This window comes from Lygodium microphyllum, chromosome 6 (assembly GCF_053477565.2).
Source record: "Lygodium microphyllum isolate KBCC chromosome 6, Lygodium_microphyllum_v1.1.10, whole genome shotgun sequence".
Classification (NCBI taxonomy): Eukaryota; Viridiplantae; Streptophyta; class Polypodiopsida; order Schizaeales; family Lygodiaceae; genus Lygodium; species Lygodium microphyllum.
In genome coordinates this window covers 134914100-135058278 of record NC_141140.1, presented here as the reverse complement: position 1 = coordinate 135058278, position 144179 = coordinate 134914100, and the positions used below count along the sequence as shown (strand labels likewise).

At 41.0% G+C, this 144179-nt stretch overlaps 1 protein-coding gene across 3 annotated transcripts; it reads right to left on the bottom strand.

The window, feature by feature from the left end:
- Positions 1-72347: 72347 nt before the first annotated feature.
- LOC148035167 (Alg9-like mannosyltransferase family) lies at positions 72348-118123 on the bottom strand. Of its 3 annotated transcripts, XM_087680134.1 has the most exons (10): positions 117791-118121; positions 117338-117455; positions 75849-75953; positions 75450-75739; positions 75076-75357; positions 74324-74585; positions 73976-74127; positions 73702-73867; positions 73433-73577; positions 72348-73337 (listed from the first exon to the last, which is right to left on the bottom strand). In XM_087680134.1, exons 1-9 carry the CDS (start codon positions 118021-118023, stop codon positions 73485-73487), a joined length of 1701 nt encoding a protein of 566 aa, XP_087536260.1. In that variant the 5' UTR covers positions 118024-118121; the 3' UTR covers positions 72348-73337; positions 73433-73484. The 3 variants fall into 3 exon arrangements, with proteins under 3 accessions (XP_087536260.1, XP_087536261.1, XP_087536262.1); XM_087680135.1 differs by lacking the exon at positions 72348-73337 and having other exon boundaries at positions 73531-73577; positions 73702-73790; positions 73912-74127; positions 117791-118123; XM_087680136.1 differs by lacking the exons at positions 72348-73337; positions 73433-73577 and having other exon boundaries at positions 73712-73790; positions 73917-74127; positions 117791-118123.
- Between the last annotated feature and the right edge of the window lie 26056 nt (positions 118124-144179).

Here is a 144179-nt window from a genome sequence, read left to right as displayed (position 1 = left end):
TTTCATTATAGGGGAAAATATAGAGACCAAGGCTATCAAGGGGATTATCATGGTCATTGTGGTTATGCATACTAGGTATAAGGTTCTAGACCTTAGAGGATAGTTTATTTATTGAGATTCATGAAATTAATGATTCATTGTCATATCTCACATTATAGACAATGGTCATTGTGGTTATGCATACTAGGTATAAGGTTCTAGACCTTAGAGGATAGTTTATTTATTGAGATTCATGAAATTAAAGATTCAATGTCATATCTCACATTATTTTATGTCATCCATTATAGACAATGGTGCTAGCTAAGTGTAGGTACCTTCCATCCACTGTAAGATTATATGTGGTGATTTTCTAGCATATTTATTTACTAAGAGAGATATTATTCTAGTTAAGTATCTGGATGATTCCACTAGGCTCATATTGATTGTTGGCATATTGATTTACTATGGTTTCATTATACTCATTAAGGATGTGTTTTACAATTGTAAAGTGGCTATGGTTTCTTCAGCTCATAATGTTCTAGAATGGGCAAGGCATCATATTTTGAATAGTTTTCAAAGGTTACTAATATTCCCATTGGGGAACTTTTAGCTAGAGTTTTCTATTGTGTAGTTAACATAATGGTTGTATTATTGGGATTGACTAGTATTTAGCATAATGGTGGTGCCCCTAGTATGGACTAGTATTTAGTATCAAAGGCATGGCTACTCATCTTTATCTAGTTTGTATAGACTTGATACATTGCATATGGTATAGATTGCCTAGACATAATGAGATTGTACTACTTGTCTTAAGAGCAATTAGCAAAGAGCATCCCTCCCCATGGAGGCTATAAATAAAGGTGCATGTAATAACTTTTGTTCATATGGATTTCTACATGTGCATGGAATTGGTTTTGTTCAAATGGATTTGTATGGGCTAGAGATTTGTCTTCAATTCTTTATGTCACTATTCCTTATACTTGGAAACTTTGAGCTTACTTCTTTAAGCAAAACTCATAAGCATTCAAAAATCTATTGTATGCCATGCTCTTATTGAGATAGAGATAGGTAAATTACTCTAGATGATCAAGCATGGTAGCAATGGTAAGTCCTTTTTTAAAAATGGAAGCACGAAAGTTGTATTTATAAAAAAAAAGATAAGTACATTAAGTTTTGATACGAAAAGTTTTTATGGCTTTAGTGTATAGGGGAAGTGTCCTTAGACCAAATTACATAAGAGAGCAACAACTATTTTCATAGCAAAATGGGACATTGCGGATACCTCTACTAGGACTATTTTATTTTCTTCTTGATTTCCAACATAGTGGAGGAACATATGTATCCATCCCTTATTTATGGGTTGCTTCAATGTCCATTTGTTCATGTAGCTTTTGTAGTTTGTTAGCATCAATTTCAACCTTGCACACACAAGTCAATTTTAAAACCAAATATAGGATCAACACATTTATTCTCAAAAATAGTTTTATTTCTATAATTCTAGAGATTCCACAACTAGTAGCTTCTCATTCAATTCCAAATTGGGGGAGGGGAGGGGGAGTTAAGCCATAAGTTTTTCCCATAACAATCCTTTCTAGCTCAGTTTAGTGGGATAGTATGGCATAATGAGAGCTTGTAGTAAACAAAAGATATAAGTATTATGTGGAAAATTCAAGAAAAGGTGGGAGAAAGATTCTACCTAGTTTTTGCATCTTGGACAAATTCCATTGCCTATACCAACTTTCCTTGCTCTCTCATTTGTCTAAAGACCTTTGAGGTTGATCAATCACAATAGATAATACATTTTTTGTTGGATGACTTTATTCCACAAATTGCAGAATCTATAGTTCCATTAATTGGGTTTCCAATTGATGTGCCACCTTTCATTGAATTTATAGCATAGGGTTTTGTTTCCTCCTTGAAAATTTGGAAGAGGGAGTATGGGTTTGTCCACCAATTAACATATAGATATCCTTGTATAATGGCAAGCCTTGTAATTGCACATTTGAAGATCTTTGCAAAGAGAGAGGGATAATGAGATAGTTATTTGTTCCTTGGACCCCTCAATAGAATAATGTCATAGGTAGAACCATATGGTTGTGGATATGGCATGTGCTATGCTGCATGCTTGTAATTTGGACTATCAATTGGAATACTCCATGTAATTTTTGCTTGGTATACATGATCAATCATAGTCCTACATCTCGATTCCTACATCAACACTTGATCGTATCACACTTGAGGTAGCTTATTTAGATATTCCTCCATTTGTTGCACATTTGTGGATTGTTGAATGATGCATATCGTCCATACCCTAGCATAGAAGAGCAAGAAGCTAGACACAAAGTCTTAAAAGTGTGTATTTGCGTATACATGATTACTTCCAAAGTTTGTCAATTGTAGGATCTAGAGACATGTTTTATTGTTGTAAAGAGGGATATGACATCAAGATTTCTTCCTACTCCTTACTTTTCTATGATGTTCATCACCTTTTTGCATTTCAATGAAGAAGGACTTGAAATGGTCTAAGGCCACTTTGAGAGTTTCCAGCATCAGACATTTCCCTCCACCATTAAAAAATCTCATGCTCTTAGACTTTTGGCTAATTGGCATCAATTATCTTACCTATTGTACTTCATGATTTTAGTAATTCTCTTATTACTTCCAGGATTCAGGAGGCATTATCTTCAATTATCTTCTTTCTTAGGCTTTATGCTTTTACCATTTCTCTTGCTTCTTCTACTATTCAAAAGGCCCTAGTTATGCTAAGTGGAGACAAGATGTGGTGGTGGAGCTTCATTTGTTGCTATGAACTAGAAATGGGATTTGATGGAGAACCCCTTCCATATATGGGTGTGATAATATATCGATGGAGCACCATGCCTTCTATGATGCTTTTTTGGAGATTCTATGTTTGTGTAGCTACTAAATGATAAAATCAGTAATTTCCAACAATAGCCTATTATCATCTATAGCTATCATCAAAGTGTTGTGGCATTGGCATAAAGCTCAGCTCTTCATTCTAAGAGCAAGCACATAGGGGGTAATTATGATTTTATTGAAGTAGATTGAATAGAGAGTGATTTCCATGGTGTATGTCCATACACAAGATAATGTGGCTGATATATCACCAAGGGTTTAGCTCAAAGAAACCTTAATTAACTATTTGCATAAGTTGGGTTTGAAAATAAATATTCAAATGCACTTTTTACCTAGCCAATCAACTTAATCTTTGCATTTAAGGAAAAAGTTGACAAAACTAACCTCAATAAGTAGTAAAGGGTTCAGTCATAAGGAAACTTAATTATCTCGAATACATCTTAGCAACCATTTCCTCTTTTGTACTATAAATAAAGAAGCATTCCATTAAATGAGGGATTAACAAAAATGAAGGTTGCACTTCTCTTAGAATTAAGTTGTCATATGAGCAAAATGGTATTGCATTGCTTATCATAACTAGCTATCTTTTCTATTTATTGTTGAGAATCATGGACCTAGAACTAGATGAGTTATGGTGGACGCAAATCGAACACATGATACATGATAAAGAGAAGAGATTGTAACTCAAGTGAACTAGGTTCCAAGATAGATTAGCTTGGACTCATAAACACAATCTTGAGTGACTCAAACTGAAAGTACCATTACCTTGTAATGAGTGTCAACCAAGTACGTGCCTTTATAGCTTTTTGGACAGTACAACTCTCCTCACTGTGCATATGGGATTTTGAACATCTCTTCCTAGAGCATACATTATTTGTCTATCTTCTAGCCTTTTCAGGGCCAAGCATCATTTGCTATTCTCAACACCCCCCTCAAATGATGAGTCTCTACCCTTGCTGGCTTTTTGCCCCCCCCTTGCAGGTGAACATGGACTAGGAGACTAGCTCTTTGGCAGCCTAGTCGAGTTAAGGCTTGAAACTTTACATCTTGGTAGGGTTTGTTACATCCACTATGGGAAGCAGATTCACTACAAGAAATAGAAAAAAAACATGATCCACTAAGGGAATATTCTTTGTTGTTAGTTAGCGACAGAGATTTCTTTACCTTCTTCATGCTTCTTTGGCATCCTTTGCTTTTATCGATCTTCTTGGTCTTGATCTTATGCTCTTCATCTTTGACTTGACAAGTTCTCTTTGACATACATGACATCAATTTTGGGATACATGACTTGCAGGATTTATTTGGCTTGATGGATAGACCATCACTGAAAAGGTTTGACATGGCAATGGATTTTGGAGAAGTGTAGGTGTGAATAAGTGTGGGAGAGATGTCTGCATTGGAAAAAACCCTCTATCAGCTAAGAGACTAGATGAATGTGCAGCTTTTAGAACATGATGTCTGTTTGCATTGATAAGCCTCATTTTATCTTGTGCTGAATTTCCCCACATCAAAAATACAATGCTAGATTTTTGATGTGCCACTACCGCAATGGTAGCATCTATGAACATCTCCCATCCCTTATTGGCATGAGAATTGGCTTGGCCACCACGGATTGTAAGAACAGTATTCAGTAGCAGCACTCCCTGGTATGAGCTTGAGATTGCGTGTGGCACGTGCAGAGGCCTTGTTCAGCTCCATTCTGATTTTTTGCTCTTGACTTAGCTCCATCGTTGTGTCGGATTGCCCCTGCATGTCCTCTTCCATTCTTGAAGGGCCATTCTTGGAAGTAAGGAGACTCTTGTTCAGTTCAAACACTTGATTCTAAACGCGGGGTTTCTTCTCCTTGTGTACCTTTTCTTCCGCTTCTTCTTCTTGCTCATTTCCTTTCAAGGTTATTGCAAGCCTCTTGTGATTTTCGAAGAGACCAGCAATAGTTTTCATCTTTACGGATTTACTCTCTCTCTCTTCTGTCTATGGTAGCCTCTAACGGAAGCTATTTTGCTGTTGCAACTGAACCATGAGAGAGCGAAAGTAAAATATAGGGCAAAGGCATAAGCACAGACATAGGGTGTCTTCTTCCTATTATTCACCACAGTAGCTCTTCAGGAGAACCTCACCTTGCCACTTGGGCCTCCATCGTAGGATCCCCTTCCATCTCCATAGGCTCCATCCCTTCTTCCGCCTCCATACACTTGATATTGGATGGCTTTAGAGATTGGAATGAAAGTAGACTTGTACAAGGAGAAGAATGAAGGGGGGACAAATTGTAGAGCTTGCAAAGAAGAAATCACACCACTAGCTACCTAGCTCAGCCATGGCTCTAATACCATGTTGAGAATCATGGACCTAGAACTAGATGAGCTATGGTGGACACAAATCGAACACACGCTACATGATAAAGAGAAGAGATTGTAACTCAAGTGAATTAGGTTCTAAGATAGATTAGCTTGGACTCATAAATACAAATTTTGAGTGACTCAAATTGAAAGCACCATTACCTTGTAATGAGTGTCAACCAAGTACATGCCTTTATAACTTTTTGGATAGTACCACTCTCCTCATTGTGCATATGGGATTTTGAACATCTCTTCTTAGAGCATACATTATTTGTCTATCTTCTAGCCTCTTCAGGGCCAAGCATCATTTGCTATTCTCAACATTTATTAAGGGAAGGTTTTTCATGGGGGACACACAACGATTCCATGCTCCTCCCCACAAGAAGCCTTTCGACATCCATGTGTCTCGAAGATGCACCTTGACCTACTCGTGTAAAGCTCTCTTTCCTGTGTGCATTGTGCCCTGACCCACCCACCTAAAGGTTGCCCAATTACCCTATGAGAGCTTCCCTTCGTCTATCTCATAGATATATGTAGCAGAGAAGCCTCAGAGCTATAAAATGAAGGGTAGGGCACCATCATCCCATGCTTTTTAGCTTTTCAGCTAAGTCTGAGAGTATGACCCAATCGAGTCATACACAAGCATGAATATTACAAGCTTGCATATCAACAAAACATATATATGAATAGTGGAAGCATGAAAATTGCAAGCACATATCAAAATACATACACATATATTTTATAATACATTAAATAATGTCTGCATTTTGAAACATACATACATATGTATTAACATGTACATATATTAATACACACACACACACATACATGTTTATATATTCCTATATACATACATATATATTGTATGTGTGTGTGTGTGTGTGTGTGTGTAGAGAGAGAGAGAGAGAGAGAGAGAGAGAGAGAGAGAGAGAGAGAGAGAGAGAGAGAGAGAGAGAGAGAGAGAGAGAGAGAGAGAGAGAGGCATGATGTTGTTGTTTTGTGTACAAAGAAGTGGCATGGGTATAATATACCTATATTTTATTTAGATTTGATCCAAAAAAATGGTAGAAGAATGTGTAATGTTGGTGGAAACAATCTTTTTAATGTGCCTTTAGAGGGGCACAAATCAACATATAACTAGCAAAATAAACTAGCTGGAATGTTAGTTTGATGTAGCAAATAAACTTTTTAACATGTGTTGGCCCCTCATATGTTGCATGACTTGCTATTTTTTTGGGTGAATGGTCTCTCTCTATGCATGCTAATGTTCCTTATCCTAGGATTGGTCATTTGCACTATCTCTTCTAGTGAGGAAAAAGTGGTGATATGATCATGTTGTCATCAAAGGTTGAGGGAACTAAAGGTCTTTTAAAAATCATCGATTACGAGACCATGTGACAAAGACTAGACCCCTCGCCAAAAGTTTAGAGGATGCTCTTGAGGGCTCTATGTAGAATGGGTGTGGGTTATCAATCTGTAGTCAAGTGATGCTAAGCTAACACTAATGCAAAGCATTGGGAGAATGTAGGCATGGATGTGAAGCACCAGAGAATATTGATGCTTTGAACTACCAACATGAATCACTGGAAGAGCACTTGTTGTCGAACCTTGCGTGCATCATCGAACCCTATTTTCCCAACCATCAAAATGCGTGCATCTTTGAGCTACATCTTTGAGCTATGTGTTCACCACCTCAAGGTCACTGCTTATTAAGAAGGATCCACCTAGACTGAGAGAGAAGGTATATACGTAGCACAAAGGTTTTTCAAATTGGCACCGAGAGAACACCAGCATGAAGTATCATGAGAACATTGGTGAGAAGTGCCTAGTTTGCATTATGAACAAGGATTTGCATGTCTAAACTAGGTGGAATTAAGAGAATTGGAGATTTTGTAACCTACTATTAATCCTCCCCTTTGCATGTCATCTGAAGAAATGGGCCAAAAGTATGGAATGAAATGACTGGGGTTAAGTTATTGTTGATTTAAAAAAACAAAGAAATGCTGGAAAACTCCAAGTCTTGAAGCTACTAAGTCCTCGTCTACTTTTGGATTACTTTGCCGAAAGAAATATATCTTGAAAAGTACTTCCGAAAGAGATATATTATGTGAAAGTATTGGTGACGGAGGATGTGACATGCTTTGGATGACTCTTTTTCTTCCTCACTTGTCACACTCAGAGTTATGTGGTGCTTTTCGTGTAGCTTCGCATTCGCGATCGAGCGTAAACTTAAGCGGTGTTCTGCGGGCTGAAGGGTCCAAGGAAGGCCCGCCACGTGGCATCTCGGTAACTGATGCTTGTTCTATGGACAGAAGGGACCACCAACGAAAGCCCGCCACGTGGCAGGTCGGCGGTCTTTTTGGCGTTGGCGGGAAACGTACGCAAGACGCACCGTCTCTCTCTCTCATCCAAACGATTCCTCACCTTTCTCTTAGTTTTTGCCTCGCCAAGGATAGGCTCCATGGCATTCGAAACGCTACCTTACTCGCTAGGCCTCTACCACAACTTATATATATCATTGCCAATATCCTACCCAAACAAACCTCCCAACCCATCAGCTACACTCGAGATTGTGACCTCTCCCCACCTTCCCCATTTTGTAAGCCTCTCCTTGGGGCCACAGCTTGTCCACTTCCTAGGATGCACAACTCCACAAACCTAGAAATTCGAGTGCACTCATTTTTCTTCTCATGCACTCATCCATTACCTTATCACACCACCATCCCACCTATTTCACAAAGAAATCCTCCCACCTCTGGGGTCCCCCACCCTCCCATCCCTCAAAACCACCTAACTGACTCCACCATAAGTTTTTTAGAATTTTCATATTCAAGTCACCCACCCTTCAAGGTTATATTTTCACCTTTGCACTCATTGTGTTGTATGATGTATTGTATATGCAAGGGTATCCTTAAAGGGTATCTTAGACAATCAACGATAGTTCTACATTCACAAAATGATGAGGCACCATCGTTTTCAAGACTCTACTCAAGCATGACGTACTTAAAATAATGCTTGAACATAAAAGTTGTCCATGTGGGATATTGTACATACTAGTTACACTTCAACATCATTGCCTTTTTGAGATAACAGTTAGCACTTCAAAACCATTGGCTTTTTTGGAAAAGGAAATAGCACTTCAATACCATTAGCTTTTTGACATTACTTTTTGTCCATATCTAGTTTTATTCAATGGATCTTGCTCCTGAAGTTAACAAGTGACCTTTTCATAGAACAATAATATCTTACAATACTACTCTATTTCCATAGGTACATATTATGAAAATTTGCATGTACTTTCTACCCTTTTCTTGTTCCTTTGGAACATATGATTATCTAGGTCACATCTATATGTAGTAATAAGTTTAAATCCAACCATAATTAAAAAAAGGTCTCATGGCAATGTATGGAGGGTTCTAATAAGTGATCGTAAGCCTAACATATCTCCAAGTACACATATTAATCAAAAGTTTTTTCCCTCAAGACACTTGCTCAAATTATGGAATTAAGATCCCTATTAGCTTGCTTTCTAGTGCCACAATGCTCTCTCTCTCTCTCTCTCTCTCTCTCTCTCTCTCTCTCTCTCTCTCTCTCTCTCTCGCTCTCTCTCTCTCTCTCTCTCTCTCTCAGCACCATATTGTGGGTCTCCCTATGCCACAGTGCCATTGAGGTGATGTGTGTGTGTGTGTTGTGTCTAGAGTCTCAAGTATGGCAAACAAAATGATGAGGTGGTGAATGAAAGGTGGAGCAGGAGTGGAACCAAGAGCTATGGAGGTTCAAGCAAGAGAGAGAAAGACTGTATGTGGAAACTCCAATAGTCACAAAGTGTGACCTATGTTTCCTTATTCTATTGTCATGTAGGGAATAAAGAATAGAGTGACAATGATGAGCAGCTGCCACTTACACTATATAAGTGTGCGGGTAGTAAGTATAAGTAAGTGTAAGTGGCTAGGCAAAGTGGCATTTAACCCCCGACAAACTCCCACTTAAAGACGAATGTGCCTAAGCATTGAGAAAACAAGAAAACAATAACAAAGTACAATGTGTACATACAAGTAAAACATGATAAGGAATCCTACACCCATTGTGTTCCTAGGAAAGGCATAATGTTCTACTAGGAGGTTTTTAGTGAGTAGGTCTATAGGATTCTTGTCAGTCGAGAGATCTTGCCAAGCTCTATATGCTCATCCTCAACCATCTTTTTGATGAAGTGATAGCGGACCTCAATGTGCTTGGTCTTCGCATGAAAGACCGAAATACGTGCCAATTGAATGGCACTTATAGAGTCTGAATGTAATATAGGAATTATAGTTTTACCAAGGTCTACTACCAGATGGCCTAACCATAGGGCCTCCTTGCAAGCCTCAATGGCTGTAATGTTCTCAGCTTGGTAGTAGAGAAGGCCGTGCATTTTTGCACCTTGGACATCCAAGAGACAATACCTTTAGCAAAAGTGAAGGCATAGCTCGAGATAGACTTCATGCTATCAGCATGTCTTGGATAATTAGAGTTTATGTAGCCCATGACTCTAGTATCCTAGACATTAACAAATGCATATATCTATAGTGTCCTTAAGGTATCTCATGATACTCTTCACGACATCCCAATGATGTTTGCCACTTATCGCCATATAACGAGGCACAATTCCTATTGCAAATGCTATGTTAGGTCTAGTGGCTATTGTTGCATACATTAAGCTACCCATCATGGATGCATAAGAGAACTTAACCATCTTGACTCTCTCATCATCTGACTAGGGACAATTTGCATAACTAAACTTCACATGAGAAGGCTATGGGCAACGAATAGGCTTACCACCTTGCATGTGGAATCACTCAAGGACTTTATAGATATAGTCCCTCTATGATAAGTAGAGGAGTCCCTTAGAGCGATTGCGCATAATGCATGTACCGAGTATGTGAGCAATATGCCTCATGCCCATGGCAATAGGCTTACCACCCTACATGTGGAATCACTCGAGGACTTTATAAATATACTCCCTCTATGATAAGTAGAGGAGTTCCTTAGAGTGATTATGCGTAATGCACATACTAAGTATGTGAGCAATATGCCCCATGTTTGCCCCATGCCCATCTCAAAGCTATTCTTGAGCTTAGTCTTCAAAGCATCCAACTTATCATAAACACTTCTAGTAATCATCATGTCATCAATATATAGCACCAAAATGATAAGGCTACCATCATGAGTCTTTTTCATATAAAGACAAGGATCCATATCACTATGGGAGTAACTGTGTGAATGCATAAAGGCATCAAACTTATGATACTATACCCTATGTACTTGCTTAAGTCCATAAAGACTCTTCCTCAACTTGCATGCTAGGTGTTCCTTGCCCTTTTCCTTTAAGCCCTTAGGCTGACACATATTAATATCCTCATGCAAGTTCCCATGAAGCAAAGTTGTTTTTATTTTCATTTGGTACAAATTTAGATCCATCTATGCAACCAAGGCCAATACCAAGTGCAGGCTAGTCATTTTAACCATAGAAGAGAATATCTTATCAAAATCAACTCTCTTCTCCACGATAAAACTTTGGCCATCAATTGGCCTTATATATGCTAGCTAAGGGTGACTAAGGGTACTCTGTAACTTATACAACCATGTGCATGGCAATGCATGTTAACTAGGGTGGGATGCATGGGGCAATCAACTAGCATTTAATACCTCTCTCATCACAAAATTTCTCAAATACCTTAGAGACATATTCAATCTCATTGTTAGATCATAGGTACCTTAGTCTATGTCTTGACCATAGTAAGAAAGCAATGAAATGTAGGTAACATCTCTAATTTTTTCTTAATAAAATAGGCCCAAACTTTATGCAAATAATCATCAATAAATTTGAAAAAATACTTAGTACTACCTAATGACTAATAGGGCACATGACCACAAATATTGTATGATTGCCCATGAGACTTAGACTTGCCCCTATGGCTATGAGTCTCTAAGCACAATTATGATTTCCATTATCATCATATCTGCCTCTTCCTATAAGTGCATGAAAAGTATGGGCTACAACAGCATTCTTCATGTTTACTTATTTTGTAGGCAAATCACTCTCCATATCCTTGAGCGTAAGATCATTATCAAGAGGGTATGTCCTCATAGTAGTGTGGAATGTATCCCAAGATTCAGGCAGTGTGACAAACAAGAAAAGAGATTTAACATTTTCCTCAAACTTAAGGCCCTGCAAAGTAAGTTGACTGAAAATGGAACGAAACTCATTTAGGTGAGAAGATATAGACATCCCTTTCTTCATACAAAGATTCATGAGTTTCTTAAGCCAATACAACTATGTGCATGATTGTGCTCATCATAGAAATCACAAAAATAAAATAAAATCATAATGCATAAGCACCACCCTCAATCTTAATAACATTGAAGTGTACCTGCTTTGATAATGATAAAATAATGGTAGACTTATATAGCTCATTAAGCTCTTTTGAATCATTTACATCATTAAGTTTTGGCTTTATGCCCTCTACTTTTAATGGCTTGACTTGCTTCTTTTGCACCAATACTTGCTAAACTTGAGTCTTCCAATACTGAAGGTATTGCCATCCAGCTTTTCTATGTTGAAAATTGCACTATCATTGGAAGCATTTGGAGCACTTGCAATTATTTTTGCCAAACAAAAAAGAATATGGGCTACTATAATAATTGCATATTAACCCCAAAACTAAGCCAAAAAGTGTGCAGTAGTAGGAGGAAGATGGAGCTAATGCACTACTATCCACAAGCAAGAAGCACTAGAGTGCTGAATAAAAGCGTCTACGCTTAAGGAAATGGCTCAAAACCAATTTTTAGCATGGCTATCCATAAAACTACAATAAATCAACATGTGACTATAGGCAACCCACAGAAGAGTAGGCTCCCACTGTGAGGGAAATATGTGTAGCAACTGGAATGTACAATGCAACTGGCAATATAAAGACAAAGCATAAACCACCAAGTATTAAAGACCGTCAAAATATCCAAGGTGTCAAGTACATAGATGCATACCAAAATGCATGCCAAGCATGTATCCACCACTGACAATCCACTAATAAAAAGAGGTATAAGGTGTCCAAATCAAAGGTACATTATCCCACAGTCATAAACCTTTGGAGTGACAGTACATGCATAAGAAAGCATAAGAGAGTCTCCCATTTACTCAAATGAGCCAAGCTCTGCAAAGAAAATACCAAGCACTCCCATTGGAAGTGAATTTGGAGTGTCCCCGAGCAAGAAAAAGCTCAATGCATAAAGATCATAATGTCTAGTGTCCAAAATGCATTTTTTAATACATATGGGACTATATACCTACAATAGGTCTTCAAGCCCACAAGTGGAAATCATTGAAGCAAATAGCCATTATCCAAATTCAACCAATTGAGCTCAAATTCACAACTCAAGGCTCAAATTAACATTAGGATGTTACAAACTTGCCTATAAGCATCACATAAGCCATAGGTATTCAAATACATGTTGCCAACAAGGTATAATAGGTCTATCCTGAATCGTAACCAATGGCTAAGGGTATTCAATCCCAATGTGTGCCAAAATGAAAGCCCTTAGTTTTGGAGAGTATGCCCAGGTGTTTGCTCAAGTATTAGAGTCCAAGGTATGAGTTGGAGGTGATCTATGTGAGGCAAGATAGGGGCTGGAATTAGTGAAAGGTGAGAAGGATCGAAGCTTGCTTGGAAGAGTTACGACGGGAGAGCAAGAGCAAGAAAGAGAGTGAGACCAAATGGGAACTCCAACACTCGCAATGTGTGATCGGGCCTTCCTTTATTCAAATTGTCACTAAAAGAATAAAGAATAAAGTGATAGTGACGAGTGCCTGCCACCTGCAGTGTGCAGTGGCGGGTACTGTCAGTGTAGTAATACACAAGTGGCTACACAGAGGCGCCTTTACCCCCAAAAACCTCCCACTTAAAGGAAAATCTACCCCATTGAGGAGTGAAAAGAAAAAGAAATGACAATACAATGTACACATATAGAACAGGATGAGGAAAAACATCACCTCATCCAATGCCCATCAATCTCCTGAGGAAGGCAAAGCGCTCAGTAGTGAGGCTTTTCGTGAGCAGATTTGTAGGATTTGCGTCAGTGGAGATCTTGACAAGGTTAACAGACTTGTCCTCCGAAACCCCACGTATGAAGTGATACCTCACCTCAATGTGTTTCGTCTTCGCATGGAAGGTTGGATTCTTGGCTAGCTAAATAGCAATCATAGAATTCGAATGCAATGTATGTATAGAATCAATCCCAAGATCATGAACCAAACGGCCCAACCATATGGCCTCCTAGCAAGCCTCACTGGTTACAACATATTCAGCCTTAGTTGTAGAGAGAACTGTACACTTTTGAACCTTTGGACATCCAAGAGACAGCACCTCCAGCATAGGTGAATACATGGCAAGAAGTGGACTTCCTACTATCTACATGTCGTGCATAATCAAAGTCTGTGTACCCCACAACTCCTATATCCTGGCTGCCATAGCAAATACACATATCTACTGTGCCTTTCAGGTATCTCATGATACCCTTCACAGCCTCCCAATATTTCTTGCTAGTTGTAGCCATATAGCGTGCCACAACACCAACTGCAAAGGAAATATCTGGTCAAGTGGCTATCATGGCATACATCAAATTGCCCACAATAGCTGATGCATAAGGGATCTTGGCCATCTCGGCCCTCTGCTCATCTGTTTATAGATAACAATCAGGTTGTGAAACCTTCACATAAGAAGGTAATGGATAGCCAATAGGCTTCACGTCCTACATGCGGAAATGCTCAAGGACTTTATGAATGTACTCCCTCTGTGAGAGGTAGAGTAGTTCCTGATGCCTATCATGCATAATACACATACAAGAATATGAGAGGCTTGTCCCAAATCCTTCATCTCAAAGCTCTTCTTCAGCTAAAATTTAAGAGCATCCAGCTCATCATGAGCTTTGTCTGCTATCACCATATCATCCACATAAAGTACCAAAATAAGCAATGAGCCATCATGGGCTTCCTTCGAGTAAAGACATGGATCCATAGCACTCCTGCTATAGCCCTGTGATTGCATAAAGGCATCAAGCTTATGATACCACTCTTTGAGTGCCTATCATAAAGACTTTTCTTCAACTTGCACACTAGGTGCTCCCTGCATGGTTGTGCAAAGCTCTCAGGTTGCTCCATGTAAATCTCATCATGCAAATCCCCATGCAAGAATGCAGTCTTGAAATCCATCTGATACATGTCCAAGTCAAGCTGTGCGACTAAGGCCAAAACCAAGCATAGGTTGGCCATCTTGACCACAGGAAAAAAGACTTCATCAAAGTCAACTCCATGCTTCTGCTTAAAACCCTTAGCAATAAGTCTTGACTTATAAGCCGGCTTGGGATGCCCAAGGGTACTTTTCAACTTAAACACCCATTTGCATGGCAAAACCTTCTTTCCATTAGGCAATACAACCAAATCCCAAGTCATATTCTTATGCAAGGAGTCCATCTCAGACTGCATAGCCCTCTCCCAATAGTGACTGTCACCCCTGCACATAGACTCATCATAGATGAGAGGCTCTCTTGCATATGTAACCAAGACATAATGCATCGAGGGCTCAAATTGATCAGGTGGACGCCTGGCTGTAGTAGACCGTCTCACTTCATTCTCTTTTGCATGTCTAGCATCCTGTCCAACACCTTGGCCATGTGTACCAACTGCTGCTGCAGGTTATCTGACTGGTTGTGCAGGAGCACATGGCTCCTCCTAGAATATAGCCCTGTGTATCTCTACCACCTTCTCAGGCTGCCTATGCATCTTGTCTTCATGGAAGACTACATCATGGCGGTGGATGATTTTCTGCACATGCGGATTTCAGAGGCGGTAACCCATCTCACTTACATCTTCATAGCCAAGGAAAATGCATTCGAAATTCTTAGGATCCAAGTTAGTCCACTTGTCCTTGGGCACATGGCAGAATGCCTCACATCCAAATATACATAGATGCACATAAGATGGAGGTTTTCCAAGTCCATACCTCCTCTGCAAACTGGAAATTGAAACCAATGGAAGGTGATCTACTAACGACATGCACAGCTGTACTAAGTGCCTTAGTCCAAAAGCTCTGTGGTAAGCTTGCATGGCTAAGCATACTGTGTACACGCTCCTGGATGGTTCTATTCATCCACTCAACCAAGCCATCCTAGGGTGCAGGGGGTGGTCAATTGATGTTTAATATCCCTCTCCTCACATAGCTACTCAAAGGCACGTGACACATATTCTCCCCCATTGTCAATCCTAAGGCATTTCAGCCTATGCCCAGTCTGGTTCTCAGCCAATGCAAGCCATCTCTGAAACACAACCAAGACATCTGACTTAAGCTTAATGGGGTAAGCCTAGACTTTACGCAAAAAATCATCAATGAATGTCACAAAGTACTTTGCACCACCCATAGACTGACAGGGCATGGGCCCACAGACATTCAAATGTACCAATGCTAGGGGCTCACTCATGCGTATCCTACCAAACTTCTTATGCGTATTCCTAATCTGTCTGCCCATAAAGACAATGCTCACATGAATCAAAACATGCATAGTCAAGGGGTAGTAAGTACTGTAAACCAGAAAGCATTTTCAGTCCCTTCAAGGACATATGGCCCAAACGGGCATGCCAAAGAGATACATGTGAGATGGAACTGACTAACAAAACATGGTCAACATAGGACCCATCAACTACAAGAGGATAGAGGCTGCCAGTCTTGGCACCTCTAGCAAGCGAAGTCTACCACGTACAAAATCCCCAAATGAAACATGAAATCCAGTATCATCAAGCTGCCCTACAGACATAAGACTGCATGTAAGTATAGGTGCATGACTTACATCCTATAGCAGAAAAGTCCTACTAGTAGAGAACTGCAACCGTACATCCCCAATGCCAATAATAACAAGTGACCTATCATCACCCAAGTGAACTAAACCAAAGACAGTGTAGTAGGAGTGAAACCATTCACGGCATGGTGTAACATGAAATGAAGCACCAGAATCCAAAAGCCAGCACTACACATACATAGAGTGAACCTCGATCAATATCATAACATCACAAGAACTAGCTACAAGTATGTACTCCCCATCAGAGTCATCAGTCTTTGCATGACAATTTCATGTACTTTGTCTTTACCCCTCTCTTTGCGCTTCTCTCATTGCGCAAGTCATGACGTTGTGGGTGTATATGACCCTTCTTGCCGCAATGATGACATGTCACATTAGCATTTCTCCCACAAGACTTGCTGCCCGACTTACCACGCAACTTAGACCTAGACCTTTGTGAGTCTCTGCCATGTCCATACCCACGATCATTCTTTCCATTACTATCTCTACCTCTAACAGTCAAAGCATGTGACACACGAGAGGCATCCAAGTTCTTACGGTTGATCTCTTCTTGTAAAAGAGCACTCTCTACATCGTGCAAGTTCAAAATAGTAGCAAGAGCACATAAGGCAGTGTGGAATACATCCCATGACTCAGTTAGAGTCCTAAGCAAAAACAATGGAGCAACTTCATCATTAAAGGTAATGCCCTATGAAGTCAAGTTATTGAGAATAGCATGGAACTGGCTCGAATGAGCAGACATTGTCATGTTCTCCTTCATGCGCACGTCCATAAGCTGCTTCAGTCAATACATTTGACTTGTAGGACTTTTCTTGTCCTAGAGGTTCTTAATTTTATCCCAAAGCTACCAAGCACTCTGTGCTTGCTCAACCACATTGTAATGGACCTATGTAGTGAGAGACAAGATGAGGGTGGACTTGCATAACTCATCAAGCTCATCCCATTCGTAATCAGTCATAGTTTCAAGCTGCTCGCCATGCATCCTTAGTGGCTTGATCTGAGATTTTTACACCAATAGGCATAATTCGTACCATCAAGCTTAGTGATGTTGAAGATAGCACTATTAGTGGAAGAAGATGCCATACTGCAATCCAAAATGGTGTAGACAATTCAAAACTGCTTACTGTTTTCTACTATACCAAAATACCACCAAAACCAAGGCAAAATGATCACTAACTGATAGCTAATGATGCTGCCTACCAAGTACCATCAAAAGTACATAGAATCAGAATGATTCAGTATGAAAATTCCACATCAGTCCATGCATAACTGCTTGTTGAAATAAATTACAACCAGGTACAATGAGAGCAAGCTATAGGCAAAATGAATGCACCGAGTCAACCACTAAACTGTCAAAGTATAACTGGCATCAAGCGGGCATAAATGGGCATCTGATAGTCATACAGACATCAAGCAAACACCCAAGCATGCCAAATAAATTCGTTAGTAAGTCGTCACACCCCCTGTGTCATAGGGCAAAGTGTACACAATACTGGCAAGACTTGACACAAAGAGGTGTATGCTTAGGAAGTGCAATGTCCAAATCAGCCCCAAGACATCTGTGAGAACCGCGGCATATCAATCATGCAACATCCAAGTGAAGATCCCAGTCTCAAGTATCTGAATGCTCATGTAGCATAAACCGCAAGCTCAATGTCTGTCAAGCGTATCAAGATGCTCCCACTGGCACAAAAGCCGTAAGTATCAAGCAAAGAATCTCAACAAGGGCATATATAGCACCAATGCTAGAAGATCCAAGATCAAGCATCAATAAGACCTCATGAGCATATAGGCAGTGTAGCATCCGTACATAGCACCCATAGACATCAAGTACATCCAAAATGTAACTCTGGCAAGTTGAGAAATAGCCAAAGTAAGCTACGGGCAATCAAATGTCAAGCCAAAGAAAGGCTTAGTAGCATCCAACTCCAAACAATGTAATGGGCATGTAGTAGTAGCATAGGCCAAGCATGTCAAGACCAAGTTAGACATAAGCAAAGTACATGCCATGAGTACATCAGAGATGAAGATCCAAATGCTATGTGAAGAGAGCTCAAGCTCAACCAATGATTCAAGAGAAAATCCAAGCTCTTGAAGGGGATGCAATGGCAATGGAGAAGGAGAAGAGAAAGACGCAGGAGAGAAGACCACACACAATGTAGGTGTTGTCCAACCGAATTGATAGCCTTATTGCACTATCATATTATATATGAATAAAGAATGGGCGATCACAATATACACGGGTAGGCCCAGAGGCCTTTTACCCCAACAACCTCCCACTAAAAGGCCAATGTGGCTAGGGAGTGAAAACAAAGAAAAGAAAAAAAAAAGACAAGGTGAGGAATCATAACATCTCACCCAATGCCCAATCGAAAAGCGAGCTGTGCAAGAAGTGTTGGGAACCTCTGCAGAAGAAGAGTCAAGCATCCATGAGTCCATGACATCCAGGAGATAAGCATCCCGTAGCTCCATACAACGGAGCAATCCAAGAATGCTTCTCATGAAGCAAGCACAACTCATCAGGGCATTGCTGTAAAGCATCAGAGTGGCACATAGCATCAGCGTGGCGCATATAAGACAGCGGAGAGCAGTCAAACTCTCTAGAGTCAATCACTGAAAGAGGGCCAACATCCCGGACACTCGTCCAATGCGGTCTCAAGACTACATGTGGCCTCAGCGAAACAGAAGACTGACATATGGCTGGCTCTCTAGCCTACAAAACTACAAGAAAACGGCTCTCATGAGCCTGCAAGGGGTCTAGCAACTGACCACCAACATCCTGACCCTGACTGCTATGCATAGCTACATCATCTAGGCCAATAAGTGCCTCATTTTTAGCATAAAAAGCTTGCTGTAATGGCACTGTAGCTACTGTAAAATGTCAAGAATCGCGTGGTGGGGGGACTTGCTCAAGATGCTGCGCCGAACACACACAGAATGCACAAGGAGAAGCTCACTCAAGAGACAAGAAGAGAGATGGAGGCCAAAACGTTTTCTTGCTGGTTTTTTCTTCTTCTTCCACACACTTTACAATGTACACAAAGTATAGATAAGACACAATATAAAGGAAAGTGGCCTACTAAGTCAAACAATGCATAACCGACTACACTAGTCGACTGGCGCTATAACTATGCCAGCTGTAAATACGTGTAACAACCTGAATATAATAAGTAATGAGTCAGTGGCCATGTGAGAGTCATAATGACCACTAACGTGCTAAGTGTAGACGTGCGGACCCATCTAACCAGGCGGTCCATCATTAATGTCCACATGTATTGAGCTTGTCATCTCAACACTCCCCCTCAAGCTCAACTACATCTCTGTAACTCCAAGTAAGCTTTGAAACTTTTGAAGCTTCTCTATACCCAATGCCTTCGTGAAGATGTTAGCTATCTGATCCTGTGTGCTGACATATACCAAGTCAATCTCACCTGCTAGTACCTTCTTGTGGGATGGTGGTAGAGGATGGTGGACGACCATGGAAAGGTTACATCTTCAAGCGTTTTGCGTGACCGAGTAGTGGCTGTTTCGCCTTGCATTCGCGCAAATTCGATGCTCCGGTGTCATCACTTACCTTGATGCTCGATAGAGTACCCTCCTCTCTCTTGCACTCCGGTAGCTCCACGATTCTTGATGCTAGCTCAAGCATCCTCAAGCCTCCTCCATCTCCAATCTCCATCCTCCATAGCCGCGGGCGCAAGAGAAGAAAAGAGAAGAGAAGAGGAGAAGAGGAGAGGAGATAGTAAAGAGCTTCACCCTCTTGATCCCTCACTCTCACACACACTCACTCCCTCACACTCTCACACTCCCTCTCTCAAGAGCACACACAAGCAAGAAGGAGAGAAGAAGAGAGGAAGAAGAAGACTCTTTTTGCCACACACCAAAGAATGAGCTTCTCATTTTCTTTTCAACTTTATATACAAAGCCCTAAGTCCTTTTTGGGCGGTCATTCCTCTTTTACATGGCCGGCCGTAGCCTAGGCCCTTTTTCTCATTTCCCACCATTCTAATTTATCCTATTCCCAATTAATGCCTACACTTTGCACAGGAACGAGCCTAGCACTCTTTTACACAGATTCGGGGGCGCTTCCACATTTTAATGGTGCGTCTTTCTCCTCTTTCGTTGCCTTGGCCCGACACCAAAGCTTCTTGCAGGTCGTGTCCGAACATTTGAATTTTTCAAGGATTGGTTGCTGGTCAAGGCGCCTTTTTCTGCTTTTATCTTTTTCTGCTTTTATCCTGCGCCCTTTTTGCTATTTTCCCTTCTTTCCATTTTCCGCTCCTTTGTGCTGCGGAAACACAGTCGGAAACACAGTAACATTACCCCCTTCCTAGCCAAGTGCCAGTCCCATGGCACTGTGGTGGGACATAGTGGCAAGTTAGATCGGCTGTTAGGCGGAACAGGTAGGTGGGTGGTTAGGGATGATGACCAGAAGAGATTCCGGTGTGCTTTAGGCTCGATGAAGATACTCGGCATCTGCCACATGGTTGTGGCGCTGGTTATGTAGCCGGTTGTCTTTTGAGTATGAGAAACGCTTGAAGAAATAAGCAATCCCTTAGGATGATGGTATTGGAGGGATTTATTCTGGAGAAACCCCTCGAATGCTGTTTGGCTTGAAAACCCGTGGCTTCGATTGAAGATCCTTGTCTTTGATTTGAAGGTCTTCAGGCTGGTGGAATCAATAAGCGATCCGTAGATCTTGGGGCATTGGGCATGGATCATTGGACGATGAGGTTCCAAGATCTATGCCAATGGCAGCTCTTCCTTGACTTGATTCAATCAGGGTGGCCAACAGCAGGTAGATGGCCGGATGCCGGTACAGGAAGAGAAGTGTTGATCATTAAGGGAAGCCGTGGGCAATTCTCTTCCGTGGGTAGCCATGTCTTGGAGTGCGAACATAACCTGCAAGAAAAGTTGTGCATTCCTAAGGGGTGTGTCTGTCTCGCTGTGTAGTGTGTGTGGTGCCCGTGGCAGTGGAACTGGGAGATGGGTCTGACCTTGGGCAAGCCCTTGGTAACGTCCAACACTTGAGGACCTAGTTCGTGCTTCGTTGGAGGTGCAGTGCAAGTCTTAGGGTGACAGGTCTGAAAGTCATGCCCTTGATATACCCTAAGTGTGAAGTGGGGGGGGGGGGGGGAGGGGGGCGCTAGGGAGAATCCTAGGTGCGGTGATTGTGGTGCGTCTTTCTGCTTCTTCTTCTTCTCTTCTTCTTCTTGTTCTCTTCTTTTCTTTTATTTATTTTTCTTTTTTTTTTCTTCTTCATCTTTTTAAAAAAACTATATATATATATAATAGCATAAGGAGGCGTATACATGGAGACAAGCAATACAAGGGCATGACAGGAGTTTACTCCTCGTCATCTGAATGGCGGGTGGGGGATGGCGGAGGGCGGGGGGCCTTGTTAAGGAATCTTCGACTCAACAAGTAGCTTTTGAGGTTGACGCGGGTTTTGAGGGTGGTGGTAGAAAGGAAGGGGTGGTTGCACTGGGTGAATTTGTTGTTGCTCATATCTTCGAGTAGTGCAACACAGAAGGATGGCAAAAGAGAAGCACGCATCATGAGGCGAGTCATGGTGCTGCTATATATGGCGTTGGGGTCAAAATAGAGGGGTGGGAGGTGGCGTTCTTGGGGTGCAGGATCTTGGTGGACTAGGATCCTAATTAGCCTGAGATAATTACAAGTGGTGATGAATGCGGGGTCGGGACAGGAGGTGAACTTGCTAAGAAATCTATCTATAGAGCTATACAAATCGGGGAGGGTGAAGAGAAGGGCGTCCCTATGGGAGGTGCTATTGGTATTATAGATAATGGGGAAGTCAAACCTGCCGTGGATGGATGGATTGAAGTCTACCCCTACCCTTCGAGGATACGGCATAAAAGTAGGGTCGTTTCTCTCCGAAGGGAGGGTGTTGCAAAATGCCATCCACACGTCAAGGTTCACGTCAAAAATGCGTCTCCTCCAGGTGGGTTGGCAATTATAGCCTTCTACTGATCTAGGCACCTGGAGGACTTTATCTTGCCAAAATTCGCGGTCCTCGGCTCCCCAAGCAGTTGGGTGAGCCTCACGCTCCGCTAACCACTTGGCTTTGAGCCTTGCACCCATAGCAATGACGTCCTCTACAAGTTGAATGGGCAGTACCCTATTCAAGGTAGTGGGGAACTCAAAGCGCAAGTCGAAGGGGTCGCGGTTATACTCCTGCTGTTCCCAGATAATCAATTTGGCACGGAATTCAGCAGGGGGATCTTGAGTGCGCGGTAGGAGAGGGGCAGGTTGTCTTGGAACGGGTCTAGTATTCAGCTTTCTCCTTGCCTTCTCCACCATCTCTTTCCTGCGGTTGGTTTGGGCCACTCTTCTCTCGGCAGATGTATCAGGGGGTTGCACTTCCGCTTGTTGTGGCTGAGGGGGTGGTGGGTCGTATTCCTCCTCCTGAGGTCCCAGATCGAACTCCGGTTCACCCCCTTCTGCTTGCTTGTCTTCTTGTGCCTTTGCCTCTGTGAAACCGAGATCATCTATTTCCTGCGCCGTCAGGCCTACCTGTGCAAGATATCTTCTCTGCTCCTCTAGGCTCTGCGGCGGGCCTCCTAGCTGCAGCGGCACGTGCAAGCCTACTGTGAGTGCTCTGCGTGAAATGGTTAGTTTCCTTTGTAGCTGATCATTGGCTTCATCTCCTTCCGATCTGGTGGAGTGGAGCAGTGTATTGAGGAAGGTGTGCTGCTGGGCTATCATGGAGAGTTGGGCCACCTCTGCCTGATTCTCAGCTAGCACCCTATCTCCTTCGGCCTTGGCTAGCCGGCGTGCTAAGTCATGTATTCTCTGCTCATTGTGATTGGCCCATTCTTTTTCTCTTTTTTTCGTATCTTCCAGGCTCTCCCCCTGATGGAGGGTCATTGCCATGAACTGTTGCTGCTGGGCCTCGAGCTCGCGGTGCAGGCGAGTCTGCTCCTCGCGTTTATCTACGATCTGTGCATTGAGCTAGTCTAGCTTCACCTGCATCCTTTGCACCTATTCTGCCCTTAACTGGTCTAGCTCTGCAGCCTCCTGTCTGATCTTGTCAAGCTGGCTTTGTGCTTTCAGGTTGACTGCAGATAGCTGATCATTCTTGCGCTGAAGGTGGGCATTTGTTTTCCTCTCCCCGTTGAGACGCTCCATCAAGATTTTTCTCCTTCCTTCCCAGGCAGTGTCACGTTCCTTCAGGGCTTTTAATTCCTCTGCCTCCTTGGTGCTGGCTTCCTCCCTGAGCACAGTGATTTTCCTTTGATATTATGTTATCTACTTTGTTCTCTCCAACTGGAGGGCGGCTTGTGATTCTCGTTCTGCTGCCAGCTCCTCCACGGCTATCCTCCTTTCTTCCCTGGCCCTTTCCAATTGTGAGAGCAGCTCCTTAACATATTCATCGTATTGGCCTGCTAGAGGTGGGGGGTGGGGCATGGTCGTAGTGGTGACAACATCTTCTATTTTCTGCCTTTTCAGTTTCGGCCTTGGCTCCAATTCAGCCCATGGCTGCCCTTTTGGCTCCTGATGCTGGGGTGGTCACGGCCACTTCCCTTGCCAGCTCCCATTCCACCAAAAATTATAGCCAAGTGACCACGTTGCTCTCGTTGACTTTTGGGGTGGAACCTTGGGTGGCAGTGGCAAGGGGTGTCGTCATGATAGGGGTGGCTGGCATGGACGGTATGAAGAGGGGGAGATTTGGCATCATCGGATCCTTTCCTCTTCCTTCTGCAGGGGGCAGGGGTGCGATTTTTGGTACGCTGGTACTGGGACCTGGTGCCTCCGTTTGGTGTGGACCCTCTGCGCCTTCCTCATCTCTTCTGTGCTGCTCCTCAATGGAGCGACGGGTTGCCAGCTCTAATTCTTCCTCTTCCTTCCTTCTCAGCTCCTTCTCGGCCTTCTTTTTTCTTTCCTCCTCATCCTTGACAGACTCCCTTCGAGCCCTTTCCAGATCTTCCTTCTCTTTCTTCTTTCGCTCGTCTTCTCTTTTTCCATGCAGGGCTTTGGTTCGTTGTTCCGCATGCCTTTGTGGTGTAGCCTGGGATTCTCCCTCTTCGTCTGCGTCCGTCTCCGTTTCATCAGACGACCTCTGCTGCTCTTTTATGTGAGGCGGGGACTGTGACGGTGACTCGCCACTTTCTTCGTCGCCTCCCTCTTTGTCTTCTCCTGCTTGTCCCTGCCCTAACGCTTCTTGGATGATTGCCGTAAGGACACCTGCAAACCCTATGGTGGAGGCCTTGGAGGATGATGCCTTGCGGATTGATCGGGACGACGGGGACTCCCCTCCCACGGCTCTTCCTCCTATTGCCAGGGCCTTCGCCGAGGCCTCAATTGTCTCTGAGGCCTCAATTGTCTTTCTCACGAACCCATTAAGGTTCACCTCATCCAGCGATTGCGCCGCAATGCTGTCAAGCAGAGGTACATTGATTCGGGTCATTATGCTATTGTACCTCTGGCTTGAGAACAAGGCGTGCACCATCTTTGCCTGCAGCAGAATTTCTTGGTTGGGGATGTCTGCCAAGCTAATTCCGTCATTGGTGTGAACCTTCACTTTATCCATCCCCAACATGGCATAGATGTCTCTTTTCGGCTTCCTTTCCACCTTATTCAGCAGCCCTAGTGCCCTTTCCACCAACTCGGGGGTCAGCTCGATGTGCACCTATCTGGTAGCTTCATTGTCACGCATCGTGACGGTGCCCCTGTTCCTATTGAAGGTGCGCAAGAAATCAGCACACTGGGTGTAATCTACCCTCTGGCCCACTGCGTCCAGGTACTTCTGCAGGTGGCACTGCTCTATGATTTGGCATACCGTCGGCTTTTCGATGGCTATGTCTTCAAGGTTGAAGACATGGCAGAACTTTAACTAGTTGAAAGCTCTTGTTTCCACCGTGAGGCCGTACTTTACTTGTTCCTCCTCCGAGAAGGGAAGCTTGCCCGCTTTGTCCTGGCTTGCCATGGTCGCCACCTGCACGTTTAGCCATTTCCATTTTTAGTACTTTTGGCAACTAATTTTCTGGAAGAATAAAAGCATAGCAGATTTTATTGAACATAGCCTTAACTTTGCCTTTCAGACTTTTACCACCACCTTTTATCTTGCCATTTCAAATTTAAGCGTTTCACGCTTGGTTTACTTTTTAGATTCTATTTCATTTATTTTTTACATTCCTCCACATTCCACCTTACTACCCCTTCCCCCTTTGGAAAAGAAGAATCCGTCCTAGGATTGGAGGTTGCAAGGCCAAGGCTTTCATCTCTATTTGTGTAGGAGCCAAGCATAGAAGTTGGGGTTATATTCCAATTGAGCAGTGCGGTCTAAATCAAAGGGTCGAATCCCTACATGTGTGATATACGTGAGGACATCTGTGAGGAAGTCACCCGAGTCGACCCGACTTGCGATGTGAAGCTCTTCCTCTGTTAAGAGGCGGTCAAGATAGGGATGCCCTGTGATATGCTCATCCATGGGTCGACCCCGTGGTTAACACTCTATACGAGGTAGGCGCGACGTAGGTGGGATCATACTCTGCCATTTTGGTGGCTCGGCGTTGTTCGGCGTTGGTCATTATGCGACATCCGTCAACCTCCCATTGCAACCTAAGAGTGTACCACTGCCTTAAGAAGGGTGATGCAGTATCAGCAAGGTGGGATAACCTTGCGATCTCTTGGTCGGTGATAGCAGAGGTTGTCCGTGGGTCATATGATGTGATGAGGCATTGCTTAATGGCTTGCTCTTTGGAGACCTCGCTAACGAGTTACTCAGCGGCGGCAGAGCGAGAAGCCTGCGCAAAGGCGAATTCAAAAGTTTCCCAAGAGCAAGGCATATTGCGCACTTTTGTTGCAAAGGGTTCTACTAATAGACCCAAGTCCAAGTGGTTATAGCTGAGGGCCAGTGATACAAAGGTGGCATCGAGCTGTTTGATGCAGTCTACCACATCATCTCTGGTGTCCTCTACAAGGTCAGCGGCGGCCAGCGTTAGAAATGACTTCCGTTCATAGGAGGGCGTAAGGCCGATGGGTGGTTGAGGTTTGCTAGAACTAGAGGTTTTGACTGTACAGAGTTGCGGTTGGGAGTCCCTTTGAGTCGGCAACCTGGCTGTTGGCAAGAGGGGTGGATTAGGGTCGGTCACAGCAGCTGGGCTGTTGCAGTCAGCTAGGCTGCGGAGAGTCGGGTTGACTTGGTCGGATGATGCCACCTGTGGTGGTGGCTGTTGCTTGGGCCGATAGGTTTGTGTGACTCTCTTGGGCCGAAGCGTAGAGGAGTCAAATGGCTGGGGCTCTGGAGAGCACTGCGGCCTATGGTCTTGAGGTGTTGGGGGACATGGACTGATCAGACTTGAGATCAGCGTAGAAATAGTGCCTTTGGCCGTAGGGGCCTTAGGGTTCCACAGCGAGGCATTCCCCTCATAGTAGCCTTGTGCATGCAGGAGGGTTTTAGGGACCCATATTTGCTTAATCACGTGGCGCTTCCGGTGATTGCATCTTGGTTTCCTAGATTTAGAGTTGTAGGTCTTATGCCGACAGGCACGTCTAGTCCTAGGCGGTTCTCGAGGCTGTTTAGGCACCCATTGGAAGCGAGGCTATTGGGCCTTTGCTTTGTTTGTTGTGGTCTACGATTTATGGGAATCTGGGAGCAGCATACGCGCATTAACCCCCTCCTTAGTCTTGCCTACGGATGTTTCTATTGGTGGCCCTGCAGATGGTGACGGTGTTACGCGGCCCTTGCTGAAAGCTGTGACAATGCGCACATTGCCGATTGCTAGGTGGATGTGTTGCGACTCATAATCAACATTGTGAGTCTGCTTTTTGAAGCTTCGCCCGAGTAGTGACTCCATGCCTGCTTCCGTGGCACTCGACAATACGTAAAATAGCATTGGGACAGTTTCAGACTCGATAGAAACGGCGACTCTGCACTTGCCGAGAAGTGTGTAAGATTGAGCCCCGTATGGGCTTAATTTGGCAGTTGTGGGTTGAAGTAGTGGTTTGCCAAGTTGGATCCAATGCTTGTGCGTTAAGACATTGAAATCTGCTCCCTCATCAATCAAGGCGTTGAAGGAGCACGTTTGCTTGGCAGTGACCGTGACACGAAGGTAGGCGGGTTCTACAGCTTCCTCCTCATTCTCGTAGATTTCAGTAATTGTGGCTACTCGTATTTTGACCAGCGGTTCTAACATTGGTGGCTCATGCAAAGGATGAGTGGGAGGGTAGTACTTCTTGACACGGCTGCCATTGAAGAAGCCTATTCCTTCACCGTCCAGGGTCTCAAGATCGACATTACCAGTTTGGCTGATCGCCCGAACCTTGAAGGGTTCGAGACCTCTGAATTTCATCTTTTGCTTATGTCCTTTAACTGAGTAGAGGAGCACTAAGTCACCCTTCTCAAACTTGCGCTGCTTGACATGTTTGTCAAACTAGCTCTTGCGTCGGGCCTTCTCGCAGATAAGTGCGTGGGTGGCTAGGAGACGAGTTTCTGATAGGCGTTCCAGCTCGACCAAGCGTTGCGTCCATGCTTTCTTCCCTTCCCATCGTTCTTGGAGTGCTATTCTCAAGTTAGGGACGAAGAATTCTAATGGGAGAATTACTTCAGTCCCATAGGTCAGCCTAAAGGGGGTTTGATCGACGGCCGTTTTATAAGCTGTGCGGTAGGCCCACAAGGCTGCCATCAACTTGTTATCCCAGTCGCTTCGTGAGGCTGAGACTACTTTAGTCAGGACGTTGATGAGAATTTTGTTAGTTGATTCCGCCTGGCCATTAGCCTGAGGGTAGTATGGTGAGGATTTGCGATGGATGATAAGAAAGGCGGATAGGAGATGTGCTATCACTTCGTTGATGAAGTGTGTGCCTTGGTCGCTAACCAGTTTGATGGGGCAACTGAAGCGCGAGATCACTTGCTCCCATAAGAACTTGGCAGTCGTCCTAGCATCATTTTTCTGTGTGGCTCTCGCCTCTGCCCATTTAGTGAGGTAATCCGTGGCCACCACGATGTACTTGGCTTGTGAGTATTGCACCGCGGGGCTGATGGGTCCTATGAAGGCAATTCCCCATTTTTCGAAGGGTTGGCGAGCAATAACAGGGGTTAACTCCATTTGATCCTTACGAATCGGGACTTTTGTCCGTTGGCACTCGTCACAATGCTTGACGAATTGCTTAGCGTCGCGGAAAAGTGTGGGCCACCATAGCTGGGACTGCAGCACCTTTCGTGCTGTCGTGTCTCCGCTAAAGTGTCCTCCTGCAATGCTGTTGTGCGCCTTTGAGATCACATCATGCATCTCATGCTCACATATGCACCTACGCAGCAATCTGTCTTGCCCCAGCCTATAGACTTGGCGTGCAATCAGCTGGTAGGGCTGGATCTTCAGGATCAAGCGCCTAAGTCATGCCTTTCTATTGGTCGCTCCGGTAGTCTGTGCTCAAGCACTTGAACTATGTCATCTGCCCAGTATGGTGTCAGATCAGCCCTAAATAGATCTCTTTCATTGGACAGGTGGAATAAGTGGGCGTCAGGTAACTCGTCAATGATGCCCTATCCAGCGGCTTCTCCTGTGGATATACGGGACATATGATCAGCCATGTAGTGCTGTTTTCCCTTTCATACCACCACGGAGAAATCGAACTCTAGGAGCAGGAGGAGCCATTGAGCTATACGTCCTGTAGCACAAGGTTTGTTTACTAAATAGAGCAGGGCTTGATGGTCTATGAAAAAGATGAAAGGGGTGGCGAATAGGTAATGCCAGAACTTCTTTACGGCGAACACCATGGCTAATCCCTCTCTTTCCATTGTCGAATAATCCATCTCCTTCTCAGTGAGTTGCCTGCTAGCAAAACTCACTGGGTAATCTAGGTTATGCTCACCAGGTTGGCACAAACTGCCCCCACGGCAAACTTAGAAGCATCGATGTGTACGTGGAAGGCAAACTTAGAAGCATCAACGTGGAAGGTAATGGGCCGTTGTTAGAGCCTTTTTCAACTCTTCGTATTCCCGTTGGCATGCCTCGGTCCACTCGAAGACAATTAGCAGCTTGTACAATGGCTTGGCAATCAGTGCGTAGTTCAGTACAAACCACCGATAGTATCCTGTGTGACCTAAGAAGCATTGAACTCCCTTGTAATTAATTGGGGGTGGAAGGTCAATGATAACCTTGACCTTCGAGAAGTCAGTGGCAATGCCATTCTTCGACACCACCTGTCCTAAGATGCATCCGTGCTTCACCCAAAACTGACATTTCAAGGGGTTCAGGGAGAGCTGATATAAGCGGCACCGTTCAAAGACTGCGCAGAGTTTGTCTAGGTGTTCGATCCAAGTCGAATGGACACACAGATCGTCGACAAAGACCTCTAACTCCTTGTGAAGCATGTCTTTGAAGATGGTGCACATGAGGTGTTGGAAGGTGGCAGGGACATTGGTCAACTCGAAGGGCATGACTATGTATGCAAAGACGCCCCACTTAGTGGCAAAGGCGGTCTTGTGCCTGTTTACAGGATGCACTTGCACCTGGTTGTACCCTAAGAAGCCATCCAGAAAACTGTAGGCTTCCTCAGTGGGTGGGTCACATAAGGACCAGGCAGTCTAGGAATGCTGGTAGGATTTATGTCCATTCTAGGGAGAGCTGGTTTCATATCGTTAGGCGCGAGTAGAGCCAATGGGGCTCCCCTTCCGAAGAATGGCTGTGGCCTGTTAGCTAGATAAGGCTGGCCGTAGGGTTGCGAGTATGGAAGTCTTTGTGGCAGTCTACAATGTGCGACATCGTGGCCGAACCTACCGCAGTTAGCACAAGGTCTTGACCTAGGGTCTTGACACTTACCCAACAAGTAGTTTCCACCACAGTATACGCACTGGATGTGCGGGCGCGTTGGTCATCTCAACATGTCTTGTATCTTGGCTAATTCCATCCTGACCTCAGCCAAGCCTCGGTCTGTCAGCCTACCGCTCACTAGAGGCTGACATTCTCTCTAAGCTTCGCGGGTTAGTCTCTTCCAGAGTTGAGCTCCTAGGGCTTCGCTCTTTCAGCTGGTCACCGACTCTGATGGCTTCCTCAAAAACTCTAGCCACCACGTCCCGCTGCAAGCTTGAATTGCCTGCCAATGCCTTATATAACTCTTCATCTCTAATTCCGCTGATGAATATAGTTGAAACTGCTCTGTCAGTCAGTCGCTCGCCTAGAGGGATTCTCTTAAAGAGGCTTCTCACATGGGTCACGTAGTCGCGGATGTCCTCCTTCTCTTTCTGCTTGACATTCATCAAGCGTACTAGCAGGTTATCGGAGTATCCGGGATCGGCGAACCTCTTGACGAAGAGATCCTTGAGATTATTGAAGTTGGCTCGTTCCACGGCATCCAGGCTTATATACCACATCCTACCCTTATCGCCTAAGCAAAGCTCGAATGCTTGCGAATGTTGAGTCTGGTCATTGAGGCCGTTAGCTTTGCAGACTTGCTCAAACTGCTCAACGAAGCTGTACGGATCATCATGCGGTTGGTACTTGTCGAGTTGCTTGGCAACAATCGGTATTTTGGCCTAGCTCTTTGAGCCCTGGTTTGCCCCTAATCCTGCAAACAGAGACGTCGCTAGTGCAGTGGCACTCTGCGCTACTGCAGTGTTATCGAGCAGTCGTTTCATGAGGAGCTTGCTCAACGTCAGGTCTTCCTCTAGTGCTCTCTCATGGTCTGTTCGGTTCCGGCCAGTCAAGTTCAGCACTCGCTACACCTCATGCAGCTCCATGCTTTGCCTTTGGCTCCTAGCCTGTTGATCCCTATTATAATTAGCTATGCCTTGCAATGCCTTGCAGGCTAGCCTTCTCTCCTCCTCTAGGTTTGCAATGATTGCATCTGTCGTCCTGCCACGGTGCTCGTACCGGGCGTGTGCATCATAACTGCTCACCATCTACTGTATAGTGTCTGGGAATACACTCACATCGAGCTCCTCGATAGACCGATGGTCTGAGCTTTCTTCCGTCATAGTCGAATTATTGCGCCTCGCTGCGCTGTCGATCAGGTTGACTAGTCGTGATTGACAGATCCTTGTCGTTGGCACTCCTTGCTTGGTCCTACCCTGCGCTTCGCGTGTTTGTCTATGTCCTGGGTCCTCTCCTATTAGTGGGTTCCTTGAGCGATTTATCTGAGTGAGTTCCTTTTATTATTGAATATAATTCTCAATTTATGGTCACTCGGTGAGTGTGTTGTTCCTCGTGCACTTGTGCCCAATCAGGCTTTCAGCTTTCCTAAGTGTACTTCAAGTGCGGAAATTCAATGTGAGTGATGCAAGCAATCTCCCGGCGTCTCACCCACTCTCGCTCGCTTCGGGCCTGATAGGCTTTGTTACTCAAGTCCTGGCCGTTCTAATGGGTTCTAGGGTTTGCGTTGCTTCTCACCGTTCACTAGGGGGTAGGTTGCCGAGGAGTGCTCCAGTATTGTCCCTTGGTCTTGACTCCTATGTCGGGAACTGCCTACAAGGCGTTCGCCATGTCGTCCTAGAGCGGGTTGCGCTTCCAATCGCTCGTGGGAGTCAAGTTTTGATGTTTTCCCCCTGTGTGTGTCCGACTCTGGGAATCGAACGTCTGATTTACCAGTGGTCCGATTCTAAGAATCGAACCAGGTGGGTTAGAGTTGGGTAGTCCGAGCCTCAGAGTCCGAGTGTCCGATTTTCAAAATCCGACGGGCGAGTGTCTAATGAATCGGACAAGGGTGGTCTGATTCTGGGTGGTCCGATTGGTCTGAGTGGTCCGATCGGACAGGATGGTCCGATTTCTAAAATCGGACGGGCTGGTCCGAGTGTCCGATTCTGGGTGGTCCGATTATGGGTGGGTTCGATTCTGGGACTCGGACCGGACCGGTGGTCTAATTGCTGACATGTCCTAATTCGTCCGATCGGACAGGGTTGGTCCGAGTCCGAGCGTTCGAATCGGGGCATCCGAGTGTCCGATTGTCCGAGTGTCTGAATCGGACGGGGTGGTCCGATCGGATAGTTGTCCGAGTGTCCGATTCTGGGAATCGAACACTGAGTCGGGTGTCTGATTCCGCCGGCCCGACGAACTTTCGAGCACGGATTTGTCCAAAATCTCCAGATACCTATTACTATAGACCACAAAATTCACCAGTAATGATGTTGGAGTGGTGAGGGAGAGATTTATGTACCTGGGAATCGCCGAATGCAATGTCACTCCGTGCCCTGATCGATCGAACGGTCACCCAAGCTCTCTCTCTCTCAGCTGGTTGCAAATGAGGATTCCCTTGCCCTTCCAGAACTTATACCCTGCTGGTCATTCCCTTGATGCTACAGATCACTTTCCTAGTGATTCCTACACATTCAAATGCGCATTTCCTCCACTTTCCCCGTGTTTTCCACAATTTTCTCCCTGTTTTACAGCAACAAACCCTCTACCTCTCGGTTGTGATTTCCTACTGTTAACCTACTCTAAACACAACATAAATCGAAAGCAAAACACTGAACTAATTTCTCCCTGTTTTCCAATCATCAAACAACCAGAATATCCCAAAATACTTACCTGTTTTGAAGATCAAAAACACCCAACCTCCTACCTATGATGCCGAGAAGGAGATAATATGTGGGAACTCCAATACTCATAATGTGTGACCTACCTTCCCTTATTCTATTGTCATGTACAAAATAAAGAATAAAATGATAGTGATGGGCGATTATCGGCAGTGTACATGTGTGAACAATAAGTACACATAAATGTAGGTGGCTAGGCACATGAGGCCTTTAACCCCCAACTGTCAAGTGTAGGCCATGGCAAGAAACACCATCTCTCTCTCTCTCTCTCTCTCTCTCTCTCTCTCTCTCTCTCTCTCTCTCTCTCTCTCTCTCTCTCTCTCTCTCTCTCTCTCTCTCTCTCTCTCTCTCTCTCTCTCTCTCTCTCTCTCTCTCTCTCGATCCTAAATCTCTCTCAAGCTCAATCATTGAAGCGTAGCTCTTTGTTGCTCTCAAAGCTACAAGCTCTCCCTTTCCCTCCCTCCTCTCCCTCCACCCCCCCCCCTCTCTCTCTCAATTTGTAATGTTCAATCATGAATAGTTGTGTGTGCATGTTAGTGAGGCAGTAAGTAGCTCAGTGTGGCAATGAGGGAACATCACATAGGTGGCATGGAAAGTGGCGCATCAACATGGTAAGAAAAGCAACATGGCATGGTGGCATACTAGCAAGGAGTAGTGATGAGGGTAGTGCCAAAGATAGAAAGCATTGATGATGAGGCCAGTGCTAGAGAGAGGGAGCAAGCCTTACTAGAGCAAGGAAGGGAGTAGGCCCTACAGCTCATTTATGCAAGGCAAGAAGCTACCATAAGGCATAGGGGAGAGAGAGAGAGAGAGAGAGAGAGAGAGAGAGAGAGAGAGGCAATGCAACAAGAAGGCTACACTATGACAAGTAGGCAAGAGTATAGATGGCTAAGATGGTGGAGAGTGAATTTGGGTGGAGGTAGGTGAGAATAGGGTGAGCATTGCTAGCAAGGGGTAGAAAAAGCGACATATAGGTGTCTAGAAGATATGATTAGCCAAATAACATTTTTTGTGGAGAGAGAGAGTAAGAGATGCTACGAAGAATCCTCTCCATGTCATCCATGCATGCAGGCACGCGTTGAAGCATTGGAGTGCCAACATGTCTATTGTGCAACCTTATGTGAATGCAAGCTACAACCAAGCCTTTAATTATGGAGACAGTGGCTCCTTAGGTTCAAGCTTTCTAACTTAGGTGCAAGGGGTGATGGGAGTGGCTCTTCCATATGGTTGGAGTGAGTGCTTCATAGGCTATCACCACAATCAACCTTAGAACTTCTATTGTGAGAGTCCAATTTCCCTAAGTCATAGTGCTTGCTCTTCTTTTGCCATCCTATATTCCTATTGGAGAACTATTTTTAGACTATGCTTGAGTGCTTGCTTGGTGAATTGCAACTTCTTAAGATTGTCCACTTTGTCCTCCTCACATGGATCCCATACTTCAAGTAGCATGTTGGTGAAGCTTTGCTAATGAGACTACATTACTTTCTCTATTGCTTTAGCCCTCTCAACCACTAAGTTCTTTTCACACTTAATTTGACCTAAGAGGGTGGCCAAGTTTTGCAAGGTATCGATATTTCTTTCCTCCCATTGATTCATCTTCTCCTTTGCTTGATCTAGCCCTTTGTTTTGCTACTTCATGTGAGGACTTGTAGTGTGGCTTATTGTTCTCACCAAGTTTCACTCAAGAATTCTTTTGCTACATTTTGTAGTCTAATTGCTTTTGGAGTTGCTTGTAGTTGTGTGTGTGGTTTTTTAAATTTCATTCTCCAACTCTACAAGTTGTCTAGTTTAATGATATGCCTTCTCTCTTTTTTTCTTTGTTTCCTCAAACTCTTTCACTAGTTGTCCTTCCAATCTCTCCTTCTAACATGTCTTTCTCCTTCATTGGGTAGGCATACCAAATTTCAAGTTGCACATGGTTTTCTCTTTCAACTTCACACTACTCTTGTAACTCTTCATATCCCTTCCCTTTGTCAAGTATGGCCAATTGTATATTTAGACCAAATATTTCTCTTATCTTCTACTATCGAAATCCAACATGAACTTTCTTTTCTCTTTCCAATACTACTAAGGCTATCTTTCTCTCATTATCAAATATCACCTTATCCCATAAGAATTCGGCTATCGTCTTTGCATCATTCTTTCACCTTGCCTCAACTCGCTTGTTTAGGTAATCAATTGCAACAATAATATACCTACCCTGTAAATATTGAGCTCTAGGACTTACAGACCCAATGAAATCTATCTCCCATTTCTCCAAGGATTGTTGTGCAATTATCGATGTTAGCTTAATCTTGTCCTTATTTGCTGACTCTTACTTTTGTACATTGGCAATCATCACAGTGTTTCACAAACTTTATAGAATCATGGAATAGTTTGGGCTACCACAATTAAGATTGCAAGATCTTCTAAGTTGTGGAGTCTCCATCAAAATGACCTCTCGTAATTCGTGCATATACTTCAGCTAAAAATTCATGCATCTCATACTTGCAGATGCACTATCTCGATAGGCCATCTTGGCCTAATTGTTATAATTGTCCAACAGTTATTTGATAGGGTTGTGCTTTGATTATGAAATGACAAAGCCGAGCCCAATTATATTGGGTGATTAAGTATTTTTAAATCTAAAGTCTTAATAATATCCTTAGCCCAATAGGAAGTGAGGCTTGCTTTAAAAAGATCATTTGCTTTAGAAATGTTAAATAAATGTGCATTAGAAAGGTCATCCACAATGTAATTTTTTATAGGCTCTCCATGGAGTATCCAAGAAAAATGATTGGCCATGTAACTTTTCTTCATTTTTGTACAACTATCAAGAAGTCAAATTGAAGAAGAAATAGTAACCATCAGGTTATGTGTCTAGTAGCACATGGCTTATTTACAAGATAGAGTAGAGTTTGGTGGTTTGAAAAGAAAGTGAATGGTGTTGCTTGTGAATAATGGTGGCAAAATTTCTTCAGGGTGAATACCATTGTTTGTCCTTCCCTCTTAGTAGTGGAATAATTCATTTCAATTTTTGTGAGCTTGCGGCTACCCAAGCTCACTAGATAGTCCGAATTTTCTCTCCAAGTTGACACAACACTACTCCCATGTAAAACTTTGAGGCATCAATGTGCACATGGAAGGTCATGTTCCAATCTAGGGCTCATAGAATTGGTGCTATTGTCAAAGCTTCCTTCAATGCCTCGTAGGCACATTGGCATTCTTTGCTCCACTAAAAAATGATCACCTACTCGTACAGAGATCGAGCAATTAGTGTGTAGTTTACTACAAATCATTGATAATATTTGTTGAGGCTCGAATTGCACTATATTAGTACTTTTATACCTTAGTACTAGCATACATGTAGAACCAGCATATGGAAAGTGACCTAAGATGTCATATGAAGCATTCAGGTTTTTACCTGACATTCAGGCACCTTCCTGATAGTCAGGAGTTCGTGTTTTTTGTATTCCTGCATGATGAGAAATGAGATATTCTTCAGGACAGCGCCAGATTCTGGTCGCTTATGTCTGGTTCTAACACTGTGTATCTGTGTCCTGAATATTCGTGATGTTTGTTTCAAGTTATTTGATCAGGAGTGAATATGATGATGATAAAATGTGTGATAGTTTTCAAGACAGTGGTTCAGCATTGATGTTTACGATATGTAGATCATGTTTGCATGGTATTCCTGAAGATTAGGTATGTGTAATGGCTGTAAATTGTGTCAGGAAGTTCCCTGCAGTGCTAATTTCCTACATTTCCTGTTATGGTCCTGATGGTCCATAACACTTTGGCAATCCTGCCTAGTTTCATGAGAATATTTCTCATGATTTAGGTATATAGCTTGGAAGAAATACTTACACAATTTGGCTGCAGGAATTTAGGATGCTAATGGCATTGAAGATGTACAAGGTGCCTTGCATGGGGAGTCTTTATGTCAGAGAATTATCCTCATTCCTCCAATCTTATTTTCACAACAAGCAAATCTCGAGCATTGAGGGAGGCATTGTCAAGACAACAACAACAATCTGTAAGGTCTAAATATATAGATGAAGTGGTGCAATTAGGCAAGCTAGATGAAGAGGAGTTCACAGATGTTGGACATAATCTTTTAGGGGTGGGTTCTGCTGAGGGCACTTCAACAGTATATCATTCTCCTACCATCTCTACAGAGTCCATCCCTACACCTCCAACCCCTTCCAGCATACCAGATGTATCAGATAATGAAGAACCAGTATTACCTCCTGACTATCAGGGTACTCCCCCAAAACAGACACTTGAAAGACTGCAGCATGCAGTTCTAGGGAGAACATTCCTGTTAAGGAATGCACGGGTTTTAGTTACTAAATCTTTGAATTTTAATCCTTTACCACCTCAAAGGAAACCTAAGAAGAAACACAATATGAATCAAAATCAATTGTTCAACCCAAAGGTGAGGGCATCTAAATTTTCAGGCAGGAAGAAGGAAGATCCAGATTGTCATGTAGCTCAGTTTGAAACAAGGTGGACAGCAAGTGGATTTAATCAATTGTATGGAGATCAGGTTAAAGAGCAGCAGTTCGCAGCCACTTTGCAGGGAAAAGCCATGGACTGGTTTTCCAATTATGGCATGGCAGCATTTAACACCTATGATGAATTGAAGAATGCATTTTTGGGCAAGTTCCGAAAAGATAAAACACCAAGAGATATTTTGAGGAAGATAAAGAGAATTAAGCAAAAGAGGATGTTGGTGGAAGATTATGCTCAAAAGTTCAAGAACTTATTGAATAGGTTGAATAATGTTGATGCACCATCAGTGGAAATGCAAATTACTTATTTCATTAAGGGTTTGCAAAGCAAGATCAGGAATCCAATTGCTAATGTAGAATTGGGACAGAATGGTACATTGGATACCATGATTAGGGCTGCTATAAGAGTGGAGAGAAGGCTGGGTACTTCTTGTTCAAAAAGACATAAAGAGGATGATTCTTCAGGATCAGAGTCTGACACAGATTCAGATTCAGCATCTGAAAGTGATACTAGTGATGATGACAGTGAAAATAGTTCAGATTCAGAAAATGATGCCAGTGATTCTGATAGTGAGACTTCTAGTAGGAAGAAACACAAGAAGAGGAAGAAAAAGTCAGGATCAATCAAGTCCAAAAGAAAGAAAACCAAAGATAGGAATGAAAGAAAAGCAGAGGAGACTAAACTAGATAGAAAGATCAAGCAAAAGCTGAAGGATTTAGGTCTTTCAGACACTAAGAGGAAAGCAAAGTATTGTGAGATATGCCAAAGAAATGGCCATGAAACAAGGACATGTTGGTACAATCCTAATGTTAGGATGCCACAGCAGATGCCAATGGGGCAGCCTAGGCTGAGGCCTTTGCAGCCAGTTGCAGTAAATCAGGTTATGACTAACACAATGCCTCAAAGACCTTTCAGGGGATGTGGAAGAATACAGGCAAGACAACCTTGGGGAAATTTAAGAACACAGCAGCAAACTACTCAAATGGGAGCATGCCATTATTGTGGAGGTCAAGGACACTTTGTGGGACCAAACTATGAACTTTGGGCAAGGCATAGGACTGAGAGAGGAATGCCAGTAGCAAGGAACCGCAATGACGGGAGACCTGCAGGAGCATCTCATCTACATCATCAACCTGCCCCAGTTGCAGCAGTCCTAATAAAGTTACCTTATCACAATGAGGAATGGCAAGTCCCTATTGATACAGGAGCTGTTAGTGGTAGGGAAATACAACAAGAAGAGGTTCAAGAAGGTTAGGAGAGGGTGTCAGGTAACTTAAATACTACAAGTATGCATATTCAGTGTGATTGTTTTAATTGCATTAAAGTTGAGGATTGTCCTGATGAAGCTATGGTATTAGCGGTTACTAGAAGCCAAGTAAGCCGGAAGCTTGATTGGCAGGAACAAGAGGAAGCCAGGAGAAAAGTGACAAAGCAAGTCAAAAGATTGCAGAAAATTGCAGAGAAAGACAGATTTGAAGAGCCTGAGGATCAGGAAGAGTCAGGAACACTGTTTCCTGATGATCAGGATCAGGCTCCTAAAGATACATAATTGGAAAAATTTCAGGAGGGAGGTTCAGCAGAGCTATTTCAAGCTCTAGCAAAGTGTTCCTTGCAGTTAACATTGGAGCAGATCTTGGATTTGATCCCAAGGTTCAAGGAGAAGTTACTCCTGAAGATCAGGGAAAAGCAGCAAGATGTTATTGAAAGTACATCAGTTTAGGATCAGGTACTTCCTGACTGTCAAGCAGTTCTACCAACTCAAAAGGAGGTGGTAGATTATCAAGTGCCCACTATTCAAGTTGAATATCAAGGGAAGAAGTTTGATGATGTCCTGGTGGATGGGGGTTCTGGAGTTAATATCCTTCCTGAACATACATATTTAGCAAATAAGCAAGAAGAGTTGCTACCAGCCCCATTTTAGGTCAGGATGGCAGACCAGAGGAGGTTACAACCTCTGGGAATTCTTAGGAAGCAAGAAATTCAAGTTGCTGGTCTAAAGTTTAGGGTAAGCTTTGTGGTATTAAGAATGTCAGAGATTGGAGATTCTTACAAGATGCTGTTGGGAAGACCGTGGTTTAAGTTAGCTAAATTGAAGCAGGATTGGGGGAATGATTATGTATGTATACCACGAGGATTGAAAGAGATCATATTATCAACCATTAATAAGGTAAACTTGAAGAGTTCTTCTCGACCTGTGGTAGCTCAGACTATTAATTTGGCTGATGAAGTGGAAGATGATGAGGAGAAAATGTTTCTTCAAGAAAATCCTTCGGTAGTTCTAGTGTTTGAAATTGATGTGGATAATATTATTTAGAAGTATCAAGATTCTTCAATATCTACGAGCTATGAAGTTTGGGACCATTCAGTGGTTCAACATGCAGGAGGAAACCAGTCAGGATAGCAACCTGAAGCATTTCCTGAAAGTCAAGAACAGCCTGATGTTCAGGAGAACTCATGAAATGAAACTTATAACAGGATTCAGGATCAGGGCAGTAGTTATCCTAAAGAATTTCAGCTAGAGCAACTTGGAAATCAGCCTAAGGATGTGGATAAATGTAGGGACAGTCCTGAAGTACTTGATGAAGAAGGACAAAAAGCAATCATTCAGGCTGAGTTGAGATATGAGCACACCTTGAGAACATCTGCAAGGGTGGTAGAAGATGAGGTGCAAGAAGTCAATTTGGATCTTGAAGGGAAGGTTAAACTCATTAAGGTCAGTATCTTTGTGGAACAAGAGTTCAAGCAAAACCTTGTTCAGTTGTGCAAAGAGTTTCAGGATATCTTTGCTTGGGATTACACAGATATGAAGGGTTTTGATCCAGCTGTTTGTCAACATAGAATAAATCTTAAAAAAGATGCCAAGCCAATTGTTCAGAAAAGATATAGGATGAATCCCAATTATGCCAAGCAGGTCAAGGAAGAAATTGACAAGCTTCTGAGGGTGGGATTCATCAAACTAGTCAATGAGGTCACTTGGTTATCCCCTATAGTGGTGGTACCTAAAAAGAATGGAAAGATTTGGGTTTGTGTGGATTATAGGAAATTGAATGCAGCTACTATTACTGATCCTTTTCCTATTCCTTTTACTGATTCTCTTCTTGATGATGTGGCTGGTCATGAAATGTATAGTTTTTTGGATGGTTTTTCGGGCTATAATCAAATAAGGATGCATCCGAAAGATATGGATAAGATAGCCTTCATTACTGACTGGGGAGCATATGTTAGTACGATCATGAATTTTGGATTGAAGAATGGGCCTCCTAAGTTTCAAGGAGCTGCTCATAAGACATTTGGGCCGTATTTGACAACTTTTATGAGGGTGTTTATTGATGATTTTTGTGTTTTTGGCAGCACTAAAGATCATCTTCAACATCTTAGGTTATGTTTTGAGAGATGCAGAAAATTTGGCATGTCCTTAAATCCATTCAAATCAGTATTTGCAGCAAAGAGAGGAGTGTTGTTAGGCCATATTCTCTCTAAGGAGGGTATGAGCATAGATCCAAGAAAGATTGCAGTTGTTCAGCAAGCTAAGGCTCCATCCAATGTGCAGGAAGTTATGAGATTTGTCGGGCAAGTGAAGTGGCATAGCAGGTACTTGAGGTATCTATCTCATATATGTGCTCCTCTTAATAATTTAACCAAAAAGGGGATGCAGTTTGTCTGGAGGGAAGATCATGATAAGGCCTTTGGTATTCTCAAGAAAATGCTTGTTGTAGCTCCTATATTGCAGCCTCCTGCATGGGATTTACCTTTCCATATTTTTGTTGATGCTTCTGATCTTGCTGTGGGAGCTGTTTTGATGCAAGATAAGGTGCCTGGATGGTATAGACCTATTTACTATGCAAGTCAGAGATTGAGTACTGTTGAAAAGAATTATTCAGTAACAGAAAGAGAAGCACTTGGTATGGTGTACTCAGTTCAGAAATTTAGACATTACTTGCTTGGGAATCAGGTTATATTTCATGTGGATCATCAGGCACTATTGTTCCTGATCAATAAACCTTAGTTAACAAGCAGACTTGCTAGATGAATGTTGCTATTGCAGGAATTTGATTTCAGGGTTATTCATACTCCTGGGAAAGAGCATACTGTAGCTGATTATCTTAGCAGATTGGACAATGATGATATGGAAGCAGGAGTTCCTAATCAACTTCCTGATGCTGAACTTTTTGAAGTTCAGGCTATAGATCCTGACTCTTATTATGATCAGTTACTGCATTTCTTACAGGAAGGAGTGATGCCTGCACACCTTACAGTAGATCAAAGAAGGAGATTAGCTTTGAAGAGTCGGTCCTTTTAGGTTATTCTGAATCTTTTGTACAAAAGAGGAGTTGATAATGTGTCGAGGAGGTGTGTTCCTGAATTTGAGCAACCCGCAGTTCTTCATGAAGCTCATTCCGGACTGTCAGGAGGTCACTTTTCTGGAGAAATTACAGACAGGAAAATACTGCAAGCAGGTTTATAGTGGCCTACTATGTTGAAGGATGCTCATCAATATACTAAGGAGTGTTTGCAATGCTTGAAGGAAGGTCAACCTCTTGACAGGGATAGAATGTCGGATCATCCTGTATTACCACTTGAACCATTTCAGAAATGGGGAATTGATTTTGTTGGACCTATCAAACCAGCAACTAAAGGCACAAGTAACAAATACATTTTGGTTTGCACAGACTATGCCACAAAGTGGGTGGAAGCACAAGCCCTCAAGGATAATAAAGTAGTTAATGTGGCCAAATTTTTGTATACTAACATTATGACTAGGTTTGGATGTCCTATTGAGCTGGTCAGTGACAGGGGTAAACATTTTTTGAATCAAGTTATTTGGGACCTGACTGTCAGGCATATGATTCTTCACAAGAAGTCAACTCCATACCATCCTCAAGCTAATGGGCAAGCTGAGAGTTCCAACAAAATCCTACTCCATATCTTAAAGAAGATCGTTGAAGATAACAGGAAGGATTGGGATGTCAAGTTGGATTCTACTTTGTGGGCTTTCCGGACTGGATACAAGGTGACAACTGGATTAATACCTTTCAGGTTAGTGTATGGATTGGAAGCTGTTGTCCCTATGGAATTTGTGGTTCCCAGTTTAAGAGTTGCTGTTGAACATAAGTTGGATCCGGAACAGTCAGTGCAGCATCGGATGGAATAGCTCTTGAAGTTGAAGGAAGACAGAGTGTTAGCTGCTTATTTGTCAGGAATCACGCAGCAAAGAATACAGGCTTGGGTAAATCGACACATCCGTAAGAAAATTTTTGAAGAGGGGGATTGGGTAGTTGTTTATAATTCCCGATTGGGAAAATTTCTCGGTAAATTGAAGCTTAGATATACTGGACCATTTATTATTCATAAAGATATTGGGCAAGGTAAATTTCTGCTCAAAAATTTACAGGGCAATATCCTAAAGCCTGCGGTCAATGGTTTTCAGCTTAAAAGACTACTACAACCTTATTATTCACATGTTAATTTAATTTTTCCTGTTAATGTAAGGGAATCAAATTGTGAAGGTTACATGTGTGAAGGGTCACTTGTGCATGATGCTGACATGACATTTGGCACACAACAAAGTTCACTTGCAGAAGACTTGGACTTCACTTTTCAAATGGAGAAGGAAGTTGGCATTCTTCGTGATTCTCCTCTTTCTCCATCGCCATGTGCTGTGCGCCCTGTTCGTGCCGCCATGACACATACATGCCGAAGCTTTGCCCGGAAGCTGGCTCTTCCAAAGCGTGCTCGCCAAGAGGAGGAGGACGATGAGGAGTATGAGCTGTTGGAAGATGATCGGTCTGGTCGACACAAGGAGGATACGTCAACACCGATGTCGGTTTCTCAGCTGTCAAGCCCGAGTGTTGTGAGTACACCGTTTGTTGATTCTTCCCTGGTCCTTAACGTGGATGAATCAGTTCATAGTGCTTGGCTGCAGCGCATTGGATTATATGCGTTTGCATGTTTGCCATGGTCTCGGTGGGCTGCCAATGTTAATGCATCCGCCCAATTGGACATGATGAGGCAAAGTCAAGGCATGATTGCACGCCGTTTGGAATTGACTGCTGCAGTGGTTGCACGGGTATTTGCATTACCCATGAATGAAAATCCAACTTTGTGGAAATGTAGTGATGAGTAGATGTATCAGGCCTTTGGGGAGCCTGCTAGTCCTCGGCATGTTTACATTTTGAAGAGAGTTGATGGTGTCCAAAAATTGCAGCTCCGATGGTTTATTGAGCGTTTCATGCTATTCATCAAAACTAATAGTATAGCAAGGGAGACTTATGGTGTTATTTATTATGCTGAGAATGTGGGTATGCCAAATTGGGCAAGTTTGATGTTTGACAGGCTTATGGGCTGAGATTAATATCTCGAAGCCCAAGAAGGTTTTTCAGAAGTCATGTATGGGATGCTATTTGGCTGCTCTTTATGAGTATGCACAGTCCAAATTTCTTGATGTTGTTTTGGGGAATGTGTCTGACTCAAAGCCATTCTCTTCAGTGGATAATGCAGTACATGTCGATGATCAACATGTAGAGTCTGATTCTCATCAAAAGGATGCTGACAGTGATAATGTTTTTGCCAGCCATGAGCAACAGAAATCTATATACAGGGACTTGGTGCAGGTCGGTTATGATGAAGCCTATGCTCGAAAAGTTGCCTTGGATTTTGTTCCAAAGGATTCTGTCTCTTTGGATGATGTAGCAATTCATGAAAATCAGGGTAATGAAGATTTTCTTAAGTCTGCAGGTCATGGGCATGCTAAAAAGAAACCTAGAATCGATAAGATTTGGTTGAGAAGCATGCAGGAGCCTCAGGTTCAGCAGAAGACTTTTTCTAAAGACCCTTTGGTATCTGCAGCATCTTTGGATGTTAAAGAGCAGGTGGATGTTGTTCAGCCCAATGTTCCCTTTGTTCCAGATTGCTCTCGGGTGGATGAAATTGCTATCAGTCAGATGCTTGGACTATCATGAAAAAGGTGATGTCATTTTTTGAGCAAGCTAACAAAAATAGTGCTCAAACTGCAGCTGAATGTAAACAGGTCAAGTTCCAGTTAGATTTTCAGCAGAAGCAGTATGATGCCTTGGTTAAACAGTTGAAGATTAAGCAAGATGAGTATGATGCTTTGCAAACAGAGTCTCTTGGTAAAATTGCAGCTTTACAGCAGTCAGTGGATAATAGAAAAATGTCAACTACTTTGTTTGAGAAATGGACTCAAGAGTTGCAAGATAAGTGTATACATGAGTTGCAAAGTTTTGTTGATATGCATGCTAAATTGCAAGTTGAGCATCAATTGTTGTTGGAGAGGTTTCAGCCTCTTAAACATATTGAAGAGTAGATTTTGAAGAATTTGGAAGTAGATGTGGATGCCTCGGTTGTATTGAAGTCTGAATTTTTTGAGATGTAGCAAGATTTGATTGGTGATGCTAGAAACACTTGGCAGCCTGATGATGGGAAAATTTGACACTTTGGTTTCTAGACCTTATAATAGGCTTAAAAATGCTTTTGTTCCAGCTGAGTTTGATGCATTAATTCAGGAAAAGGATGCATTGCTTCAGCAAGTTGCAGATTTGCAAGCTGTCAACGTGGATCTTACTGCTAAGTTGCAGTATGCTTTGGATGAGAAGAGAAAAAGTGATGACTATGTAGCATCTCTTTTGCAGTAGAAGGATTTTAAGTTGGAAGATAAGGATGCTACTGTGCAACAAGTTTTGTATGAGGTGCATGAAGAGATTAAGGTTACTAGTAGTGGATCTGTTGAAGACTATGCTGCTGCACATTCGGAGTGTCAGATTTTTACTTGCACAGATATTATTCTGTACACTCCTAGTTTGTTTACTACTTGACTTTGATATGTATCTTCTTTTTGCTTATGACATGATGTAATGATCTCTGCTAACACTTAGGATCAATTATGCAACTGCACAAGAGGACTATGAGTATCCTAGAGGGGCTCTACTCATGGTTGCTTAGTGTGGCTTGTCAAGGGGTGCAAGGCCTCTAGCAGGGCATAATTGTATTCTCTGGGTTATTTCTTACTTTGTATGCTTTCCGTTATATAGCTACATACTTGTGGGTTCGAGTCTTGACTGTCCCAGTCATCCACCGGGCTATGCCAGGTGTTGAGGCTCGAATTGCACTATATTAGTACTTTTATACCTTAGTACTAGCATACATGTAGAACCAGCATATGGAAAGTGACCTAAGATGTCATATGAAGCATTCAAGTTTTTACCTGACATTCAGGCGCCTTCCTGACAATCAGGAGTTCGTGTCTTTTGTATTCCTACGTGATGAGAAATGAGATATTCTTCAGGACAGCGCCAGATTCTAGTCGCTTACGTTTGGTTCTAACACTGTGTATCTGTGTCCTGAATATTCGTGATGTCTGTTTCAAGTTATTTGATCAAGAGTGAATATGATGATGATAAACTGTGTGATAATTTTCAGGACAGTGGTTCAGCATTGATGTTTACGATATGTAGATCATGTTTGCATGGTATTCTTGAAGATTAGGTATGTGTAATGGCTGTAAATATTGTCAGGAAGTTCCCTGCAGTGCTAATTTCCTGCATTTCCTGTTATGGTCCTGATGGTCCATAACAATATTTGATATGGCTAAGGAAGCATTGAACTCCCTTGTAGTTCATCACTCAACCCCTCATTTTAGTTTATAAATAGATAAATAAATAAAACATAATTCAAAAAACTGATGGATGAGTATGTAAAGAGCTCCCCTTCCCCCTCTTGGAGATCATCATAAGAGAGGTTGCTAGAGAGAGAGAGAGAGAGAGAGAGAGAGAGAGAGAGAGAGAGAGAGAGAGAGAGAGAGAGAGAGAGAGAGAGAGAGAATAAGAAGAAGAAGAAGAAGAAGAGACAAAAAATGTAAAAGCAAGCATTCAAGTCAAAGGCATATGTGTGGAGTTGCTCCCCCTTGTCTTTTCTCTATCTTTGCACATGCTACTAATCATGAGTTTTTATTTACATGTTTAAAAATTTTCTTGGATTTACAATACTTTTCAATAACATATTAAACTCAAATAAGAATTCATTAAACAAACCAAAGAATTATGCATAACATGACTGTTGATTTTTTGTTTGTACTCTTCTTAAAGTGCTTGATGTAATGTGATTATTGATTTCTATTTGTGCTTTTTATATTGTGGGTTTAATGGAAACTTGATAAAAAATGATAATAATATATTATCTTATAAAAGAGAATGTGGATAGGATTCGAACACATCACCTAGAGCATAAGAAAAACCATCCCATTATTTCAAACTACCACCCTTGGATTGAGATCTAGCATGTTGGATCAAGATCTTTGAATTTAAATGTGAGCATTTTCTTCCTTTAAATATTCCCTCTCCTTGCCCAACATAAAAGGCCTATAAATCCACATGATCATCATGTTTTCCATCCTTTCCCTTTAGTTGATAAATAAATAAATAAAAAATATAATTATAATTTGAAAACTTTCCCACCACTATCTAAAGGGCCCCCTATTGGAGCTCATCTTGAGGGATGCCATTAGGTTTTGTGTGTGTGTGTGTGTGTGTGTGTGTGTGTGTGTGTGAGAGAGAGAGAGAGGCGGCGGCGGCGGTGGTGGTGGTGGTGGTGAAAGGAAGCATACGAGTTAAAGTCATGCATATGGAATTGCCCCCCCAAAAAAAAAAAAAAGACCGAAAAACACCTTCTCTTTGCTCTTTCTTTACATGTGCAACTAATCATGAGGTTATTTAATTATATTTTTACTTTTCTTAGATATAAAATACTTTTTAGTAATTAAAACTCAAATAAAATTTCTTTAAAACAACCAAAGCACTAAGCATAGCATGAGTGTTGATTTTTCATTTATCATTTTTAAAAGCACTTGGCATAACATGAATGTTAATTTCTATTTGTGTTTTTCATGGGAAAATTGATAAAAATGATAACAATATCTTATCTTATAGAAGAGAATGTGGATAGAATTGCAAACACGTCACCTAGAGCACATGAGAAGAACCGTATAAAATTATTTCAAACTACCACCCTTGGATCAAGATCCAACACATTGGATCGAGACCATTTGAGTTTGGATGTGAATATTTTTTCCTTTAAAATTTGCCCCCCCTCCCCCACCCTACCAACAACAATGTGTAAATCCACATGATAATCATGTTTTTCACCCCTATTTTAGCTTATAAATACATAAATATTATAATTCAAAGACCTCCACATCAATATTTAAAGAAGCCACCACTTGGAGATCATCTTGATGGAGGCCATTGAGAGAGAGAGAGAGAGAGAGAGAGAGAGAGAGAGAGAGAGAGAGAGAGAGAGAGAGAGAGAGAGAGAGAGAGAGAGAGAGAGAGAGAGAGAGAGAGAGAATATGAGTCAAAGGCATGCACATGGACTTACCCCCTTCAAACTCAAATAAAAATCCATTAAAAATCTTAAAGTACTAAGCATGACGTGAGTGTAGAATTTTTGTTTGAGCTTTTCTTAAAGTGCTTGGTGTAATGTGGATGTTGATTTCTATTTGTGCCTTTTTATCACCATTTTAATGGAAACTTGATTTAAAATGATAAAAATGTCTACTCTTATTTAAAAAAATGCGAATAGGATTGCAAATGTATCACTCAGAGCATGAAAAGAACCAAACAATTATTTCAAACTACCACCCTTGGATCAAGATCTAACGTGTTGGTTCAAGACCATTTGAATTGAAATGTGAACATTACCCCCCACCCCCCCCCCCCCCCCCAATAACCTATAAACCCACAAGATAATCATGTTTTCTACCCCCATTTCAATTGATATATATATATATATTCAAAAACACCCATATCACTATCGAAAGAGTCCCCCCTCTTGGAGATCATCCTAAGGGACATTGTTCGATTGAGTGAGTGAGAAAGAGAGAGAGACATTACAACCAATTTTGATAGAAAATGGGCCTTTAATTAGTGTTCACTAATGATAAGATTAGTGAATAGGCTAATGCAACATTGCCATGTGATCCAATAATGTAATATTTGACTTTCTACTAATTTAGCCAACTTCATCTACCTCTAGCAAAAAGGTGAAAATGGACCTCTAAACTTATCCTCATGAGGCAATTCTAGCTAAAGGACTTATCCTTCATAATGTTATTTTTTAATTTCCTTTTTTTGCTTTTAGCACCTTGATGTGAATTTTTAAACAATAGGGTTCTTTTAAGTCATCTCAAAATTAGGAAACCAAAATTTTTAATCTTGATCTAAGAGATATTTCAAAAGTTTGTGTAGTTTGTGCCCTTTTTCTGTGCATTCATCTTGTAGCTCTCACTATTTTGGTGCTTCAACTCCTCTAAACTCCTTGTTGCATTACCTTTGCTTTGTTCCAGCCTCTTTTCTTGTCAATATATGAGATTTCTTCTTCCATGGCTTCTTCTAGATGACTATCCTGAGGTTCTTTTAAGTCGTCTCAGAACTAGAAAACCAAAAAAACTTTTAACTTGATCTAAGAGATATTTCAAAAGTATTTCTACTTTGTACCCCTTTTGTTTGCATTTGTCTTGCAACTCTCACTGTTTTGGTACTTCAACTCCTCCAAACTCCTTTTGCATTACCTTTGCTCTATTATAGCCTTTTTCTTGTCAATTTACATTAGAGACTTCTTCTTCCATGGTTTCTCCTAGGTGACTATCTAACTCTATACAAGTGTGTACATGCTACAATATAAGAGAGAATATACTATAAGTCATCCAACAACCTACAAGCTTCATGGTAGGAGTTAGTGTGCTTAGCCATGTAGTACTCTAGGCTTGGGGTAATGCACCTATCGAGAATGCTAGGTTTAATGTTACACTAGCCAATGAAATGAAAGTTAGGCCATTTGAAGTGTTAAACAACTGGTCATTGAAGATCCTAGGTATCCAATTTTATGTGAACTTCATTGTCATGAAGGGAGTGGATTACGACATCTTATTAGGCCAACCCTAGATGCTCAATGCACGAGTCATAGAAGACAAGGGCAACGGTATGATCTTCTTGGGTAACTGAATGGAAGCAATAAGGGTAGAGATGGATACTTGGAAGACTATGCCAATCATCTTAGATGCCATCTCAGCCATGCTGAAGGGTGATGCGCAAGTTAGAAAATCGTATGGGCCGCTCACCAAGTATATCCCTTATCCAGAGGACGAGCGAGATTGGATGCACATGCTAGCCACGATTAATCTGCCATTCTCGGATAATGAGGAGTACGATTAGGCCGCTAAGGCAATTGATAAGCCTAGTGTCACACCCTCAATACCAGTTTACATGATGGCAAGGAGCTTGCATAGACAACCCAACCTTGTCTCAATGTACAAGTGGCCACTATCACAGAAATTGAAGATGAAGATGAGAAAGCTGTAGCTCTGGCTTACCTACCCATGACCGTCACTACCAAGCAAACACATACATTTGATGCATTGATTGATGAGGGTGATGACTTTAATATCTTGACTCACAATCATTGGATCCAAATTGGCAGACTACAATTTCAGCTCACTAATGCCAAACTCACCCCATATGGGGGCCAATCATATGCACTTCTGGGAAAGTGCAAGGTTGCAATCTCTATCAAGTCCAAAAGCCTACCTATGATCTTCTATGTGATGCCTAACACTAAGACCACTAGTAAGGAATCATTGCTAGGACACGCATTCAAGAAACAAGCCCATTGCAATGTCGACTATGACTCGCAGCGCATTCACCTTGCCATTGGCAATCTTTGGATAATGACGGCTTTTAGCAAGGGCAGCATAGCTCCATCAAAGCGTGCAATGCCACCGATGGAGGAAGTTAATGCACGGTCTAAGGAGGGGGGTTGTAACTTGACCCATCCTACGAAGACAAGTTGGCTGCAGCCTAAAGGAGACACATCTAAGACCATTGAGTAGGAGCTCAAATGGGTGGCCAAACGACAACTGTAGCCACCTAGAAGCTAACCCTCACGAACCCATGACCACAAAATATCACGCCCTAGGCCTATAAGGAAAAGCTTGCACTATTGAAGTAGACAAACAGTCAAGCCGCAATGGGTACCCAAAGACCTATTGCGTGCTCAAGGCTACTACGAAGGCAACAATTGGATTTGGTTGCCCAAGTTTAGGAACGGTATGGGTGCTCCTCCATCCAAGCCCTCCAGCACATCTCTACAAAGTGGTGAGCCAACTAGGGATGAGAAATCCATTGCCTCAAAAAGCACCAAATCCATAGAACCTCACGAAGTCTATCAACCAAAGTGGCAACCATTCGGCCCTAAGCCAACTCAACCTAACACTTCCAGTGTCCCAACTACTCCACATGCCGAGAGCAGTACATTAACCGAGCTGCACGACCAATCTATCACACAAGTGGCTTACACACTCCCATTGAACAGCCTAGAAGATAGGCATCAATAGTTGAGCTATTCAGCTCCAACCAAATCCCAACCTCCCATAGACCTTAAACCCTCCTACAAGCGTAAATTTATCCTTACAATGGCCATGGACCTAGTTGCAAATATGGGAGACAATTTAGTCACCTGCATCATATGCTTGGATGCCACATTCACCACGCTAGCTAGGAATTATGAACGGCTAGACTTAGGCCTCCTTGATAGGACATTAGCAATGGAAGTGTGCTCCTTTCCATGCACTTGGTGTGAGAAAGAAGAGTTGCAACATTGGAATGTGTGCATAAGAGGGAGAAGAGAGCTCAAAGTACAAGAATAATATCTTGTTTACTAAGTTGCTTACAAGTACAACTTGGGTACACTCTCCCACACTTGATAGTGACCCATAGGCTGTTTATATAGCCTCTGCCAAGCTAGGGTTAGGGTTTCCCCTGCCCCTAAGGCTATTCACACCTATCTACCCTCAGACACCCTTGCTTACAGTGGGATCCTATGCCTATCTTCTAACACCCCCCCCAATGCCAGGGTGGCATTGGATTGCAAGGCACGTAAGATGCCCCCCCCCTTAAACAACCAAGATGCCTTTATAAATCAGGCTATAAGAGTGTTTTTATGTAGATGGTTTAAAAACTCAAAAAAGTCGATCTTCAGATGGATTGGAGGCATAATTGGCAACCAGTTCTTTGGGTACATTAGGAGTGTTGGGGCATTTATTAGTGATATGCCCTGTTTTCTTGCATTTGTTACATTTCATTTTCTTGAGATACTTCTTCCAACATTTGTTTACAAGATGTCCTTTTTTCTTACAAAAAGAACATCTAGTGAGAATTGTATGTACCAATACTTGATCACGGGAAGTTGAAGATGCCTGACTGGTGATACCTTCTTTGTGGTTCCTCTTTTCTTCACCCAAACAGGATTGGATGGTACTTGCCAATGTAGGATCTGGAATTTTGGTAAGAGTGGTTACAAGGGTAGGAAACACCTTTTTTACAGCTTTTAGGAGAATAGCAATAGCATCTTCTTCATGTATTGGAGCTTGTACTGACGCAAGCTGTGCCATAAGTCCCTTCATGTGAGAGATTAATTTTCCCAAGTCTTCTCCTGCTCGATATTCCAAGCTAAAGAATTCAATTTTAAGGAAGATTTTAGTATTTTTACCAGTGGCTCCATAGAGCTTTTCAAGCTCATCCCATTTTTCTTTAACAGTATTTAGTTGATCAACATGATGAATCAATGACTCGTCTAAGTGTAACATGATGATTACCTATGCACGTTGGTCATCCTCTATATCAACCAGATTTGCAGAGCTTCTATTTTGCTCAGTATAGATAAATTGGGTGGAGCTAACTCCTTGATAAATGACGTGATCAAGAGGCAAGCACTAGAATGAATCCAAAGGTACATGAGAAGGGAGAAGGCAAAAATCAAAGTCGAGAATAAGCTAGCAGTAGAAGCCTCCTTTGATGCCCTTGCAACACTTTAAAGAAGCATCTATGGCAAATCAAGGTCCCCTTCCTAGCCAAATCTATCCTCAAAACATTGATGTGACAGGCCAGTGAATGTAGTCCCATTGCCAATATTTAAGGGAGAGTACAATGAAGACATTGATCTTCATGTAGCTGAGTTCATGGTAGCATGTATAGCCAACAATGCTAGCATCCCCAAGCAGCATTGGTTGGCAATACTCCCTGCCACTTTCAAAGGCGTAATATTTCAATGGTATGTGAGACAAGCAGTAGGAACTTTTGGCACGTGGGATAACTTGAAGGTGGCCTTCCTCACCAAATTCAGATGTGAAAGTTTTGAAGAGCATATGTAAGTGGAGTTTATGAATCTAAGTTAGTCCTCTCGTGAATGAGTGGAGGCATATGTCTCTGGAATGGAATCCATATTGAAGAGATGGACAAGTAGTAGGAACTTTTGGCACATGGGATAACCTGAAGGTGGCCTTCCTCACCAAATTCAGATATGAAAGTTTTGAAGAGCATATGTAAGTGGAGTTTATGAATCTAAGTTAGTCCTCTCGTGAATGAGTGGAGGCATATGTCTCTGGAATGGAATCCATACTGAAGAGATGGACTGTCCATCACTTGGTATGAGAGACAAGCAGGCATAATATTTCAATGGTATGAGAGACAAGCAGTAGGAACTTTTGGCACATGGGATAACCTGAAGGTGGACTTCCTCACCAAATTCAGATGTGAAAGTTTTGAAGAGCATATGTAAGTGGAGTTTATGAATCTAAGTTAGTCCTCTCGTGAATGAGTGGAGGCATATGTCTCTAGAATGGAATCCATACTGAAGAGATGGATTGTCCATCACTTGGATGAAGACATCCAGAAGGGAGTTTTTCTTAGAGGCCTATAACCAAAAGTTCGTAAATTTTTGGAGCTTAGAAGACGATTTAACCTGCAAGTTACAGTGGAAGGTGCAAGACTGTATGATGAAGTTGAAGCAAGGCTGTCAATGACCTCAGGAAGAGAATTCTTATCTCCTCCCATGCCAGGAATGGTATACCCACCAAATGCAATCCTAGGGATTGTTCTCAACCCTACCCTCAGATGCAAACAATGCCACAATACAACTCACCAAACCCATAGTGGCCGCAAATAGCAATACCTCAAATTATTGTTCAACCACAACAATAGTGGTCTTAAATAGTTTCCCCAACGGCAACTCAATAACAATAGTGGAAGCCTACCAACTGGAACCAACAACCACCAGTCTCAATAGGAGCTCAGATCAAAATCAAAACAGAGGACCCTCTGGATTCTAACCCAACTAGTCTATGCAGTGATTACAAAAACTTTTCAAAACTCTACTGTGAGTACTCCAAGAGGAGAAATTTTGAAAGACTATTTTTCCAATTCCGTTGCAAGCATTGAGAAAGAGTTGATGGATGTGATTACAAAATAGCTGCAGACAATGAAGGTGAATACCGTCAGTATATCAACTATTGCAGGAGGTGGAAGAGGTGTAATGTAATCAAATACATGGTGTGGAAAGTACCATCAGGTGAGACATTTAGCCACTGAATATACTCAAAAACCAACTATCCCCCTTGAGCCTTCTGTTCGCACAGTTTAAGGAAGAATCACATAGAGGACATCTGCTCTTTGAAGGAGATACATGAACAAAGAAAGAAAGATGAGGAAGCAAGATTCAACTTGTTGGAATTCAAGATGAAAACCCAGGATATTGGACCAAAGCCTAAAGAGTTTAGTCTTAATTTCGGTCCAAGGAAGTTTCCCTCTCAAAGTTACAAAAGAAGACACTCTAGTGACGATCACAGATCAGAAGCGGAGTGTTACAAATGCAGAGAAAAGGGATATATCTCACCAAATTTTCCAAACCCTAGAAGGTCCATGGACTACGAGCCCTTATGCAATCGATGAAAGAGAGAAGGCCACACTGCAAAAGATTGTCCTTGTCTAGCTCCTATGAAAGCCAACATCACTGATAATCAACAGAAGACCCAACAACCTACCTCCAACTTAGTGGTATTGGAAGTTGTCGCAATAACCCATGTGAAGAAAAGAGAACCCACAGTTCTAAAAGAGAATGTTCCCTTTACTAAAACTATGAAGTTCAATCTTCCAAAAGAGAAACAAAACAATACATAATAAAAGAGTGCAGTACATAGCAATCCAGTGCCATAGAAAGATTTAGCGATAGTTAAAAAATCAGGACCAGAGAGGTCTAAGAGATAGAGGATACACAAGTACCTCTAGTGATAGAAGAAGTTTAGGTATTACTGCTTTTAGAAGAAAGAGGAAAGATGGAAGTGGGTGTTGCCTCATTCCCTAGCCAATTGGAGAAGCATGTCGATCCCATCAAAGAGTATGGCCCACAAAAAAGTAATGGATCCACCTTTATCAAAGTCTTAACAAACTCCTCCAATGAAGTTACAGATGATACATCAGTAGATGAAGAAGCTATCAAACATATCTTTCACAAGAAAACAAAGACACATTCCCTCACGATAGGCATTGTAGGCCAACTCCCAAAAGAAGTGAAGTCCTCGTCGATGGGCAAATATCTGCTGCACCTAAACTAAAAATGAATTCTAAAATTACCTTTGATAGTAAAATAGAGACATAGATGTACTATTCACCATGTTACATTGCCACAACAAAACCAAAGATAGAAGCAAAGATAGAGACAAATATAGAAGCAGAGCCAAAAGCAAAGCTAGAGATAGAAGTAGAAGTAGAAGATACAACAGAGTGTGTGTTTTTCTATCTAGCATGAAGAGGATACTAATGAGGAGGAACAAAACTCCTAGAAGCTTTTGAAGCTAAAGTTTCCATGCTATGGGAGAAAATGACTCTAGTTACCGTTTGGACTAGTAAATGAATCGCATCATATACAAAACCTTTATAGGAAATGGATTAAGAAAAATAATCCCTTCTTTAGTAGTGGCTCTTGTCACCCTAGTTCACCCTTCTCAAGAAAGGATGATGATGATGCACCTTGCCAACAAACACCAGTCATGCAACCCAAGCAAAGCTCAAATGATTCCTATTGTGTGACATTCCTAGATGCATCCTCGAAAGATGAGTCCTTGAGTCAAGAGGAAATCAACTCTCCCACAAAACCTAAAATAGCAATGATACCATTTCAGCACTCCAAAGAGCCAATCGAATCCCCATGGAATGAAGAAGTTGCTTCCAGTGGAGCATCAGACAAGGAGGCCACTCCCTTGAAGGAGTCTGATTTATACCTAGAAGTAATATGTGAGACATCATCCACAAAGTGGAAGGCAAAAAGAAATTATCTTTTTTGGATACAAATGGTATTGAACGTCACCTAAAGATGGATACTAGTCTTCTAGAAGAAGAGTTGTCAGTCATGCATGACCTACTAAAGGAGAACTTGGACGTGTTTGCATAGTCGTATAAAGACCTAAAGGGGATTGATCCCATAGTGTGTCAACATCACATTGATCTAGAGCTTGATGCCAAGTCAATAAGGCAAAGACAAAGGTGCATAAATCCAATTTACTCAGTCCTAGTGAAAGCAAAGTTGTTGAAGCTCCTTGAAGCTAAGTTTAACTATCCAGTGGGCCAATAGCGAATGGGTTTTACCCATTGTAGTAGTACCTAAGAAGAATGGAAAATGTATGGAATTTTGCAAGTTGAATTCCAAGAAAAAGAAAGATCATTTCATTATCCCTTTCACAGACCAACTGTCAGACACAGTGGAGGGACATGAGCTCTATTCCCTATTGGATGGATTCAGTGGGTACAATGAAGTCTAGATAGTAGAAGAATATCAATCCAAAACAACCTTCACAGCAAAATAGGGATCCTATGCTTACAAAATGATACTATTTCAAAGAGTGATGATGGCAACATTCGAAAATCGTCTGCATGATTTCAATAGAGATGTACTTGGATGACTTCTATGTTTTCAGCCTAATCTGTGAGCATTGGGGAACACTAAGAGCAGTACTTTGATCAATGCCGAGAGTATTGGATATCCCTCAACCCCAACAAATGCATCTTCAAAGTCACTTTACGAGTTCTTCTAGGCCACATTGTCTCTCCACAAGGGATAACAACAAACCCTACCAAGATTGAGAAGATTGTAGCTCTAACAACACTAACCAACCTCAAATAGCTGAGGGGATTTCTTGGTCATGTGGGCTATTACAAGTTTTGGAAAAATTTGTGAAAAAACTCCAAATCATGGGCTTTCTTTTTTAAATCCCCCATCCACATGTAACAAATCTTGAGAAGTTGCATACTTAAAAGGGCATGGTTGATTTTACATTCATACAATGATTATACACAACTAGCTTTATTTATAGTCAAAGGTAGAATTTTCTTTATTGCATCACTAATAGTTCCTTGTCACCTCACAATGAAGAGTGGACCAAATGGCCAAACTTGTATTTGGTAAGTGGGCACCTATCAAGAAATATGCGTGTCAATTCTATGTGATGTTAACTAGCAATATGAAATACATGTATATTGGCATGCCAATCCTACAAGGAATCTTGGAGTCATAGGTAGAAATGTGTGACATCTAGATTCAAAACAAGAATGTGTAATATCACCATAGCTATGTAGACAACCCTCCTAAAAAATGCAAACAAATGCCCTAGTTGGGCATGTTGTGTCTCTCCATGTCTCATCTAACCTAAAATCGGAGAATTCAAGGAGTAGTGGTTCCTAACATGAAAAGCCTTGAGCTATCCAAAGCTTAGCATGTTGCAAGTTTCCACATTCAAGTAGCATAAGGACAAGGTAGTTGCCAATAATTGAATGTAATCCCAACCCTCATTCTAGTATTTGTTCAAAGAGAGGGGGAGAAACAAACAAGAATGGGAGACATGAATAGAGAGCAGTGTACTCTCTCTTCTTCCATTATTCATTCATTGTGTAATACACCAAAAAACTAAGTCTAAGTCACACATATAGTGCATGAAAGTAGGCCACTAACTGACCAAACACTTCTAACCTAAGTTAAGTCTAACCAACTCATTATTATGCCACAAATGAGTGGTAATAGCTAGCTACATTTGTACTAAGTATAGTTGGGGTGGTTGATACCATTGATGAGCTTGATTCTCAACACTCCCCCTCAAGCTTGAGTCAATTGATGTACTCCAAGTAGCTCCCTCAAGTAAACAAATTTATCTCTATCAGTGATTTGGTAAAGATGTTAGCTACCTAATCTTTAGTTTTCACATGAAGTAAATCTATCTTTTTTGCAAGTACTATTTCCCTAATGAAGTGATCATGAACTTATATGTGCTTTGATCTAGCATGGTAAACTGGGTTGCTAGCCATGACAGCACACTACTCATGTTGTCACAATGCAATGTGACCTTCATGTCCATTTGTATACCCAAGTCATGTAATAATTTCAAAAGCCAAACTACTTCACATGCAACTAAGGTTGCGCACCTCTATACTTTGCTTCTATGCTAGAGAGATTTCAACTAACCATACTACTTCCAAGACTGAAAGCATAATTACTAGTTGATCATTGCTATCATTTGCACCCTTTATATATGGCATAATCCTCCTGGCTGCATCCAAGAGAGGTTTGCATGGCTTCTGCATAAATTAACTAATCAGCCCCACTGAATAATTGAGATCAAGATGAGTAATGGTATGATAGATCAAGCTATCTACCATTTGCAAGTACATTGTAACATTCTCTATCTCACTAATCTAGTGGTGTTTCCATGGGCTTACAATCCATCATTCCATACTAGATCAGTATATTGTGTGCATATTGTTTTTGTAGCAACCAAATTCCTTGAGGTGTAGTCACTACCTCAATGCCAAGAAAATGTTTTAGCTCTCCCAAGTATTTCACTTTGAACTTAGCATGTAACATGGATTTAATTTTAGTAATACCATGGTCATCATCTCCAATAATGATCAAGTCATCTACATAAATAACCAAGACTACACACCCTATCTTTGTCTGCTTAGTGAACAAAATATGATCTACATTTCCCATCTAAAATCCAAGTTGATGTAAATACAAGAGCTAATCTAAGCATTCCATACTCTCGATGCTTGTTTTAACCCATAAAGTGCCTTTTTTAGCCTACACACATGATTCGGATAATCATGGTGTACATAGCCTTTAGGCTATTCCATATACACTTCCTCAATGAAATCTCCATTAAAAAATGCATTTTTGATATCCATTTGCAAAAGATTCTATCCCTTAAATGCTACCAAAGCAATGACAGTTCTCATGGTTGCCATTTTTGCAATTGGGCTAAAAATCTCCTCATAATCAAGAACATGTTGTTGCACATACCGTTTGGCAACCAGACATGCTTTGTATCTCTCTCTAGAGATCAATCTACTTTGCAAACCCATTTACAATCGATGGGTGTTTTGCCTTCAAGCAATCTAACCAAATCCCAAGTGTCATTTTCATCCAATGTTGCATATCCCTCATCCATGGTTTCTCACCAATTCTCATCACCAACAACTGCTCACTAAACTTCATACGTTATTTGTGACTCGCCACTTTAGTCATGTAAGCAAAATGCCCTGGCTAAATACCCACTATAAGTTAGCCTATCAACAACCTTTCTGACTCTCTCTGACCTTCTTAATTGTGGTGCACTATAAATTCCCTCTCATGAGGTGGTATATGCTTGCTTTGCCTAACTCAGGTGTCTTAATAGATGGTATACCAAGTTCACTATCTAGACTACCACTGCAAGGTGAAACATAACCAGAAACAATTGGTCCAATTACATCTTAAAACAGCTTTCCTTTGCCTTTATGTAATCTCCCTCACATATTGGTGTTAGTGGGCATAAAACAACTAGGACTATGCAAGTGACCTGTCCATGGACTAACAATAGTCCTATAGGCCCACTTAGCATGAGTATCATCTGTCAACCCATTAGAAACAACCACATTATTTGGACCACCATACCATGAAGCCAACTCATCAAACACTACATCCCTACTAACCAATGTCTCACAAATAGTTATATTGTAGCATTTGTAGGCTTTTTTGTCCTGTGCATAGCCAATAAAGACACACTTAGTAGCCTTTGGGTCTAACTTCTTCCTCTTCTCATGCAGCCATTTCCATACTCTTTAATCAAACAACCATCTCTATTAAATCTGACTTGTAGATTCTTCTCTATCCAATAGACAATAAATTTTTAGTGATAGACAGTATGTGCAACACATCATACAAACTCTTTTTCTTCCCATCATGCATGACTAGCAGTACAACACATGTATGCTTGATATCATGATGTGTATCATCACCAGTATATACATAGTTATGAGAGTCTACACTTATATCATCAAACCATTCTCCATGTGGGGTCATATGATTTAAGGATCTAGAGTCAATATACCACTTTTCATCAGCCTTGCCTTGCTTAGGCATACACTTTTGATACATGTGCTATAGCAAATAGCCTATCTGAGTGATCATCAATAGCATTACTAGAGGATGCATAGCTTACCATGGTGTCTGCTTCTTGCTTTCATATCAGCTTGCTTTTTATGATAGTCTTTTGCTATATGTCCATACCTACCACAGTAATGATAGCCTTTGTCCTATTCGACTAATCATGAGACTACTAAGAACCATCTCGGCCTCAAGGTGATCTCCCCTACCTCGAGAGGACCTTGTTCCTCTTTGACCTTGTGCATTTTGATTCTATGCTACTTTCCATAAGCATTTTGAGTGTTATCACAACCTCAAGAGGCTCCATGAGCCCTATTATCTCCAGCTATTTGACCAGAGTAAAGGACGGTACCTCTGCTCTAAGAGGTACTTGAACATGTATTCAAACCAATTTTGACTTCTTCATGCAGCAGCAATGCAAGTAACCCATCCCAATCAAGGGGAATCTAGTCTAAAAGAAATCAATGTGTCAAAGGCTTTGTATTCCTTACCCAAGCCATTCAAAGTAATTGCAATCATGTCATCATCCTCAACCTTTGATCCAATAGACGCAAGCTGATCTATAATGGTTTTAATTTCCATGGTATAAGCTTGTATGCTTCTATCATTTCTTGACATGTTATTGAACTGCTGCTTTAGTTGAATTTTACATGCATGAGTGACATTGCCATAGTTTTTCATAAGAATCTCCCATGCATCCTTTGGAGTTTGATAGTTAGTGATCTGCATAACCATAATATATGATATGCATAAGGAGAACTCATGCAAAACTTTTCTAGCTCTTCCCATCCATTGCTTATGAGCTCTTTGCTACTTAGGAGTAGGATTTCTATCAGGCAATCTTTGTTTAGCTTCATTTCCAGTACATAGATCCCAAAAGCCTCTTCTAATCAAGAAGTTTTGCATTATGAACTTCCATAGAGCAAAGTTCTTAGTGTCCAATTTCTCACCCAAAATCTGAGTGATGTTATTAGTTTATGTTGCATTTTCCATAATGCTACCAACTCAAGACAATGCAATGTCTTTTCAGTTAGGCCACAACACTGGCTTCAAACTATCTCCAAAAACATGTTACAATTTACTAACTATAGCTACAAATGTCATCAATTGCTCAAGACATAAACCAAGTGTATTTACCACAATAAATGGTGGTGTAACCAAGCTCCAAGTTAGCAAATGCATTTCAAATCTACAACTTAAAAACTCCCATAAACATCTCCATACATGTACATGACACTCAAGGATTCAATACAAGTACTCAAACCACTTCTTTATGGATAACTTGTCGATATGATGAGTGATGGCTATAAACTACATTATGGTAGCAAAATAAAAATTGGACTTAGCTCACCATAGGCCCAAATCTTCTCAAAAACATCTGAGGATGTCACCACAACATCTCAGTATCAAAACATGTACAAGTACTAGTAGATACATAAAACTCATGTCAACATGCAATGAACCCACAGTCAATGGCAAACAAGCAATCGATAATAGCCAATAGTAAAAAAGTGTGTAATAATTAAGGTAATCTCAGCTCAGTAGCACCTCACAGCATCTCAAACATTTTCACAACATCTGGGAGTCAAAACATATCCATATGGGCATCACTGATTGCATATGTACCATGTAAACATGAAGAAACGTCTTCACTCAATCATTAACCAACCAAAACCTATTACAACCAGTAATAAATCACTTTTGAGCTGAGCAACTAGTGCTCAAATCATCTTAGAAAGCATTCTAGAACCACCAAGCATCATCTAGGCGCATCAATGGGACATTAACATGAGCTTCAACCAATGTGGTGCATCTTGTCCCTATGTGTATGACAACACCTTGCTTGCAACACATACTCAATATCTGAGTACAGCCACTCAATGTGGATCTTTCAACCAAGATGCCAATGCTTGAAGAGTGACCAAAGCCTTTGCAAAGGTTACCAACAATACATCATGTGTCTAGGAGCATCAAATGCTTGTTGTGCATCAAATTCAGAGGCCTAAAATACCAAGCGTAGTCAGCATGAACAATCTTGTAGATTCTGCTACTGCCAATATTCAGTGCTAATGATTGCTTATATAGCTCCAATACATGCCACACTACTAAACCCCTTCTTAAAGCGTCAACAAGCTATGACAACTCTAGAGGAGTGACTTCAAGTACATCCCCCTTGCAGAGTGAGGCTATGGCTGTCAATCCTTCAGTGTATTTCTTCACAAGTTGAAGGTCAGATCCAGTTCCCGGCTTCACACCCCAACTCTTGCAAAACCTTTCTCTAATACTATCTTCAAAGAGAGGGGAAGAGACAAACAAGAATGGGATCCATGAACAAAGAGCAGTGTACTCTCTCTTCTTCCATTATTCATTCATTTTGTAACACACCAAAAAACTAAGTCTAAGTTGCACATACAATGTATGAAAGTAGGTCACTAGCTTACCAGACACTTCTAACTTCAGTTAAGTTTTATCAACTCATTATTATGCCACACATGACTCGTAACAGCTAGCGACAGGGTGCACTACGTAGATTCAATGTCAATACCACTGATGAGCTTAATTCTCAATAGTATTTAATTATACAAGCATGTGACATACTCTATTTTCTTCTCATGTTTATAGCTTTGCAAAGTGCTGATCCAATTATGTAGCTTAGAATGCATCCCCACATCCCTGCCTAAACATGCCCAATGATCAAAAGTCGCTATAAAAATATATACTTTTCCAAAGGACACTACTACTACATGGCTATAAAACCAATAGTGTAACTCATCATGCCAAGTTATGGATCATTCAAGAAACATTTCCTACCACTTAGTACTTGTTCGTCTTCTAGCTCAAAATGCGTCACATTTCTCTACTATACCACATGATTAACCCTAAGTAATGTCAAGCAATACATTTGTGATGGCCCTAAGAAAAAAATACCCTTTTGAAGGATTGCAATGTAAAGAAAAATGCTCATTGAAGAGATTATAGTCACCTTCATCCTAATGAAACATGGTATGTCAATTACTAAGCTAGCCTACATGTAATGCAGCTACCATTGACCAAATGAAAATGTGCACATTTGAAATGCAATACTTGCTGGCCCTACTTGGATTTCTTCTAAAGACATATAACTCAAACTTGTGCGTGAGGCACATGCTCCTCGATGATGCACTATCAATCCGTTCTTATAGAGTCCTCCTCCCTTCCAGCAGTCTATAGGGATCCCTATGAATGTTGAGAAGCTTGTTCTTTGCTTGAAAGCATGCAACAATATGGGAGCAACAAAGCTAGATAAAGGAATATATACTGAAATAACTAAGGGAGATTTTGCATGAAGATCCTTTGCTGGCAGGCACTCATTGATATGTATGGGAAGTGTAGCTTTATTGCAGAAGCACATTAAGTGCTTGACAAGTTGCTTGTTGATAATGCAATCTCATGGACTTTCTCGATTGCATTGTATGTTGATTAGTATCATGGTGAAGAAGAAATAAATTATTTTAATCAAATGCCAAATGGGAAATATCCTTATAGGTGTTGCAACTCATTTTGTTGCACAACATGTCATTACACACTGACTTTGGTAGTTATCATAGATATGCTGTATGCAACAATTGAAGAGTAGAAATATCGAACAACATAGAGTTTCCTTCCCTACGTAGTAATAAAAGTGCATATGTACATACTTCTGGATATGCAATGTTATGAAATGGGGCCATGCTTCATAGCCTCATCCACATGTAACAAATCTTGAGAAGACTGGACTTGTCCAAGATGTATACTTATAATAAAGTGGTTCTATCCATGTACATTTTGAATGGTTGACTTGGTATATAGGACCATATATAATAAGGATCTTATCCTAACATTGCATGTGTGTCTATAAAAATCTACTATTTCATATATATAGATAGATAGATAAGGATCTTATTCCTACATAGCATGTGTCTATAGAGAACTACTTTGTGAAATATGCAACAACATATATGTCTTTTCTCTACAAAATTTAAACCATGGTAGTCTCTCTTGCTTTTAGCAATAAAGTATTAAACCATAGTAATCTCCATTTCTTTTAGCAATATAGTTTTCCCTAATTTGGTTGGCCTTAATAACTATTTGCAATCTCTTTAATCTTTGGGTATTTTTGTATTGCATGTATATAAGGAACAAAAGACTTAGAAATATTAAGCATGTCTCTACAATCATTCAAGTCTTGACACACTAGAGTTGCTTCAACTATTCCCAAGCTTCAATACCTTGTATAAACAGGGCACGTGCCTACAGTCACCTCTGAATGCATCAAACCTCTTGCTTCAAGTGGCTTTGATAACATTTGTTTCACTCTTAAGATTACATAACGTCAGGTCCAACATGTGGTACACTCTTAAGGTCCATTTCAAAATCTTCTTGATGTATTGTGTAACAAGGAAAAGGGGAGACACTCTAATCAAAAGCTCCATTTCTAAAGCTTACTAATCAATTTTAAGAATGCTATCATGTCTATCAAGCCATGAAGCTACATTTCTCAAACATATAGCATTTTCTTTCTTGCATCAATTGATAGTTCCTTGTCACCTCACAATGAAGATTGCACCAAATGGCCCAATTGGTATTGATGGTAAGTGGGCACCTATCAAGAAATATGAGTGCCAATTCTATGTGAAGTTAACCAATAGTACGAAATACATGTATATCGACATGCCAATATCCTACAAGGCATTTTGGAGTGGTAGATAGGAATGTATGTCATCTAAATTCAAATCAAGAATGTGTGATATCACCCTAGCTATGCAAACAACCCTCCTAAAAAATACAAACAAAGGCCCTAGTAGAGCATGTTGTGTCTCTCCATGTCTCATCGAACTTGAAATTTCTACAAAAGAGATCTAACTCAAACTTGCATGAGGCACAAGCTCCTCAATGATGCACTATCAATCACTTCTTCCAAAATCCTTCTCCCATCCAGCAAGCCTAGAGCTTGAAAGAAATGGTTTGAATATCCAACATTGAAGAAATCTAAGCAAAATTATGTGAGAAATGCGGGATCTAGAGCATGGCAAAATCGGAAGCTATGGAGGATGAAATGAGAAGTGTGGACTCATGATGGAGAAGACAAGGACACTGTTTGTTACACAAGTGAATTAGGTTCCAAGATTGAGACTTGGACTCATAAACACAATCTTGTGTATGTGGACAATGACATTGACACTTCACTGAAAAGAAAAGAGTACTATCATTGCATTAAGAAAGAAAGCAAGTACAATGCTTTATAGGAAAGTAGGAAACTGTAGTAGGCACCATTGTGCATATGGGATAAGTTAGCCTGCATATCCTTGACCCTGAGGCTCCATACAAAGAGGCTGTTTGAGTGTGATTGCTGATTCTCAACACCCCTCCTCAATCACAACTAGAAAAGGCACAAACTGTGTAGAGGCTGTAATGAGAACCACCTGAAAAGTGTGGGCATACCACAGACATGGCAAAACACCAGAGGCTGTCACAAAAAAGCTAAGTGTGGGTACCATAAACATGGTGGACATCCAGAGGCTGTAACAGGGGCCTCACAAAGTGTACAGGGACTGTAATGCCAAGTTACATAAGGAGTTTACAAAGCTTATGGCAAGAAGCATTAGGGCAAGGAAAATACAAGGCTATTAAAACAGTCTATCAGAATTATGAGAGTACAAGGACTGATGAGTCTTGTCCTTCCGATCCTGGTGGTCTTCATCTTCATCTTCTTCTTCCTTTGCTCCATTTTCTTCTTCTTCTTTGACTGCGACTAGATAGGCCTTTTGGGATCTCTTTCTTGCGTGGCAGAACTTCTCGGTGTGCCCGGTCTTTTTGCAGAAGTCACAGAAGAGCTGATCCTTCTTGCCTTTGTACCTGTTGCCAACATATAATGCATGCTCATCTCTAGAGGTACTTGGTTCTTCTTTAGTTTTTAGCTTCTTTTCTTCTTCTAACAGTGATGCCTGGATATCAACAAGTTCAGAATTTGGCATGTTGATTAAAGTTGTTGATACATTATTATATTCAGGAGGCAAGCTCTTAAGTAGAACACCGATGCAAACATCTTCATCCATTTTAATGTTGATTCCTGCAAGTTGGGTTAGGAGTCCTTCCATGTAATTGAGATGTGTGGCAAGTGATGTGCTGGACTTCATTTCAAGCCTGAAGAACTCAATCAGGAGACCATACTTTGATGATTTAGATTGTGCACCGAACAGGGTGTCAAGTCTTTTCCATGTATCCTGTGAGGTCTCACAGTTATCCACATGATGGATATAACTGTCGTCTAGCTCCAGTTTGATAATGGCCTGTGCTCTGTCATCATTCTTTTGCCAAGTAGTTGCAAGGTCCGCATCCCGAGGTTTCTTCTCTTTGCCATTTGTGATGGCCCAGAGACCCTTCTTCATCAGGATGATCTTGATGCGGGTTTGCCAAGTGTGGAACCCGACTCCTTTGAATCGAGCATTTGGAGAGTCTTTGCCCATGTTAGACTTACGGGAACAGTAGCAAATCAACTTCAGACTTATTAGATTTGAGCAACAGAAGAATTGGTTGAGAGACACAAGTGCTAAAAAACACTAACTGAGTGTCAATGAATACCAAATCTACAAAAGTCTTTTACTCTTTTAAAATCCAAGTGATCTTCCCCTTCTTGATTTGATGCTAATGCCTTCAGATCTGAGTGACAATACTTTAATGAACTTCAGAGAGTATTGCTCAGTGATTAAAATCACTGTTGATAACTTCAGTGAGAGAAACATAGAAAAATGTCAGAATTTTGAAGCTTTGGCTATGGTGGAATTAGGGTTTCTGAGACAGGGGCCTGGTTTTTTGCTGATTGCAGGAGCTACAGTGGATCATTTTCAAAAAATTTTATATGCCTAGGAAGCTGACTTCATGGGCTACCAAAGCCCTATCATAATCGTCAAGATTGTGGCCTGTATGAAGCACACAGACACGTCGAACAGAAGCAGGCGCAGTTCTGACAGGATTCCGCGATTTCCGCAATGTTGAAGCCAGGGCGTAGTAATGCAGTCGATTTTTGTGCCAGGATGAAGCGCCTTGAGCAGAGGAACAACTCCCTAGAAGAAATCGTGGGCTGAAATGGCCTGGTTGAAGAGTTATGGAAGCTCCAAGTAAGGTAGGTCCTGTCTGGCTATGGCAGACACAGAGTAGAGATTGAGGATTTTCACAATGCTGAGCTCCAGATGGTCCAATGTCCTGGATTGATGTGATACAGGGAAGCTTTGTGATTGGGGAATACTTTTCCAGAAGGAAGCTCCAAGAGATTTGACCTGTGGAGTGAGATATAAGCAGCTCAATCTGACAGGGTGCTGCTGGCTATGGCTGCCATGGAAGCTTTAGTGAGAGTAGAGTTGGGAGATGAAGTCATGAGCTGACATTGAGCTAGACTGAGGTTGAAAGGAATCAAGAGAGGCTAGACAAGCAATGCCATGCCCAACTGTGCTCTGATACCATGTGAGAAATGCGGGATCTAGAGCATGGCAAAATCGGAAGCTATGGAGGATGAAATGAGAAGTGTGGACTCATGATGGAGAAGACAAGGACACTGTTTGTTACACAAGTGAATTAGGTTCCAAGATTGAGACTTGGACTCATAAACACAATCTTGTGTATGTGGACAATGACATTGACACTTCACTGAAAAGAAAAGAGTACTATCATTGCATTAAGAAAGAAAGCAAGTACAATGCTTTATAGGAAAGTAGGAAACTGCAGTAGGCACCGTTGTGCATATGGGATAAGTTAGCCTGCATATCCTTGACCCTGAGGCTCCATACAAAGAGGCTGTTTGAGTGTGATTGCTGATTCTCAACAAATTATATGTTTAGCCTCCAAGGTACAATTAAGAAACATGCTTTGATGCATAGTTTTTATTAGATTTAGGAGCAAGTGATTGACAATCTACATGTTCAAAATGCTGAGTAATGTTGTATATCAAAAGCTCAGACTTAATCAAAGTGAGTCAATTAACAAAGAAATACATGTTATACAACAAAAACATTCAAAAAATACTTATCATATGTGATCAGTAAACAAACAACAAGAAAACCACAATAATAACACTAATCTAAATACTACACATGCATAGAGAATAAGAAACAAAGATAGAGATGATCGACTAAAATCTAAGAGAGATATGGACAAATAAACTGACCAAAACGAGCCTTGCCTTATTATTAAAGCTCACAATTAGCATGAGCAAGGCATAGGGAAATCCCCAAAAGAGAGAAATAGAGACCAAAGAAGATAGAGAGGAGAGAAGGAGAGACGACTGAATATAGATATAGAAGAAAAAGAGGAGAGGCTCAAAAAGATCATAGGAAGGTATTTCATAACTATCTTCAAAACTAAAATTTCAGATCTTTAAAAATATTAATTTTGTCAAAAAAATAATATTTATATTTTAAGAGCTAAGAAAAAAGGTCGGTCGAACATACCACTATGGGCATAGGGTATGCCCAAAAAAATAACCTAGTAGTATCCCACAATAAAACACCACCAAATTGCATAATACATTAATATACAACAAAGTATTTCAACGTTTAACTATATTGTGTGCACTGGTATAGCTTCTAAGTCCATTCCTCTATGGGGAACTTGTTTATAGAGGAGTTAATGATTTATGTGGCAACCTACTAAATTATGGAAAGGTGTCATGGTAACTTCAATTGGTACTTATGTGGTGGTAACTTACAATTAATCCGTTATGGTTTGAAGTTGGATTATGTTTTTTGAACTAGAATAGAACTTTAGAAAGATTTGAATACAAGATCAATCAAGCATACTCGATATCTAAGTTCTTATCTAAAGGTATTTAACATTTTTATCAACCTTTGAATTATCAACTATGTATTCATAGTTTGATGTTTTTTTTTTAATTTGGCTCAAGTCCGTAGGGTTTACTTTTTATATCGTCTTTGCAAGTGTGATCGAGATGATAGACATGCCTTGTGACAATGCCTGCAATATGCATGATTGGAAAAGTTCTCACTTTGATCTTTTGTATGGATGTAGGTAACCACTCAACCCTTCACTTACCAAGGCCTAGAAAAGACTACCCCAATGGACTATCTACCAACAAAACTCAAACTTTTTTACATATCGATGTCTATTTTAGTTATATTCTTTTTATGACCAAATGATTCAATGGAACAGTAATTAGTAGGTCTTTATACTTTTAATTTAATTTTTAAAGGCAATCTTATATTTATGTATGTCTTAATTATTTTATTTGAATTAAAAATTTGGTTTAAGATCATTTATTAACTTTTCAATAGCCTTTGTGATTTATTTCTTTGAGAAATAGTTTTAATTAAACATGCATACTTACGCTATCCTCACTAACCCTTGATTGAGTTAGTATCATAGAGGATAGTTGAAAATCTAATAAATTATATAAAAACATATGTAACCCCTAATGTAGCTTTATAGTAATCAAGCACTTTTGTAAAAGCTATGATCCTCTAGGTGTGTGTTATTGGGAGGGTTAATATTATATTTACATAGGTAACTAAGGTAACCCTAAATTCTAACTCCACATCAACCAAACAATTCTTGTTTTGATGCCATGCATTACACACATCTATGCACAAAAACACATGCTCACACACATACGACCACTCTCCCTATCTCTCAAATTCTCCCCCACACATGCATATTGATGATAATTAGGCTTTTATATAAGGTTGCTTTCACATATGTCTCTATGGTACTTGGTGGTCCCCTATGTGCTAATTATGGTATCACTTTGGAGAAAAATGAGTATTGTTGATCCACTTGTTTAACTAGATGTGAGCATCCATCAAAGTAAGAGAGCGAGACATTCTTACTATTGAAAGAATCTTCCATAATCCACCATGAATCCATCATGAAGCTCTAAGAATCCATAAGATCGTCCCATGAATCCTGGATGTCCTCCCACTTGATCATGTGCTAATAGGGCTTTATCTTGAGCTCTAGATTATACATAAGGTTGTGAGCACCTTTGCTCCTCATGAAAGCAAACATTTATAGGTCCAATCTACTTTGAATACCTCAACAAGCATTGTATGCAAGTTGTTATTTGCGGTTACATCATACATGCAAAAAATATATGTACGCTACCTATTCCACAATGTGAACAAATCCATGTAAAGAGCATATATGGATACACTCTAAAGGTATGTTTGAGATAAGCTTCTAATTTGAATTGCCTTTGTTAGAAGTGGCTAGAGAAGATATTATATTTTGACACACATTGCCATCTTTTTCTTACCATCCATTCCTTTTACCCTCTCTCTCAATAAATATTGGTATTAGTATATTTGCATGTGCATATGTGAAATATGCATTTCAAAGTCATCAAATCACTTACTAATGTCATTCTATAATATTTTCATTGAATCCCTCAACGAAGAGCCTCACACCATCTTTGTGACAATTCATTATCTTTGGGATAGTCTTACACATGAAGAATAGTTTTAGCATCTCAAATGTTTTCTTTGAAACTTCAAATGAAGCATGCCACCATATGTTACGCTACCAATTTGATAGTAAAATTCATTGGATTAGGTTTGTTGTAATGTAAATCTTTATGATATAAAGCTTTGTTCATTAAAGAGAAGTACTATCCACTCAAGGTTCACCCCTTGGATAATCTCAACTTTATCTAATTTGATGGCAAATTGTAGTTTATTACTTCATCTTAATTGTGCTTTGCATAATTCCAAAAAAGTGGTGGTTGGTCTATGTGAACTTGACCTTGTGAACATCCATCATCCCTGATTTCAAAGTTTCCAAATGTGCAATATACATAGAATCTCCATGGACTACAAAAAAGTGGTGGTTGGTCTATGTGAACTTGACCTTGTGAACATCAATCATCCCTAATTTTCAAAGTTTCCAAATGTGCTTTGCATAGTTCCAAAAAAGTGATTGTTGGTCTATGTGAACTTGACCTTGTGAACATCCATCATCCCTGATTTCAAAGTTTCCAAATGTGCAACACACAAAATCTCCCATCGACTACAAAAAAGTGGTTGTTCGCCTATGTGAACTTAACCTTGTGAACATCCATCATCCTTGATTTCAAAGTTTCCAAATGTGCAATACACAGAATCTCCCATCAACTACAAAACCTTGGTGTTGAGCATCTTTCACACCTCTATAAATTTTGACAATCTAAGAAGAGAACTATTCTTTTTTTGGTCCACAAATAAATTCATATTCTACACCTTTGAGCAATTTGGAGTCAATCATTGTGCTATTTAATATTAGCCCCATCACATATAACTTGTGCATCCATAGCAAAGAACTAATTTCAACATTGTTCAAAGTGGATTCTTTGGCCTTATCCTTCACAATCTGGAACTTAATGTTAATCAAAGCAACTTGTAGTGTGTTTTCCTTCATCAACCTACGAGTGGACAATCTAAGGCCCCTCCACCTTAAGTTTCCTGTAAGGAATCCTTGTAGGCCTTGATGTATCACTTCCATTATTCATTATTCTCACTCAAACTCTATTGGTTTTTTCTTTTGCTTTGTGCTCCTATGTCAACTTCTTATTAATATTTTCAAGCTCATTCAACTATTTCTTGATTTGCTCATATTTCATCTCCTTCATTTTTTCAATCGATAATTCATGGCATGCACAACTTGAATTGGCAATTTGTGAATCATGGCATATTGTTCATCTACATAACCATGATAGTTCTTTGTTGTGTTTTGGCAACTATAATAATCCTTCATTGCTTGATCACTAAGACACCTAGTATAACCAACCACCTATTTGCATCATCACAAACATACTTTAGAATGCTTGTCAAAACCTAGGAAAATGGAGGATTATTACTAACAAAGTCCAGAGTCCATTGGGTATCTGGCTTCATCCACCCATAATTAATGCTCTTCAAACAATCTATCCATATAGCTTTAAGACACAAGAGTGGCCCCTATAAACTCTCTTGAATAAGGGAGCACATACATCATCTATTCAATGTTTAGGTCAAATTCAAGTCTCTTTTTGTTTCTACTTAGAGAGAACTCAAATGTGCATGATGATTAAAAAAGCATGCAATCCAAGACAAAGAGAATAGCATGAATTATAGAGCTCAACAAAGGTAGAGAGAACATGCCAAGGCAAGCACAGGCAAGTAAAAAGAGCCCAAAAAAGAAAGTCAAATGTAAATTTTCAAATCAACAAAATCCAATTGGCGTCCTAAAACGTATCTTTAAGTGTGACATTTTACAAGAATATATATACCTATTGACCAAAGACTCAGTACACAAGAAATACCCTTCAAATTCATAAAGAAACTCCCGAATTTTGCTTTATCATTTAGCCTCAATATATTGATTACAAATCAAATACTAATGTTCATAAAATTAAAAAAGGGCACCACAAACCCAAAACTAATCACTAGTTGGATTAAAATTTGGTTAGAAAAAGATGAAGCAAGATTCTAAAAAATATTTTATTGTTCTCATCTCCACTTTTCCCTTGAGTTAAAGAGCTAAAGTCCAAAAACAAAATTGATTTTCTTTCTAATGTGGAGAGAGAGGATGTGTATATCTGTCCAACGAGACAGAGAGAGGATGTGTATGCTTGTCCAACTAGTTCAACAGCTGTCCATGTATTGTGCATGCGCACATGTCTGGACATGTATGTACATGCATCTAGCTAGGTTGATAAATGTCTATGTAGTGTGCATGCATGCACATGCATCCAACTAGTTGGATCAATGTCTATATAGTGTGTACACGGACATGCACAAGTATGTATCCACGTAGACACTATGTATATGTGTGATATAGTGTGCATGCACATGCACAAGCATGCATCCATGTAGACACAATATGTAAGTGTGATATAGAACCTACAGATGCATCATACACCTCTGCCAAGACCAAGTTGCATGAGAAAGACAGAGAGAGAGATATGAATGAGAATTTTTTACGATGTACAAGGAGAATGTGGCACTTTATTATTTTCGAAACTGGATCGCTTGTAGTTTTGGTGTAGTAGAGATATACAGTAGAGAAGATGCATCATGTTTCTCACAAAACTTGAGACAAATACAGTACAAACAAAATATTATCCTCCAAAAAACCCAAGTAGCAGATTGAATGAGAGATTTTAGGAAGATTGCAAAAGGGCTATTTTTCAGTGGCAGAATTTCAGTCCGCCCCAATAATTGCCACAGAGTTCCTTTAACAAGGGCAATGACAAGTTGAAACCAGCTCTGAGCAGTGATCACAAGAAACCGTTCTTTAGTGTATTTTTCCTGGCTGGATTTCCATAAAACCAGTTGAAATTCAAGTTGGTCCTGATGAAAACGGCTATTTTTTATTGTTTTCCCAAAAACCGGTCACATTTCAACCTCTTTGTTTTCTCCATTGGATGGAAAGAAAGTAAGCACTGCAGACCTGAAAGCCACAGCTTTTGGCTATCAAATAAAGCGATCGCCTCCAATGGGCCATTCTGATCTAGAAAAGTCTGTAAAGTCTGAAGTCAAATGTGATGCAGCAGAACATGCCTTAGCTAAACCACTTGATAAAATGGTCAAAATAAGCACCCAATTGTACAGAAAAGTCTACAATATAACTTGTGTGTCTTGAAGCCTGAAGAGAGTTCCCTTGAGAATTCGTGAACCTCCAGACAAAAAATCATGGAATTCTTTCTCCCTCACACCCTAGGCCACCTTGAGAGGCTTGTATATATGATTGTTTTGTGGTTTTGAGACAGCTCCAGCTAGACTGCTGAGAACATGTACTTCACTGTAAAATTCTTCTGAGAAATAAAATTGGCCATATTTTTATTTGCCAAAAAAAGAAACCATGGAAGTAGAGCTCTTGGACAAGGCTACACCATTACAGTTGCACCTTGTAAATATTCAATATACACAGATTGTCATATGTACTATCTTTCATTCCTGGCTCAAATCTTCCATCTCGAGCAGCTGGAAGATAAGACACTCAACTAAGTTTTTATCAAACAAAAGTTCAAAGTACACCCAAATTATCATACTTTTCTCCACTGCCATTCAGCACTTACCTAAACTGAGCACCATCTCTCCAGCAAAGCCTCTGTCAAAGGCAGTAGTTTATCATGAAATGGCTGATCGCTCTGAGATATACACAAGTATAGATTTTTGAAGGCCACGGTCTACAGCAAAGTGTGCATGAAAAATATTCTTCACCTGCAAAACAAGTGCACACGTACATTCTTTACTGGCACATTGGCATAAACTGCAAACAGACAAATAGAAACAATAAATCAGAATTGTGTACACCATAATAGGTTTCCAGAGCTCAGAGAATTACTAGCTTGTAGCCACTTCTGTTCAGGAAAGTGGAAATGGACCTTTCCAAGGAATCAAACATCACTAAATGAGTGGGTAGCCCTTGTACATCTTGAAACATTGCAAACAGGAAAATTTCTGGTTCAGCAAAAAAGCGATCTGCCTCATCCACATACCCAAGCTCATCACTGCATAAACAGATCATCAGCGACAGAATAATTGCTAGCAATACCTAACTGATTGATGAGAGGAGCCATCAGATTGGTAATGCTTGAAAACATTGAGAAATGGCACACCTCGGCGTGCAATCTAGAAACCGCATCGATACATTTGAATGAAGGAAAGAGTAGAAAGGTGTGCTATGGCATGGCATCAAGAACATCACACTCTTCACATGTCCACTGGTGACCTCACTGGAAAGATAATGCATTACTGACTCACTTCCTCTCTGCATGCATGAACATCCATGTCAGTGGTGAGATGACAAGACTCCAGCACAAATTGATCTCAGATTCAAGTAGCATGAGATGTTTCAACAAATAGTAAGAAATACTCCTTTGCTCAAGCAAGGCATTCTGCAAACATCTACGAAGTCACTTGCTATTAATAAAGCTTGTACGGATAACTTTGAGCGGAGATTCAACCTGATGCACAGCGGACATATAGAAAGCCATTGGGAGGTTTGTCGCCAATAAGCATGCAACAGTTGCATGAAACCAGAACTGTTGAGTCTGACGTTTATGGTTTTCACTTGCCTTCTTAGGGGACATTTTGACTTGGGCAGAAACCTTTATTTGCAGTGTGCTAGAAGCAAACTGCCACACCTGGGTTTTGCAAGACTGCTGCATGCAAGCAATGGCATATCCTGCAAACATCATCGCTAATGGCAGAATCGGCAACACAAACCTGCATCAAATACAAATCATGTTTTAATAAGCTGCCCTGCTGAACATGCTTGAAAAATGCCAAACATCCTCCCAAAAGAAAAGAAAAGAACATCAGCATATGCACATAAAGAATATTGTGTGAAAAAAAGCAGTGTGAGACATTGTCTTAAATGTTGAGATATGAGATTCAATACTTCACAAATTTAGGAACATATTCAATTATTGTACAAAATAACCATTTCAGGGAGCATATCTCATGAAGCCGTCTGCAAACTTCAAAGCTCAAAGCCATTTGCCAAAACCAGTGCTATGAACCCTATTCCAGTAAGTGTTTTTAACTAGATATAGTTTCTTACCATATTTGTCAGATAAAGTTGTGAACTTCAAGACTAATCATGGACACTCCAGCACCTGTGATATTCAACAGTGTGCTTCAAGGCTGCTGGAGTATTTCGTGCAAACATTGAATCCATGTCTCACTAGTTATGAAATATGTTTGTCATCCTTACCTGAATTCTTTATGTCCAAGGAAGCTGTATAGAAATAAGACCCAGCTTATTAGGCCTGCCATATCCCACTGTTTGGACCACCATATCCCAAGAAGTGACACAGGTAAAAAGGTGAGAAGCATTGCCGGAAACCCCTGTGAAAAATACCAATGCCAAGGGTGGGTGCCATAATAGTCACCACCTGAAGACAAAAAATTGAACTTCACAAAATTGAGGGGTACAAAAGTCCATTCGCCGTACATCCATCTATCCAGCAGACTGGTAGCTCCAAGCACAATAGCCCTAACATAATTTAAATAGGAAAACAGTATAAGTTAAGAAGGTTCTGAATATGTTAACAGAACAATGGAACTCAAAATAACACTGTTGCATACCCTATCACAAATACTTCAAGTAACAGCCCCAATTTGTTGTGAGTTTGAAAAAGCCCAACTAAACCGACATATAACCAAACTATTGCACTCGTTGGCCGTAGTGCACAAGCTAATGCAGCCAGAAAAAGAGCCACTTGGCGTGATGTCAGATGGCAAGAACACAGACTGAAAGTCTTCTTCTTAGAAACCCAGTAGTACAAGGCTACCAAAGTAAGCACCATCTCTAAGGAATTTGAGAATGTCCGCACCATGCAGAAGAAAGAAAACCAATTGATGATTTGACAAAACACCTGTAATGTTTCATTAAGGAGTAAAGAGAATGATTGGCTGTGTCTTCCAGCATTCTAGATTATATGACGGAAATGCTTTTTGTTCTCAAAACAGGAGCTTCTTGGATACAGCCCACCGAGCAGCATATTCTCCCCAATAGTGCTTTGTAAGCTTGAACAAGTAGTAGTCCCCGATAGCAGCAAAAACACCTTGCATGAGCCGTGGAGCTTTCACCTATCGAAGTATTGTCTTGTTTTAGACACAACCACCAAATGTGACTCCCATGACATTGTTGATGGGAATGGGCAGCAAGCTGAATAGCATACATAAAACCATACCCACTATAGTATCGTTTTTCTCCTTAAGCTTAAAGAATAAAACCGTTGCACACACCTTTAGTCACATGATCCTGGTGTTTGTAAGTAGAAACACAGAAGTAAAACAAGTTCATAAAGTAAAGTTGTCACAACTTTATATAAACAACCACTAACAATGTGATCAGGTTCGAGGATTTCTAGCACATGTGCACCTGTGAGATTCACTAACATTGTCAAATAGGATATTGTTTGAATACAAGTCCCAGTGGCACTTCTCTCTAAAGGGTTGTGACTGGACATGTCAACTGGGTCACACCTTTCATAGAGGGCCAGAATAGATCATGACCATTTTTTGACTATCTAGGTAGTCATCTACAAATAATCGACCACAAAGACAAATGAGTTGGAAAATGGCAATCTATTCACTTGACTAGGTTAGCCACCTAAATAATTTCAGCCAAAAGGTGCCAGTCCAAGGGTGTGGATGTAGAACCAGGGATTTCCTCTCACCAACTTGCATGATCTATCTGGCAACTTTTGCCCACTGTTTTTCAGATATTCATGTAAGCACTTCTGTGGTGAAGAAACTAAGAAAAACACTAATCATTTACATCAAATCAAAACTTTTGGTTTCTTCTACCGTTCCTCCACTTCTCAGCCATCTTGCTTTGCTGCATAGCTATCAAACTAAGAAAATTCCCGGAAACCCCTAATTTATTTTATTTAAAATGCTCTTTTCTGCATGTGCAGAGAGAGCTGTCTTCATCAATGAAGATTTCATGCCCAATCAAAACTTTGTCAACAAATTGGAGATTGAAGCTGAGTTGTTGTGAAGATATGTTAGACACTGGTGTTGTTGATCTTAGCTACAATGGAAGACTACATACGACTGTCCTTCGGCAACACAGGGACAGGGCATTGTGACAGAGAAAACTCTTGTTGAACAGCCACCAATATGTGTTCCTTGCAAGAAGCGCCACTTGAGATCTAGAGTCTTCATTGAATAAGAGGAGAGAAACTAGATAGCTCTTAATTGGGAAAAACAACTTGAGTATCCAATATCTTGTATGGGTGATCCCATTTCTACATCAATCTAGGTGTCTATATACTTGAGCACTCTTATTTGTAGCAGCAATATTCAGTTTTCAACTGCTATAAAAGGACAAAATACTAATCAATGCAGTTGTGTTCATTGACTTAAATTTGAGATTCATAAACTACTTAGTCACACCACCTGTGACAAAATGCTAGGGCAAACAAAGAAGACACAGAGCGTATGACACACAATAACACAATCTGATCAATGCTGAGTGAAGGGAAGAGTATAGCAATGAGCATGATTCAAAGGGCCTCAAGCTTCCATGACTTGAGAAAGGGGCAGAGGTGAGCTGAATAAAGGTGTCAGAGATGCCAGAAACAACTCCACGAGTTTCATACCCAACACAGATTTCAAATGCTGTATGAGTGTCACCCTGTGGTGCAATGGTGTATGACAGCAAAATGAAGCAGCAAGCTGGCTGGATAATGATTTAGCAGCCTCTTGGAGGCAGTTGATGCAGGCAACAAATTCTCCAGAACATGAAGTGCAGCAGTGTAGATCCTCCAACAGCAATGCACAGTCCCGGACAGCAACAATGATGATACCAGCAATCTGAAGCCAGTAGTGTTAAGCTAAAAGAGATGCATTACACCTTAAATCTTCATTAGCTCATTAAAACAGCCCCAAAACTCAAAGATTACCAAAGTTCATGTACCATAAATATAACGCCCAAACTTTGGGAGGATCCACATCTATAAATGGAGGCTGCCCACACCACTCAGTTCATCCCTTCTTTGCAGGTCATAACTCCGCTGCAGATTCCAGCCATTAGTTTACGCCATCCAGTGGCTGTCCAAACTCCCGCCCCTTGCCAACTGCTGCCACACTCCTTCCAGCCCCAGATGCCCTGTTTACAGCTGTTGTGCTGCTGTCTGGAGGCCATTTACAGCTGCGTTTCAGCCAGCCTGCTGCTGCCCCACATTCTCTACCTGATCAGCCAGCATTTTCTGCATCAGCAGGCCACCCTGCATCAGCATACACTCCCTCTGCTGTCGCCAAACTTCCTACAGCCTCTGGTGATCTGGTTATACTACTGCATTTACCAGATTCATGCTAGTATGATACACCTCCCATGTGTGAACACACCATAGGTGTGTAAGTGTGTGTGTCAAAGGTGTGAACACCTTTTACACCTCCCAACATATACTATCCAACCCCCATCATCTGGCGGCAATGAGCAAACCGCTCTGCTAGAAGACCCTTAGTAAGGTCTGCACGGTTATCATCTATATGTACCTTGACAAGCTCAATGCTCTTGTTGTCACGTACATCCTTGATAAAGTGATACTTCACCTATATGTGCTTTGTCTTTGCATGAAAGACAGGATTCCGTGCTAGTATGATAGTACTCTGACTGTCACAGTGGAGGATAGAAACCTCTATAATACCAAGCTCTCTCACCAGACGTGAAAGACAAGCCTCTTTGCATGCCTCAGTGGCAACCACATACTCTGCCTGTGTAGTAGACAATGCAACACACTTTTGCAGCCTGGATATCCAAGAGACTGCTCCACCTATGAACGTGAACACATATCCTGAAGTAGACTTCTTGCAATCAGGATGGCCAGCATAGTTAGCATCCGTGAACCCAACAATAGATGAATTTTGCTTACCAAAGCAGATACACAAATCCTTTGTGCCCTTAAGGTATCTCATGATGCCCTTCACTGCTTCCCAATGCTTTTTTTCAGGATATGCCATGTATCCGCCCGCTAACCACTCCCACCGCAAATGCAATGTCAGGACATGTAGTAACCATAGCATACATCAAGCTACCAACAACTGAAGCATAAGATATCTTGGCCATTTCAACCTTTCCATCATCAAATGTAGGGTTGTCATCTGTACTAAGTTTCGCATATGGAGGCAATGGTACACTAATGGCTCCCCCCCCCCTTCATATTGAAACGTTGCAAAACCTTAGTGACATACTCCTGCTCTGACAGATAAAGAAGACCCTTCGATCTATCTCTGAGTATACGCATGCCAAGAATGTGATTGGCCTCACCAAGATCCTTCATATCAAAGCTATTGTGTAAACTCTGCTTCAAGGAGTCCAAGGCATGAACATCCTTGCCTACAATCAACATGTCATCCACATACAAAACCAAGAGAATAAGGCTACCATCTATTGCCTTCTTGGTGTGTAAGCAGTGATCAACTTCAGAACGATGAAATCCCTGAGATTGCATAAATGTATCAAATTTATGATACCATTCTCATGGTGCCGACTTCAGCCCATACAAACCTTTGTTGAGTTTACATACCATGTGCTCTTTCCCCTTTGCGGCAAAACCCTCAGACTGTTGCATATAGATCTCCTCGTGCAAATCACCATGTAAGAAGGTGGTTTATACATCCATCTGTATGAGTTTCATGTCTTCAGATGCAACCAAGCCCAAGATGGTTCGCAAAGTAGTCATTTTGATTATAGGAGAAAATATTTCATCAAAATCAATTCCATGTCCTTGCTTGTATCCTTTAGCAACCAGGCGTACCTTGTACTTTGGCAAAGAACAAGAAGTGACTTTCATTTTGTAAACCCATTTGCATGGTAGCACTTTTTGCCCTTTAGGTAAATGCACCAAATCCCAAGTATCATTTTTCATGAGAGATTTTATCTCTGACAGTATTGCTTTATGCCATTTCTTACTATCTTTTCTGTCCATTGCTTCTTGGAAGCATGACAGCTTACCACATTCTGTGAACATGACATAATCAGCCACAAGGTTAACACCACGAATGAACCTATTTGGCTGTCTTCACACTCTGCTCAACCTACAGACTCAATGGTCAAGAGTTCTAGTTGTTCCAAAGGCACATGTTCTTGCTAAATTTGTGATATATCATGGGCAAGTTATTGCTAATCATTTTCAGAATCATTCCTTACATTTTAAAGGACATTTACACCAAGTATTTGCTACTATTTAACAAGCATTCTTTGCTGTCCTATTGGTACATCCTCTCAGAATACAACCCTTCTAACCTCCTCTATCTTTTCGAGCTATTTGTGCATGCGATCTTCCCAAAAGATAACATCATTGCTGCGTACTACTTTTCTTTTCTCGAGATCCCATAATCAATACCCCGTCTCACCTTCATCACCATATCCTAAAAAAATACATTTACAGGACTTTGGCTTAAGTTTGTTGCGTTCTTCCTTACAAATATGCACAAATACCTCGCAACCAAGATTTTTGTTGAAGATCAAGTTGAGCTCTTTGATGAACTTATATTCTCTTTTTCCTAGGTTATGAGAATGCTCCCTTCTTAAGTGTGGGGATATGTTGAATGCTATGACTTGTTTTTTTTATTGATTTTTGTTATTTTCGTGAACTGAATGGTTGATTTTACATGATGATTGATTGGTTTGGAAGTGGTTTGAGAGTGTTTTGGATAGGGTGAAATGGTTTTGATAAGCTCATAATGTTTTTCAATAGAGATATGAGGTTCTGTGATGTTCTGTTGATGTCCTAATAGTGTTTGATTGAGTCCATTTTGCCTATTGAGTTTTTCCATCAACAAAAAACTCTCCACATCAGAGTATAACAACTAAGCATTCGAGTTACTCAAAGTTATCCTAAAAGTATCCCAACTTTCAGGCAAAGTGCATAGCAAGAAAGTAGCCTTAAACTCATCATCAATATGAAAATCCAAAGCAATCAGCTGACTAAAAATTGAGTTAAACTCATTCAAATGTACAGACATGGATGTACCTTCTTTCATGCGAAAGTCCATTAATTTTTTCAATCAATAAACCTTGTTGGCTGAACTTTTCTACGCATACAAAGTCTTTGCCACATTCCATATGCCGAATTCATCTTCTCATTGTTAAAGGGCAAGTTGTCTGATACTAAGAGCTCAATGGTAGAGCGGGCAAGCTCATCCAAGTCATCCCACTCGTCTTGTTCCATGTATGCTGGTTTTATTCCCTTTGTTTTGATGGGCTTCACACGTTTCTTCTGCACCAAGACATTGTAGCACTGTTTTTGCCATATTGCAAAATTATGTGCACCCTCGAGCTTCTTGATCTGCAAAAGATTGTTGCAATCACTGTTTCCATCCATAATTTGCAGTACCAAATTCACTAAGCAGTCACCCAAGGCAAGCCCAAATGTCACACAAGTAACCACGATACACTGCAAGTACCAACCAGCAATGAAAATCCCGATATTGCAGAGATTTCAGATCTGCAAATAGATTTTCAGAATTAAAAACTATGTGTTGTTGCACTCCTCAAGCAATTACTGTCACATTTAGAGACCAAGGCACCAATTAATTACATGTAAAATCCCTAAAATTTCACTGCAATTCCTGCTTCAAACGCATTCCCAGGAATTTGACAATTTTAATCAAAAGCCCCAAATTTTTAGAGGGTAATTCGTCCAAATTGCATCAATACATGTACCCAAGTGCACATACCAAACATTTGTTGCACAAATTGATAGGATTTTGCAAAAGCCCCAAATTTATTGGATTCAAAGTGCACAAATTTCAGTGAAATTGAAGAAATTCCACTAAAATGTGAAAAGCCCCAAAATTTCTCGGGTAAATAGGCACCAAATGTGCTATGTTAAAGTCCCCAAATCGGAGAAAACCCCCAATTTTCTTGGGCGAAATTGTGCATTGTGCTTTGCATGTGAATGCCCAGCAAAGGGGAGACTGGAAAAAAATGGCAAATTTAAGGAAATTTGAGAAAAAAGAAAACGAGTCTATCCTAGCGTTGACCAAGACTCGTCTCGCGCTAGTCAGATGCTTCGTGTCACCTACCTAGCGCCACATGTACTTGCAACTTGCTGAAGGGCCTACGACATGTTGTCCACGTGTTGAACCTGTCACCTAGCCTGCGACCTGTCCTACTGCTTGCCGACGGGCCTATGACATGTCATCCACATGTCGAACTTGTCACCTAGCCTACGACCTGTCGCCTTGGCTGCCTATTGCTTGCCGACAGGCCTATGACCTGTCGCCCAACTAACCTGCTGCCTACTGACGGCTTACATGCCATGTGTCAAAAGTGTCTATCTACTCGTGAATACAAATCTAACAAGTGCGGTTTCCTTTGAAGAGATGAGCGAGCTTGTTTGTAAGCATCTTGGCATGAATGGAGACTTGGCCATTCATCCCTTTGAGGAAATGGAGCCAACTTCCATGTGAATAATCTGTTACACCATGTAAATCATGCTAAAGTACTTACTATTGACTTCACTTCACTATCTTAGGGCATCTCTTTTCTATTGTCCTTTTTCTCTTGAACAATGGAATGCCTTGCATACATGCATATATTGTTTTGAAATCTCTTCAATATGGTGATTTGTATCTTGTTTTTGGATAAGGTAAGCATTTATCCTTGGATGTCCGTTGTAATTGCAATTGTAAACTTTTTCAATGTGTGTGTTTCCTAACCCTCAATGTAGCTATTGATTAGTATCATCTCTTTTTCAATCATGTACCTGGATAGAAGGCTGACAATTCATGGCTTCAAAGACTTATAAAGGTTTTTGAGCATAAATCCAATCAGAAAGTGCTTTTGGGATATGTCCGTTGTAGTTGATTCCAAATATGGTGCAATACTCTCTCTCACACACACTCTCATGTCTCTCTTTCTCCTCCTCTCCATCATGGAGCTTCACCCTCCATAGCCTACTTGCCCATCCTCACGAGCTTCGTACCCAATAGTGGTATCAAAGCGGGTTCAACTAGACATCCTACTCATCAATACCTACATGCCTCAAATAGCTAACACTTAATTTGCATAGCTACTCTGCCATGTTTGCACACTACTACTAGAGAAGGAGGATGAGGACAAGGGGAGAAGATGTAACCTATTTAGTCACGCCCTATATCAACTGCCAGTTGCCCTCAATTCTCCTAGTTTGCACTCTTGGAAACCTACTATTTCCAGCCCTAACTCAATGGCTTGTGATGAGGTAAAAATGCATTACAAACTAATTAGCTCTTTAAAACAACCCCAAAATAGGTAAATTACCAAAAGTTGCATTAAAACTTACACAGTGCACGGCCCTAGAGAGTTTATGTGTCCCATAAGCAAAACCCTAATTTAGGAGGATCCTTCTACATCTATAAATAGACAAGTTACCCACCATTCAATCCATCCTTATATTTCCTGTTTCGACCATCAACCCTCTTCCACTAGTTGTCCAGCCCCTAGTGACTATTGCTATGCCGTCTCTACAACTGTCACCTAGCCTCCCACTACTACTAGTGATTAGATGCCATTAGACAGTTACATTGCTTTTGGATCTACAATAGGTCGTTTCAACGTTTGCAACACTTTTCTTTATCAACCTCTATTCTAACTAGTTCTCTTCCTTCTCTCTTTGTATTTGTGCTTTTGCATTTTGTATTTAGGATTTAGGGTTTGCATTTATTGTGTTGCTATCTGAGTTATTTTGTTTCGGTCTTGTTCATGCATTCTTGTGTTTTCTTTGTGCAAACCCTAGCATATCTTTCCATGGTATCAAAGTCAGTGCTCTTTTAAAGAGTATCTTGTGGTGAGAATGGAGAGCTTGGTTTATGCAAGATACATGAACAACATGTATCTAATTCACAGTCGCTCAAACAACTTCATCTTCGGATCCTCTAATAATTTCTCCAACTACTTCTTTCATGGAAACCCTAACAAGGCATTATGGTCTTGATTTGGAGAGCAACACACCTAGCGTCAATTTGAGGATCAACAAAGGTTTCAACAAAGGTTGGGGACCACTCCAAGTTGCAAATGGCCTAGCCAATTTAATTATGGATGGGCACAATTAATTTTGGGTAGGGTCAGGAGGACTGAAATTAATTTTCAGAATTATTTAATTTTTAAAATTAATTTAATGGCTAGATAATGCTGAAAAATGGATTTAGAAGGTTGCCACTTGGCAAAAATACCCATGCAAACAAAGAAAACATTTTTTGGGCCTAGTTTCAGCCATTCAAAAAGTTTCCAACTTGAGAGAGAGAGAGAGAGAGAGAGAGAGAAGGTACAGCATATCAGAATTCAAACCAGTTTTCAGCCATTTGCTGCAAGACACAACAGCCAGAGGCCCTAGGGGATTACGGACCAGCAAGAGAACGACCATCAAGATCAAGCAACAGCGTCTTAAGGCTGGTGACAGCAGTTTTGGGCCTCTCTGGCTGTAGGCAGCAGCTATAGGAGCAGATTTGACAAGCTATAGACAGATTTCAGCCATTTCCCACAAGGAATCTCTAAATTTTCCTCTCTAGCATTCTCTCAACTATTCCAACCCATTCTCAAGAGATCTCAGCTTATCTCAGCTATTTGAGCAGCTCTCAACCAAATCTGGTGGACAACAAAGGGAATTTTGTTGTAAACCCTAAATTTCTGCAAAAATTAAGTTTGTTAAACCACCTCAAGACCTTTGCCATCAGTAGAAGGCATTGTACACTAAATTCAGCACTTGAAATTTGTGGAATTAGCAAGGAATTCAAATGCCAATCCATTCATTGTAAATTTGGGACAACATTTGGCCAATTGGGGTCATTTTAGAGTAAGTCTTAGGTGAAATTCAAGGGTCAAATGGGCCATTGTACATGGGGCTCAAGGAATGAGTGTTGGTCATGAAAATGCTCCATTTTGTTTTAGTTTTGATGTAAACTCAGCAAATGCACCCTTTTTACAACAGCCAATGTATGACAACTTGACACCCAAAGAGGTAGCAAAGGACTATGATGAGGATGGAAAAGCAATGAGGCTTGAGTCCTTCAGTGGTGCACAAGAAAGGCTGAGAGCTTTGACTTTCATTCAACACATTGATGCAGCCTATTCACGAGAAAATTTCATAGAATCCTCTTAAGATTCGAAAGGCAACCACTTTCTTAAAGGGAAATGCATTGCAGTGGTGGTCCACTCTTTTGATGCAAGGTAGAGCACCATCAAAATGACTACAATTCAAGCAAATGTTTGCATTGAATAGGTCACAAAAACCTTTGAGGTGGACATCATGACAGCTTGGAAAAAGTTGGATACTAAGAAATGCAAGAATTTGGAGGAGTACAATGAGAAATTTTGGGAGGCATTGCTACCCGTCACTTCTCGTCACCTCATAGCCCTTCATGAGCAAGTGGAAAAATATGTTTGTGGGCTGCCTAAAGAAATCAGCGATTTTTGTATTAAAACCACTGTGTCTAGCATATCTTAGCTCATAGAGACTACTGCTACAGCCAATGCCAAAATTTGCTACATGGGAAGGATTCGAGCTTCCTAGAGAGTTTGGAGAAGTCGAATAGAAAGTTGTTTATGACAAAGTGAAGCAATGTGGAAGCAAATGACCAAGACAAAGAGTGAACAAAGAGAGAAGTGAGAGAGAAAGAGATAGTGAAATGCAGAAAATCTACATTGAGGAATGTTGTATATGGATGCAGAAATATACACAAATGCAGAGAGAATATTTGCGTATGTCTCCACCTCGAAGATCTCAGTCTCTGTCAACCCCGCGAGCAATCTCCACGATCTGCAGTCTGAAACCTATGAAATCCAGCTGGGGAAGAGTGCTGAAATCAAGGCCTATAAGTAGGCCAAGAAAAACACAAAAAATATTGTAGGTCGGCTGCATTAAATGCAGCCCCCTACTGTTTGACTGCTACAATTGGCTGACGGCGCCACGCCAACTGCCACGTGGCACTCCTACACATGTCGCCTAATGTACCTGCAGAACCAGCTACTCATGTTGCTCCTGCATGTCCAAGGAATGTCCAACTCTAACACCCCCTCTCAGATCCTGGACACAGCAGAAGGCTAAGGGATCTGGAGTGCTATCGAAGTAAAGCCTGGGGAAGCGCCTTGGTAAACAAGTCTACAAGATTGTCCTCTATCTTGCAATTGACCAAGGAAATGGTATCAAATGAAATGGTACAGGATCTCAATATGCTTCATCCGAGCATGATACATAGGATTTGCACCCAAGGCAATGCAACTCTCATTGTCACACTATAGAACAATAGAGCCTATCGGCGGGCAGCCAAGCTCCTCCAAGAGCCAACAAAGCCACACTGTCTCACATGTAGTAGAAGACACCGCCCCATACTCCGCCTCAGTTGAAGAGAGGGCAACTATGGGTTGCTTCTTTCTACTCCATGAAACAAAACCAGCACCCAAGGTAAAACAATAACCTGTCGTGGACCTCCGATGATCCACATCACTAGCCCAATCTCAATCACTCCAACTTGTAAGTACCAAGTCCGTTGCACCTCTACCAACAAGATAATACATCCCAAGATTAAGAGTCCCCCATAGGAACCACAAAATCCTCTGAGCAACCTGCCAATGCACCATCTTGGGTTCACTCATGAACCCAGCCAGCACACCTACAACATAACATAAGTCAACACAAGTATTAAGAAGCCAGATCAAGTAGCCAATCAACTACCTATAATGGGTAGCATCCACCAAAGGAGAATCGGAATGAGCTACAGCCTTCCAATTCAAGTCCATAGGAGTTATAAGAGAATTGCAACCCATCCATCTCACACGTAGTCAAGAGCTCTTGTACATACCACTGCGGGGAAATAAAGATCCCCCTCGGAGTCTGATAGATCTCATGACCTACAAAGAAGTGAAGAAATCCCATATCCGTCATCTCAAACTTCTCATGAAGTCATGCCTTCGTCTACTCGACCATCTCAGTATGGTCATATGTCACAATCAAGTTGTCCACATAAAGGACAAACAAGACACGACCTCCACCTAAGGTGTGTACATACAACTGGGGGTCGGCTTTGGAACACCAATACTCTAGTTTCTCTTGGAGGAACGGATCAATCTTCTCATTCCAAGCACGCAGAGCTTGCTTAAGGCCATAAAGAGCCACAACCTGTACACCTTACCATCAAAAGAACCAAAGTCGGGAGACTGCTCAACATAGATCTCCTCCTACAACTCCCCATTCAAGATGGCAGACTTCACATCTAGCAGAAAGACCGGCCATCTCCTATGGCTAGCCAAGGCAAAAACTATGCGAATAGTGGCCATCCGAGTTGTAGAGGCAAAGGTATCATGGAAATCAATGCCTGGGCATTGTGCAAAACCTTTAGCAAGAAGGCGGGCCTTGTGCTTGTCCAATGTGCCATCGTTGCGGTACTTGATCTTGAAGACCCATTTGACTCCAGTGATCTTCTTATGAGGAGGTTTTGACACGAGAAGCCAAGTGCCATTCCTCTCAATCGTCTCAACTCCTACTCAATTGCTCTCGATCCTACATGACACGAGTCATCAAACAGTAATTGGTGTAAACAAGCTCAGTGTGGTGTGCTTGGTTCCTCCGAGAATGCTGTGGGCCATCCTGCCGGCTGCCACTCTTTAGGAACCCCCTTAATCCCTGCATCATGAAGAGTCTCATGAGCCCAACGAGGAGGAGACCGGATCTCGCCTCATCACACTCTATCTACTGAAACTTCTGGAAAGTCCACCGACAACAAGGAAGCAATCGGTGAATCTGGTGGCTGAGAAGTAGCTCCTCATCCAAAGAAGAGTTTCAAAAAGCACAGGCTCCAAAGGAACAGTTGTTGGGGCCTAGCTATTATCAAAATCTCCAAGAACAAGGTGTTTCTCACCCCCCTCTAAGGTTGGAACTTCCTCAAACCAAACATCATAGTTCGTGCAAACATCCCGCTTAACAGGATCATACAATCAGTAGCCTTGAGACTGCGAGCTATAGCCCATAAACGCCTGTCTTTTGAAAGCCCCTTCAAATTTGTCACGCTGAGTCTTCAAGACATGAACATAGGCATCACGCCCAAAAACCCAAAAATAAGAAACATCTAGCTTAGACCCAAAGTACGCCTCATATAGAGTCATGCCAACAACAGCAGAAGTAGGGGAATGATTAAGCATGTGAACTACAATAGCCACACCCTTGGCCCATAGACACTGAGGTCTCTCACGATGTTCCATTAAGGTATGGGCCATCTCGATGACACTATGATTCTTCCACTCCAAGATGCCATTCTCCTGAGGGGTGTTGGTATTGGCAAACTCTTGGTGAATACTACGATCCACACAAAAACAAGTAAACTCATTAGAAACAAATTCTTTGCCCTTATCTGATCATAAGCTCTTCAACTTCCCGCCCAATCAGTTCTCCTCAAAGTGCAACCGATCCTTAAAGTTGAAGAAAGCCTCCGACTTCAACTTCAAGAAATAAGCCCCCATGTCATCCTGCTGTAATCATCCACAATTAACATGAAATACAAGCTCCCTTAAAGAGACTCTGTCCTCATCAGTCCACAAAGATCAATAGAAACAAGCACTAAGGGTACGGAAGACCGCCTCGAAGCCTTGTTGGGAACAACATCATGAGTCTCCTTCCCACGGATGCAGGATACACAAGGCTACTGGCTCACCACAATATCCAGCAAACCTCAAACAAGCTGCCCCTTTGACACCTTCCGAAGATAATCATAATTGAGGTGGCTAAACCAAGCATATGCTGCGCTTATGGCCCCCTACACTCGAGAGTTGATTGTTGATCGTGATGCCTCATGGCAGGCGACTCCTTCACCAGAAGGTGTTGCTCATTTGCAGCCTTCGCATGGCTAGATTCTCATTAGTTTGTCTATTCCTATACAAGGACGAGGAAACATGCATCTTATTCCAGATGGACAAGGTGGTGCCCATTCATCCGAGGTCCTTTACGTTCCGGCCTTAGGGTACCATCTACTTTCAGTACACAAGATTTGTGCCCTTGACCTTTTGGTCGAATTTGATGACGATTCTTTTCGGATTCTTGATCGTGGATCAAGACAGATTCTTTCTTCAGATTATGAGGAGAATGGAGTCTACAAGTTGCAGTCTTATTCTGCCTTAACTTCTCTTCAGAGTTGAATCCTCAACCACCTCCAAGTGGAGGAAGCAGCGGATGAGGGAGCAGCCACTGCTTCGGAATCCTTTGAAGATTTCTCCTTCTTTGCCTTCTCCTTCTCCTTGTTGGGACAATCCTTCTTTCAAGGACCTGTTTTGCCAGAAATGTGACAAGTAGAATCCTTTTCTTTGTCCTCCTTAGATGTATCCTCCTCCTCCTCCTTTTGGTCCTTCCCCTTCTTCTGAGAGGACTGACCAACCAAGGCCATCAAATTTCAAAGTATTGGTACCTTTCAATTGCACCTCTTGGTCCAAGACCATACGAACCAACTCTTCTCACCAAAGAGTCTTAGACTGCCCTAAAGCAATCAAGGGGGAATAGAAACCACTGAAACGAAGCAGCAGCTATAAAAGAAGAGTTTTTAACCTACATCCGAAGCTGTCTCAGCTTGTTGATATGCTCCCACATAGAAGATGACTTGTTGACACTCATGGTCCGCATCTGCACTTCCAAAGAAACGCGCTTCATGACGGTCATCTGATTGTACATTTGATCAAGCTCCACCAACCATATCTCCTAGGCCACAGTCAAGTGCTCAATATGAGAGAGAGCAATTGTAGTACATGAGAGAAATAAAAACGAGTCAATGCAAGCATTGGGTTTATCCCAATGTGCCTAAGCCTTTGCCAACTTTCCCTTATCACTAGAAGAGAGTCAAGACTCATCTCGCAAGAAGGATGATGAATAGCCTCTGTAACAAGCTCCGCCAAATCATATGACTCCAAAGTGGCAAGCATCATGACCCGCCAAATGTAGTAATTCTCACCATCGAACTTTTGATCTAATGAAAGAGCTGGTAAGATAGGTACCTTTTGATCCATGATCGCCTGAAACTCTGTCTCGACCTCAGAAGACATCTTTACCTACAATGTCTGCACAAAACACAAAAAAACAGCTCCCTCTGACTGTGAAGATACAACCTGCTAGAGCTATGGGTAGCTTATCCTACGATGAAAAGGTAAAATCTGCACTTGAAGGCCCACAACGCAACCTTCTTTCTTCTCTAACAGCAAAACCAACAGTAGCTTCAACAAATCTTCTCCTTTCTCACACGCCCACGCTCGCCTCAGCCTTGTTCTAATGTGTGGCCCTCCTACTTGCACTTAAACACTGAAAGCGCAGCCTTGTGTCGCGCTGAAATCTCCTCTTCAAATGGATATACCCTAGGTCAATCCTTCAATGCTTTGATACCATGTCAGAGTGAAACAATACGGAAGCAAATGACCAAGACAAAGAGTAAACAGAGAGAGAAGGAAGAGAGAGAAAGAGTGAAATGCAAAAAATCTATAGTGAGGAATGTTGTGTAAGGATGCAAAAATATACACGGGTGTGGAGAGAATATATGCATATGTCTCCACCTCAAAGATCTCAATCTTCCTTAGCCCTGAAAGCAATCTCCATAGTCTGCAACCTCAAATTTGAGAAAACCAACTAAAGAAGACTACAGTCCAAAGGCCCCCAAAACGCGGGAACGCCGTCCCGAACGGATGGGCCGAATGGGGATGCCAAAAGGGGATGCGGACATCCCCAACCACCATCCTGGCCGTCCCCTTGTCACGTCCCCTGTTAGGGGACGTTTTTGACAGGTTTTTTTTTTAAATTGGAGTGGATGTCTTTTAAGGGGTGGTTTTTTTATATGTTCTTTGGTAATATACATTCACCCACATACATAGTAACATGGGACCAATTTTGGGGTAGGGATGGGAATAGGGACGGGCCCACAGGGACAAGAATACTAAATTGCCATCCCCTGTTACCATGAAAGGGGGCTCTAACATGGGGATAGGACAGGGATGGAAAGCTACAAAATGGGTATCCCTTCCGCATCCCACCCCCTGTCCCCGTTCCTTGCTTTTAGCCGTCCCTCGTCCCTGACCATGTCCATGTCTCCGTTCTTGTTCCCCGTTCCTATTGGGAATAAAGGCCTCGTACCTTTAAATGTGCTTGGGTGTGAACACACCCTTAGCATTGTACTTACACATATATATCTATCTAAAAACCTAGAGGTACACACCCGTCATTGTACCTACAAACGTGCACACTCTTTGCTCTGCTCTCTCTATCTCTCCACGCGCAACGATCTTCATGCCTCTCCCGTCACTACAAAAGGATATTAGAGCGTTGGTAATGGTGTTCCGTTTCTCAAAAAGTGTGAATTAAGTCTGCACAAGAGAAGAAGTTTGCTTTTACACGGCAGTCAACACTTGAGGTGACATGTGTACAAGCGTCACGTCCAAAACTAGCAGGTCGTGACTGACGGCAAGTCTAGGAGTCAAGTCCAAGACTAGCAGTGTGTGACAGACGATAGCTATGCAACAAGGCTCAGGCGAGCGGACAGTCGATAAGCGTGTTATAATTGACTGCCGCGTAATGGGCGACAAGGGCAGTAGTCGGCACGTGACGGGGTAGCAGCTGACGAGACTGGAGGCGCACTGCACGGCGACCACGCAACAGTTGACGATTGCGCTGACGACGCTCGACGGACGAAACCGAAAGCGGGGCTCACGACACGCAACTAACGGGTCAACAAACTCATCATCCATTTTTTTTTCTCTTCTTCAAATTTTTTTGAAAGTCCCCCTCCCCTACCGAGGGTTCACGCGCTCGAGGCACAGATTTCAAATCTGTGCAAAATTGAGCCAAAAATTTGGGGCTTTTCCCAAATTTGGGAATCTTAATGCGGAATTGGACAATCTGACTCAAAAATTGCAAAGTCAGTGCACATTTACCCACGAATTTTGGGACTTTTCACATTTTAGTGAAATTCTTTCAATTTTGCTGAAATTAGTGTACACAAGACTTGGAAATTTTAGGGATTTGTCCAAATTCGATGCGAGCAAGATGCAACAGTGATATCTGTCTCAGAAGTTGCAGGAATTTGTGACATTGATGTCGGGCTTTTCATGTACATGCACAAATTGGACTGAAATTTACCCAATTTCTTGACATGGATGCACATTGGACCCCGTGAAATTTGGGGCTTTTGCAGTTTGGGCAAAATTTGTTCAGCATGCAAATTGAATTCCACACAATTTGGACATCAACACTTGGTAAAATTTGGGGGTTTTGCTGAAATTGCTCTATTTTGGCAAAATTGACCTGTTCTATGCATGACAGAGAAAATGTAGATGTGTGGTTGATGCTTTGAGAACAAAAATCTTGGGGCTTTTGACCGTATGTGTCAAATCTTATGCCCGTGGATACATGTACAACAGAAATTGCAGCTAAAATTTGGGATTTCTCATGTAATGTGATGCATATGCCCTTGGAACAGCTGTAATCAGTTGGATAATGCTATAGCACATGGTTTGGTGCTTCTGAAAATTTAATTACAGATCTGAAATATGTGCTTCTACGTGGTTATTTATTGTTGGTTGGTACTTGTTTGTACCTTGGTCACTTGGGTGACAGTTTTGGGCCTGCATTTGCTGTTTTTTTGTCACATTTGGGCTGAAAATCATGGGTGGCAGCAATGACAACAATAATCTGATGCACATAAAGAAGCTTGAAGGAGCACATAACTTTGCAGTTTGGCAAAAACAATGCTACAATATCCTGTTGCAAATAAAGCAGGCAAAGCCAATTAAAACCAAAGGGGCAAAGCCCACAGACATGGAACAAAACGATCGGGATGAGTTAAATGAGCTTGCACGCTCAACCATCGAGCTATCGATTTCTGATGCCTTGTTGTTTAACATTGAAGGCTTGGATTCTGCATATGCTATATGGACTCGACTGGAAGAACTGTATGCACAAAAGAGTGTTGTAAGCAAAGTGTATTGGCTGAAAAAGCTTATGGATTTGTGTATGAAAGAGGGTACAGCAATGTCTGCTCATTTGAGTGAGTTTAACTCCATTTTCAGACAGCTAGTTGCCTTGAAGTTCATGATTGATAAGGAATTTAAGACTACTTTCTTACTTTGCACTCTACTAGAGAGTTGGGATACATTCAGCACGCTATGAGCAATTCTAATGTGATCCTTTTGTATGCTGATATAGAGAGTGCTCTACTCATGGACGAAATGAATTGGCAAAACAATGCATCCAGTAAGTCTTCCAGTGCTTTGCATACTAGGGGCAAATCACAGTAAAAGGGAAAATCTAATAACAAGGGACGCAGTAAATCACATGGCAAAGATGTTGAATGCCATCATTGTGGCAAGAAGGGTCACTTTAAACGTGACTGCTACAAATGAAAAAAAGAGAAGTAAAAGGGCAAGAAGATAGATGATAGCAAGGAAGAGAAAAAAGAGAGTCAACCTAAGAAGAGCTGTGTCAAAATTGAAGAGGTGAATGTAGTCACTCATAATAGTGATAGTGGGAGTGACATACTCTTTGTCTCTTCACACTTTGGTGCACATGCTTTACTTGCAGATACAGATGATGACATGGAAAACCTGGATTCTCGATTCAAGTGCTTCTTTTCATGTCACCCCCCATCGTGAGTGGTTCTCTGACTATACAAGGGGTCAACATGGTGTTGTCCATCTTGGGGACAACTATGCATGAGACATTGCAAGTATTGACAGTGTACAGTTGCAGTTTCAGCATGGCTCTGTCTTTACACTTCAACATGTACGGCATGTACCTCAACTCAAGAAGAGCTTGATTAGCACAGGGCAGCTAGATGATGATGGTTTTCATACCACCTTTGGTGATGAAAAATGGAATATTTGTAAGGGATCTAGGGTTATTGCCAAAGGTTGCAAGAGTGATACTTTGTATCCACTTCATATATCTAGTGTGCGTGACCATGTTGTTGCCGTGACCGAGCAACCAAGTGTTTCTTTGTGGCATGGTCGGTTGGGACACATGAGTCAAACAGGAATGAAAGTGCTTTCTCATTTAGGCTACTTGCCTTGTCTTCGTTATGCTGATTTTGAACATTGTAATTATTGTATTTATGGTAGACATGCACAGACGTCTCACAAAAAGTCTCTTTCTTTGAAATCTTCTTCTCTAGAGTTAGTACATTTAGACGTATGTCAGATGTCAGGATTATCTTTGGGGAAAAAGAAAAATTTTGTCACCTTTGTTAATCATGCGACACGGAAGGTATGGGTTTACCCTATTCGTAGCAAGAATGAAGTGCTTGACAAGTTTTAAAAATTCTTGGCATTGGCTGAAAATCAGACAGATAAGACACTTAAGTGTCTTTGCTCTGACAATAGTGAGGAATATGCGTCCAAGGCCTTTCAAGCATTTTGTGGCAACAAAGGAATAAAGAGAGAGCTCACTGCCCCTTGTAATCCACCCCAAAATGGAGTTGCAGAGCGTATGAATCGAACCATACAGAATAAGGTCCGTACGATGCAGTCTCATGCTACATTACCCCATGGTTTTTTAAGAAAGGCTGTTATGACAATCGTTCACTTAATTAATCAATCACCAAACAGGTTTTTTTTTTTTTTTTTTTGGAGGGGGGAGGAGGGGGGGAGGGGAGGGTGGTGTGGGGTGGGGAGGGAAGGAGGGAGCCAAGAAGCGTGGTCGGGCAAGCCATCTCTATATGCTCATCTAAAAGTGTTTGGCTGTGAGGCTTTAGTGCACATTCGTAAAGAAAAACGCAGCAAACTTGAGCCAAAGTCCTCTAAATGCATTTTCCTAGGATATGGTGACGAGAGTGAAATGGGATATAGACTGTGGGATTCCGAGAAAAGGAAAGTAGTACACAGCAATGATGTTGTCTTCCGGGAAGATCGCATGCATAAACAGCATGAAAAGACTAAGGAGGTCCGTAGGGTTGTATTCCGAGAAGAAATACCTTTTGGACAGTAAAATGTGCCCACTGTACAGCAACAAATACCTGCTGTAAATGAACCTGTAAATGTAGAAAATGATGCTAGAAATGATCAGCCAGCTATTGCTCATGATAATGAGCCATTACATGTGCAGGAACAGCTAAGACAGCAAGCTATTAATGCTAATTTGCAGGCTGAAATGCTAGGACACCATGCTGAAAATGAAAATTTGCAAGAACAGCCAGCAAACAATGACCATTGGGTTAGGAGATCGTCTAGGGCTACTAGACAACCTGACAGGTTTGTTCATGGTGCAAACAATGTGACTGATTACATCATGTTGACCGACTGTGGTAAACCGTCTTGCTTCAAGGAAGCAATGGAGAGACAGGACAGCAAGAAATGGTATAAAGCCATGTTGTCAGAAATAGAATCTCTTGAGAAAAATGGCACTTCGAACTTGGTGCAATTGCCTAAAGGGCAAAAAACACTTCCATGCAAATGGGTTTACAAGATGAAGGTCACTTCTGGTTCCTCACCAAAGTAAAAGCAAGATTGGTTCCAAAGGGGTACAAGCAAAAGCATGTAATTGAAATTGATGAGATCTTCTCTCCTGTAGTCAAGATGACTAATTTGAGAACCGTTTTAGACCTAGTTGCAGCTGAAGATATGGAGCCCATACAAATGGATATAAAGACTGTGTTTTTACATGGTGATTTGCATGAAGACATATATATGCAGCAGCCTGAAGGGTCTGTGGAAAAAGGGAAAGAAAAGATGGTATGTAAACTCAAAAAGAGATTGTATGGGCTGAAACAAGCACCAAGAGAATGGTATCATAAGTTTAATACATTCATGCAGTCTCAAGGCTTTCATAGAAGTCAAGTGAATCACTGCTTGTACACCAAGAAGGCAGCAGATGGCAACCTGATTATCTTGGTTTTGTATGTTGATGACAAGTTGATTGCTGGCAAGGATACTCATGTCTTGGACTCACTGAAGCAAAGTCTTCATGGCAGCTTTGACATGAAGGAACTTGGTGATGCAAATCACATTCTTGGCATGCGAGTACTTAGAGATAGATCAAAAGGCTTACTCTATCTATCTCAACAAGAGTATGTCTCCAAGGTTTTGCAGCGTTTCAATATGGAGGGGGGGGGAAATGATGGGGGTTCCATTGCCTCCATATGTGAAACTCGGTGCAAAGGACAGCCCTACATCTGATGATAACAAGGCTGAAATGGCCAAGATACCATATGCTTTAGCTGCTGGCAGTTTGATATATGATATGGTTGCTACATGTCCTAACATTGCCTTTGCAGTGGAAGTGGTTAGCAAATACATGGCAACCCCTGGCAAAAGGCATCGGAATGCAATGAAAGGTATTATGAGATACCTCAAAGGCACAAAGGAGTTGTGCGTCTGCTTTGGAAAGCAAAAAGCATCTATTGTTGGCTTTACGGACGCAGACTATGTTGGTCATGCAGATTGCAAGAAGTCCACTTCTAGGTATGTGTTACTTTCACAAGAGGAGCTCTTGGATCTCCAAGCTACAAAAGTGAGTTGCATTGTCTACTACAGAGGCAGAGTATGTGGCTGCCACTAAGGCATGCAAGGAGGCTTTATGGCTTTCACCTCTAGTGGGAGAGCTTGGCATCACAAAGTTACTTGTTCTCCATTGTGATAGTCAGAGTGCTATCATGCTAGCATGGAATCCTGTCTTTCATGCAAAGACAAAGCACATACACGTGAAGTACCACTTCATTAGAGATGTACTTGACAGCAAGAGCATTGAGCTTGTCAAAGTGCATACAGATGATAATCCCATACTAAACTTGGCCGATTTTTTTTTCCTCTTAAGGCACATTGCCTTTAGGTGGGAAATTGTTGGGAATAAAGGCCTCGAGCCTTTAAATATGCTCGGGTGTGAACACACCCTTAGCACTTGTACTTACACATATATATCTATCTAAAAACCTAGAGGTACACACTTGTCATTGTACCTACAAACGTGCACACTCTTTGCTCTGCTCTCTCTCACTCTCTCTGTCTCTCTGTGCACAACGAATACCTATTGTCTCGATCTTCATGCCTCTCCCGTCACTACAGTTCCATGTTACTATGCTATAAATAGACCAAGAAAAACACAAAAAATAATGCAAGTCGACTACATTAAATGCAACTGACTACTGTCCAACTACTCCATCTGGTCAAGTGTGCCATGTCAACTGCCAAGTGGCACTCCTGTACCTATCGCCTACTGTACCTGTTGAACCAGCTGCTCGTGCTATTCTGCTTGTCCAAGGAATGAATAGCTCTAACAATTTAAGGGCCTAAAAAGAGACCAAAACTGAAAAGAAAAAGCTCAAAAACATTGGCACGGCATAGGGAATTGATGGCTGCAAATAAATGCTTTATTCGTGAACAAGAGGGTTACATTGCAAGGGACTGTCCCAATAGGCAGCAAGCTGGAAAATCAAAAAATCAAGGAGATGCTAAGGAAAAGAAAACCAAAACACCAGTGGGATTGGTGTCCAACATTGTAAGTGATGATCCCAATGATGATGCTACTGAGTTGTGCAAAGCATGGGACAAAATTAAGAATCAGCATGCATTGATATTCTTCGATAATGGTGCACGAGCCAACTTCATCTCTATAGACATGGCAACCTGTCTAGGTATTAGAGAGGATGAGATGGCACCCATGGGGAAAGGTGAAATGGCATGCAAAGGCCATGCAAAGCCCATCATACCGCTCATTTGGAAGCTTTGATTGCATATACAAGGATATGTAAACAGCGAAGAGTTCTTCATTACTCCACTTGAGAATTGTGATGTGTTGCTTGGTATGCCAGGGTGTCACTGTATGTATGCAGTGATAAATTCACATGCAAAAGAGATCACTATTCAATATAAGAGAAAGACACTAACACTTGATGTAAAGTTGAAAGGGGAATCTATCCATGTTGTATCTACAATTGCTATTTCTAAATTAATGAAACATCATCTTTCAACGTACATGGTTTTTACTACTAAGAATAAGGATGATAGTGAGAATGTTGGAAATATATCTAAGTTAAAGGAAGATCGCATATTATTTCTGAAAATATATGTTGTTTGCTTCTCTCAATCACTTCTAGGGCAGCTACCACCTAAAAGGTATGAAGATCATTGCATAGATCTTATCCTTAGACATAGCCCATCCAATAAGCCACCATACAAAGTCGTCGTAGCCTAGGAGACCATGAGCCAAGTGAATGAGCTATTAGAAAAAGCGTTGATTTAGCCTAGCTCATCTCCTTTTTGTTCTCCAATGCTTTTGATGCAGAAAACAGATGGTTCATCGCATACGTGCATTGACTATCATGCAATAAACAAAATCACAATAAAAATTGGTTTTCGATTCCTCAGATCGATGATGTTATGAATATATTGCATGGTGCAACCATATAACACTATCAATTTGAAAAGTGAATATCATTAGATTTGCAATAGACCAAAAGATATCCCTAAGACAACTTTCAAGACATATTTTGGATTATATGAGTTTCTTGTCATGCCTTTTGAACTTACAAATGCTCCTACCACCTTCAATAGGATGATTCATCTCATCTTTAAGTCACATAGAGCATTTGTGGGCACTTTCTTTAATGACATGATTGTCTATTCAAAGAATAAGAGAGATCATAGAAAGCACTTGGACATTGTACTCAATGAGCTATATAAACATAGGCTGGTCATTAATGACGAGAAAAGTGATTTTATTTTTTATGAAATCCACTTTTTTCGGAATAATTTATTAATTAATGGTATTCATATGGACCTTGCAAAGGTTGAAGCAACACATTCAAGACCACATTTGAAAAATGCACATAAAATCCGTAGCTTCTTGGACTTATGTTATGACTACAAGAAGTATGTACACGGGTTAGTTGAAATTGCATCTCCATTGCATATTTTGCAAAAGAAAAATGTGGCATTTAAATGGATAGCAGTAGATCTCAACATTTGAAAAGTTAAAGGAAAGATGACTTCAGATCATATGCTTGTATTGGTCGATCTAAGGAAGTCATTTGTGGTTCAGTGTGATACATGTGGTAATAACATTGGGATTATTATTATACAAGATGGCCGAGTTGTGGTTTATGAGAGCCAAATTCTCCACAATGCAAAGATAAGTTTGCAAGTCTATGAGAAAGAGCTCTTGGTTATAATTCATGCACTGTCACGTGGAAACATTAGTGTTGGGGGCTGATTTTACAATGTAGACAGACCATGAAACCAGCATTTCTTCTTAGATAGGGTGATAATACCTAATCAAGCACTTAATTACAAAAATCAACACATAAGCATAAACTGAAATGTACACTTTGCCTTAATAATATTTGACAATAGACACCCTGTTGGCCTCAAAACTGGTGCCCCTTTTGGTATTTCTTTAACTTTATTCACTTATGGATTGGGCACAAGCTAAGATTTCACAATCTCCTTAGCTGATCCAAAAGCCCCTTGCTAAAGATACAATCAGCAAACAAATTGGGCACATTGCCATGGTCTACCACGTCATCCTCCTCCATTCCATTTTGGATCCATTGGTAAATAATTCTAAAACTTCACCAAATATCTCCCAAAAACTTTACCTCTAACCTTTCTTTCCTTATGTACCAAAATCTGCTCGGGTACCAAGATCTCATCCAGCTCCTCAACCTTAAGCTCAATCTCTATAGATACATTCTCTTGCACATCACCACAAAAAGACCTCAATAAACTCACATGAAAGGTATTGTGTACCCGCCAATGCGGTGGTAATTTCAATCAATATGCCACATCATTAATCTTTTCTATCACCTAGAAGGGCCCATAGTATCTCATACTTAACTTGGTATATAATCTCTCTCTTCCTTTCATCTTTTTCAGCCTTACATTTTCAAAATGTAGCAATCCATAATTACCTTCTACAAACTACAAAGCACATCTATGGCGATCAATTGCTTTTTTTTGCTTTTTCTACGATCTCTGAAGTGCATACTTTATTTTTGCATAGGCTACATCCAAGTTTTCCATATAACAATCAGTCTCAAAGATCTTATCCTTGGTCTACAAGATAGATGGTACCTTCTTGCTAACCTCAACCACCTTAAATGAAGCTTTGCCAATGCAACTATGCATCATGTTGTTGTAAGTAAACTTAACCAATGGCAAATACTGCTTCTCTCTGCGGATGAAATGATGGTGAGAAGTTCAACATGGTATTCATATTCTCAAATAACCCCTTTCAAAATAAATTGGTCATCTTCGAGTCTTGATCACTACTGATAATCGACTCTAGCATACCATGATACTTAAATATGTATTGCAAAAATAATTGTATCATATTATCATCCTTTATTTATTTCCTCATCAAAATGAAATGGACCTATTTGCTAAACCTACAAATAATAGTCCATATCCCATCATTCCTACAAATATCCTAGGAAACTCAAAAATAAAATCCATCGTAATGCTCTATCAAGGTCTATCTAGAATAAGCAAGGACTGCAACAAGCCCAGCATCTTTTGTCTATCATGCTTTACCTTCTGACGTATGATGCATGTCCTGACAAATTGCTCCATATCATGCCTCAAAGCTACCTAGTAAAAGGAATGCTCCACTCGCTTTATTGTGACATTAATACCTCTGTGTCCAGCATATGGAGAAGCATGACTTTCAATGATAACTCTAAGCCTCAATTGCTTTAAGATACACAATTGTCCATGCATTATCAAAAATCCATCTCTAAGCACAAAGTGCTCATGCCTCTAGCCATTGCAAAGCTAATCATATACATTGGTAAAATTCGAATCAGCAACATATTGTTCCTTCATAACATCCAACTCAATGTGATAAACCATGCTCACGACTGAAATTTGTGACTTACGTGATAGTACATCAGCCTTCTTTTACCATCAATATATACAATCCGAAAATGAAACATAGAGAGAAATTTTATCCATCTCATATGTTTCTCTAACAACATTGTCCGCATCAAAAAGTACCTCAAGGTTTGGTTGTATGTCTGCACTAGAAAATCAGTCTCCTAACAAATAATGTTTCCACGTAGACAATGCATGAATTACAACTGAGAGCTCTTTCTCATGGACTTACAAATTCTTCTCTGGACCATGGAGGATTCAGCTCTCATAAGCCATAACTCAGTCATCCTGCTTAAAACTAGCCCCAATATTGTTACCACATACATCACACTAAATCACAAATGACTTTCTAAGATCGGACAATACAAGCACAGGATTTGAACTCTTTTCCTTTGACTTTTTAAATGCTGAAATTTTCACTGTTGTCCATCTAAATGGCACATTTTTCTTTTGCAAAGCATACAATGCAGGTGCAATTTCAATAAAACAAGATACATACTTCCTGTAGTAAGAATACAAACCCAAGAAGCTCCAAATCTCATGAACATTTTTCAAAGGTAGCCATGAGCATATTACCTCAATCCTTGTAGGGTCCATACGAATACTATCAATCGATACAATGTGTCCCAAAAAGTGGATCTTATACAAAAAGAATTCACTTTCTTGTCATTGATAACCAACTATGGTTACACAGCTCATTAAATACAATATCCAAGTGTTTTCTATGCTCTATCTCATTCTTTAAATAGACAATTATATTATCAAAGAAAGTACCCACGAATGCTCTATATGGATTGAAGATGCAATTCATCATCCAATTAAAAAGGTCAAGAGCATTCATAAGTCCAAAAGGCATGACAAGAAATGCATATAATCCAAAAGATTTGTCTTAGGCACATCAATTGGTCTAATGCATATCTCATGATACCACAGAAACATGGGACGAGGGAGGAGGATGGAAACAAGAAATGCCCAAAACCAAGAAACAGGGACCAAGGAGAGATGGCACATCAAAAAAATAAATTTATATATATAAAACACGTTTGAGCTCATCATAATAGACTTTACTATACTAAAATACATAAAGAAGTACCCTTTAAGCTTTGAAAATATCACTTTCCATTGTATTTATTAGCATGTCGCATAATCAACACAAGACGAGCAAATGATAAATAATGAACCATATGGACAAACTTTGAAGATCGATGTATTACAAAGCAACATCTGTCCACTTATCTATCACATAGATCATGTGACATAAAAATTCAAGAGTCTAAACTAAAACCAAATTTTAAAGGACGAATGTCAAAAAGACTAAACAATAAAAGTAACCGCTAGCAATAAATATCGGCATCTGATATTACATAGGTAAATGAGTCACGATTGTGAGACTGTAACCAGCCATAAAGAACATACAAAAGAAAACACCAGTAAGGATGAAGCCCAAATCTAAAGGGCATCATTATCGTCAATAGTAAAATAAGCATCTACATACAACTCTCAAAGTGCTAGCCTCATTATTATGGATACCAGCTATAGTCTCCATAAACTAGGCATGCTCCTCCTCATGCTCCGTCTCTCACTGTATAAATGGATCAATCTATGACGTAACACTTTTGCAAAGCATCCTCAAGTTAGCACCAACAAAGACAAGTCATTTGCCTTTTCCACTCCACGACGATTCCTTTTCTTTAAAGCAATATGACTATAGATGCTTCATAATTGCTCCAAGCCAATGGAGCTCAATGCTTAACTCAAGATGTTGACAGCTAACTTGTGTAACTCCGGCCCATTTGATCCAAAGTCCTCCCACTATAAACGTGCTCCAATCTTGCAACGGTTCAACTGAGCATCATCACAACCATAAGAGCCTTGTCTTCTTCTATACATAGCAAGGTGATCTCTAATTTACACCTAGTATCCACATCAGGCACCATGCGCTTTAGAATAAGCCTCCAATGTAATTCACCTTAGCATTGTTTTCTTGATCCTTGCTCTAAAGCTCAAGGTCCACAACAAAGGCAGTTGAATGCAAAGGTAATCTATAGACGTTCCACCTTCCAATACATAATCATGTATCTCCTCATATTTCTCTACATCAGATACCAAATCTTTTAACTTCTTGATCATCCTATCCATTGCCACATAAACATTGCCAATACATGGTTGCATGCCATCAACAAGTCTCAACAAGTGTATGATAGAATGCACCATTGCATCAATTCCTTTTACATCCTCCTAAAAGTCATTGCTCTCTAGCTTTTCCTTGCATAACATACCCATAGTGGTGGCTGCTAATGAAGAAATACTAAGCTCATCGCTGACAAATAACTGTCTGACTACATCCATGCACTCTCTAAGGCGTCCCAACATCAAAAAGTTATATGAAAAGCATGTATCAAAATACTTTAACATCTTTCTTGACCTTTTTGTGAACTCATAGCGAAAGAATTGGTGATTCAAAATAAAAGTCGCCATTTGATTTGAATCTTGTATCACTGGTGTGGCTGAACCCAATACAACTCGCTAAATCCTTCAAAGGGTTGTTTAAATAATGTGTTATGCCATAAGAGACAGTGATATACTTGTACACCCTTTAAGCAATGGCACCTACTGCCTGTTTGCTAACTCACCATCAGCCACAAATCCAACCACAAGATGTGGCCCAACAATCTCAATCATAGAAATCCACTCAGCTACAAGCTGATCTGTAAACTTCCCAATCCCTGAAGCATCATGGGATGGCATAAAACAAATCTCCCCTCATGAGTAAGCCACAATGCCATGGATAGATCTTTCTTGTGTCACTCCATCCATCAACAATGAGTCACTCCATCCATCAACAATGCCATGGATAGATCTTTCTTGTGTCACTCCATCCATCAACAATGAGTGTGACACCATTCTTCTTCCAATCTCTCTTTATGTTTGTTGCAACTTGCTCCACTATACGCTTCTCCTTCTCAAGCAAAGTAGTGCATAAAGTCTCAAATGAGGAGGGCACGTAGTTAGACCCATACTCTCCAACCTTCTTCAAAACTGCCCTATAGCACTCGAATCTATGGACATAAAATCATAACTAATAAGTCATATACGATAAGTGTCATGATAACATGATAAATAAGTAAATAGTAAAAACTTAAAATCATAAATGTCAATTTCTTAAAACCTAGCTACATGAAAGGCAATATGGTTGTGATAGAAGAAACGAGCCAAAGCTGCATCTATCTCTTCTTTTTTCATTGGGTTCCAACTTTCCTCAAGAATAATTGGGCGTCTAGTAGTCAATAACTAAGGCATTGATCACGTAAATGAATTGAATCCATGTGGTATGGATGCCACACTTGCTTCTACAAAGATGAAGGTCCAGATCCATCAGTTATTGTTGTTGTTGCTGCTGCCATAAGTGTAGCTAGATCAATCACCACTCGTATAGGCCTCGATGCAAATAGAGCCTCTTGACCAGCCATGCGGTCTAGAAACTTTCTTCTTTTCTCCGACGTGACATTGGGTCAAAACTACACATCCAATCTTGGCTCGTGTAATAAATGAGGCCTTACTTTATTTACGTTGCTCGTACGCTATAAAGAATACAATTTGCATGACCAAGGGCATGATCCGCCTCTACTTGATGGGCATTCAACATTTACCTCGTCCCACCATGACCATGTATCGGAGCATTTGCCTCTCCCTCCAACACGATGAGCTAGTCGTGAAGAAGCCATGTGGAGATGGAGTGATGTGCTGAGTACAACTGATTTTTAGATATTGGTACACCATGTAAGGCAAAATCAACAGGTAGGAGCAAGTGTGGAGCGGGCGGCCTCCAGTAGATGAGACAGGCAGATTGTTGCCTACAGTTGGCCAAATGCAAGGTTGAGCCTTAAGGCTGGGGCTTGAGCAGTGAGCACATGGTAGGCATGACAGCCCATGTGCGACATGGCACGAGTAGCAAGCCACAGGCAAGAACCGACGACCATGCAAGGCATAGGCGGCAGATCACAGGATGTGGCAGACAGACAAGCAACGAGCGAGTAAGACAAAGGAAAGCACGTAGGAAACAAAGGAGCCAAGACACAATGGCTAAAGCACTAACAAGAAAGGAGACGGCCCGATAGTAATTGGTCATCCCCCAGTATCTGTCCCCAACAACGCTACCCGTCCTTGGAACAAGGGGATGGGGTCCCCTTATCGGAGATGTGAAATGGGATGCCCCCCATTCCGCAACCACGTTCCACTGATGTGTTGGAACAACATTCCAGTGTCCAGAGGGCCTAAGATAGCTGTCCCCTATTTCTATACATAATATCCACTTTTTAAATCCATACGGCTGAATATGGCTGCTCCTTGCAATCTATCCATAACATCATTGATCTAAGGGATTGAAAACCGATTCTTTATCATAACCTTGTTCAAAGCATGATAGTCAATGCACATACGCCATGAACCATTCTTTTTTTTCTACATCAAACACACATGGGAACAAAAGGAGATGAGCTAGGCTGAATCAACCCTTTTTCTAACAACTCATTCATCTTACTTATAATCTTCCCCTCCTAGGCTGCACTTACTCTGTATAGTGGCTTATTAGGTGGGATACTTCCAAGGATAAAGTCTATGCCGTGATATTCAAGGAAAAGGCTACCTTGAAAGTGATTGAGAGAAGCAATCAGCATATATTTTCATAAATGACATGCCATCTCTCTCTAACTTAGACATATTCCCAACATTCTCACCATCATCATTATCCTTAGTAAAAACCAAGTACGTTGAAAGATGATTTTTCGTTACTTTAGAAATAGCAACTTCAAATACAATAGGAGCATATGCCCCTTCGAACTTTACATCAAGTGTGGGGATCTTTTCCTTGTGCTGAATAGTGATTTCTTTTATACGTGAATCAATCATTGCATGCATACAATAACACCATGGAATACCAAGCAACACATCACAACCCTCAAGTGGAGCAATAAAAGACTCTTCGCGGTTCCCATATCCCTGTATATACAACCGAAGCTTTCTAATGAGTGGTGTGACGGGCTCTACATAACCCTTACATGCCATTCAAACTTCCCCCATAGATCCCATCTCATCCTTTGTGATGCTTAGATGGGTTGCCATGTCTACAAAGATGAAGTTGGCTCATACACCATTATCAAAGAATATCAATGCATGTTGATCTCTAATTTTGCCCCATGCTCTGCACAACTCATTAGCGTCATCATTGGGCTGATCACTAACAACATCAAGCACCAATCCCACTAGTATTTTGGGCTTCTTTTCCTCAAGATCTCCTTGATTTTCTAATTTTCCAGCTTGCTACCTACTGGGATTGTCCCTTGCAATGTGGCTCTCCTATTCACAAATAAAGCATTTATTTGTAGCCATCAATTCCCTACGTTGTGCTAATGTTTTCGACCCCTTTCTTTGTTGTTTTGGTCTCTTTTCAAACCGATTTTCAAATCTACCACTTTTCTCAACTTTAAATAACTTTTTATTCGGCTTCTCCCAACTCTCCAAGAAGCCCGAATCCTTTCCCCATAGCAAAGCATCGACTACAGCAACAATCTCTTTGAGCTGAGATATGCTAGACACAATGGATTTAATGCAAAAATCCTCGATTCCTTTAAGCAGCCCACAAACATATTTTTCCACTTGCTCATGAAGGGGTACAAGGCAATGAGAAGTGATGGGCAGCAATGCATCCCAAAACTTCTTTTTGTACTGCTCCAAATTCTTGCATTCCTTAGTATCCAACTTGTTCCAAGTTGTCATGATGTCCACCTCAAAGGTACTTGTTAACCAATTTGATACAAACATTTGCTTGAATTGTACTCATGTTGATAGTGCTCTACCTTGCATTAAGAGAATAGACCACCATTGCAATGCATTCCCCTTCAAAAAAGTGGTCTTCACTGCTTTTCCAACCTCATCATAGTCTTTTGTTGCCCCTTTGGGTGTCAAGTTGTCATACACTAGCTGCTACAAAAAGGGTGCATTTGCTGAATTTACATCAAAACCAACACCAAACGGAGCATTCGCATGGCCAACATTCATTCCTTGAGCCCGATAGGCATTCGGAGGTGCAAATACATTACCAAACATGCTATTTTGTGCCCCATGCATCAAACCAATGCTACCATGCATAGGGTTTTGCATATTTCCAGCCATACACGAATATATTGGGCCTTACACACCATGAATTGGCTGCTGCATACCATAGAGATTTGTGCTATACATTTTGTATGCGGTCCCTGTCTAACCATAGCATGAAAAATCATGCTTTCACCAAAGTATGTTGGTTGTCCCATCATAGCATGCATGCCTGGCTATCAAAAATTCATTGAATTGGAACTTCCATGTTGGCCTTCCATTTGCATTCCTCACCCCACAAGTATCAACTATTTTGCTTCATTGGTCTCTTTGGAAGCTTCAAGTAAAGGCTTTGGCATTACCTTCTGCGCACCTTGCTGTCTGAAAGGTGTAGAAGATGACTTCTTCTTCTTGCTCTTGCTGTCCTTCTTTGGAGCATTCAAAAATCAAGTGAATTGAGGATCCTTTGCCAATTCAGCAAAGAGATTTGCTGCTCTCCAAGTCCGATTCTTGAACTAGTCATCAAATTCCTCTTCATTTTGCTCGTCATCACTCTTGTTATGCCTTGAAGAGCCTGCATCTTGCCCAATATCAACATTTTCAGCTTCTTGCTAATGGCCTGAGCCTTGTTCATAATCCCTGTCATTGCATTTCCTTCTTCCCCATGTAAGTGTCCATACTAAGAGACATCATCATTGCTTGTTTCCGAGAAGAAAGGCTAGCTTCACTCTATCCTATGGTCTTGTTCTATGGAAAATTGTCATGATGACATGTATTTTTGAAACCTCACTTAACGTGTGGATTAATTTTTAATTACATGGTTAAGTTAATGTTGCACATGTGAGGTGTAACTAGGGTTAGAGTAAATTTACTAGCCCGAGACCGGAGAAAATCACAGGATGTCAAAGGCAAAATTTGCTATAAGTTATGTTGCACAAGTACTTGGTGGTATCTAGTGCCAGTTGTTGGCCTAGGTCATTCATTTGGCCATAAGTGTGAGTTGGTGACACTAGAGAAGTGACATTTAATGGTACCTAACGCCAATCTAATAGTCAAAGATGGTACAAAGACACTTAAGAGTGGAAGATGCCTAGCCAATTTAATTATTCGCCAGTCATATTATTTTTCAAGGCACCGAAATAATTATTAAATTACTTTTCAGTATTTAAAGACTAAAAATTAATATTTAATTATGGATAATGTTAAAAAACCATTTGGGAAGGTTGCCACTTATCAAAAATGCCCATGCAAGTCCCAAAAACGTCTTTAGAGGCTAGAGAGAGACATTTTTAGTGTATTCAGCCTACAAGAGAGAGAGAGAGAGAGAAGATGCTGCTGGTCCGATTCCCAACCATTGGAGGACCTTTTGAGGCAGCTAGGGGCAAGAGAAGACCAATCAACAATAGGTGACAGCATCTACAGGCTGTTGAGACAGTGCAACCACTACATTTGACTGATTTTTTCAGTTCTTTGCATCTATAAGCTGTTGTGGCAGGGTAGCAACTGCATTTGACTGATTTCTAGTCATTCTTTGCAGCAAAACTTTGAATTTTCTCTCTCTACAACTTTCTCTCTCATCGTCCAGTCATTTCACAACCTTGCTCTGAAGATCTCAATATTTGGAACCTTGGAGGCTGAGAAATTGCAAATTTCTCTACTATAAACCCTAATTTACAGCAAAAATTAAGGCTTAGCAACAACCTTGAAAAGCATGCCAGAAATTGGAAGCTCCAGAACTTGGATTTTTCGGGGCTGAAGGTGAATTTCAGCTAAATTCAGGTGGAGGACTAGCCAGCCATTGAATTTGGGGCATTTCCATCATCTATGAAATAGGTGAAGGCCAATTAAGTGCCCGAATCAAGGGGTAAAATAGATTAAAGACTAGCTGGTCACTTTGGACAGCAAGGGGAGTTTGGATTGGTGAAGGGGATCGGGAGAATCCCATTGTAAATCAACTTCTTCTTCAATAAAGCTAAAGAAATACCGAAAGGGGCACCAATTTTGGGGCCAATCGGGTATGCATTGTCACAAGAACTGTAGGAAAAATTGTATTTTTAGATTTGCATTAATTGTTTGCTGCTGTAATTAAGTTGTAATCAAGGATTTACCACTCATCCACGGAAGGAAGGTTGGTTACAGAAATCCCCCTCCTGCAAACTTTATCACACCCTCCTCAATTGCCCAAATACATGAAACCCCATCTTGTGCTAATGAGTCATCTTCTTCTTTGAAGAAACAAGGAGTGGGAAGGAATCACCTCCACATTTAGATCCAATTCCACCTTCCTGGATTGACCATAAACATGGACCACATTCCGATGCTGATGGTCAGTCTCCTTCTTTCAAGGAAAAGGGAGCGGTACACTTACACTGTCACAAAGACCCTCGACCCTCCTACCACTTCTTGCCTAAAAAGAATAGGTTTTGTACATTTTGCCAAAAACCCAAGCCATGTAGATGACAATTGTTGCTCAAAGGCCAAGGGTCTTAGACTCACACCCAAAATCGCCTCACCCTGAGCTAAAGCTCTTCTACCCACACCAAAGTTGAATCCAATCCCCATTCCTAAACAGACCTTAGCCCCTTCCAACAATGATAGTGCAACTCCAAGGAGGTTGAGAGGGGGTCTTTCCCAAGGAGGTAGCATAATTTATCCACCTCTTGGTATCCATGGTTATCAATGGCTGGCTTGGTATCCATGGTTATCAATGGCTGGCCACCAATGCAATGGATCCTAAATCTTCCCCTCAATTAGTGCCTCATGGCATCTCTGAGCGGTTTGGTCATTACCTTTCCCTAGACTAGTCTCCTAGGAGTCCTAGATCATCCTTAGGAACCTTAGGCTAGTTTCCTTTAGGCTTAGGCATACTTTTTAAGTTTTCGGATGCACACTTTCTTTTTTCATTCACTTTCCATTGCATCTCACTCTCACAACATCCAAAGCATCTCAATATGAAATATTTGGTATGTCGATTTCTTTATTGATCTTTTCATCCTAGATTTTGTATTTCAATTAAGACTAATATTGCACGACCTACTTGAGTTGATGGCTTGTCTTCCAATTTCTACCTTTGAGTATTACCTCCATCAGCATGAAGAAGACAATACCTTCTCTCCTAAGATCACACCTTGGGCATCCTTCTTTTGTCCACTATCTTAGTTAAGGTGTTTTTCTCATTTAACCGTCATTTTCTACACTTCTAGTTTATTTTTTCATGACAAGTGGACTACTACCTTGGTGGTTGTGCCTTCATATTTTTTATTGCATCGAAGCTATCTCCCGAGATTGAGTTTTAAGATTGCCTATGACACTTGGCCAGCATTGAAGCACTCTTTTAAGATCGAATACAAGCACACCTCAACTACCTTCGTGACTGACTTTTTCTCACTCTTCCAATTGGGGAGAGTTAGGTCTTCCTTCTCTATCCATTCAATCTATTCACATGGTGAACTGCTATCTTGGTGTTTTTTCGGCACGGAGCCATCTTTCGAGGTTGAGATTCAAACTTGCCTATGCCACTTGATCAACATTATAGCCCTCTCTCAAGATCAAATACGGATAAATTCTACCTATCCAAAAGGCTAATTCTCCTTTGCCCATTTTGGCTAAGGGGTATCAGGCCTACCTTGGTCCTCCATCATCAAATTCTTCATGATTCTCAGCACCACACAAAGATTGACATCAAGTTCCTCTTTCTCCTTTAACATCGACATCCGTGATTGGAAGGGGTTCCTACTCTTTCTTGGTATTCTATAGGTTTCGGCATTTGTCCTTGACATTGGCCTCCCATACTTGTTGTACCTCCCTTTGCATTGCGTAATCATCATCTTTGTAAAAGGGCACTTGGGCAAGTGAACAATTTCCCCGTAAGGGACACTTTCCAAGTTGCACTTGCTACATGCACCTGCTACATGCATACCCTCATCATGTAGCACACTATTGTATGCATCTCATTGTACAAAGCATACCTAGGCAGATCCACTCAATCATTTAAGTCTCCTTTACTAACAATTGACCACTCTCAATAGTCAACTCAATGATGATGATAAAAATGCCATATTTCTTAACAACTTAATGAAAGAATCCCAATTCAATGAAAATCTTACAACTCTCAAGGTGGCTCAAGAGATGAAATGTGACGAGATGATTGCCATCCTTTTGGGCAACGAAAGGGCACTTGGGTAAGTGAACGATTTCCCCCATGAGGAACACTATCTAAATGGCACCTGATGCATGCGCATTCTCATCTTGTAGCACACTATTCTATGCATCTCACTGTGCAAAGCATACCTAGGCAAATCCTCTCAATCATTTAAGTCTCCTTTACCAACAATGGCCTACTCTCAATAGTTGTCTGAATGACGACGATAAAAAGGCTATATTTCTTAGCAACTTGATGAAAAAATCACAATTTAATGAAATTCTAACACCTCTCAAGGTGGCTCAAGAGATGAAATATGAGGAGCCTGTCACCATTCTTTAGAATGAGAAAAGGCGTAGCAAAAATGCTAGCATAGCACCAATAACCTTCTACACCAAGAAACAACCACCCAAGTGCCGATATTGCAAGCGTATTGGTCACACTATTGACCAATACTGCAAAAAAAAGGACAATCACAAACACAAACAGTGCGCTCGCCATACCATTGCTCGCACCCTATCTATTAGTAACCTTGGTGTACCACCTACTACTTTTAACAAGGCACTTAATGTATCTATTCATTCATTGTCTTTTGACAATAATGAGCCCTATCAATATACGTTATGATTGAAATAAATAGATAATGTGATTGAAATGAGACACTGACCATGGTAATGCATGTGTTAAGATCTTTTCAACATATCTATTTATTGTGTTAGATACTTTGCCCCGATTTTTATTCGAAAATATTTATACTTTCCTCTTTATAATTCTATAAGGAGTTTTATTCCAAGGGGAGTTTGTAACCACTTTACACATGACCTCCAAGTCGATTCCGAAAGCTATATCCACGTATTTGGGTTGGAAATGGAGGAAGAGAGAGAGAGAGAACACAAGACAATGAGCAAGAGTAAGCAACAATTCCATACTCCAAAGATGCAAGTGCTAGACTGATAGAATGAAAGTACAATAGGTCTTAAGTAAGTTAGACCAATCCCTAACTCAACTAGAGTTAATTTAACTCTAGAACTAACTCTAGGAGTGGTGACACAACCTATTAATATAGTTGTGTTGAGACTACAAACCAACTAGCTAAAACATAGGGCAGTTTCCATAGAATTGGCAAACTCTAACAACCCCTGCAATGCCAATGTGGTAGAAGTATTGGAAGATAGACAAATGAGGCTTGCTCTAGGAAGAAGTGCTCTATATCCCATAAGCACAGTGAAGAGAGTGGAATAACCCAAAAGCTATATAAGCATGTACTTGGCTCTTACGTAAATATAATGGTACTTTTAGTTTGAGTCACTCAAGATTGTGTTTATGAGTCCAAGCTAATCTATCTTGGAACCTAATTCACTTGAGTTATAATCTCTTCTCTCTATCATGTATCGGTTCTATGATTTGCGTCCACCATAGCCAACTAGCTCTAGATCTGTGTTTCTTGAAATGGTATCAGAGCCATGGCAAGCTAGTTTGGCAACGTAGTTCTAGCATCATTAGTTAGCTGTATTCTAATGTAAATGGATAGTAGGAGTTGAACCTACCTTAAGGGCCTTTGCCATATCCATATCTTAGGCCCATTTTCTCTACTTCTCATCTCACTATCTCCTCGGCATGATGGACACAATGGATTGTCTCTTTGACAATGCCTCTGCCTCACACATGCTACGAAGCTCCACCCGCACGCCATGGGACGTTATGAAGGATGAGAAGAGCTTCAAGCTAAGCATGGACATGCTTGGTATCAGCAAGGAGGAGGTGAAGGTGGTTGTGGAGGACGGCAATATCACTATTAAAGGCAAGCACAAGGTTTCAAGGGTAGGTGCGCCCAGCATGGCAAGAGAAACAAACCATCCGTCCAAAACAGACACGGTTGTCTCCGTGCCACACGGGTTTGCTCTCATTGCCTCCTCTTTTACCAAGGGTTACGCTTGTGGTTTTGGCTACTATGCTGCAGAATTCCTTTACAAAATTCATACCGACAAGACACACCATCTTTGCCGCGGAAAGCTTAACAACAAACACGGTTTTTTGGTGTTAGGATCAACTGCAATTGGACTTACACGTGGAAGGCATCAAGGCCGACATGAAGAACGGCGTGCTTCGGGTTGTGGCTCCCAAGGCTCAACAAACTAGGAAGGTGGAAGTGCGCCTGGATTAGGGTGGAAGTGCCCCAGATTAGGGCAGGTTTCTGTATTACCCGTCTTTACAGCATCTTCATAATCCAATGAATTGACATGCCCCTTAGGGTTTACTTGCTTATTCTCTGCAGACCCTGATTCTCCATAAATTTCTTAAATTTCAAGCGATTTGCCTCTCCTTGGCCTTATCAATTTTGCAGATCTCTAGACCTCTTTTAAACCACTAAATTGAAAATAGTATAGTTTCTTCTATTTTTTTCTTTTTTAAAACTAATAAGCCTTATTACTAAGGTTTTAATAAGCCTCTACTAAAATATCCCCTTTCACATTGCCTCTCTGTCTTATAAACTCTTCCATGCCTATTTTACTCCAACCAATTCAATTTCCAAAGCTGAGTTTATTGTTGTGAAGATCCTGATAAGCATTCCCTTGATCAAAATCCTTGTAACTCTCACAAATCTTGTTGTAACTGGGATTAGACACTGCTATTGAGCAACACTGCCAATCGGTAAGGCCTTCCCGTGTTTCAAAGAGAATAGGTTGTTTGATTTCGAAAGAAAATCCAATGCCAAAGTCACATGAAATTCCAAAATCTATGTATCCCAAGTATCTTATCAAAGAAGCAAAGAGCTTCAAGAATGAAGAACAAGACGGATAAGGAGCATGAAGACAAAGAAGTCCAAGAAGATCTAGTACGACAAGAAGAGAAAGAATATCATAAAAAGCAACAAAGAATGAAGACTAGAGCAAAGGCCAAAGACAGCCACCAAAAAGAAAATAAAGAAATTGTTTCCGCTACCTAACAAAAAAAAAAAACATTTCCCATAGTGGATGTAAAAACCCTTACCAAGAATGTACAATTTCATGCTTTAACTTAACTAGGCTGCCTATGAGCTAATCTCTTGCGCCATGTCATCATGTAGGGAGGGCAAAAGCCAACAAGTGTAGGAACTCATCATTTGAGGGGGGGTGTTGGAAGATAGACAAATGATGGTTGCTCTAGGAAGAAGTACTCTATATCTCATAAGCACAGTGAAGAGAGTGGAATAACCCAAAAGCTATATAAGCATGTACTTGGCTCTTATGTAAATATAATGGTACTTTCACTTTGAGTCACTCAAGATTGTGTTTATGAGTCCAAGCTAATCTATCTTGGAACCTAATTCACTTGAGTTACAATCTCTTCTCTCTATCATGTATCGGTTTTATGATTTGCGTCCACCATAGCCAACTAGCTCTAGATCCGTGTTTCTTGACAAGAAGTACAAAAAGATCAATCACCAAAGGATAGCAAGTTCAAGGACTTTCGAAAAGCCTCGAACTTTTCATAAGGAAGTGCTTCAACAAAAATGTCTACAACATTCTCTTGTGTAAGGGCGTACATCAGATTGATCTCTCCTACATAGCATCCTCTCTCACATAATGGTAATGTATCTCAATGTGTTTCGTGCGAGTATGAATCACACAATTATGTGCCACTGCAATAGCACTTTAACTATCAAAAAGAATGGGTGTAGGACCCTCTAAAGAAATCTGTAGATCAGCCAACAATCTACACAACCATACACATCCCACTGTTGGAGTGAAGGCTGCCCTATACTCAATTTCATGAGACAAAATAACCACTCTAGGTTGTTTCTTACTTAGCCATGAAATGCATGAGCGGCCCAAAAAGAAACACTGTCCAGTAGTAGACAGCCTAGTATCTGCATCACAAGCCCAATTTGAATCATTGTAAGCCTATAGATGCAAGTCTCCACCCTTGGAAAATAATAATGCATGTGATTGAGTACCTTGCAAATATCTAAAGATCCGCTTAACAGCTTGCGAATGCATGATCTATGGGCTGTGCATATACTTATTCACCTAAGATATTGCATATGGAATGTTAGAGCATGTGCTGGAAAGATAAATAAGACAACCGAAAGCTTGGTTGTAAATTGCAACATCATACATCTCTTCACCATCATACATAGACAACTTTAAGCATGGCTCCATGGGAGTGCACATAGATTTGCAATCTTGCATGTTAAACCTATGTAAAAGCTTGTCTAAGCTTGTGGCTTTGCCTTTACCACTTGAAAGTGATGGGTGGACTGAAAAAGTGACTCGACAGCCTAGTTTACGAGATCCACATGCAGTAGGACATAAATTTACAATTGAAACTTCACAAAAGCTAAAAATTGGTGATACAAGCTTTCTTTTGCCTGTAGAAAGAGCTTGTTTCTTGCAGATGCTAGCAAGGCATGGGAAAGCCTTTGTGTTTCAGCTAGATGAAATTGGAAATGTTGATCCAACCATAGTTGCACCGATGGTGATCTTTACAATACCTCATGTGCCATGGAATTTAAAGCCTATTCCAGTACCTTGAAGATACATAGCCCACAGATACCACAGGAGGAGCAAGATATCTACTCCATGCTCTATGAGAAGCTATCGGTACTGTGCATGAGACTCGTGCACGGAGGAGGGTTAGAGTGAAAGCCACACGTGGTCGTGCATCACAAGTAGAGTCAGAGCCAGACTGAGGCTAAGGCTGCTTCATCAACTTCACAATCAGGGTCCTCAAAGTCGAATGAGGAGATGATGCACAGATCCTTAAAGTCTGGATGAGTCATGAGTCATAACTCGTGAGTCATGATATGCAGGAGTTAATTTAGCAATACAAAGTATAGATTCCAAACTATAGTTCTAGTTGTTCATTGATGTTGATACTTATAGCCTCACTGGACTTTTAAATTTTAATAAATTATTCACATGACATAGTTACATGTATCATTGTATCTTAATTTCACTTATTATGCATCTTGATTCTTGTTCCATTGTTCTTGATGTCAATCTTCTGTGTTCATTGCTCTTTAGATCATAGATTATTCATGAGTCATAAATTTTAATTCATTTTGTTGACTCAACCATTGAGTCGTCCATCTTGAGTCTTGACTCCTCAATCTTCACTCGTGAGCCGTAATATATATAATGAATCATGATTTCAATCATAATTCATAAAGACTCAAACTTTTATATGAAATTTGGATACATATTGTAGGCATTAATATATTTACATACCCACATAATACTATATTTATTTTAGTGTACAATCCAAAACGTCATTTTTCCGTTTTCAAAATTTGGCCAAAACTCTAATTTGTCCCATTTTTGTTTCCCCCGTTTTTGAAACTCCCCTGTACTATGAATCACTCATAACCCAAAGGGGGTTTTATGAGTATTATACATGCTCCCATGTGTAAATACACCTTAGATGTATAAGTGTATGTACCAAAGGTATAAGCACATTTTATACCTCCCAACATTTAATAAGGGTCAAAATATTGAAACCCTAAGCCCATATAATGAGGCCTTAAACATTATACTTTCATAAACATCTATCATATCAATCAATTTAGCTTGTTATGTACCTGTAAAATTTCTCTCTCTCACACACACACACTCTCTCTCTCTCTTTTTTCTCTCTTTATTATCTTCTCTCCATCATGGAGCTTCACTCTCCATAGCCTGCCGGTCCATCCTCACGAGCTTCATACCCAACAATTCAACCCCAAAGACTGTTGCCTTTTGATTTCCAAACCCTTCCACTTTCACCATTATCTCAACTCCGATTGATAGTTACAAACCTCAAGATCTGTCGTCAATCGACATTACTCTTTGATTACTCCCATTGCTTTGCCTTTCAGTATCTATGCGCTCTTTCATAAATTTGTAACACTAATTCATTTACTTAAGGGTTTTTTTTTTCTTTGTTTGTGTTTTAGTCTGAGATCTTGTTTTTTAGCCATGTCTATATATTTTGTGTTTTCTCAATGCAAACCCTAGTATCACTTCATATTGTATCAAAATCACTTCTCTTTTAAAAAGTATCTTGCAATTACCACAAAGGACACTCTGCATTTGGAACGACTAGCAATCCATCTTCTTCATCTCAACCAAGCCCAATGTCATATGCATATAACCCTTTTGAGTCATATGAAACAAATTCCTCCCCTGTTATTTCTTTTGGTATGCAAAACTTGGATAATGATAAGTTTGAATATATAAATGTTAATCAACAAGGTTCTAGGCACAAAAATACATCTAGATTTTTCATCTACATATTAAAATTTAGATTTTCTTTCCTCCACTTTTAATAACTTAGAATGACATTTCGCGTCTGCATCGAGCACAATAGGGTTCGGATCATACATTATTTATCAATCTCACATTTTCTTAACCCTTCAAAACAAAAGTATACCTCATTGAAAGGAGAGGTGATTTTGGGAAGAAATATTACCACCAACCAGCGTGTATCCAAACCAAGAAGAGCCAAGAATTTGTAAAGGCCGACAAAAATTAAAGGATGAAGGTAGCTTCTAAGCCCTCTTTTCCATTCCCATGTCAAGTGCCCATACCTTGATAAAGCAAAAGTAATAAATGCACGTCCAATTTAGGAATATATCAACCTAGTCACAACTCTTCCTTGTCTTTTATTTTGACATGCCAAGCCACTTTTTTTATAAAAACCCAACGAACAGGGCTATGAGAGAAACTCTAAAAACTTATTTTCCTCTCTAGGGTTACTTGTTTCAATGATTGAAAAAAACCAAGTCTCGATGATGAAAAGAACCTAAACCAAAGAAAGCTGTGTGTGTGTGTGTGTGAGAGAGAGAGAGAGAGAGAGAGAGAACATACATGGCAGCTTGGATCAAATTTAGCTTGCACCAATCAAAGATGGACAATTAATTACCCAAAAACAGCACGATGAGCGACCTCCACTGATTGCCAGTATTCATCCGGGTTGAAGAAAGTCTGGATGAAGAGAGCGTTGAGCAAGCGAAAGCCAATGCAGGCTATCAGAAGTCTGGGCTCATCCCAACTGCTTTTCTTGAAGGCCTCTGTGGATCGAGGCGCGGCCCTCCTCCCATCATCTGGTTCTTGTTCCTTACTTGCAGGCGCAGTCTTCCCTCTGCGATGCGCCATCGCGACCTTTTATTAGGTTTGCTGCTCGCTCTGTCTCTCCCTCTCTTTGTCCGCGCAGTAGACGACTCAAAGAATGACGATTCTGCTCTAAACAACCCCTTCTTCATGAAAATCGGAGGTTTTGATGTGAAGGTAAAGGGTTCAAGCCCTAGGGGCAGCTCAACATTCCCCTACCCCACATGATTACATTCTTTTATAAATGCCAATTCTTAAAAAGGGTGTGTGAGTTCCATGAGGTCTTGGTTTCAATCAAGCACTCCATGGTACCTTAACAATCTGAAAACACTTCTTGTTTTATGGAAGTGATAAGTCTACATACTTATCATAGGGCCTACCTACAACAGGAAATATCGTTGCTAATGTGAAAAATATTATGTATTAATTTGCAATGCACAAGACATGTTGTAAGATATGTTGTTATTCTTTAGGGTTTTTTGAAAAATAATTTCCTTTGTGAGCAAGTGATAAATTGTATCGAATGGCTTGCCCTTTCTAAAATAATAGATATAAGTAAGGATTAAGATGTAACGAATAATTGAATACGTTTTTTTTTAAGCCAGGGGTGGGGGGAGCCTTGTTATCTATAATTAGTAGGGGTGCTAGTTTGTTTTTTCTTTTAAGGTTGTTTTGTTAGAAATAAATTATATGAGGGCGAATGTGGATGAGTGATCTATGCAATAACAAAATGGGCTTCATATTGGGTTATTGTGAATGTATGTTAGTCCATATGTGGTTTATTATAGATTGTATGTTTTTTTGGGTTTTGGTGCAAATATATGTTGTAGTATTTTGCTTTGTGAGTCTGAGTTGTTGTAGTCAATGCTGAAATCTCTAGTAAATATAAATTATTGGGTCTTTGGAATGGTAGTAATAATATTTTTGTTTGTCAATGTCAAAGTTGGGGATTTGTCAATGAAGATTGTACTTATTTCTTCTTATGCAACTGTTTTAATCTTTATTTGTAGATATTCAATGCTATTTGTAATTTTGTATTCTACTTTTATGATTTGTATTTCACCTCCATAATATAGTGCTATTCCATTTTCAATTGTATAGTTTAACAAGTAGAAGTGAGGAATAGGTTTTTTTGTGTTTAAATGCTTTTGAGTAAGCATAGACTATTTGATTGGTGTAAAATTATTGTGTTTATTATATCATTGAAATGTGTATGTAGCTTATTTGTATTTGAATATTGGTAAGTTTGATTTTGTCTGAGATTGTGTTTAGTAAGCCCCATTTAGATTTTGTTTGTAATCTCTCTTTTCCTTTGATTCCTAAAGGGTCTCGATCAATATGGTTTCTCTGTGTTGTTGTTAATATGTGAAGGTTGTCAAGATTTGATATTCTCGAAAGTGATGTGCACACTAGTCCATGTGTTTGAATATTTTGTGGATTCAATAGCACTCTAGATAGTGTTAATCCTTGTATTCAATGTATTGTATGTGTTGTAGCTAGTTGTATGGGAAATTGACTTCTTAAAACAATGTTATTATTGTGGTCTCCTATTTGGAATTCCTTCATCATCTCTATCTCTATTATATATTGTTTTAGATATAGGCTTGGGGAGTCCCAAGCTTCTAGAGAGCCTCCCAAACCTATAGCCATACCCAAAGCAAATTTAAGAAGTAAATAGAATAAAAAAGAGAGGTGGAGAGATAGAGAAGAGGGAGAGAGAAAGAGAGGGGGCACAAAAAAAGAGGAGAGAGAGGGGAAAGAGGAAAAAGGAGAGAGAGAGAGAGAGAGAAAGATGGGAAAAGAAGAAAGAGATATGGAGATAAAAGAGTGAGCAATGGGAATACAAAAAAGAAAAAATGAGAAATGGGGAGAGAGGGAAGGAGGGAGAGAGAAGAAGAAGAAATAACATGTGAGAGAGAAGAAAAACAAATAAACTAGAAAAAAGGGAAAGAATGAGCAAATAGAATATAGAAAATAAAAAAGAAGAAATGAAGCAAGAGACATAGAGAGAGTGAGAGAAGCAAAAGAAGAAGTAATGTGTGTGTGTGTGTGTGTGTGTGTGTGTGTGTGTGTGTGTGTGTGTGTGTGTGTGTGTGTGTGTGTGTGTGTGTGTGTGTGTGTGTGTGTGTGTGTGTGTGTGTGTGTGTGTGTGTGTGTGTGTGTGTGTGTGTGTGTGTGTGTGTGTGTGTGTGTGTGTGTGTGTGTGAGAGAGAGAGAGAGAGAGAGACGAAAAGCATAAAAAATAGAACAATGGAAAAGAGAGAGTAGAGAGAAAAGAGAGAGCAAAGGGAATCGATATATAAAAGGAATGGAAAGAGAGGGAGGGAATGAGAGGAGGCCAATAAAGAGAGAGAAGGGTGGCGTAAAAAAGCACGTAGAGTTAGAGAGAGAGAGGGAATAAAAAAGCAAACATAATAAAAGGAGAGAGGGGGGAGGAAAAAGAAGAGAGAGATGAGATAAGAAAAGAAGAAAGAGAGAGCAAAGATAAAAGAGCAAGCAAAGAGAGTACATAAAATAAAAAAGAAGTGGGGGGGGGGAGGCACAGAGAGAGAGAGAGTGTGTGTGTGTGTGTAGAAAATAAAAAAATAAGAATTGATAGAGGAAGATAAAATATAAAAGAAAACAAATGAGAGAGATAGAGAGAGGAGGAAGAAGAAATGTGTGAGAGAAAATATAATGATAAATGAGAGAGAGAGAGAGAGAGGAATAAGAAAAAGAAATTTGTGAGAGAAAAAACAAGGATAAATGAGAAAAAAAGGAAAGAGAAAGTAGAAAGAAAAGAGAGAGCAAAGGGAAAGATTATAGAAAAGAAAAAAAGAGGAATGGAGAGAGAGAGAGAGAGAGAGAGAGAGAGAGCAGTGTAAGTAGCAGCTCCCTATAGAGTGATATGGGAATCCCCAATGAAGTCTCACAATCTTGAAACTATGATTGGCGCACTAAGAATAAGATGCTACTTGATTGGTTAGCTAGGATAGATTGCGTGCTACTCTTTTAGCCATCGTGTGTCGCTCACAGATACTCATCATCAATCAATCTCTTTCTTCGATCATAAAAGGAATAAGCTTGGTGTATGAGGAGCTTGCATGCTATCATGGTGAGCAATGACAAGAGGAAGGACATGACATGGATATCTATTTTCATGTAAGGAATAAGCTTGGTGTATAAGGAGGTAGCATGATGCCATGGTGAGCAATGACAACTTGATTGAAGTAGGAAGGACATGACATGGATATCTATTTCCATATGAGAGAGAGAGAGAGAGAGAGAGAGAGAGAGAGAGAGAGAGAGAGAGAGAGAGAGAGAGAGGGAGGGAGGGAGGGAGGGAGGGAGAGAGAAGGGAGAGAGAAAATCCTATCATCCCTTATCTCTAATCCACAAGGGAAGAAGAGAGAGCAACATTGCTTTGTGGAGTTGTCGTGCAATTGGGGGGTATTCCTTATGCACAAAGCACACAAGGAACACTAGTTCATTTGATCAGTGTTTAAGTTCTATGTGCATCATTTGGATGTGATTGTTCATATCCAACTTGAGTTTCCACTTTTGCATTTATAATTTCAATCCATACTATGTTATCATCTTCAATAATGCAGCCTTTAAAAAATTTACTCTATTGACTAGTCCATCATTAATATCAATGCTTCTTGCACATATTTCAATTAACATAATTCCTTTAAGAATTAAGATTGTGTGTAATCTAGAAGTTAGTTTTGGATAATTTAGAAATTGTATAGTTTTAGAGCATGAAAGTGATCGTTTGGTTTTGCTTTCCATAATAATAAGTTGTTCCTCTATAGGTTCAAATATTTGTTTATTGTGTTCATCTTTTTGTTTGTTTGTATAGAATAGAAACATGATTGATAGTATGTCTTTATTTTTTTGTGTATGCCACATTGGCCATTTGAATTCGTATGATTTTAAGTTGGTTTGCCAAAACTACTAATTTGGAATTTGTGATGAGTAATTATTACTTTGGAAGATCCATTTGTCTTTTATAAGGCTTGCCTAGTATAGGTCACCCCATAAGATAATGCCAAGATTACCAAATGATTTATTGGATTCATGCTTAATTGAACATAGTCATATTGGATTCATGCTTAATTGAACATAGTCATATATTTATGTTTTTAAGCATGTTGCTTCCAACCAAAACGACTTCATTTGTTCACTAGCAATTGCAAGTTCTTGTAAAGTGATGCCATTGTATCTAGCTTCTCTGAAGACAATTTTGGTATTGCATTTGTTATTAGTGGAAGTTGTAATGTTGTGCCACCTACATTGAATGCCATCTTGCCTATGTATACTACAAGTAATGCTATTGGAAGATATGTATTTTCTTATCTAATATGTAATATGCATGTAGCGTACCAAGAGGCCTTGATTAAGAATTGAGAGAAGAAAGGTTTTATGAATTGAAAATGATAGGCTAGAATATAAGAATATGAGAAGACATTGTCCACATGAGAGAGAGAGAGAGAGAGAGAGAGAGAGAGAGAGAGAGAGTATGAAAAGTAGAGTGAATTTTAATTGCTTGTTTCATTACTTGTAGTTATATATATACATGATATATTGAATGGGGTAGGTGAGTCCCTTTTCCTAATATCTGAGATATTTACAATGAGGATCATTATGGGATCCTTTTGTCCACATGTTGCATATCCTTCTCTCTTTATAACAAATATCTTATCTTGCTACATTTCTATCCTAACATCCCCCCTCAAAAGTGTTCCATGATGATTGTAAGATAGGGAGTACAAGTGAATACAACTAAAAGAAAGAACAATGATGAGTGGATAATAAAGATTATATAATGATCATACATCCATCCATCCATCCATAATATGTTCCCCTTCTTAGAGCATGCAAAGGATTTGCATTGTAATCTTATGTTTTAGGTAAGGAACTAATTTGGTAAGAAAGTTAGTAGCATTGTCATAAGAGGAAACATAATCAAGTGTAAATGAGAGTTTTCACTAACTCTCATACAAAGTGATATTGCATGTTAATATGATGAAGCTTAAGACTTAGTTTTGGTCCTTGGGCCATAGAAATGCATGACTTGTTATAAGTGAAGATAGGAATTGGTTGAGGTTGATAACCAAAATTGACGTCTTCAAGAAGTTTTCTGATGTAGATTATCTCGTGCTACCATGATTGTAAACTCATTGTGTGCTTTGGTAAAGTTTATTCCCACATGAGATGTGCCTTTGAGATATCTCAAATCTCTTTTGAGTTGCTTTCAATGCTCGTATATTGGTTGGGGCATAGATTTTGAGAGAATATGACATGTAGAATACAAGTCGGCAGTCATGTACAAGTGATTAAGTACCTTGAATGTCCAAGTGCTTCCATGTATGGTATAGTTTCCATTTCTTGGAGAGAGAATGAGATGTAGAGGAGTTTAGTTGGAGATTTTGAGCAAGAGGGATTATCATCAGATTACAACTAGTCATAGAGTAGTGAGAGAGGATATTTTCTATATATGTATGTTGATGCATTATAATGAATGTAGGAGATTGATCTATTTCAATTCTAAGACAATAATGCACAGGGTCATAGTTGGTAATTACAAACCATGAGGACATCATAGATTTAGTTTTTGGCATAGCACAATATGAGTTTGCTTGAATGGGTATATCATCGACATAAAGTCCTAAGATGATAACTATATTGCCTTGCATATGAAGATAAAATTTTTGGTCAATGTTGAGTCTTTGAAAACCTTAGTGTACTAAATGGGCATGTATTTGGGTATACCATTGTTTGGGTGCTTTATCAAAACCATATACAGCTTTGTTAAAGAGACAAACATGGTTAGGATACCCTTGATCTACAAAATGTGGAGGCTGGGACATGCAGATTTCCTCTTCTAAATACCCATGTAGAAATTCAGTCTTAACATCTACATGATGTAAAAGTAAATGGAACCAAGCAACCATGGAAAAAAGCACCCGTAAAGAAGTCATGGATAACACTAGAGAGAAGGTACTACCATTATGCAAGCCTTCTATTTCTTCAAATCCTCGAGCTACTAGTCTAGCTTTGTACTAGTTGACTGTTCCATTAGGCTTTAGCTTCTTACAAAGAATCCACTTGCAACTAAATGCAAACTATCCATGAGGGAGAGGAACCAAAGTCCAAGTGTGATTTTGGAGTAGAGCCCAATATTCTTCAAACATGGTAGCTTGCCAATGATAAGCTTTGAGACTTCGGAGAGCTTGAGTTACTTATGGGTAAATTGGAGGTTTAGATATGCTAGCATTGAGAGAATCTTTGGCTTGATCGGTGGCAATAAGCTTTTTAAGCATGGGGTAGGTGTTGATAGCATTTCTTCTTCTTCTAAATTTGATCTACTAAAAATGGTGTTGGGTCTAGATGAAAAAATAGGCAAAGGAGGATGGATGCTTTTGACAATGAGAGTAGTAGGGGGTATATTGCTATTGGTAGAAGACATGGCACCAATGTGTCAGAGAGAGAACTAGGGAGAGAGAAAGACTGCAGAGGAGAGAGAAATACTGCAGTGAGAGAGAGAATAAGAGTGACGAGGAGAGAGAAAGACTAGATTTAGAGAGAGAAAGACAGGAAAGATGAAGAAGCCATGGAAGCTGTGAGCAAGAAGGGAGAGAAAGATTGTAAATGTATTGATTTGTCAAAAAGATATGAAAATTACAACTTATCTCCTTATATACCAATGTCAGTGTGACATGGCATATTATCAACATTTTTAACTATTCCCAACTTCTTACAATCCATCCCTTCCCAAAAAGGTTTTTGTCCTCAAAAACAAACCTAGAAACAAGCTAAAGAGGAGATGGATAGAACAGAGTACTACTCTGTACAGCATTACAAGGGATAAAAGAAAAGATTACCTAATACTCAATAGTAGTACTAATCTATACAGGAGGTCAAAATCAGCCTGTAGCCTCTCGGATCAAAAGGAAAAGTTGTATCTTTGCCATGCATAGGATCAACTTTCATAAGATCGAAATCAAATACTGCTGGAAACACGATCATCATGATGGTACTCACTAACGAAGTCTCCATTGCATGATGGTCCTCCAAATCCACATGCTGTCCATAATCTGCCTTTTTGAACAGAACTTCTTGTTGATGAACTTCTTGTTGTGGACTCATACCAGAATGGTCTTCAACAAGATGTTCTCCATCATTTACATCATAATATTCAAATAGCAATATTATTTTGGCAGACTTTGCCCTACATGTGGCTTGGTGATTACAAGATAGTGGCTTAGCACAACGATAGCATAAGCTCGCAGCATGCAGTTCCCGTATTGTATCACTAGTAAGGTGTCTAACACGTTTAGCCTTAGATGGCAATTTACACACCTGTTCATCACCATTGGTTAGCTCTATAATAGTTTTGACATGCTCCTCATAGTCATCCTGCTGTTCATGTATAATAGATGGCTGTCCATGCTCAACATGTACAACAGATGGCTGTCCATGCTCATCATGAACAACAGATAGCTGTCCATGCTCATCATGTACAACAGATGGCTGTCCATACTCATAACCATATTGCTCATGCTGTTCATACTGCATATGGTGATAATAGCCCTGCTGCACATCAGAGGAACAGTTTGGTTGAGCATATACATTTGCTTCTACTGATGTTTGCTGCTCATATACATAAGCATGTTGCCTTTGATCATTGATCCCACTGTATTGGTCATAATCACTTGCTTGCTGTTGATCAAAGCTAGAAGTGTACTGATAAGCATAACCATTTCTGTTACATCCATAAGAACTATTTTGCTGAAGAGATGGATGCTCATAAGCATAAGCATGTTGACCATAATAACCATTCTGCTGCCAAGGTTCAATGGAATGATACTCTGCATTATGATATGGTACATCATATTTATAAGCATTAACATGCTGTCCAGATGTACTTGCATACTGCTCATATTCATTTGCATATTGTTGCTGTTCATATTCATAAGATGCATGTGGATCATAGTGTGTACCATCAGCATATACATGTTGTCCATAAGCATAAGCATTTGATCCAAGTGTACCATCAGCATATTGATGCTGGCCATGAACATAAGCATTTGATTCAGGTCTTGCTGTTTTTTTTATAAGTGCATTTGTAAGAGCAATACACTGTTCATTCGAAACTACAAGTTTGTCAATATTAGCTTTTGTTTGAAGCCAACCTTGTCTAAGTTTGTCCATTTTAGCCTGTGTTTGAAGCCAACCTTGTCCAAGTTTGTCCATTTCAGCCTGTATTTGAAACCAACGTTGTTCACTAGAGCTGGAACTATTGTTCTCAGCTGCCATTGCATAAATATGTTGTTCCTTGAAAAATAGAAGTCCAAATAAGGTGTATGATAGTTTGACTCGAAGGTTAGGATGTCTAGTATCAAGTAGAAATCCTGGTTTGAATTTAGGAGTAGCAATACCCCTCTCTGTTTAAGAATTTCCAGAACTGTCCACAGTAAACTGCTAGTGAACTGCCGGTACGAAATAGGCTCTAGTTCGAGAAATATGTGTCCAAATGAGACGTTTGATGGCTCCACTCGAAGCTTATGATAACTAGTATCACTTCCAATTGTTCCTTTGTTGTTAAAATGATGCTACTAATTTCTGTAGCAACTTTTCCAAATTTATCCCTGTTTGGACTACACCCTGTTTTAACTAGTGCAGATGATGACACAGATGGCATGTACAACTCTAGCCTCCCACAATGCATCCAACCATCTTCCCCGTGCCTGTACACCCACTACAATTTGCTGGATCCACCCATGACAGGAAGGTATAATGCTAATCCAACGTACCACCTGATGATCAGAGTGATGCAAAGCTTCGCTGAATCTGAAAAAGAGATACAAATCTCAGTATAGCAGATGCCATTTCCTGATGTTGCTTCTGTAGAGTGGATGATTGATGAGAACAATTGCCAAGCCACTTGTCCTCAGAAAGTAGTAAAAAGTGGGGAACCATAACCTATTCCTCCACCAAAGGGGCTGCTGAGACCACTTCACTTTTGAATGGCACAAAAGTAAGAGGATGCTGCATACAAGTACAGCCTGCAATCATGTCCAGTTCAAGTGATAGGTCTGGAGGCTAATTGTAATTCCTCCAAGCCTCAGGAGCCTAGTGTGCTTAAAAAGAAAAGATCAGCATATGCAGTGTTTTTGTTGAACAAAATTCTGGAACAAGTGCTGAACTATTTGGGAGCAGAAAGTGTTGGACCTCGTCATACACTTCCCAATCTAAACAAGATAATTCAACTCGTATGTTCTGGAGTATGCAGAGTTGCCTGAACTGTTCAAATTATGAACATAAGTGCCATTGATGGTATCATGAGTAGTAACCATGGATCACCTGGAGGCAGTTAACATGGATGCTCATTTTGCAAAACTCTTTGCTTTCTATGTTAACATAGCAGTTTGTTGTAATATATGTGCTTGGATGTGACACTACGATATCCTGTACGTTTTGGAGCTTCACGTTCTTATATACAGGACAAGCAGAAAATGCCCCTCTTCTGTGGGGATCATCATACTCCATAAACCTTTTGGAAGAGCTACTAAACTGCTTGGAGGATCTCTTTTCACAGTTTCCAGACCCGAGTAAAGCAGTTGCAGTTGCATGTACAGCTGGAAAGCTTGCAGCCCTGCCTTCCACTGTGGATGCCAACCGAGTTACTGGTTGAAGTTCATGAAAATTTCATGGCTTTAGAGAGGCTCTCTCTTGAGTTTGGAGTTTCAAATCTATCCTCAAATGCAAAGGAGGACACAGAAATATGGAACCTTGGTCTAGATTTAGTTATGGGTAACTGCACAGTTGATGATGTATGTAACTGGTCAAGGAATGACATGGAGCTAGATTCAAATGATGGTTCTGCCTCACCTCAGCAAATAACATCCTCAAAGTCATTTGGTAGGTGCAGTACAAAACACCAAAAGCTTGGTATTTCACTGGAGTTCAATGCAGCGGAGGAGGGGGATAGAGTTAGGCAACCAGCAACAGACCTTGTAATGACAGCCTCTTTGCCCTACTCAGACAGCCCCACCCCCCCTAAAGTCAGTGGATTCAGCTGAATCTGAATCTGAATTTAGTGCTCTCGGTGCACAGTTGGCTGCAGCTGTCCGCAAGGTATTAGACATTGCTGAGGGAATTGCTCAAACAGATTACAATTTTGCATACCCTCAGTGGTTGCTGGATACTGACTGTGCCTCAGATGAAGAAGGGGTCACTCAAAATGCTAGTCCTGGAAAGCAATGGAAGCGCTCTGGGTTGGACTCTTGCGTAGAAAGCCTCCTGAATTTGTGTAACAGCCTTGTACAGGGAAAAGTTGACATCATAGACTTCATAGCTGAGGTCGCCTCTGCTTTGGATTGGCTAGTTGGTCTTACGTTTTCTCTCCATGACAAGTCACTTGATAAGGCCGGTAGCCTAAGAAACCCTCAAGGCAGGAATGGATTAATGCATTGCGACGACTGCGATGTAAGCAACACCAGGAACAGCGAGAACGTCTTGCTAGAGAGGAGGAAGAACTGTGCCTCAAGCTTGAGCAGGAGGCACGAGAGGCTGCTGCAAAAGCACAAAGGGAAGCTGAAGAGGCAGCCAGAAAAGTTGAAGAAGAGCGGAAAGTGCAGGGAATGGTATCAGTGAAGGCCCCTCCACTGTCTCACACATGCGCCCTGGATCATTGGTTACTCCCATCCTTTCAGCCCTTTCACTCCCAGTGCTACATGCCTGTGATTTCACCTGCGCTTCTGTGAGAAAGTGGCAAAATCTTGGACTTCTCTGAACTCCTGATCCCGTGTGCCAGCAACTGGAGGTGGAGCAGCTGAACGTACTGGATCTGGAAATGCTTACTATTCTTGGCCAAGATGGAACCTGAAACTATGGATCTGATCTCTAGGACTGTTCCAATACTCTCCAAACTGTTCAAGTATGCCAATGTGTATCATTGTATTGCAACTCCACGCAAACCATTTGGCTTCTTCCATTTTTGCCTCTAGCTTTGAAATATCTTCACTGCTGCCTGTCTCTAGGGTTTGAAGAAGAACAAAATATCCCTAAAGCCTCTTCAAAGCCTTCAATAATGGTGCTCCACTTGTTAAGAATGAAGAGTAAAGAAAGTTTCCAGCATGAAATGCCTTCAAAAACCTCATGGCTGAAAGCTAAGAGAAGATATGTGCTGCAACTCCATGAAAGCTTGGCAAAAGCTTGGAGAAAGAGGAAAGGAAGACCTCTTTTGAAAAGTAACCACAGTTGAACCCCAAACTAAGCCCGGTTAACCATCCTTTACCCTAATTACCTTCAATTTTGCATAAAATTTGGTGACGTCCAACCATTTAAGCCCTTATCCGCCATATCTGACCTTGGATATCTCCAGATGTAGTCATTTGCTAACTATAGTTGTCCTGCAGCACTCCACTAGTCACTGTCTTGTACCATTTTTGTCTGAAATTGGTTTTGAAATAGAAAAATAGGAGTGAAAATGGAAGAAAATAATGGATAAAAGACTGAAGCTCTGATACCACTTGTCAGAGAGAGAACTAGGGAGAGAGAAAGAGGAGAGAGAAAGATTGCAGTGAGAGAGAGAATAAGAGTGACGAGGAGAGAGAAAGACTAGATTTAAAGAGAGAAAGACAAGAAAGATGAAGAAGCCATGGAAGCTGTGAGCAAGAAGGGAGAGAAAGATTGTAAATGTATTGATTTGTCAAAAAGATATGAAAATTACAACTTATCTCCTTATATACCAATGTCAGTGTGGCATGGCATATTATCAACATTTTTAACTATTCCCAACTTCTTACACAATGCGGGCTAATCTCTTGGAAATTTCGACTGATGAAGTTGTCTCTTTGCTATTTTGACCTCTGTTGGTCTTGGAATGGAAGTGCTAGGGGCTAAAGATATTGAATATGGCTTTGTTTGATATGAAGGCAGGTCACTTTTATCAATAGAAAGAGAGCACGTTGCTGTTAGTTGTTCTAGGAGCGTTGGATATGGTGCCATTTGTGAGTTACGAATGTGTGGACAAGGAGAGATGGATGAGATGTCAAGTTGTTGTGGATCATCATTATACTTAAAATAATGATGGTGAGATATTGCAGGAACTAACACTATAAGGATTTGGGCCATTAGCAACACCGATTAGCGACGGCGGATAGTGGCGTTGCTATTGGCGTCACTAATAGCGTTGCTATTTGCGTCGCATTTGCGACGCAAATAGTGACGCCAATAGCGACGGGCTGCAGGGAAAAAAAGGGGCCGAAACCCGAGCGCAGTTTTCATTTCTTTTGCTTCGAGTTTTGAGAGCGAGAGCGAGGGAGAGAATGACCGTCGTAAGAGAAGAAGAGGAAGAAGACTTGCCGCCGCCATCGCCGCCACCGCCGTTGTTCGCGAAGGAGAGGAGGAGCCTTCATCGCAAAGAGAAGCCACCCCACGCTCGCCATATCTCATTGGTAAGTCTCCCTCTCTCTTTCTTTTGCTTGTTCAAGGTTTAAATCACTCTCTTTTGCTTGTTTAGGAGAGGAAATGAAAGAGAAAGAGAGGGAGAGGGAGAGGGAGAGAGGGAGAGTGCATTCTCTCTCTCCCTCTCCCTTTTGCTTGTTTAATGTTTAAATCACTTTCTTTTTTGCTTGTTTAGGAGAGGAAATGAGAGAGAAAGAGAGGGAGAGGGAGAGGGAGAGGGAGAGGAAATGAGAGAGGGAGAGAAAGAGAAAGAGAGGGAGGGAGAGGGAGAGTGCATTCTCTCTCTCCCTCTCCCTTTTGCTTGTTTAATGTTTAAATCACTTTCTTTTTTGCTTGTTTAGGAGAGGAAATGAGAGAGAAAAAGAGGGAGAGAAAGAGAGGGAGAGGAAGAGGGAGGGAAAGGAAATGAGAGAGGGAGAGAAAGAAAAAGAGAGGGAGAGTGCATTGTCTCTCTCCCTCTCCCTTTTGTTTGTTTAATGTTTAAATCACTTTATTTTTTGCTTGTTTAGGAAATGAGAGAGAAAGAGAGATAGAGAGGGAGAGAAAGAGAAAGAGAAAGAGAGGGAGAGGGAGAGAAAGAGAAAGAGAAAGAGAAAGAGAAAGAGAAAGAGAGGGAGAGGGAGAGGGAGGGGGAGGAAATGAGAGAGGGAGAGAAAGAGAAAGAGAGGGAGAATGAGGGAGAGTGCATTCTCTCTCTCCCTCTCCCTTTTGCTTGTTTAATGTTTAAATCACTTTATTTTTTGCTTGTTTAGGAGAGGAAATGAGAGAGAAAGAGAGGGAGAGGGAGAGGGAGGGGAAGGAAATGAGAGAGGGATAGAAAGAGAAAGAGAGGGAGAGTGCATTGTCTCTCTCCCTCTCCCTTTTGCTTGGAGGATGTTTAAATCACTTTATTTTTTGCTTGTTTAGGAAATGAGAGAGAAAGAGAGATAGAGAGGGAGAGGGAGAGGGTGAGAGAGAGAGAGAGAGAGTGCATTCTCTCTCTCACGACGGGTTTGGTTGTTTGTTGTTTGAATCACTTTCTTTTTTGCTTGTTTAGGAGAGGAAATGAGAGAGAAAGAGAGAAAGAGAGGGAGAGGGAGAGAGAGGGAGAGAAAGAGAGGGAGAGGGAGGGGAAGGAAATTTAAGATAATAGACTTATCGATAATGGTATGCAATGTGCTTTGCCATGGGCCATGTACATTGGTGACTCTTTAAGATGGCTTAAAAATGGTCAATTCCTTGATAATGTCCAAGTAGGGGATCTAATTGTGATATGCATAATTCATTTTTTTTGTATTAACTTTATAGGCATAACAAATTAGAAATCATGCCAACTAGTCAACGAAAGGACTAAAAGAAAATGATACCCTAGCTAATGGTCATTACGGTACTTCATCAAAATGAACCCAAAAGTATTGTTATAGAAGAAGAAACCCTTAAATTGAGTATAGGATATTTTCTCTCAGGTCTTATGACTATGAGTAGAATTGATTGAAATAAATTTTATTACTATAGTTATTAAATTTCATAGATGGCGCGCATTAATTTTAATACGCGATCCTAGGACAAAAAAACCACATTTCTAAGATGCTTTTTGTTGAGACTGATTTATTATTAGACTAAGAAATCCTTGAGCATGATACAAGGCCGAGATATAACATCGGAAAATCTCTCAACTACTATATACAATGCAAGATTTATGGTCAACTTGCAACTTGACGTACATCTCCATAAAGCTATCCATTTAAGCCTCGTTTGTTGTAATGTAGATAAGATGGAAAACGAAGAAGGTCTTATTGTTCAAGACCGCGAGACGTATCTTAATCAACGCGTCCCATGTCCTTGCTCTCAATGCAAGTTGGCAATTAGACGAAAATGCCAATTGTCTATAGAACATGTACGACGATTTGGCAAGTTTCAATCTGAGATCATTGATCACGCGATTGCGGATTTTTAGCAAACGGTAATTTGAAGTTAATATTAATCATGCATTGTACTCTCAAGCTAATTGAAAACCATACACAATAAGATTGGGTCTTGTTGGCAAATTTTCTATCCAGGGGGTGATGTCTCGACCCAAGGGGGAGTGCACCCTTTGCGGCCAATTAGAAGAGTTCGTGGACGTGCGATGGATGGATTGCAGGAGCCAATTGACCAGTCGCAAGGCCCATCTATACCGTCAATGCCAGAGGAGCGCTTTATGAAAACCCTGAAAGGCTTTGTGCGACAACGAGCTCGTCCGGAAGGTAGCATGGCGAAAGGTTGGTTGGTGTCAGAGGCGTTAGTGCATATCTCACAATGGCTACCAACGGTGGAACCAGACAATGAAATGCTATGGACGCTGAAGGACGATGACAGGCTGACTGGAGATGTGGTGGTTGAAAATGGGATAGAAAAAAGAATGGATGCCTCAATGGAAGAGAAGGTGAATCGCTTTTGTATGTTGCACCATGCCTCCATGGAGACGTGGCTTGCCAAGTACCAGATTGCAAGGCAAGATCGAGAGGAAGCGCGAGCTGAATTCCGACGCAGTATGCATCATCGACCGATTCGATATCCCGAAGGCATTGAGGAGATGCCGCGGTTTATGTCAACACGATGGTTGCATGGAGCCTTGACCGCAGCATCCAGCGAAGGGACATAGGTCTCAATGGAGGAGTGGGAGTTCTCGAGGGGATGTAGTCCAAAGGTAATGAGGGGTTTAGAATGTGTCGTATCTAAATTTGCTTGCTACATCTAATTTGAGTGTTTCAATGTGCAGTACAAAATATATAGTGCAGCGTGGTCGCGCGGACGACATTTTCGGGTGGAGCGTATTGACAAAATGCGCTCCACGATGGACTGTGGTGTCATGGCAAGGTTTGAGCAAGAGAGGCGGCGACGAGCAACGGATCCGAACACGGTTGTGGATGAGATGGAGTATTTTGGGAATTTGAAAAGTATTATTACGGTGGATTACCGTAGCTTCTCCATGATAATATTCGACGTGCAGTGGTTCAAAGTGGTACTTGGAGGAGCTGGCGCAACAGTTCGACGAGGTCCATCTGGATTTCTCGAAATAGATTCCGAAAAAAAATGGATGGATTTGCACGACACCTTTGTGTTGCCGGCCCATTGTGAACAGGTACAACTAGTCATTTGCTTGCTAATTGTAATACGACATGGTTTATGTCACAATGGTTTGAAGACGGTTTGTAAGTGTTTGTGAACAGGTAATCTTCTATCCAAATCCCCGACAACCTCGATGGTGGTATGTTATACCTTCAACTCCTCGAGGTGCGAGAGTATACGATCAAAGCGATGTTCCAGGCATAGATGAAGAAAATATGCAAATAGAGGGATCGAAATTACAAGGGGTGGAGGCCATCGCAAGCTTGGAGCTCGCATCGGCTAACAATGATGGAAATACAGAAGTCGTAGAATTTTTTGAGAACGAGGCAGACTCGTTCTTTTGTGGTGACATGTCTATCGACCTTCCAGTGTATGCAGAGTTGTGTCAGGAGATTAACATGGGACCATAGAATACTTCATTCTTGGAGAATTGTATTACTCAATTCGTTGTTTAGATCTTCCATAAAGGTAGATAAGATATGCATTTTAAGAGGGATTTTTCAAAAATGATTTATATTACTGTGCTTTGTATAGTTTAAATTGATTATTCTAACATCATTTTTTATCTGTGCAGGTGACATTTTCAGGATGAGTCGAGGGATGAGCGATGAGGAGTTTCAGGACATGATGGCACGCATGTCTCCAGATCAGCTCGCGAGATTCAGAGAGATGGCAGACCAAGAGCTGTCTCGTTCTTCGTCAAGGCACTCTGCTAGATCTGCTTCAGCGCGATCAGATGCTTCAGCTTCAAGCAGACGATCTCGATGCTCATGACTTGGGCCAGAGGGAGGGACTGCAGGAGGATCAGAGGGGGTGCTGCTGTGGAGACACGGACGTGGTGTCTCCGTCTCGTCGTTCAGCTGGAGCTGCGTCACCTCCAGGATTTGTCACACCTATGGGGACGTCTACTCCAGTTACTCCGGCTTTTGCGCAGCCGTCGGCAGGTGGCACGCCTTTTCGTGGCACTCCTTTTGGTGGCACCCCTTTGAGTGGCACTCCGGGAGAGGGTACCCCCGTCGGTACACCGGATGTACAAGGGTCTCCTGGATATGCCCAGGAGCATGGACGGAGATGGGAGAGGGCCCATCTTAGGCAGACTCCTAGGGGTTATGGATACCTAGTGGATAGTAGGTCAAGAGCCATAATCATGAATGATGAGGGGAGGAGGGTGATGGCCCGCATGAGGGAGTTGTGCCAACAAGTTTTTCGGCACAACGTCCTGGATCATTGGAGGAACATACCGGAGGGGAGCAAGGACTACATAGTAGCATCCTTGCACGAGGAGTTTCCAGTGCCAGCCGTAGTAGATAGATTCTCTACGGGCTGGATGATGGATTACATGCGTGCATACATGTCACATAGACGATCCGACGCACGCAAGGCAATCAAGAGTGGGGCTCCAAAGCCCAAGTGGTTAGATGCAAACGACTGGCGCCGATTGAGGGAGGAGGCTATAGATTCGCTAGGACGTTGGAGTCAGTAGTGGGAGGCGGCGAGGGCACGAATCGAGGTCGGAGAGGTGCATCATCTTGGGAGTGGCGGCCACAGGACATATTTGGAGGACTTTGTAAGTTTCTCTTTTGTTTTGCTTATTTGTTTTTTTTTGAAATATTCTTTGTACTGACAATCATGTTTCTAACAGTTAGCATTTTGTTTTCTTTACAGCACTCCATTACAAATCGCGATCCGCAAGGCCTTGAGACTCGATATGCAGAGAGGCACGGTCTCAGGGCATTGATCGACCGATTGTATAGATGCAGCGGCCCTGTAAATCACTCATCTTTCTTGTCCGTAGTTACCATGAGATATTTGAATGCATTATTATATGGAGGATTGATATGTTGTTTCTTTTTCTGCAAAATCCGTTTGATGCTCCTTTGCGGCGGGACGAGCTTTCGGGGGACGAGGATTTGTAGCTCGCCCTTGGATCCTTAGAGCTCACGCACCTTTAGTTTTTAGTCGCCTGATCTATGTAGACATTTTCTATGTATTACTGATATCGTTTCATGATTGTACCAATCGCATTTTATGCGATCATGTATTTATTTCATGTATCAGTTTTATGATTTCAGTATACATTCTTTTTGTTTGCAAGCGGTTTGTATGCAGCAGTGCAGAAACTATTTTGTATGGCTCTCATACAGCACACATTGCTATATGTCTGCCCTGCCACAATTTTTTTTTCTATGTTACCGTCGCTATTTGCGTCGCAAATTTACTGCTCGCGTCGCTATTGGCGTCGCTATGAGCGTCGCAAATTCTCTGGTTGCGTCGCTATATGCGTCGCAAATGCGACGCAGATAACGACGCATATAGCGATGATTCTATGGCATCGTCAATAACGACGCTTTTTGCGACGACGGGGGCAAATTTTGTTGTTTGTATTTTCGTCGCTTTAAATGTCGGTATAAGGTCTATCTTGTAGTGTAAAAGTGCAGTTTGGGCAACAGGTGCAAGCAAATTTGGGCTGCCATGAACAACGTGAGCTAGAAGAAGGGTTATTATCATTGGGACAATTCATTTGGTTATGTTTGAACCTTAGAGGAAGTAACTTTTTTGACCATGTGAAATAACATAATCACATGTGGCTTGGAGGGTGGGTAAGTTTCCATTAGATAAGGTCTGGGTTTTTGAAGGTAAATGCTCCATGACTAAGATTGTGATGGTCAGTAGAAGGAAAGAGAGATGTAGTGGATTCAAGTAGTGCAACTAGATATAAGGCAAGAGACCTAGAATGAGTGGTGGATAAGGATCTCAAAAACATATTCAATTCAAAAAGATTGCACTTCATCTGTGTATACAAGTTTTATTGAGAGGATCAAAGAATCTTTAGGCTTTGTGGATTGTGGTGGTCAATAGAAGGAAAGAGAGATGTAGTGGATTCAAGTAGTGCAACTAGATATAGGGTAAAATGGATAGGGACCTCGAAAACATATTCAATTCATAAAAGATTTCACTTTGACCATGTATACAATTTTTATTGAGAGGATCAAAGAATCTTTAGGCTTTGTGGCCACAAGGCTCATCATACCTAGTGAAGACTAGCTATGTGGCTTTGGGTGAAAATTTTGATGTGTGCTCAACATTAATTAGAAAATCTATGCATTCAAATATCTTGAGATTTGATAAGTTAGGAGGGTGGCCAAATGATAAAGATAGGCCACAAAGAGTATTGCTCTTACTGCATTTAAAAGGGTGTGGTTCTTTTGTTTAGGGACTCCATTTTGTTGTGGATGATATGGTATGGTGAGTTCGCTATGAATTCCAAAAGCTTTGCAATAATTCAAAAACTCATTTGAGGTATACTCTCCTCCATTATACATTCATAGAGCCTTCGTTCATAACTCATGCTTGTTCTCCACTGCTTCTTTGTACTCTTGAAATTTTGAAAACACTTGTGACTTCTTTGTAAGGAAATATGCCATAGTATATCTAGAATAATCATCTATTAACATCATGAAATATTTTGCTCCTATGAGAGATACAATATTGATAGGACCACAAATGTTGGAGTGTACAAGTTGAAGGGGTTGAGATGCAACGGATTGAGATTTAGAGTGAGGACAGTGAGAGCACAAGCTTGGCAGAAGGGCAAATGAAAGAGAGATGATGTGATGCTTTTTATGGACAAGTTGTTGTGGAGGACAAGTTGAGAGGCATGACCAAGTCGAAAGTGCAAAGAAGAGAATCTTGAGATGAGCTTGTGGAGGAGAGTGATGTGGAATTAGCGAAAGTGTTAGTAAAAGGTTTAAGGATTGAGTAACCAAGAGTATAAAGCTTTCCTAGTTTGGGGTAAGTAAGTTTGATAGAAGTTGAAATTAGCTAGAGAATACAATGGTCCTTAAAGAATTGAGTAGTGAGAGAGGCTTGAGAAGTGATCTTGCTAATGCTAAGAATATTCTTTTTTATATTTGGAACATATTAAACGTTATGTACCTTAATTATGTGGTTGGATGAAAGATCCACTTGAAAGGTGTTGTATCCTTTAGCTTGCTAGATGCTATTGTTACCCATGGCTACATTGAGTGGAGAGGACATATCCTCGAAGTTCACCAACCATTCTTTGTGGATGGTCATACAATGAGTAGCTCCAAAGACTAGGGACCAAGTGAGTTCTTCTTTGGAGTCTTGATGAGGTACCCAAACACTTGTAGCTAGGCTAATGATGGTGTTTGATTGATCTTCTGTATCATAGTTTCCAATACTAACAAAGTGACACTATAAGATATAGAGCTTATAGCGACGTTTAAAGCGACGAAAATACAAACAACAAAATTTGCCCCCGTCGTCGCAAAAAGCGTCGTTATTGACGATGCCATAGAATCGTCGTTATATGCGTCGCTATATACGTCGCAAATGCGACGTATATAGCGATGCATATAGCGACGCATATAGCGAATGCAACGTATATAGCGATGCATATAGCGACGCATATAGCGAATGCGACGTATATAGCGATGCATATAGCGACGCATATAGCGGAATTTGCGACGCTGATAGCGACGACAATAGCGACGCTTGCAGTAAATTTGCGACGCAAATAGCGACGGTAACAGAGAAATTTTTTTTTTGTGGCAGGGCAGCAAGCTGCCCTGCCACATATAGCACTGTGTGCTGTATGAGAGCCATACAAAATAGTTTCTGCACTGCTGCATACAAAGCGTTTGTAAACAAAAAGAATGTATACTGAAATCATAAAACTGATAGATGAAATAAATACATGATATCTCATAAAATGCGATTGGTACAATCATAAAACAATATCACTAATACATAGAAAATGTCTACATAGATCGGGCGACTAAAAACTAAAGGTATGTGAGCTCTAAGGATCCAAGGGCGAGCTACAAATCGTCGTCCCCCGAAAGCTCTTCCCGCTGTAAAGGAGCATCAAACGGATTCTGCAGAAAAAGAAACAACATATCAATCCACCATACAATAATGCATTCAAATATCTCATGGTAACTACGGACAAGAAAGATGAGTGACTTACTGGGCCGCCACGTCTATACAATCGGTCGATCAATGATCTGAGACCGTGCCTCTCTGCATATCGAGTCTCAAGGCCTTGCGGATCACGATTTGTAATGGAGTGCTGCAAAGAAAACAAAATGCTAACTGTTAGAAACATGATTGTCAGTACAAAGAATATCTCAAAAAAACAAATAAGCAAAACAAAAGAGAAACTTACAAAGTCCTCCAAATATGTCCTGTGGCCGCCACTCCCAAGATGATGTACCGATCCGGCCTCGATTCGTGCCCTCGCCGCCTCCCGCTGTTGACTTTAACGTCCTGGCAAATTTGTAGCCTCCTCCCTCAGTCGGCGCCAGTCGTCTACATCTAACCACTCGGGCTTTGGAGCCCCACTCTTGATTGCCTTGCGTGCGTCGGATCGTCTATGTGACATGTATACACGCATGCAATCCATCATCCAGCCCGTAGAGAATCTATCCACTGCGGCTGGCATCGGGAACTCCTCGTGCAAGGATGCTACTATGTACTCCTTGCTCCCCTCCGGTATGTTCCTCCAATGATCCAGGACATTGTGCCGAAAAACTTGTTGGCACAACTCTCTCATGCGAGCCATCACCCTCCTCCCCTCATCATTCATGATGATGGCTCCTGACCTGCCATCCACTAGGTATCCATAATCCCTAGGAGTGTGCCTTGTATGGGCCCTCTCCCATCTCCGTCCACGCTCCTGGGCATATCCAGGAGACCCCTGAATATCCGGTGTACCGACGGGGGTACCCTCTCCTGGAGTGCCACTGAAAGGGGTGCCACCAGAGGGGGTGCCACCAAAAGGAGTGCCACCAAAAGGCGTGATATCTGCCGACGGCTGCGCAAAAGCCGGAGTAACTGGGGTGGACGTCCCCACAGGTGTGACAAATCCTGGAGGTGACCGAGCTCCAGCTGAACGACGAGACGGAGACACCGCGTCCGTGTCTCCACAGCAGCACCCCCCTATCCTCCTGCAGTCGCAGTCCCTCCCTCTGGCCCAAGTCGCGAGCATCGAGATCGTCTACTCGAAGCTGAAGCATCTGATCGCGCTGAAGCTGATCTAGCAGAGCGCCCTGACGAAGAACAAGACAGCTCCTGATCTGCAATCTCTCTGAATCTCGCGAGCTGATCTGGAGACATACGTGCCATCATCTTCTGAAACTCCTCATCGCTCATCTCTCGACTCATCCTGAAAATGTCGATACCTGCACATATAAAAAATAATGTTAGAATAATCAATTTAAACTATACAAAGCACATTAATATAAATCATTTTTGAAAAATCCCTCTTAAAATGCATATCTTATCTACCTTTATGGAAGATCTAAACAACGAATTGAGTAATACAATTCTCCAAGAATGAAGTATTCTATGGTCCCATGTTAATCTCCTGACACAACTCTGCATACACTGGAAGGTCGATAGACATGTCACCACAAAAGAACGAGTCTGCCTCGTTCTCAAAAAATTCTACGACTTCTGTATTTCCATCATTGTTAGCCGATGCGGGCTCCAAGCTTGCGATGGCCTCCACCCCTTGTAATTTCGATCCCTCTATTTGCATATTTTCTTCATCTATGCCTGGAACATCGCTTTGATCGTATACTCTCGCACCTCGAGGAGTTGAAGGTATAACATACCACCATCGAGGTTGTCGGGGATTTGGATAGAAGATTACATGTTCACAAACACTTACAAACCGTCTTCAAACCATTGTGACATAAACCATGTCGTATTACAATTAGCAAGCAAATGACTAGTTGTACCTGTTCACAATGGGCCGGCAACACAAAGGTGTCGCGCAAATCCATCCATTTTTTTTCGGAATCTATTTCGAGAAATCCAGATGGACCTCGTCGAACTGTTGCGCCAGCTCCTCCAAGTACCACTTTGAACCACTGCACGTCGAATATTATCATGGAGAAGCTACGGTAATCCACCGTAATAATACTTTGCAAATTCCCAAAATACTCCATCTCATCCACAACCGTGTTCGGATCCGTTGCTCGTCGCCGCCTCTCTTGCTCAAACCTTGCCATGACACCACAGTCCATCGTGGAGCGCATTTTGTCAATACGCTCCACCCGAAAATGCCGTCCGCGCGACCACGCTGCACTATATATTTTGTACTGCACATTGAAACACTCAAATTAGATGTAGCAAGCAAATTTAGATACGACACATTCTAAACCCCTCATTACCTTTGGACTACATCCCCTCGAGAACTCCCACTCCTCCATTGAGACCTCTGTCCCTTCGCTGGATGCTGCGGTCAAGGCTCCATGCAACCATCGTGTTGACATAAACCGCGGCATCTCCTCCATGCCTTCGGGATATCGAATCGGTCGGTGACACATACTGCGTCGGAATTCAGCTCGCGCTTCCTCTCGATCTTGCCTTGCAATCTGGTACTTGGCGAGCCACGTCTCCATGGAGGCATGGTGCAACATACAAAAGCGATTCACCTTCTCTTCCATTGAGGCATTCATTCTTTTTTCTATCCCATTTCCAACCACCACATCTCCAGTCAGCCTGTCATCGTCCTTCAGCGTCCATAGCATTTCATTGTCTGGTTCCACCGTTGGTAGCCATTGTGAGATATGCACTAACGCCTCTAACACCAACCAACCTTCCGCCATGCTACCTTCCGGACGAGCTCGTTGTTGCACAAAGCCTTTCAAGGTTTTCATGAAGCGCTCCAGGAAGAACATCCATCGCGTATGGACAGGTCCAACAATCTCCATCTCATCCACAAGATGCACAAGAAGGTGAACTTGTATCGTGAGCATGCTAGTGGGCAGGTATTTCTCAAAGAGACAGACCGTCTCAACTGCTCCCCGCCTTGCGGATTCAATAGAGGACGTCTTAATCTCTTTCTGTGAGATCCATTGCACCAAAGTCGACAGCTCGTAAATGGCCCCGCGAATTTCTGGAGTTAGGCATCCCGCGATCGCGATCGGTAGGACAAACTGCCACAAATGAGAAAGCATTAAGAATAATGGTCACTTTTCAAATTTCAAAATGTCTACACTAATTAAAATCCATTCTGTTCACAAACCTGACATATCTTATGCCAATCATGGGATTTTAGCCCAGACATTTGGTCATCTTTAGAAAATGCGGACCTCAGAGAACGCATCATACCCGTCGGAGTGCGGATAGACTTGATTACTTGCTTCACAATGCGCTCTTCTTTGGTAGACAAAACCCAGGGAGCGCGAGGAAGCTGCACTCCCCCTTCAGCACTCGACTGCGGCCAAAGCGCCTCCATCTTACCTACCTCCTTTAAATCCATTCGTGACCCTATAGTGTCTCTCTTTCCTGTGATGTGGTCCCATAGCAAGCTGCCCACATTTTTGAAAATATGCATGGGATCCAACAAGTGGTTGACCTGTAAGTGGGTCCAATATGGCAACTCGTAGAAAATTGAGAACCGTCGCATTCCATTTGGATGTGAATTCGGGTTTACCATTTTCAGCTCGTACCAGCTTGCAGCGTTCATACGTACTGGAGGTCGTCCAAGAAAACCTTCCCTGAGTTCATGATCCTCCGGCAAGAAAACGGCGTGTCCTTGATATACCATCTTCTTCATGGTTCGTGACCTTCGGGAGTCTAACTGTGGCCCACACAATGGACATGCATGATAACCTGAGGTAACGAGACCTGCAAGGCGATCCACGACCTGCATGAATACTTGATTGAATAAAATAAAATATAGATATTACCGGCGAGAACAAAGGTCTGCTCACTTGAGCACTCTCCCAATCCCGGAAAGTCATGCATCGTCCACATGAGAATGGCTCGAATGTTGGCTGACTGCCGACCATCGCGCCTGCTCATATCTTGCACCGTGACCCCCTCCTCCCATAAAATCTTAAGCTCATCGACTAATGGACGAAGATACACGTCCATATTTTTTACTTTGTAGCGGCCCGGGACGAGCAAGCTAAGGATGAGATGTCTCCTTTCTTCGTAGAAAGCCATGGAGGAATGTTGTAGTTGACAAGCACTATAGGCCACACACTGTAAGAAGTCGAGCGCAGACCGAATGGGTTCACATCATCCATGGCGAGACCGAGCCGAAGATTCCTTGGCTCTCGCGCAAAGCCTGGGAAGGTAGAGTCAATGTGGCTCCATGCGCGCGAATCTGCTGATACTCATTGCACTCCATTCGTGGACCTATTCTGCACATGCCACGTTGTCAAGCTTGCCATGGCAGACGTGCGAAACATGTGGTTTATGCGGGGGATGAGCGGAAAGTGTCTGAGGACTTTTTGAGGGATGGTCTGCCCTTGCAAGTCCTGTCGATACCTGTGAGCACCACACTTTGGACATGTCTCCATAGTCTCGTATTCATCTCGAAACAATATGCAGTCGTTGATACATGCATGGATGTTATTGTAGTCCATGCCAAGCTTCCGTAAAACATGTCGTGCATCATCACGAGACTTAGGCATGGTGTTTGTAGGTGGCAATATATGATATTTCAATAACCTGAAAAAATCATAAAACACCTTGAAAAATCCATCCATGTTTGCAATAATACTGTTTAAAAAAAAAAACAATGAAGTCTGTGTGCAAGGTACCTGAATAACTCAGTCACACTCGTATCGCTCCAACCGTATTTTGCTTGCACACTTAAGAGTGCAAGCAATGTCTTCAACCGAGATACTCGGCACCCATCATATAATGGTATGGATGCTTCCTCTCTAAGCGGGTCAGATGTCTCAACATCCATGGGAATCAATGCATCGATCATTGCCTCCATCTCAGGCTCCAAGATTGTAGGCAAGTCGGGAAGGTTGTCTATCTCCTTTGGCATTGACGGTATTGATGGGCCTTGCGAGTGGCCGATTGGCTCCTGCAATCCATCCATCGCACGTCCACGAACTCTTCTAATTGGCAGGAAAGGGTGCACTCCCCCTTGGGTCGAGACATCACCCCCCTGGATACAAAATTTGCCAACAAGACCCAATCTTATCGCGTATGGTTTTCAATTAGCTTGAGAGTACAATGCATGAAAAATGCTAACTTCAAATTACCGTTTGTTGAAAATCTGCAATCGCCTGATCAATGATCTCAGATTGAAACTCGCCAAATCGTCGTATGTGTTCTATAGACAATCGGCGTTTTCGTCTAATTGCCAACTTGCATTGAGAGCAAGGACATGGGACACGCTGATTAAGATACGACTCGCGGTCTTGAACAATAAGACCTTCTTCGTTTGCCATCTTATCTACATTACAGCAAACGAGGCTTAAATGGATAGCTTTATGGAGATGTACGTCAAGTTGCAAGTTGACCATAAACCTTGCATTGTATATAGTAGTCGAGAGATTTTCCGATGTTATATCTCGGCCTTGTATCATGCTCAACGATTTGTTTGTCCCGGTAGATAATTTTTTGTTATATCTCCGCTTTGAGTATAAGTAATCCATTTTAAAATTAATGCGCGCCATCTATGAAATTTTATAACTATAGTAATAAAATTTATTTCAATCAATTCTACTCATAGTCATAAGACCTGAGAGAAATTATCCTATACTCAATTTAAGGGTTTCTTCTTCTATAACAATAATTTTGGGTTCATTTTGATGAAGTAATTGGCCGTATGCAAAGCACATTGCATACCATTATCAATACGTATATTATCT

Excerpts from the sequence above, each read along its gene's own strand:
- LOC148035167 (XM_087680134.1), bottom strand. The coding sequence starts at position 118,023 with ATGGCGCATCGCAGAGGGAAGACTGCGCCTGCAAGTAAGGAACAAGAA. Across the intron at positions 75,740-75,848 it reads AATATGCTGCTCGGTGGGCT|GTGTTTTGTCAAATCATCAA; the intron begins GTATCCAAGAAG and ends GAAACATTACAG. Across the intron at positions 74,586-75,075 it reads CTTGGACATAAAGAATTCAG|GTTTGTGTTGCCGATTCTGC; the intron begins GTAAGGATGACA and ends TATTTGATGCAG.